This window comes from Arachis stenosperma, chromosome 1 (assembly GCF_014773155.1).
Source record: "Arachis stenosperma cultivar V10309 chromosome 1, arast.V10309.gnm1.PFL2, whole genome shotgun sequence".
Taxonomy (NCBI): domain Eukaryota; kingdom Viridiplantae; phylum Streptophyta; class Magnoliopsida; order Fabales; family Fabaceae; genus Arachis; species Arachis stenosperma.
In genome coordinates, this window is record NC_080377.1 from 60,011,380 (window position 1) to 60,155,558 (window position 144,179).

At 38.0% G+C, this 144,179-nt stretch overlaps 4 protein-coding genes and 2 non-coding genes across 6 annotated transcripts; 3 read left to right on the forward strand and 3 right to left on the reverse strand.

Annotated features, from left to right (window-relative positions):
- Window positions 1-33,242: 33,242 nt before the first annotated feature.
- On the forward strand, window positions 33,243-35,129 carry LOC130948576 (40S ribosomal protein S13). Its single transcript, XM_057877390.1, has 5 exons — window positions 33,243-33,435; window positions 33,516-33,588; window positions 33,692-33,830; window positions 33,939-34,125; window positions 34,826-35,129. Exons 1-5 carry the CDS (start codon window positions 33,413-33,415, stop codon window positions 34,857-34,859), a joined length of 456 nt encoding a protein of 151 aa, XP_057733373.1. The 5' UTR covers window positions 33,243-33,412; the 3' UTR covers window positions 34,860-35,129.
- A 15,668-nt stretch (window positions 35,130-50,797) lies between these two features.
- Window positions 50,798-55,860, reverse strand: LOC130973703 (uncharacterized). The gene is made up of 8 exons (XM_057898338.1): window positions 55,496-55,860; window positions 55,053-55,178; window positions 54,262-54,360; window positions 53,535-53,677; window positions 53,005-53,113; window positions 52,791-52,898; window positions 51,483-51,623; window positions 50,798-51,401 (listed from the first exon to the last, which is right to left on the reverse strand). The coding sequence occupies exons 1-8, from the start codon at window positions 55,565-55,567 to the stop codon at window positions 50,979-50,981; spliced, it is 1,221 nt and encodes a 406-aa protein (XP_057754321.1). The 5' UTR covers window positions 55,568-55,860; the 3' UTR covers window positions 50,798-50,978.
- A 25,803-nt stretch (window positions 55,861-81,663) lies between these two features.
- LOC130980204 (uncharacterized) lies at window positions 81,664-82,563 on the forward strand. The gene has a single exon (XM_057903862.1). The coding sequence runs from the start codon at window positions 81,664-81,666 to the stop codon at window positions 82,561-82,563; it is 900 nt and encodes a 299-aa protein (XP_057759845.1).
- Window positions 82,564-95,218: 12,655 nt separating this feature from the next.
- LOC130943661 (UDP-glucuronate 4-epimerase 5-like) lies at window positions 95,219-97,371 on the reverse strand. Its single transcript, XM_057871639.1, has 2 exons — window positions 95,684-97,371; window positions 95,219-95,535 (listed from the first exon to the last, which is right to left on the reverse strand). The coding sequence occupies exons 1-2, from the start codon at window positions 97,009-97,011 to the stop codon at window positions 95,520-95,522; spliced, it is 1,344 nt and encodes a 447-aa protein (XP_057727622.1). The 5' UTR covers window positions 97,012-97,371; the 3' UTR covers window positions 95,219-95,519.
- A 1,672-nt stretch (window positions 97,372-99,043) lies between these two features.
- On the forward strand, window positions 99,044-99,151 carry LOC130951824 (small nucleolar RNA R71). Its single transcript, XR_009074113.1, has one exon. It is a non-coding gene; the product is annotated as a small nucleolar RNA R71 (small nucleolar RNA).
- Window positions 99,152-128,222: 29,071 nt separating this feature from the next.
- Window positions 128,223-128,326, reverse strand: LOC130948117 (small nucleolar RNA R71). Its single transcript, XR_009072938.1, has one exon. It is a non-coding gene; the product is annotated as a small nucleolar RNA R71 (small nucleolar RNA).
- Window positions 128,327-144,179: the final 15,853 nt, after the last annotated feature.

Here is a 144,179-nt window from a genome sequence, read left to right on the forward strand (position 1 = left end):
TTCATAGCATCATGATTGGAGAGGAAGTAGAAGTTCATGAGGTTATAGCCCAAGAACTTTATAAGGTGGCGGACAAGTCCTCTACCTTGGCAAGGTTAGCCTTTCCTCATCTCATTTGTCACCTCTGTTATTCAGTTGGAGTTGACATAGAGGGAGACATCCCCATTGATGAAGACAAGCCTATCACTAAGAAAAGGATGGAGCAAACAAGAGATCCCACTCATCATGAAATCCCTGAGATACCTCAAGGGATGCACTTTCCACCATAAAACTATTGGGAGCAAATCAACACCTCCCTAGGAGAATTGAGTTCCAACATGGGACAACTAAGGGTGGAGCACCAAGAACATTCCATCCTCCTCCATGAAATTAGAGAAGATCAAAGAATCATGATAGAGGAGCAACAAAGGCAAGGAAGAGACATTGAGGAGCTCAAGCACTCCATAAGATCTTCAAGAGGAAGAACAAGCCGCCATCACTAAGGTGGACCCGTTCTTTAATTTCCTTGTTCCTTATTTTCCTATTTTTCGAATTTTATGCTTATGTTATCCATGTTTGTGTCTTATGATCATTAGTGTCTTAGTGTCTATGCCTTAAAGTTATGAATGTCCTATGAATCCATCACCTTTCTTAAATGAAAAATGTTCTTAATTGAAAAAGAGAAGAATTGCATGAATTTTGAATTTTATAACAGATTAATTATTTTGATGTGGTGGCAATACTTTTGTTTTCTGAATGTATGCTTAAACAGTCATATGTCTTTTGAATTTGTTGTTCATGAATGGTTGGCTCTTGAAAGAATGATGAAAAAGGAGACATGTTACTGAGGATCTGAAAAATCATAAAAATGATTCTTGAAGCAAGAAAAAGCAGTGAATATTCAAAAAAAATAAAAGAGAGAAAAGAGAACATGAAAAAAAAGAGAAAAAAAAGAAAAAAATTAATGAAGTTGCGATCCAAGGCAAAAAGAGTGTGCTTAAGAACCCTAGACACCTCTAATTGGGGACTCTAGCAAAGCTGAGTCACAATCTGAAAAGGTTCACCCAATTATGTGTCTGTGGCATGTATGTATCCGGTGGTAATACTGGAAGACAGAATGCTTTGGGCCACGGCCAAGACTCATAAAGTAGCTGTGTTCAAGAATCATCATACTTAACTAGGAGAATCAATAACACTATCTGGATTCTGAGTTCCTATGGAAGCCAATCATTCTGAATTTCAAAGGATAAAGTGAGATGCCAAAACTGTTCAGAGGCAAAAAGCTAAAAGCCCCGCTCATCTAATTAATACTGATCTTCATAAATGTTTTTGGAATTCATTGCGTATTCTCTTCTCTTTATCTTATTTGATTTTCAGTTGCTTGGGGACAAGCAACAATTTAAGTTTGGTGTTGTGATGAGCGGATAATTTATACGCTTTTTGGCATATTTTTAGTTTGTTTTTAGTATGTTTTAGTTAGTTTTTAGTATATTTTTATTAGTTTTTAGTTAAAATTCACTTTTCTGGACTTTACTATGAGTTTGTGTGTTTTTCTGTGATTTCAGGTATTTTCTGGCTGAAATTGAGGAACATGAGCAAAAATCTGATTCAGAGAATGAAAAGGACTGCAGATGCTGTTGGATTTTGACCTCCCTGAACTTGAAGTGGATTTTCTGGAGCTACAGAAGTCCAATTGGTGCGCTCTCAACGGCGTTGGAAGGTAGACATCCTGAGCTTTCCAGAAATGTATAATAGTCCATACTTTGCCCGAGATTTGATGGCCCAAACCGGCGTTCCAAGTCAGCTCAAGAATGTCCGGCGTTAAACGCCGGAACTGGCACAAGAATGGGAGTTAAACGCCCAAACTGGCACAAAAGCTGGCGTTTAACTCCAAGAAAAGTCTCTACACATGAAAGCTTCAATGCTCAGCCCAAGCACACACCAAGTGGGCCCGGAAGTGGATTTTTATGTCATTTACTCATTTCTGTAAACCCTAGGCTACTAGTTCTCTACAAATAGAACCTTTTACTATTGTATTTTCATCTTTGGACGTCTAGTTCTTAGATCATCTTGGTAGCTATCTTTAGTCTTATGCTATCTTAGATCATTGGGCTGGCCTCACGGCCATGCCTGAACCTTGTTCTTATGTATTTTCAACGGTGGAGTTTTTACACACCATAGATTAAGGTGTGGAGCTCTGCTGTACCTCGAGTATCAATGTAATTACTATTGTTCTTCTATTCAATTCGGCCTATTCTTGTTCTAAGATATCACTTATTCTTCAACTTGTTGAATGTGATGATCCGTGACACTCATCATCATTCTCACCTATGAACGTGTGCCTGACAACCACCTCCGTTCTACCTTAGATTGAGTGGATATCTCTTGGATCCCTTAATCGGAATCCTCGTGGTATAAGCTAGAATTGATGGCGGCATTCAAGAGAATTCGGAAGGTCTAAACCTTGTCTGTGGTATTCTAAGTAGGATTCAAGGATTGAATGACTGTGATGGGCTTCAAACTCCTGAAGGCTGGGCGTTAGTGACAGACGCAAAAGAATCAATGGATTCTATTCCAACCTGATTGAGAACTGACAGATGATTAGCCGTGCCGTGACAGGGTGCGTTGAACATTTTCACTGAGAGGACGGGACTGTAGCCACTGACAACAGTGATGCCCAACATACAGCTTGCCATGGAAAGGAGTAAGAAGTATTGGATGAAGACATTAGGAAAGCAGAGAGACGGAAGGGACAAAGCATCTTCATACGCTTATCTGAAATTCCCACCAATGAATTACATAAGTATCTCTATCTTTATCTTTATGTTTTATTCATATATCATCCATAACCATTTGAATCTGCCTGACTGAGATTTACAAGGTGACCATAGCTTGCTTCATACTAACAATCTTCGTGGGATCGACCCTTACTCGCGTAAGGTTTATTACTTGGACGACCCAGTGCACTTGCTGGTTAGTTGTGCGAAGTTGTGAAATTATGTTTAGACCACGGTATTGAGCACCAAGTTTTTGGAGCCATTACTGGGGACTGTTTGAGTTGTGAAAAGAATGGATCACAATTTCATGCACCAAGCAACATGATCAGTGTACACAATCACTTTTGATCCTACTAAATAGGATCTAAACTTGTCAATGGCATAAACTACTGTAAGCAACTCTTTTTCTGTGGTTGTGTAATTTTTCTGTGCGTCATTTAAAACACGACTGGCATAGTAAATGATATGCAGAAGCTTGTCATGCCTTTGTTCCAACACTGCACCAATGGCATGGTCACTGGCATCACACATTAATTCAAATGGTAATGTCCAGTCTGGTGCAGAGATGACTGGTGCTGTGACTAGCTTAGCTTTCGGAGTCTCAAACGCCTGCAGGCACTCCTGATCAAAGATAAATGGCGTGTCGGCAGCTAGCAAATTACTTAGAGGTTTGGCGATTTTTGAAAAATCCTTTATAAACCTCCTATAGAATCCTGCATGCCCTAGAAAGCTTCTGATTGCTTTAACATTGGCTGGTGGTGGTAATTTTTCAATTACCTCTACCTTAGCTTGATCCACTTCTATTCTCTTGTTCGAGATTTTGTGCCCAAGGACAATTCTTTCAGTCACCATAAAGTGACATTTTTTCCAGTTTAAAACCAGGTTAGTCTCTTGGCACCTTTTTAGAACAAGTGATAGATGGTCAAGACAGGAGCTGAATGAGTCTCCAAATACTGAAAAGTCATCCATGAAGACTTCCAGAAATTTTTCCACCATATCAGAGAAAATAGAGAGCATGCACCTTTAAAAGGTTGCAGGTGCATTGCACAGGCCAAATGGCATCCTTATGTATGCAAATACTCCGGATGGACATGTGAATGATGTTTTCTCTTGATCCTGGGGATCTACTGCGATTTGATTATAACCTGAATATCCATCCAGGAAGCAGTTGTAAAACCCGGTTAATTAACGGCTAATTAACCCATAAATGAGAATTTATTCTAGAAAGCCTAAAATGTGATTTTTATGGCTAAATGTGATAGAGGAGACTGAGACGAGAATTTCGGTACCAATTTTATAGAATTCGGACCAAGATTGGACCGAACGGGCCAAACCGGGCCAACCGGACCCAAAGTGGGCCCTTGGCCCAACATAACTAAACTAAAACCCTAGTTTTCAGCATTCTCTCTCCTCACAACACTCAATTCACGCTGAAAAAGAGAGGCCATGGGGGAAGAACACTCTCAAACCTCTATCTCTCACTTGATCTTCAAACCACCATAACTTTTGATCTAGAGCTCCGATTGCCGCTCCGTTTGCGGCCACGCGTTCACCGCGGAGAGCTCTACAAAACCCATATAATTAATCTTGAGGTAAGCCACGTGTTGCTGTTCGAAATTCCAGCCCTTATTTTCGAGTTTCATGGGTAAAATGTTGAGATTTTGGGTTCTTTGATGTTATAGGACCCAACTCTCTTGAAGGAGAAGGTTAATCTTGTCTCCTTGGACCTTGGGTATGGTAAGATTCTCAACCCTAGTGTGATTTGTGGTTTTTATGATGTTTGGGTTTTGAGATGTTGTGTATGGGTATGATGGTTGTGGCTTAGGTTGTGTATGTGTGGATATTGGAGCTTAATTGGTGACTTTGAAAAGCTTGGAAAGGGTTTGGTGGTGAAAAATCTGTTCTTGGAGGTGTTGAGGCCTTGAGAGCTTGTGGATAAGTGGTTTGGAAGTGCTCCGGGGGAGCTTGGGAAAATCGGCTAAGGTATGGTTTCGGTTTCCCGTATCTAATATGTAATGTGGTAGGAAATACTTAGGCTAGAGGCCCTAAGATAGGCATTGAATTGTTGATGTTGTTGAATGACTGAGATATATGATGTGGTCATATATGTGATGATGAATATTGATGCCTTGGTGGTATGATGTATGAGAAATATGCATGTTGTGATATATGCTTGATGATTGGTTATGGTTAAATTGTGGGTTGAACCATGTTGATGGTGAGTATGATATTGATTATGTACAATGATGATTTATTGGAATTGATGTTGTTGAGAATTGGCATGAGGGATAGTATATGATATGTCAATATGTTTGAGTTTGAGCCACTTGGGTGAAGTGGGCTAAAATGATGAGATAGTGATTTTGTATATTGGGGTAATGTGTCAATGTGTGAGTTGAGGAGGCTTGATGTTGAATTTGATACATTTTGATTGATTTCAAAGAAAAGGGATGAAAATGGCATGTTTTGATTGATTTTGAAAAGAGTTGAAATGGCTTGTTTTGAAAATGGCATATTGTGGTTTTGTATGAAAATATGGTTTTTGGGCATACTTTGATGGGACATAACTTGGACTACGGATCTTCGTTTTGTACCAAATCTGTTTAGAAATGAAATTGGATCCGGGATGTCCATGCCGTTCGAAGAACGGGTGAAAAACGATTTAAAATGAGGAAGTTATGTCCATTGGAAGATTGGGGTGTAAATCTGTGAATTCTGCAGTTTTTAACTTAGAAAATTTTTAGCAGAATGACCCCTTGCGCGTGGGCGCAACTGGCGCGTGCGCGCCGATCTTCAGAAAAGTGCCATCCACGCGTACGCGTGATGTGCGCGGGCGCGCCAATTGTGCTGCACCCAATGCCCAGCCATTTTCCAGAGAGTTATGCCAGAACTGTGCCAGTGTTGTGCCTGGGGCACGAGAACACCCGCGCGTACGCGTGGTTGGCGCGTGCGCGTCGATTGGCAAATTTGTAACCCACGCGTTAGCGTGCATGACGCTTGCGCGTCGATGAGTTTTTGAGGCCATCCACGCGTGCGCGTGGAGTGCGCGTACGCGTGGCTCTGTTTTCATCCCAAAGTTGATTTTTGAGTTTTAAAAGCCAAATCTCATACTTCTAAGCCTCCGATCTCACCATTTATGTCTTAAATCATTATGACATGCCTAGCTATTAAAAAGGGGCTAGTGAATGAGGTAACTTGCGAGTGAAGCAAGGGAAAAATGAATGATCAATGAGGATCAAGATGATTATGTGAGATGCGGAGGATGGTGGTGGAAGTGCTTGTTATGCCATGGGCCGAAAGGCTATAATTGTTAATGAAATGGCTGGTTATGGATTTAACCGTGAGCCGGAATAGCTGTGTATGCTATGAATATTGGCTGGTTATGGATTTAACCGTGAGCCGGAATAGCTGTGTATGCTATGAATATTGGCTGGTTATGGATTTAACCGTGAGCCAGAATAGCTGTGTATGCTATGAATATTGGCTGGTTCTGGACTGAACCGTGAGCCTGATGGCTGATATGGATGTTGATCCATGGATGAGGATTCATGCATGTTTATGCTGAATTATTGATAATTGTGATTTGCACTTCCACTATCTGAGATACGAGTTTCCCTGGGTAGTAGCAGTGGCTAGCCACCACGTGCTCCAGGTTGAGACTTGATACTCTGGTGACCCTATGTCGTAAGTGTGGCCGGGCACTGTGAAAGACCCGGATGAGCTCGCCCCCGAAATATTCACCAGTGAGGGTGATGGATATGGATCATGTTTATGATCAAGTTTATAACGAGTATAACTCGAGTTGGGGATGCGCGACAGAGGGACAGTCCAATGGTTAGCGACCAGGACTTGTCGGGTTGGCTCTATAACCGACAAGATGATATCATCGGCCACTAGGGACAGGCATTCATCATATGCATACTATGTGAATTGTTTGAGATTGCCTATTTGACTGCATATTACTTGCTAATTGTCTAAATGTCTTAACTGCTCCTATTTGCATATTCTTTGTCTGATATAACTGTGTTTGATATATTATACTCCTGCTGGTGGTTGGGAGGTTTGAAGGAATTGGAAAGGGTAGTATTAGTTAGACTGAAGAATCTTTAGTCAGACGCCCTTATATTGTTTAGCTTGTTTATAAGCTTTGATATTATCTGGAGGAAGTTCTAGGATTGCCTTTGGCTTTCCTCTATTATTATGTATTATATATGTGGAAGCTGTTACCATGCTGGGGACCTCTGGTTCTCACCCATGCGGATTTTGTGGTTTTCAGATGCAGGACGTGAGGTTTCCCGCTGAAGCATGCTGGAGACTTCCAGATTTGCGAAGATCCTTGTTCTCGGGACTATGTTTTGGTTTATATCTTTCGCTTAGATACTTTTATCTCCATTACATAATACAAACTGTGATGACTCCTCTTATGGGAGATTTTGGAGAATAGGTTTTATGTATTTGTGTCCCTTTGGGTTTCCTTTGGGGTTTTCCTTATTTTATCATATGTATATACTGCTATGCTCGGACCGGTTATCTTCGCAGCCGGATCTTGAGTCTTGATATTCCTGTTTTTGACACTCCTTTGTATATATATAATCTCGCGTTGGTTATCCTTGTTCGTTACGTTATCGATCGGAGTGTTGCGCTTTCGAGTTACGATTTTTTTTGTTTACCCCTTTTTCTACAAAGGCTCCTAGTTATAATCAATCATTCATACTACTATACGTACTAAATTTTTATTTTAGAGGTCGTAATACCTTGCCATCTCTGAATTATGACTTAAGCATAAGACTCTGTATGGTAGGGTGTTACATTATGATATCAGAGCAGTTCGTTCCTGTAGAGCCTGAGGGATGGACTGACTATGCTTCTGTGCATTCTCTGTGTGTGTTATGTGCTATTAGTATATCTGCTTGATATAATTGGCATAAACGTTCATGAGCATGCATTTGGGACTTTGAAGCACTAGACTTCCGATATTGAGACTGATCAACTTAATATCGATTGTTGGGTGTGTATAGGAACCAGATGGCGCCTCGTGGACGCGGTAGAGGTAGTGCGAGAGGTCGTACGAATGCTTGTGCACCGGAGAATAACCCTAATGACCCGGTGAACTTTATGACTGCGTTGGAGAATATGGCCGCTGCTATGCAAGCCACTGCTGAGGCTCTTGGTCAACAGATGAACAACCATGGTAATGATGGAGGTGGAGTTCAGGGCCCGATGACCTTGGCAAACTTTTTGAAGGTTAATCCACCTAAGTTCAAGGGAACTACTAGCCCGACTGAGGCTGATACATGGTTTCAGGCTATAGAGCGAGCACTGCAAGCACAAGTAGTACCTGAAGAACAGCGTGTCGAGTTTGCTACCTATATGCTCACCGGTGAAGCGTCGCATTGGTGGCAAGGCATCCGACGTCTCCTGCAGCAGGGTGATGACTATATCACCTGGAATGTCTTTCAAGAAGAGTTCTATAAGAAGTACTTTCCGACTTCTGCTATGACGGCTAAAGAACTTGAATTGTTACAGCTGAAGCAGGGTACTATGTCCATATCAGAGTATACTGACAAGTTTGAGGAGTTGTTCAGGTTCTCTCGTATGTGCCAAGGGACTCCGGTGGAATATGAGGAATGGAAGTGTGTTAAGTATGAAGGAGGACTCCGGAGTGATATCTTCAGTTCAGTGGGACCAATGGAGATTAGGACTTTCTCCGAATTGGTGAACAAGTGTAGGGTTGCTGAGGAGTGTGTGAAAAGGGCAACCGCTGAGAAAGGGAGTCACAAAGGTTCATTTCCACAGAACCGAGGGAAGAGCTTTGCACCTAGAGGTCCGTCTTTCAAGAGGGGAGGCTCCTTCAGGAGGCCCAACAACAACAACTCCCAAGGAAAGAAGTTTGGGAAGCAGCCTCAGAATGATCAAGCTTGTGCTAGGTGTGGAAGTCACCATCCGGGAGTACCATGCAAGGCCGGATAGGGTTTGTGCTACAATTGTGGAAAGGCGGGGCATAAAGCCGCAAGTTGTCCTGAGAGGCAAAAACAAGGTGCTGGAAAAGCACAACAGACTGGTCGGGTGTTCACCACTTCAGCTATAGGTGCTGAGGGATCTGAGACACTTATTCGAGGTAACTGTGAAATAGCTGGTCAAACTTTAAATGCTTTATTTGATTCGGGAGCATCACATTCATTCATTGCATTTGAGAAAGCCCATGAGTTAGGATTGAAGATTGTAACTTTAGGTTATGATCTAAGAGTGTACAATGCTACCCATGAAGCCACGGTAACTAGGCTAGGATGCCCGGAAGTTTCCTTTAGGTTCAAGCAGCGTGATTTTGTTCATAATTTAGTCTGCTTGCCGATGATCGGTCTTGATCTTATCTTGGGATTGGATTGGTTATCTAAGAACCATGTCCTGCTTGATTGTTCTACAAAGTCGGTGTACTTTATGCCAGAAGATACAGAAGGGCCGGTCGTGGTGAATAATTATTACTTGAATTCGATGATGGTGAACTGTTCTGGAATCGAATGTCAGGGTATCATGTTGTTAACCACGGGCGTTTCGGGAGATGATCAAAGGTTGGAACAGATTCCGGTTGTGTGTGAGTTTCCGGGAGTATTTCCCGATGATATTGATGAGTTTCCACCTAACCGAGAGGTTGAGTTTGCTATTGAGTTGGTGCCCGGGGCGGGACCAATCTCAAGTGCTCCTTATAGGATTTCACCGTTAGAGATGAACGAGTTAAAGTCTCAGTTAGAGGATTTGTTGGGAAAGAATTTCATACGACCAAGTGTCTCTCCGTGGGGTGCTCCAGTGCTACTAGTGAAGAAGAAAGATGGGAGTATGCGGCTCTGTGTGGATTACAGGCAGTTGAACAAAGTTACAATAAAGAATAAGTACCCATTGCCGAGAATTGATGATCTCATGGATCAGTTACAAGGAGCTGGAGTTTTCTCCAAGATCGATTTGCGATCCGGTTATCACCAGATAAGGGTGAGGGGTGAGGATATCCCTAAGACTGCTTTCAGGACTCGTTATGGTCATTACGAGTACACTGTAATGTCGTTTGGGTTGACGAACGCTCCTGCGGTATTCATGGATTACATGAATAGAGTCTTCCGTCCGTTTCTGGATAAATTTGTTGTTGTCTTCATCGATGACATACTGATTTATTCCAAGACTAAAGAAGAGCATGCGGAACACTTGAGGACCGTGTTGCAGATTCTAAAGGAGAAGAAACTTTATGCAAAACTGTCTAAGTGTGAATTTTGGAAGAGTGAGGTGAAGTTTTTGGGCCATGTGGTGAGTAAGAAGGGAATAGCCGTAGACCCAACTAAGGTGGAGGCTGTGATGGATTGGACACAACCAACCACCGTAACAGAGATAAGGAGTTTTCTGGGTCTAGCTGGCTATTACCGAAGGTTTATCAAGGGCTTTTCACAGATAGCTTTGCCAACGACAAAAATTAACCCGCAAAGACACTCCGTTTGTTTGGACTCCTGAATGCGAGGAGAGCTTTCAGACATTGAAGAAAAAGTTGACTACTGCACCTGTGTTAGTGTTACCCGAGCCGAATGAGCCATTTGAGGTGTATTGTGATGCCTCATTGAAGGGTTTGGGGTGCGTGCTGATGCAGCATCGTAATGTGGTGGCGTATGCCTCACGACAGTTGAGACCTCATGAAGTTAGTTACCCTACGCACGATTTGGAACTCGCTGCGGTTGTGTTTGCCTTGAAGGTGTGGAGGCATTATCTCTATGGGGTTAAGTTCCAAGTTTTCTCCGATCATAAGAGCTTGAAGTACCTCTTTGATCAGAAAGAGCTTAATATGAGGCAGAGAAGGTGGATGGAATTGTTGAAGGACTACGACTTTGAGTTGCATTACCATCCGGGAAAGGCAAACGTAGTGGCGGATGCGTTGAGTCGGAAGTCATTATATGCGGCTTGGATGATGCTTCAAGAGGAGAAGTTGCTCAAGGGATTCGAGAATCTAAAAATTGGTGCTCGAGAAGTATCCGGAACTTTATGTTTGAGCCGATTAGAAATCTCAAGTGACTTTAAGTCCGAACTCCTAAAGGCTCATCAAAATGATGAAGCATTATGGAAGGTGTTACCGGCCATTGAGCAAGGAAAACAGTGGAGAGTGTCGGAAGAAAAAGATGGGTTATGGAGATTCAAGGGTAGGATCATTGTGCCGGATGTTGGCACTTTGAGGCAAGATATCTTAAAGGAGGCACACAAAAGCGGATTCTCCATTCACCCGGGAAGTACTAAGATGTACCATGATTTAAAGGCGATGTTTTGGTGGCCGGGTATGAAGAATGATGTGGCGGAATATGTTTCAAAGTGCTTAACTTGTCAAAAAGTAAAGATTGAACATCAAAAGCCTGCCGGTATGTTGCAACCTTTAGAGATTCCACAATGGAAGTGGGAAAGTATTGCAATGGACTTCGTGTCAGGATTGCCAAGGACTAGGGCTGGTTTTGATGCTGTTTGGGTGATTGTGGACCGACTAACGAAGTCAGCTCACTTTTTACCCATTCGGATGACTTACACCCTTGAGGAGCTAGCACGGTTATACATAAAGGAGATTGTGAGACTTCATGGTGTACCTGCTACTATAATCTCTGATAGAGATCCTCGTTTCACTTCAAGGTTTTGGGGTGCATTTCAGAAGGCTTTTGGAACCCGATTAAGCTTGAGCACGGCTTACCATCCTCAAACAGATGGTCAATCTGAGAGAACGATCCAAACACTAGAGGATATGTTGAGAGCCTGTGTTTTGGACCAACCGGCGAGTTGGGATCAGTATATGCCATTGGTGGAGTTTGCATACAATAATAGTTATCATGCGAGCATCGGAATGGCTCCGTATGAGGCCTTGTATGGGAGGAAATGTCAATCTCCGCTATGTTGGTATGAAGCTGGAGAGAAAAGCTTGTTGGGGCCAGAAATGATAGCTGAGACTACTGAACAAGTCAAGAAAATCCGTGATAGGATGCTTACGGCGCAGAGTCGTCAAAAGAGTTACGCCGATCAAAGGCGAAAGCCCTTAGAATTTGAGAAAGGGGACCATGTCTTCCTTAAGGTTACTCCGACCACGGGGGTAGGTAGGGCGATTAAGGCAAAGAAGTTGAATCCTCGATACATTGGTCCATTTCAGATCCTAGAGAGGATTGGGCCGGCGGCGTATCGGATGGCTCTACCACCTCATCTTTCGAACCTGCACGACGTGTTTCACGTGTCGCAGCTTCGGAAGTACACTCATGATGCTAGCCATGTGTTAGAACCTGAGTCGGTTCAGTTAAGGGAAGATTTGACGCTTCCAGTGGCTCCGGTCAGAATTGATGATACTAGTATTAAACGGTTGCGTGGAAAAGAGGTTTCTTTAGTGAAAGTGGCTTGGAGTCGAGGCGGTGTGGAGGAACACACTTGGGAACTTGAGTCGGAGATGCGAACGGATTATCCGCATTTATTCTCAGGTAATTGCATTTGAATTTTGTGGGCAAAATTCCCAATTAGGTGGATAGAATGTAAAACCCGGTTAATTAACGGCTAATTAACCCATAAATGAGAATTTATTCTAGAAAGCCTAAAATGTGATTTTTATGGCTAAATGTGATAGAGGAGACTGAGACGAGAATTTCGGTACCAATTTTATAGAATTCGGACCAAGATTGGACCGAACGGGCCAAACCAGGCCAACCGGACCCAAAGTGGGCCCTTGGCCCAACATAACTAAACTAAAACCCTAGTTTTCAGCATTCTCTCTCCTCACAACACTCAATTCACGCTGAAAAAGAGAGGCCATGGGGGAAGAACACTCTCTCAAACCTCTATCTCTCACTTGATCTTCAAACCACCATAACTTTTGATCTAGAGCTCCGATTGCCGCTCCGTTTGCGGCCACGCGTTCACCGCGGAGAGCTCTACAAAACCCATATAATTAATCTTGAGGTAAGCCACGTGTTGCTGTTCGAAATTCCAGCCCTTATTTTCGAGTTTCATGGGTAAAATGTTGAGATTTTGGGTTCTTTGATGTTATAGGACCCAACTCTCTTGAAGGAGAAGGTTAATCTTGTCTCCTTGGACCTTGGGTGTGGTAAGATTCTCAACCCTAGTGTGATTTGTGGTTTTATGATGTTTGGGTTTTGAGATGTTGTGTATGGGTATGATGGTTGTGGCTTAGGTTGTGTATGTGTGGATATTGGAGCTTAATTGGTGACTTTGAAAAGTTTGGAAAGGGTTTGGTGGTGAAAAATCTGTTCTTGGAGGTGTTGAGGCCTTGAGAGCTTGTGGATAAGTGGTTTGGAAGTGCTCCGGAGGAGCTTGGGAAAATCGGCTAAGGTATGGTTTCGGTTTCCCGTATCTAATATGTAATGTGGTAGGAAATACTTAGGCTAGAGGCCCTAAGATAGGCATTGAATTGTTGATGTTGTTGAATGACTGAGATATATGATGTGGTCATATATGTGATGATGAATATTGATGCCTTGGTGGTATGATGTATGAGAAATATGCATGTTGTGATATATGCTTGATGATTGGTTATGGTTGAATTGTGGGTTGAACCATGTTGATGGTGAGTATGATATTGATTATGTACAATGATGATTTATTGGAATTGATGTTGTTGAGAATTGGCATGAGGGATAGTATATGATATGTCAATATGTTTGAGTTTGAGCCACTTGGGTGAAGTGGGCTAAAATGATGAGATAGTGATTTTGTATATTGGGGTAATGTGTCAATGTGTGAGTTGAGGAGGCTTGATGTTGAATTTGATACATTTTGATTGATTTCAAAGAAAGGGGATGAAAATGGCATGTTTTGATTGATTTTGAAAAGAGTTGAAATGGCTTGTTTTGAAAATGGCATATTGTGGTTTTGTATGAAAATATGGTTTTTGGGCATACTTTGATGGGACATAACTTGGACTACGGATCTCCGTTTTGTACCAAATCTGTTTAGAAATGAAATTGGATCCGGGATGTCCATGCCGTTCGAAGAACGGGTGAAAAACGATTTAAAATGAGGAAGTTATGTCCATTGGAAGATTGGGGTGTAAATCTGTGAATTCTGCAGTTTTTTACTTAGAAAATTTTTAGCAGAATGACCCCTTGCGCGTGGGCGCACCTGGCGCGTGCGCGCCGATCTTCCGAAAAGTGCCATCCACGCGTACGCGTGATGTGCGCGGGCGCGCCAATTGTGCTGCACCCAATGCCCAGCCATTTTCCAGAGAGTTATGACAGAACTGTGCCAGTGTTGTGCCTGGGGCACGAGAACACCCGCGCGTACGCGTGGTTGGCGCGTGCGCGTCGATTGGCAAATTTGTAACCCACGCGTTAGCGTGCATGACGCTTGCGCGTCGATGAGTTTTTGAGGCCATCCACGCGTGCGCGTGGAGTGCGCGTACGCGTGGCTCTGTTTTCATCCCAAAGTTGATTTTTGAGTTTTAAAAGCCAAATCTCATACTTCTAAGCCTCCGATCTCACCATTTATGTCTTAAATCATTATGACATGCCTAGCTATTAAAAAGGGGCTAGTGAATGAGGTAACTTGCGAGTGAAGCAAGGGAAAATGAATGATCAATGAGGATCAAGATGATTATGTGAGATGCGGAGGATGGTGGTGGAAGTGCTTGTTATGCCATGGGCCGAAAGGCTATAATTGTTAATGAAATGGCTGGTTATGGATTTAACCGTGAGCCGGAATAGCTGTGTATGCTATGAATATTGGCTGGTTATGGATTTAACCGTGAGCCGGAATAGCTGTGTATGCTATGAATATTGGCTGGTTATGGATTTAACCGTGAGCCAGAATAGCTGTGTATGCTATGAATATTGGCTGGTTCTGGACTGAACCGTGAGCCGGATGGCTGATATGGATGTTGATCCATGGATGAGGATTCATGCATGTTTATGCTGAATTATTGATAATTGTTATTTGCACTTCCACTATCTGAAATACGAGTTTCCCTGGGTAGTAGCAGTGGCTAGCCACCACGTGCTCCAGGTTGAGACTTGATACTCTAGTGACCCTATGTCGTAAGTGTGGCCGGGCACTGTGAAAGACCCGGATGAGCTCGCCCCCGAAATATTCACCAGTGAGGGTGATGGATATGGATCATGTTTATGATCAAGTTTATAACGAGTATAACTCGAGTTGGGGATGCGCGACAGAGGGACAGTCCAATGGTTAGCGACCAGGACTTGTCGGGTTGGCTCTATAACCGACAAGATGATATCATCAGCCACTAGGGACAGGCATTCATCATATGCATACTATGTGAATTGTTTGAGATTGCCTATTTGACTGCATATTACTTGCTAATTGTCTAAATGTCTTAACTGCTCCTATTTGCATATTCTTTGTCTGATATAACTGTGTTTGATATATTATACTCCTGCTGGTGGTTGGGAGGTTTGAAGGAATTGGAAAGGGTAGTATTAGTTAGACTGAAGAATCTTTAGTCAGACACCCTTATATGGTTTAGCTTGTTTATAAGCTTTGATATTATCTGGAGGAAGTTCTAGGATTGCCTTTGGCTTTCCTCTATTATTATGTATTATATATGTGGAAGTTGTTACCATGATGGGGACCTCTAGTTCTCACCCATGCGGATTTTGTGGTTTTCAGATGCAGGACGTGAGGTTTCCCGCTGAAGCATGCTGGAGACTTCCAGATTTGTGAAGATCCTTGTTCTCGGGACTATGTTTTGGTTTATATGTTTCGCTTAGATACTTTTATCTCCATTACATAATACAAACTGTGATGACTCCTCTTATGGGAGATTTTGGAGAATAGGTTTTATGTATTTGTGTCCCTTTGGGGTTTTCCTTATTTTATCATATGTATATACTGCTATGCTCGGACCGGTTATCTTCGCAGCCGGATCTTGAGTCTTGATATTCCTGTTTTTGACACTCCTTTGTATATATATAATCTCGCGTTGGTTATCCTTGTTCGTTACGTTATCGATCGGAGTGTTGCGCTTTCGAGTTGCGATTTTTTTTGTTTACCCCTTTTTCTACAAAGGCTCCTAGTTATAATCAATCATTCATACTACTATACGTACTAAATTTTTATTTTAGAGGTCGTAATACCTTGCCATCTCTGAATTATGACTTAAGCATAAGACTCTGTATGGTAGGGTGTTACAGCAGTAGTATTCATGTCCTGCCAGTCTTTCTAGCATCTGGTCTATGAATGGTAAAGGAAAATGATCTTTTCTAGTGGTTGTATTGAGCCTTCTGTAATCAATACACATACGCCACCCTGTAACTGTCCTTGTAGGAACCAGTTCATTTTTTTCATTATAGACCATTGTCATGCCACCTTTCTTAAGGACGACTTGGACAGGGCTTACCCAGGGACTATCAGAAATAGGATAAATAATCCCAGCCTCTAGTAATTTAGTGACCTCCTTCTGCACCACTTCCTTCATGGCTGGATTCAGCCACCTCTGTGGTTGAACCACTGGCTTGGTGCACCCTCCAATAGGATCTTGTGCATGCATCTGGCTGGGCTAATACCCTTAAGATCACTGATGGACCACCCAAGAGCTGTCTTGTGTGTCCTTAGCACTTGAATTAGTGCTTCCTCTTCCTGTAGCTCTAAGGTAGAGCTTATGATTACAGGAAAGGTATCACCTTCTCCCAGAAATGCATATTTCAGGGATGGTGGTAATAGTTTGAGCTCGGGTTTGGGAGGTTTCTCCTCTTCCTGATGGATTTTCAGAGGTTCTATTATTCTCTCTGGTTCCTCCAGATCAGGCTGAACATCTTTAAAGATATCCTCTAGCTTTGATTCGAGACTCTCAGCCATATTGACCTCTTTTACCATAGAGTCAATAATATCAACGCTCATGCAGTCATTTTGGGTGTCTGGATGCTGCATGGCTTTGACAACATTCAACTTGAACTCATCCTCATTGACTCTCAGGGTTACTTCCCCTTTTTGAACATCAATAAGGGTTCGGCCAGTTGCTAGGAAAGGTCTTCCCAGAATGAGAGTTGCACCCTTGTGCTCCTTCATTTCCAACACAACAAAGTTAGTGGGAAAGGCAAATGGCCCAACCTTGACAATCATGTCTTCAATCACGCCTGATGGGTATTTAATGGAGCCATCAGCAAGTTGAAGACATATCCAGGTTGGTTTAACTTCATCAGTCAATCCAAGCTTTTTGATAGTAGCTGCAGGTATCAGATTAAAACTTACCCCAAGATCACATTGAGCTTGCTTGGTACAAGTACCTTCTAATGTGCATGGTATCATAAAGCTTCCCGGATCCTTAAGCTTCTCAGGTAAGCTTTTCAGAATGACTGCACTGCATTCTTCAGTGAGGTAAACTTTCTTAGTTTCCCTCCAATCCTTCTTATGACTTAAGATCTCTTTCATGAACTTAGCATAAGAGGGTATTTGCTCAAGTGCTTCTGCAAACGGAACCTTTATTTCAAGAGTCCTGAGATAGTCTGCAAAGCAGGAAAATTGCTTATCCTGTTCTGCTTGGCGGAGTTTCTGAGGATAAGGCATTTTGGCTTTGTATTCATCAACCTTAGTTGCTGCAGGTTTATTGCCTACAGATGTGGGTTGAGGAGCCTTTTTAGAGGGGTTGTTGTCAGCACTTGTATGTGTCTGACCTCCCACTGGCGTTCGAATGCCAGGGGTGGAAGCTGGAGTGGCGTTAGATGCCAGCTCCTTGCCTGTTTCTAGCGTCTGAACGCCAGAACTGAGCTTCCTTTGGGCGTTCAACGCCGATTCATTGCTTGTTTCTGGCGTTGAACGCCAAACCTGAGCATGATCTGGGCGTTCAGCGCCAGCTTTCCACCCATTCTCTGGCGTTTGAGCACCAGAGTTATTCCTCTCTGGGCTCTGACTGTCCTCAGATGGATTTTGGGTGGTTTGCTCATTTCTTGGCTTCCTGCTACCTTGAAGTGAGGTATTTAATGTTTTCCCACTTCTTAATTGAACTGCTTGGCATTCTTCTGTTATTTGTTTTGATAACTGCTGTTCTGTTTGCTTCTACTGTACTTCCATATTTTTATTAGCCATTCTTGTTTCTTGTAGTATCTCCTTGAATTCGGCTAACTGTTTTGTTAGAAAATCTAATTGCTGATTGAATTCTGCAGCTTGATCCGCAAGACTGAGTTCAGCAGTTGCTGTTTTAGCATCTTCCTTCTTGGGAAGTTCACTGCTTAGGTACAGGTGCTGATTTCTGGCAACTGTATCAATGAGCTCTTGAGCTTCTTCAATTATTTTTCTCATGTGTATAGATCCACCAGCTGAGTGGTCTAGAGAAATATAAGTTCTTTCTGTAAGCCCATAGTAGAAGATGTCTAACTGCACCCACTCTGAAAATATTTCAGAGGGGCATTTTCTTAGCATCTCTCTGTATCTCTCCCAGGCATCATAAAGGGATTCATTATCTCCTTGTTTGAAACCTTGGATGCTCAGCCTTAGCTGTGTCATCCGTTTCGGAGAAAAATAGTGATTCAGGAATTTTTCTGACAGCTGTTTCCATGTCTTTATGCTGTCCTTAGGTTGGTTATTTAACCACCTCTTAGCTTGGTCTTTTACAGCAAATGGAAACAGTAATAGCCTGTAGATATCCTGATCTACCTCTTTATCATGTACTGTGTCAGCAATTTGTAAAAACGGTGCCAGAAACTCTGTAGGTTCTTCTTGTGGAAGACCAAAATACTGGCAACTTTGCTGCACCATGATAATGAGCTGAGGATTTAACTCAAAACTACTAACTCCAATGGAGGGTATACATATACTACTCCCATATGAAGCAGTAGTGGGGTTAGCATATGACCCCAGAGTCCTTCTGGACTGTTCATTTCCACTTATGTTCATGTTAGAGTAAAGGGGGTAATGTAGATTTAAATTTTTAGTTTATAAATAAAATAAAAAAATGATTTTTGAAATAAAACAAAATAAAATAAAAACCAAAATAAAAATATGATAAAATAAGAAAATTAAAATAAAAATTAATAAGAATTTGAAAATATTTTATGAAGATTTTTAAAAAAAGTGAGGAGAGAGAAAATGGTTAGGATATTTTCGAAAAAGATATAATAATATTTTTTTCTTAAAAGGATATGATTTGAAAAATTTTGAAATTGAAATCTGAATTTTTATAAAAAAAATTCGAAAAAATAGCTTAAAAATAGTTAGAAAAGATATATATTTTTTTGAATTTTGAATTTTATGATGAAAGAGAAAAACAAACAAAAGACACAAGACTTAAAATTTTTAGATCTAATGCTCCTTATTTTCAAAAATTTTGGAGGGAAAACACCAAGGAACACCAAACTTAAAAATTTTAAGATCAAAACAAAAGAAAGACTCAAGAACACCTTGAAGCTTCACAAGAACACAAGAACAAAAGAAAACACCAAACTTAAAGTTTGGCACAAGATTAAATCAAGAAAAATTATTTTTGAAAAAGATTTTAAAAAGAAGATACCCAATTACCAAGAACATAGACCAACGCTCTAGCCAATTGGGCAGTAAATGTAACACTTGTTTTGAATAGGTATATTCTTTTTGGAAGACTAATGCTTTGGAAAAACACAAGCGAAACAAGAAAAGACACAGAACAAGAAAAGTTAAAGATCAACAAGAAAAATCAACAAGAACAACTTGAAGATCAAAGAGCATAAATTCGAAAATTTAAAGGGAAAATATAAAATATGTAATTGACACCAAACTTATAACAAAACACTAAACTCACGAAAAATTAAAAATTTGATAAAGAAAAATAATATTTTTGAAAAAATTTTTAAAAGGGAATAAAGGACTCAGAATTTAATGACTCTATAGCAACAAAAATAAATTATTCCTAATCTAAGCAATAAAATAAGCCTTTAGTTGTTCAAACTCGAACAATCCCCGGCAACGGCACCAAAAACTTGGTGCACGAAATTTTTTATCCCAATATCAAAATCAAGATTTCTTATGATTTCGTACCACTAACCAGCAAGTGCACTGGGTCGTCCAAGTAATACCTTACGTGAGTAAGGGTCGATCCCACGGAGATTGTTGGTTTGAAGCAAGCTATGGTTATTTTATTATTCTTAGTCAGGATATCAATTATAATTATCAGTTTGAATTACGAAAAATGAAAGAGCATAAAATAAATAATTGTTACTTTAATAATGGAGAATTTGTTGGGGTTTTGGAGATGCTTTGTCTACTTTATTTCAGCTTTTCTCTTGTAATCCTCTTCCCACACGCAAGGTTCCTTCCATGGCAAGTTATATGTAGGGTGTCACCGTTGTCAATGGCTACTTCCCATCCTCTTAGTGAAAATGGTCCAAATGCTCTGTCACAGCACGGCTAATTAGCTGTTGGTTCTCGATCATGTCGGAATAGAATCCATTGATTCTTTTGCGTTTGTCATCACGCCCAACACTCGCGAGTTTGAAGCTCGTCACAGTCATCCAATCCCAGAATCCTACTCGGAATACCACAGACAAGGTTTAGACTTTCCGGATTCTCATGAATGCCGCCATCAATTCCAACTTATACCACGAAGATTCTAATTAAGGAATCTAAGAGATACTCATTCAATCTGATGTAGAACGGAGGTGGTTGTCAGGCACACGTTCATGGATTGAGAAAGGTGATGAGTGTCACGGATCATCACCTTCTTCATAGTTAAGCGCGAATGAACATCTTAGATAAGAACAAGCGTGTTTGAATGGAAAACAGAAGTAATTGCATTAATTCATCGAGACGCTGCAGAGCTCCTCACCCCCAACAATGGGGTTTAGAGACTCATGCCGTCAAAGAGTATAAAATTCAGATCTAAAAATGTCATGAGGTACAAAATAAGTCTCTAAAAGTTGTTTAAATACTAAATTAGTAACCTAGGTTTACAGAAAATGAGTAGACTAAGATAATTGGTGCAGAAATCCACTTCTGGGGCTCACTTAGTGTGTGCTGGGGCTGAGACTTAAGCTTCTCACGTGCCTGGGCTGTTTCTGGAGTTGAACGCCAGGTTGTAACTTGTTTTTAGCGTTGAACTCCAACTTGTAACTTGTTTCTGGCGCTGGACGCCAGACTGCAACATGGAACTGGCGTTGAACGCCAGTTTACATCATCTATCTTTGCGCCAAGTATGGACTATTATATATTGCTGGAAAGTCCTGGATGTCTACTTTCCAACCCAATTGAGAGCGTGCCAATTGAACTCCTGTAGCTCCAAAAAATCCATTTCGAGTGCAGGGAGGTCAGAATCCAACAGCATCAGCAGTCCTTTTTCAGCCTAAATCAGATTTTTGCTCAGCTCCCTCAATTTCAGCCAGAAAATACCTGAAATCACAGAAAAACACACAAACTCGTAGTAAAGTCCAGAAATAAGATTTTTGCTTAAAAACTAATAAAATTATATTAAAAACTAATTAAAACCTGCTAAAATCTACATGAAAATACCCCCAAAAAGCGTATAAAATATCCGCTCATCAATTGCAAAGAGGTGGAAGATGTCGAAGAAGAGCACAAGGGATTGGAGCTTGCACGTTCATTAGAAACACCTCCCCCTAAGTTGCCAACATCCTTCACAACATTCAAGTGGGTAAAATTCATATCCCTTAGCTCTCTAATCCCACTTGAATATGGGCTACTGGAGACGGATGGTCAACTTAGAGCTCTTTGTGGCATTAAGAGTAAGAGGAAGATGGTCAGTGGTAAGAATTGTCCTGCAAGGTTCATTATGGTTGGAAGCTCAAAGTTTAAACGCAAAGGTTGGTATAGAGCTCAGCTGAATGGGTCTAGGAAGTTGTTTGGCTGCTTCAGTGAGAATTCAGACTACTTACCACCCGGATGGAACAATATTGCTCAACAAGAAGACGGGTGCAAAAGCAAGGTTTGGGACCCCGGAATTCAATCTAGAAATCAATACTCTTGGGGCCTTGTTACTTGCTTTAGCTTGCTTGAAGGCTCTCTGCGCCTAGTTTGGGACCTCGGAGGCTGTTGGAATTCCAAACACTGGTGGAGATTCTTGGATGAATACAAGCACAAGCCGCCATAACAAGAAGCTCGCCAAATGTCCAACTTAAGGACTTTAACTAAAAGTGCTGGGTGGGAGACAACCCACCATGGTATGATCGTTTCTTCTTTAGTTTGAATTTTTGTCTATTTTTGAATTTTGATTGAACTTGGAATTTTTGCATATCATTCATTGCATTTTTCATTCTACATACTGCATAAAAAAAAACTCCGCATGCGACGCGAGCGCGTCGCTGACGCGTCCGCGTCACCAGTGCGTTTTGAAGAAAGGATAATTGAATAGAGAGTCACGCGAGAGCGTGGCTGGAGGCGTGCATTTGACACAAATTGATCTACGTGACCGCGTCGCTGACGCGTCCGCGTCATGTGGGAAAAACGCCTCCCACGCGTCCGCATCACCCATGCGAACGCGTGCCTCAAATTCGACGTAAAAAGGGTGTATGGCCGAAAGTTGAGCTAGAATTGGGCTGGACTCGTGCTAGAAGCACAAGCCCTACCATGCGAACGCGTGCCTCACGCGTCCGCGTCGTTTTTCAAATAGGCCATCCACGCGATCGCGTCACCCACGCGACCGCGTCACCCAAAGTTTTGGCAAAAATGCATTTAAACATAGAGTTGTGCGAACGCGGAGCTGCACTCGCGCCCTAGCACAAAAATCGAGTCACGCGTTCGCGTGCCACACGCGTCCGCGTCACTTGAGAACACCGCGTCCGCATCACCAGCGGTGCACAGCTTATCTTACTCTGCCAAAATATCTTATCTTTTTCTTCCCCAAATCCTACTTTTTCTTTTCCTTTCTTATTTTCTCCCTTCCTCCTTCTTCCCTCTTTCTCCTTCCTTTTTTTATTTTCATGCATTTTTATGTTGGTGTTGGAAATTTATTTGGTCATTGTGGATTGTTGCAAAATTGTTTGGCAATTATATTTTTCAAGGGTTGCTTGCATGTTCAATTTATTATTTTCATTGGATTATTTACCATGCATGCTATGTGTTTGTGAAAAAGCCCATATGGCATCATGCACTTTTCTACATTATTTTATTCTATTATTCAATGCCTGCTTTTCACAAATTCCCTTTACTATTGTATTAATTGAATTTAATTGTCAATACAAACGTGATAGTTTGTTACGAGGTGATGTTTGATCTATGCTACTCATGCCCTTGCCAGCATGCCAATAAACATCTTGCATCTACTTACCCTATCGTGTACTTGTTCTATTCCCTTTGATGAACTTTTCACATGTTGTCATGACCATGTGTTCACTTCATTCATCTTTACCGTGCACTGATTATCACTCATTCAATCCTCTTCCTTGCTCTAGCTCTTTAGATTTAATTTACTTTCTCTTCCCTTTTTCAGGATGGCCACCAAGAAGGGTAGAGAGAAAGCTACTCCCAAACTACCGGCAAGGAAAGGAACAAAAAAGAGCACCAGCTGAGGAACCACAACCCCCATCCACTTGCACATCTCAGCATGCACCGAGGACGGTGCAATCTTTAAGTGTGGGGAGGTCGATACCGATCTCCACGGGTTAGTTAGTCCCTTCTCAACACCAATGTTAATTTGTTAATTGTTGCATTTGCATGTTTGTTTGATTTTATGCATTTAGTCACTACTTGGTTGAAGTAATATTTTCTTTTTCAAGAAATTTTTATAGTATTTCACTAATTTAAATTGAAATTTTTTTGTTAAATTTGTTTGAAGTTGTATTTGGAACATGGTTTTTGAGCCAAAGAACACACAACCCGTGAGATTTTAAGCTTATTTATATGGTTACATTATTTAACCATGATATTTTATTCTTGTGTGTTTTACTTCTCTATGATTGCAATCTGTATTTTGTTCCAGTCTATATGTCCAATATTTAGTGAATTTACATACTTGCATATGATTGAAGCCATCATTTGAATTTTTCCTCACTTATCCCAAATTAACCCACCTTTTACATCACCTTTGTTAGCCCCTTGAGCTTTTAATCCCCTCTTGTTCTATAAACCACATTACTAGCCTTAAGCAGAAAAATAAAATAAAAATCCCAAGTTGAATCCTTGGTTAGTTTAAGATAGAAATTGTGTAATTGTTTAAGTGTGGGAAAACTTTATGGGAACATGGATGATAGAAACAAGGTAGAAAGTTGAAAAGAATAAAGATATTTCAAAATAAAAATTTTTGGGAAGCATGCTCATGTGAAATCAAAGTAATTAAATTACCATGTGCATATAAAAAAATTTTTCAGTATTTAAATAAAGGGGATACAAAAGAATTCCCCAAATGCAAAAATAAAGCAATGCACATGGGACAAAATTCAAAAATAAGTTTGATACATGAGCATATAATACAAAAATGGTAAAAATTTGGTTAGCTAGGTAAAGAATTGTAAATTTTATAAAGTATGTATATGTTAGGTGAGATCTTAGACTAATCAAGGTTTCACTCTGTTGGCTCACTTAGCCTTATATGTACATCCTTACCTTTACCTCAGCCCCATTACAACCCTGAAAAGACCTCATGATGTTTGCATTGGTATACTAAATATTTGTTGATTGGTTAGATGAAGAACAAAGTTTAGAAAGTTTGATTAGAGAAGTGTAGAGTGAATTACCCTATACACTTGAGAGATTAGAGTGCATATACACTTCCTGTGAGGGTTCAATGCTTGATTCTATGTTCCCTGCTTTCATAAGCTATCTTCTTACAAGTTTACCTGTCTTTTATTGTGTAATTTGAATTAGTGGAATTTGATTCATGTTTGTCTTGAAAAAGCTTATTTATTTTTAACCAAGTAGGTAGAAACAATCTGCATATAGTTGCATTCATATAGATAGGTTGCATTTCATACATTGTACCATTCCTCTTCACTCTCTTATAGCTTCTCTTGAGCTTAGCGTGAGGACATGCTAATGTTTAAGTGTGGGGAGATTGATAAATCACTATTTTATGGTTTATCTTGTGCTCAATTGAGTGATTTTTATCAACTCTTTACCCACTTATTCATACTATTTGCATGGTTTTATATTTGCCTTCCTAATTATGTGCTTTGATTGAAAACATGCTTCTTTGACTTTTATTTCCTTTTATTTAATCCTCTCTTATTACCATTAGATGCCTTGATATGTGTGTTAAGTGATTTCAGGAATTACAGGGCAGGAATGGCTTAGAGGATGGAAAGGAAGCATGCAAAAGTGGAAGGAATACAAGAAGTTGAAGGAACTGCAAAGCTGTCAGCCTGACCTTCTTGCACTAAAACGATCATAACCTGAGCTACAGAGTTCCAAAAGATGCGGTTTCACTTGCATTGGAAAGCTAAAGTCCGGGGCTTCGATTTGATATATAATTCGCCATAGTGGCCATACAGATAGGCAACGCAAACTCGCGCTCCACGCGGACGCGTCGCATCTGCAAATCTCATTCTGCGCGGACGCGTGGATGACGCCTCCGCGTCACTTTGTCGCAACCTGTACGGACCAGATTTCACAATCAGCGATTTCTAGGCTGTTTCTAACCCAGTTTTCGGCCTGGAGAACACAAATTAGAGGCTATAAAGTGGGGGGATGCATCCATTCATAATTATACTTTCATAATTCATAATTTTTAGTTTTAGATGTAGTTTTTAGTGAGAGAGGCTCTCTCCTCTCTCTTAGGATTAAGATTAGAATTTAATTTAGGATTAGGATTTTTAGAAATTAGGATTTATCTCATCTTCATATTAGGTTCAATATTCCTTTATTTTGACTTCTCTTCTACTTTGAGATACTCTAATACTTTTATCTGTTTATTATTTATGTTGCCCATTGGATTCATAAATCTTTCCATGTTAGATTTAAATTTATATTTAAATACAATTGAGGTATTTTCAGATCTATGATTTTCGTTTAGCTTTTTATATTCTTGGCTTTAATTGATTAACTGGAAGCTCTTGAGTTATCAACTATTCATGATTGATTGTTATGTCGGCTAATTAATTTGAATTTCACTAACTCTAGTCTTTCTTTAGGAGTTGGCTAGGACTTGGGAATTCTAACCAATTGGTTCACTTGACTTTCCCTTGCTTATGCAAAGATTAACTAAGTGGGATTAACTTCCATTCTCATAGGAGTAACTGGGATAGGACTTCTGAATTTTCATATCTTGCCAAGAGTTTATTTTATAGTTATTTATTTATTTCGCTTATCATTTATCATACTTGTTCCTCATTCTCAAAACCCCCAAAATTTTACCTTTTTCATAGCCAATAATAAGAACATACCTCCCTGCAATTCCTTGAGAAGACGACCCGAGGTTTAAATACTTCGGTTATCAATTTATTTAGGGGTTTGTTACTTGTGATAACCAAAACGTTTGTAAGAAAGGTTGATTGCTTGGTTTAGTAACTATACTTACAACGAGAGTTTACTATAACTTCTAAACCATCAATCTTCAGTTCTTCAGCGTGCTTCCTTCCATGGCAAGCTGTATGATCCTCTCAGTGAAAATGGTCCAAGTACGGTTTCTGCACGGCTACTCAACTGTCGGATTTCTTGTCTCGGATGAAAAATACCAGGTACAGCTACCGCACGGCTAATCATCTGTCGATTCTTACTTGTGTCGGAATAGGATCTCTCTATCCTTTTGCACACTGTCACTGCGCCCAACATTCGCGAATTTGAAGCTCGTTACAGTCATCCCATCCCAAATCCTACTCGGAATACCACAGACAAGGTTTAGACTTTCTGGATCTCAGGAATGCTGCCAATTGGTTCTAGCCTATACCACGAAGGTTCTAATGTCATGGACTCGGTCCGTAGATCAGAGACCCAAGAGATTATACTCCAGCTGTTGTCCAATGACTACGTTGAACATCATGTAGACCGCTTGTGGTTGTCAGGCACGCGGATCTTGGCTAAGCGAGTAACGAAGATAATGGGTGATTGTCATGGGTCACCCCTTCATTCTGACTTAACTGAATTAAGTACGAGAGTATATCTTGGAGAAGAAGTAAGCATGCATTGAAAGAGAAACAATAGTACTTGCATTAATTCATGAAGAACAGCAGAGCTCCGCACCTTAATCTATGAGGTGTAAAAACTCCACCGTTGGAAAACACATAAGAGAAAAAGGTCTAGGCATGGCCGGATTGCCAGCCTCCCCAAATGTGCAAAATGATCTAAAGTGATCAAAAAAGCCCCCAATACAATAGTAAAAGGTGCTATTTATACTCAACTAGTTATTAGGGTTTACAGAAAATAAGTAACTAAATGCAGATAGTGCAGAAATCCACTTCCGGGGCCCACTCGGTGTGTGCTTGGGCTGAGCATTGAGCTTTCACATGCATAGGCCATTCTTGGAGTTAAATGACAGCTTGGATGCCAGTTTGGGTGTTTAACTCCATTTCTGATGCCAGTTCCGGTGTTTTACGCCAGAAAATGGTCTCTGTTGGGCGTTTGAACGCCAGTTTGGGCCATCAAATCTCGGGCAAAGTATGGACTATTATACATTTCTGGAAAGCCTAAGATGTCTACTTTCCAATGCAATTGAGAGCGCGCTAATTCAGCTTCTTTAGCTCCAAAAAATCCATTTTGAGTGGAGGAGGGTCAAAATCCAACAGCATCTGCAGTTCTTTCTCAGCGTCTAAATCAGTCTTTTGCTCAGGTCCCTCAATTTCAGCCAGAAAATACCTGAAATTATAGAAAAATACACAAACTCATAGTAAAGTCCAGAAATGTGATTTTTGTATAAAAACTAATAAAAAGTAATAAAAAGTAACTAAAACATACTAAAAACTATGTAAAAACAATGCCAAAAAGCGTATAAATTATCCGCTCATCAGTAGGTTGGGACTTGTGGGTTGATGTTGATCAAGCCTATTTGACGTACTTCAAGCGTTGAAGTAGACATTATACGTACTTCATCCATAGAAGTAGACTTAATGGGTTGGTCCCTCATAATTGTCAATGTATAGTTTGTAGTCAAGGATGGTGATCTCCATTTCCATGTCTTAGCCAAGAGTTCTTTTCCTTCCCTTTATTAGTTAATTGTTGTTTACTTTCTTGCTTTCATTTTTTCTTGCCAATTAAAAATCAAACCCCTTGTTCCTTCATAGCCAATAATTGATCACTTCATTGCAATTCCTTGTGAGACGACCCGAGATTTGAATACTTCGGTTAATTTTCATTGGGGTTTGTACTTGTGACAACCAAAAATTCAAATTTGATTTGAGGATCAATTGTCGGTTTGGGCTATGCTCACAACAAAATTATTTTGTTAAATTCCAAACCGGTATAAATCCTTTACATTACACCGTCACACCGCAACAGAAGCCACCATCGACGTGTTATCTTGCTGCTGTTGTTTCGTCACACCGTCATTGTCCTAGTGCACCGGCGAGTTTTGCAGCGATGCCGGTTTGCACCTCTTGTGGCCATTCTTGAGCGTGGGGTAGTTGAAGACCCAGCTGCAAACACGCCATTGAGCATCCCCCTTGATGCAGTGTGGCAAGAAAAAGAAGACAACCCGCTACTCAATCCAGCCTTCTCGTGAGTCTCTCTCCCCTCCTTCGAACCACCCACCCGACCCAATTGGTGTCCGAAAATGGGGGTGTCGAGCCTTTAGCCACCGCTTGGGCCTTAGCTTTCTCAACTAATTTTCCTCTACCCTTTCCAACAACTTTGGTCCATTTCCCTTCTTTGTCAAACAGCTCCTTCATATCTGCTTTCCCATGCAACGTAGTTGCCTGCATCTTCTCTGCAAAATCCGCTAATGCTATAGAATTAATGGGTGTAATTCCAAATTCAAAAATCTACTGATTCTGGTTCACTGGACAGCTCTCATGAACAACTGGTCCTGCCTGTACATCCACAGCCACCGGAAGAACCATGGGTGTGCTACATTCCCATGCTCTGTGCCCGAATTAATTACACTTCTCATATATAAATGGCATATATTCATACTCCATACTATATTCAAAGTCATCGACAACCACTCGCTGAACAACTAACAGTCCCAGATTCACTTGTACACAAGCCCTAACAAACTTCCCCTTTTCTGCCGACTTGGTTGCAAGATCCACCTTGACGGATTTGCTTATAGCCAAAGCAATCCGCATAATGGCCTTTTCATTATAATACCATATGCCGGACCCTATAATCCGTATCCAAACCATTGTGTCTCTAAACGATGCCTCACATGGTTTAAAATCTAGAGTTCATGGCTTGATCGTAATGTAATGTCCTAACATCATCCATGAACCCCTTTAATAACACCTTCTCCTTGTCCTCCTTGAGATCAAATTTAACTAAGAAGTAATCGAAACTAACATCCAAGATTTCATAGCCTCCTTTAAGCTTCCATACATATTTTAGTTTATGCACTAAGGTTATATAACTGAAATGCTTCCCAAGGATCTTAATCACGATGGCCTCCTTGTAAGGTTCAAATAGAGCATGTCTAGCCTCCTCAGAAAACCTTACCTTTGGAGGCATTAGGTCGCCTTGTTTTCCCGTGACAACCTCCATTGAATCGCCATCTAAGTCATTAACCCTAGTAAGCTCCAAGGATTCAGAGGAACCAACCATCTTGCAACGGAATGAAACCTTCGGAGCCACCCTAAAATTACCCTATTGAAAATTCCCTTTGTCACTTGATGCAATCATGCAGCCCCCTCCCCCAATTAGGGTGAAAATAGGGGCCATGCCAGCCTTTACTCTTAACAGGCCAGGCCTGTAATAGAGTATATTGACCTAAGCCTGGCCTGTAGCCTGGTATAGGCTTTTTAATGAGTACTGAGCCTGACCTGTTGTTAAATTTGGCTTGGCCTGAAGTCTGTCAATAGGCCTATTTTTTATAATAATTAAATTTAAGATATAATTTAATTTTTAAAATTATAAAATATAAAATAATAAATTTATGGACAATATTGATACAAAATAAAGACAAAATATCGATAAATGCTCTCATTGATTAAAAAAAGATAATATATATGGATTATATTCCCACTTGGCTACTTCCAAAATATGTAACATATCAAAATAAAAGACTTCATCAATATCAAGAGTTGTAACAAACTAACTAAATATAATATCAAATAAAAGCTAATAACTACTTAAATCAAAACACAGTAAAGGAAATGTTGGACAATTAATTGATTAACCCTCCAAGCTTGACAGTGATTTAATCTTCCTGTTCCAACACCTTAAAAAAAAGCAAACATACACATATCATTAGATTTTTAAATAATATAAATGTAACAAATACTTTTTTAATTAGTACAAAAAAGAATGTTCAAAATAAAATTGTGGTCATAATCTTAGTATAAATTATATGATACCTCATTTATATATCATGAAAATTCAACTTTATTATTCTAACTACTCACATCATACCAATATCAATGTTCTCACATTTAAAAAGAGAAAATATTTTCTATAACATAGATACTTAGTCAAAAAGAGAAATATTAGAAAGTTAATTTTTACCTTTGGTTTTTTCTTCAAACCATACTTGTTCCAATGTCAATCTCCTCCACAAATGAGAGCTTCAATGGATTCTTGATTTAGTCGAGAACGATATTCATCAATAACTCTTCCTCCAGCACTAAATGAAGACTATAAAGCTAACATTGAGACAGGAATTTCTAATATGTCCACTGCCATTTTAGATAAAACCTTGAACTTCAGGCTATTGTTTTTCCACCACTCCAAAGCACTCTCATCAAGATAAACTTCTAATTCTGATTTTGTTGGATGAATAGCTTCTTTTTCCCGAACCATATTCAATATTTTATCAATTCCACTAATTTCAGAACTAACCACATTAGAAGAAGCAACTAGATCATTAGTGTTAACTCCACTCATTATTGTATCACCATGACACTCTTCAGTATATTCATCATATATTTATTGCAATGTATTCTTCACTTTTTCAATATTTTTAGCAGTCACATGCTCAGGTTTGTAAATTAAAGAAAAACAGAATTTAATAACATGTAATTTACATCTAGGATCCAAAATACAAGTAAGAGACATTACTATATTGCATTCTCCCCAATATTTGTCAAACTTTTCTTTCATTGAGGTTGCCATTTCTCTTATGAAGGAATCTCTATCTTCAATAGCATCATCAATTACTTGTTTCACCCTCCAAACTTCAGAAAAGTACAAATTTGCAGTAGGATACTCACTACCAGAAATAACATGAGTAGCAAGATTATAAACTTTTAAAAGTTTGCAAATCTTCTTAACTTTCCTCCAATCCTCTGATGATGGTTCGTAACTGTAGTGGGATTCTCTTTTCTTATACACAGAAAACACATATTTAAACTTCAAAGCCATAGATAAGATATTGTAAGTAGAATTCCATCTTATGGGACAATCAATGATGAATTTTTTCTCCTTCAAATGCTTGTTCTCAAGAATCTCAACAAATATTTTAAATCTTGAATTATTAAAATGGACATACTTGACACTTTCACGAACTTTGTGAATAATACCTTTAATTTTACCTAGCCCATCTTGTATCAAGAAATTCAGAATGTGTGCACAACACCTAACATGAAACAAACTACCACTAACACGTAATGAGTTGTTATCTGAAATAGTATCCTTAAGAGGCCTTAGACATGAATCATTATAGGAAGCATTGTCAACAGATATTGAGAAGACTTTATTTTTAATTTCCCAAGTCTTCAAACACTTGAAAATAACATCCGCAACATCGATGCCACCTCTAGGAGCAGATACCTTAACAAAACTCAAAACCCTTTTTTGAAGATTTCACCTTACATCAATAAAGTGACCTGTACTAACACCTTGTAACAAAGTCTTCAATTGTTTCTTTTCTGCCTCATATATCGCCAAGCAATCACTTTGAGCAGTTTTGTGAGAAATTGTATGAAATTTAGAATTAGCGTATTGGAAGCCCCACATCCAAACTTCATCCTCAACAATGCTAAAAGGATGCTCATGAATCATAATTGCTATAGCAATTATTTGTCTCGTCTTCTCTTGAGAATGTCTTGCACGTGGTGTTACAAAGGGAATAACACTTGAATTGAAAGGCTGAAATGGAATCAATTGTTTCTTCTTTTGTGCAGCAACGTGCAATCTCTTTTGTAAGCAACTACTAGAATGCATCCATAAATGTGAAGTACTAGCTATTTTTTCAGCATAAGAAAACATAGATTTGCAATACTTGCAAATAGCTTTTGTACCTTTAGAACTTTCAACTTGATTAAAATCGTCCCAAATTGGTGAAGTCTTCTTCATTGGTTGACTTGTAATAATTGTTGTCTGTGTTGGTGCTGATGTAGTTGTTGGTGTTTGTAATGGTGTATCTGTTGTTGGCATTGTCGGTACTGACTGATTAATTTCTTCTCCATTTAAAAAAATAGAATTGGCCAATGCATCACTTTGAGTTACAGATTCAACCATTTCTAAAGCCTATTGTAATGCCTAAACAAAAAATAACCGACAACATTATCTCATGATTTTTTTTACTTTCATTATATCAATGGCATAAAGTAAGAACCATTCAATGAAAAAAATTGATAAAATTTTATGTTCAAAAAAGTAGAAATAATATCACAACACAAACAAAAAATTGAACTTAAAAAAGATCTTTGATAGAATAAAATCCTAATTGATGAAAAAATAATGAGAAATGCTATTTGTACACTAAAATCAGTCACTAAAATTAGTTACTAAGGTATTTGTGTATAAATACATGTGTAATTTAATTTATTTTCAATGTGTATTTGTATTCCAACATATATTTTATACTAGTGGCTGACTTTAGTGGCTGATTTTGGTGTACACGTAGCATAACCTAAAAATAATTAACATTATAACAATAAATATAAAAAATAAAAAATAAAAAATAATGACATGAGAAAAAAAGAAATACCTACAGTTAAAGGAAGAGAAGATAAAGAGGATGGTAGTCAGGTAGAAGAGGTATAAAGTGGAGAAGAGAAGAGAAAATGGCCGTGTGTATGTTTGTTTCTTTATTAATGTGGAGGAAAAGTTTTTAGAATTATTTTATTTGATTGACTTTTGATATTCCAACATCAAAGATTGAAGATATTGAGAAAATAAAAATACACATATATTATTAAAAAGACAAATAATTTAGTGGATAAAAATATTTTCATATGATAGAAGATCTAAGTTTAACTCTTTTCAATAGCATTTTTATTAGCTTTTAAAGAATATAAATATTTTTACTAAATCTGACTTTTTAAAGAATATATATTTTTTTAATAATTTAAACATGTGCATATTTTCTATTTTTTTTTAATAACTTAAATCTGAATCTATTTTCTATCAAGCCAGGCTATAGACCACTTGGCCTATTTCCACCATACTCCACCCAATTTTCACCATTTACTCCTCTCTCCTTCATTTTAATTAAATAAAGTTTAATTAAATAATAATGTGAAATTTTTTAATATATCAAAATTAAACAACTTAAAAAATCTTATAAAGTATACTATTTTCTGTTAGGGTTTTTGCAAACGACGTAGCAGAAGGGGTACTGTTAAATAGGAACCAGCTATTTAGGTAAAGAGATTCGCATACATAAATTAGGGTTTTCGAGAAGCCGTCGTCGCCGAAGAAGAGGAGCAGCAGCACAGTCACTTCTCCTTCTGCAACCCTAATCCCACCTCGCCACCATGGGTCGTATGCACAGTCGCGGGTTCGTTTCCATTCTCTCATTCTTCTTCTTCTTCTTCAATAATATAACATATGAACACCCGCTTCTTCCTGTGGTTTCAGTAAGGGTATTTCCTCTTCTGCTTTGCCTTACAAGAGGACCCCTCCTAGCTGGCTCAAGATCTCTTCTCAAGATGTAATTTTCATAACATTTCATATACGTCGCATTGTTCAAAATTGTTTTTTGTTTGTTTATTTGTTCCCTTCAATTTAATTTAAATTTGTGGTTGATTTTTCAGGTGGAGGAGAATATATGCAAGTTCGCGAAGAAGGGTTTGACCCCATCCCAGATTGGTGTCATTCTTCGAGACTCACACGGTATTGCTCAGGTCAAGAGCGTCACCGGAAGCAAAATCCTCCGCATTCTCAAAGCTCACGGTAATCTTTAATATCAAATCTCTTTTTTTTTTTTTCCATTAGGGTTCTGGGGTTTTATTGTAAAAAAATCAATTTTTATTTTCACCCGCTTGGATTTTGGTATTTTAGGACTTGCCCCTGAGATTCCTGAGGATCTCTACCATTTGATCAAGAAGGCAGTGTCGATTAGGAAGCATCTTGAGAGGAACAGAAAGGACAAGGACTCCAAGTTCAGGTTGATTCTTGTTGAGAGCAGAATCCACAGACTTGCTCGTTACTACAAGAAGACCAAGAAGCTCCCACCTGTGTGGAAGTAGTAAGTGCCTTTGAACACTATCAATTGTTTGATTTCCCTAATTGCTTAATTCGTGATTACTCTTTGAGGATAGTCTTCATCAATTGGCTTAGTTTGCTAGAACATTGTATCTAGTATATGGCATTTTAGCTAGAATTGTGATATAGGTTAACTATATGCTATTTATTGGATAGCAACTGGTTTCTCTGTAAACGCACTATGATATCTTTTCTATGCACACATAGCCAGCCATTCTTATATGGGAAGCTTGGTAATATTTTTCTATAATTTTCGACACGCGCACACTTCTTGCTAGTCCAATAGTGGGAAGTGGACAACTAGACATGCATTCTTGTAAATGGTGCTTTGTACTTCCTCCATTTTGACTTGTATCTTGATACGATACAATTTCAGTGTATTGGATACAAGTTTTTATCCTGTTACATTGATTTATGAATGTTTTGAACACGTCAAACGAATTGATGAGGAATGTAGGCAGTAATATGCCGGTATGGTAGAACGTTAGATACATGTATTATATTATGCTTGGTCATGATTACATATCTGTTTGTGTTCTCTGCTTGTTATGCATCCTTGTAAAGAGTATTATTATGCTCACTAGTCCTTGTAAATTTGTGTTTTTAATTGCCTATCTTCCCCATTTGTTTAGAACAATAAAACTGTCTGCCCTGTTATTAATAGTGACATTGGTTATATGCAGCGAATCAACAACTGCCAGCACTCTGGTTGCATAGAGATTGATTGGATTTTCATCTTTTCTGCTTCTCACTGCGGTTGCTGCTGGAGTACTAGTAGTTGCCATATGATTGAGGGTTTATTAGGAGGATAGATAGGGATGTGGTGTCTTAGTGTTTGCTGAGGATACTTGAACTTGTTTAATTCATGGATGTGTTGTCATTTTCTATTTTAATTGTTTTAATTAAAGAACGAGCTGCTGTCATTTCAAGACATGGCTGACTGCAGTTTTCGGTTTTTATTAATGTATGCTTAAAAGTTTTGAAGAATCGCACCTTTTACCACATTTGCTCATCTTATGAATTTCGTTTCTGAAGACATCTTTTTTTCCCCATTAATCGCCGGGGTCAAATCAAAACCAGAGCAGGAGATTAAATCAGTAAATCATGGTAGTTTTTCTTCTTTTTCTAGTAACTCCACAGCATGGATAATGTATTTTTTGGGGGTTATATTGATGTTTTCCGAGATTTTGGTAAGTGCAGCAAAATAAGTAGATCGGCGATACAGCCAATACTGTCAGAACTTGTGCCCGAAAAATGATATTGGCGTAATATTGGGAATTCATGAATCCTAGATTGAACAAATTACAAGTATTTCGTAACTATTATTTTCTATCCATTCAAATGTTACATTCTGAATTAAACTATTATTAAGCACACCTGAGATCAAATTGGAGGTGCGATTGAGATGACCGAGCGTAAGTCCGTCTTGTTTAAGTACAATGCAAATATTTTTGGGTAGATGAACAAAATTATATATGAAAGAATTTGAAAGGAGCAAAAGTATATACCAAAAGTTGGTAAATATCAAAGTATCTTCCAAGATGATTTTTGATGGACAAAAGTGTCATGTTAGAAAGAGTTTGATATTTATAAATTTTTGGTGTGTATTTTTATCCATAAAAAATAATTTCAAAGTGTATTTTGATATGGAAAATGTTATTTGTACAATAAAATTCAGTCTTCAATCAGACTTTAATATTACTTAATTATTTTTTAATTAAAATATATTCTTATTTTTTAGATACATGTTTATAATTAAGATTAATTTAAATTTTAAAAATTAAAATTTTTCTAACTTCCTATCCGCTTCATAGTTAGTTATTGTTTCCTTCTTTTACGTTTCTTGTTCCTTCTTTCTCTTGTAACACGATTTTCTTCTTTCTTCTATTCTTCAATCTCGTTCTCCGCTTCTTTTTTATAGTGGCCATAATTTGTTTTTCAATTGTAACACATCTAAAATTATTAACTTATATAGACAAAGTTTTTGAAATACATCCAAAATCATAAATCTAAAATTTAAATTTAAATATTAAAAAACAATTGTAACACATCTAAAATTATGAAATGATATACAAAATATTTCTAAAACACATTCAAAATTATAAATAAAAAATTTAAATTCTTGCAGTGGCCGTAATTGCAGATATAACAGTGTTGACAATTTGAGAATTGTGATTCTTTAAGTTGTTCTTCTATCTAATCCATCCTCCAATGCAAATTAGGATGTTGTACATGACATGCAAAATCAATGTGATTGAATAACTAAACATATACATACGATTAACTATAAATCACTTTCTCTGAAACACATCCAAAATACCTGAGGTCCACTTCCGACAAAGAAGGATTAGCAACGCTGATGAGGACTAATGTGACAAGGAGTAGGATGAAGCGAGGCTGCGGCCTGAGCGGCAAGGAGGAAGGGATGCTAAGGACGAGTGATAAACCCCATTTTTAGGGTTTATCTTGTATTGAATTTAGGGTATTTTGATAACCTTTTCTCGCATTTAACCTATGAATTGGCATGGTTTTGTAATCTCTCCCGTATTTGTGCTTAATTGTAAAAACCTGCTTTTTAAGCCTTATTTTGATGAATTTTAGTTCCTCTTTGATTCCATAAGATGCCTTGATGTGTTTGCTAGTAATCTCAGGATGAAATAGGTTAGGCATGGATCAAGGGAGCAAGGAAGAAAGCATGCAAGTGGAGAGAAGTACAAAAAGCCAAAGAATTGATCTAGGCCATGCACGCGCACGCGCACAAGGCGCTCGCGCGCACATTGCGAAACAAGCCAGGGACGCGCACGCGTACCGTGCGCGCACACATCGATGACAGCACATGACCTCATTAAGGTAACACGTGCCTGGCGATTTGAGAGGGTTTCTGAACCCATTCTTGGCGCCAATTGCAAAGGGAAAGGAATAAAAGGATGAAGGATTAAGGGGAAGGGAATCAATTAGTCAATCAATTAATGAGAATATAGAATATACTTAGGATTAGTTTAGAGTTTTAGAGAGAGAAGCTCTCACTTCTCTCTAGAATTAGGATTAGGTTTAGTTCTTAGATCAAGGTTTTGATTCATCTTCTCTCCTACTTCTACTTCCCAATTCATTGTTGTTACATTCATCATTCTTCTACTCCTTGTTGTAATTTCCTTTATATTGCTCTTGTACTTTGTTGTAGATCTACTATTGCTACTTCCATTGTCTTTCAATTCAATAAGAGGTAATTCATAATAATTGTTCTTCATTGCTTTCCTATTGTTGATCTCTTGTTTTTGTAGTTGTAGATTCCTTTAATTCTCGCATTTAATAATGTTTACTTGTATTGCACTCTATGTGTTTGATGAAATGTCTCTTCTAGATATAGTGTAGGTTTTGTTCCTCTTGGCCTAGGGAGAGTAATTAGTGACTCTTGAGTTATCTAATTCCGTTGTTGATTGATAATTAGAAGTTGCTAATTAATTTGAATATCTCTAAAGCTAGTCATTCCTTTAGGAGATGATTAGGGCTTGAGGAATCAAATTGATTCATCCACTTGACTTCCCTCCATAGTTAGAGGTTAACTAAGTGGTAGCAATGAACAATTCTCATCACAATTGAGAAAGGTAACTAGGATAGGATTTCTAGTTCTCACATCTTGCCAAGAGCTTTGTTAGTTGTTAGTTTATTTTCATTGTCATTTACTTTCATGCCTCTTATCCAAAACCCCAAAATAACTCATAACCAATAACAAGACACTTTATTGTAATTCCTAGGGAGAACGACCCGAGGTTTGAATACTTCGGTTTATAAATTTTAGGGGTTTGTACTAGTGACAAACAACTTTTTGTATGAAAGGATTATTGTTTGGTTTAGAAACTATACTTTACAACGAGATTTTATTAGTGAAATTCTAAACCGTCAAAAATCAAATCATCAAAATGGCGCCGTTGCCGGGGATTGCAATGGTGTTGTGTTATTGGTTATTGTATATATGTGAATATTGTGAATATGTTTGCTTTTTGCTTCTTTGTTAGTTTTTAGTTTGTTCTCTTTATTTGTTACTATTTTTTTGTTTTTGCCCTCTCTTGCTATCATGAATTCTCACTTTGGCTATGAGTGTGATTACAATTATGTTGTAGGTAATGAGGACTATAATAAAGATGTGTATCAAGGATGGGACAATCAAAGGTGGGAGGAACCATATGCATATGATCAATCTTCATGGCAACAACCTCCACCAATGCACTATAAAGAAGAGCCATTCTATGATGCATATCAATCCAATGGCTATGGTGAATCACCTTGTGACCTTCAAGAACCACCACCATATGCCTATGAACCATATTCTCAACATAACTCTCAACCATACTCACAAGCCTATTTTCACCAAACGCTTCCATATGAACCCAATCCATATTCACCACACCATCCAACTTTTGAACCATATGAGCCATACATGGAACCGAAATTCCAAGATTACTACTACCAAGAACCACCTCGATGCATACCACCTGCATAATTTCACCAAGAAGAACCACCTTCCTACCATAAACCATCCTCCCAAAATAATGAACCCTCCTACTCACCCCAAGCCCCAATAGACGACCCTCTCACTTTGTTACTCCAAGGACAAGAAGCCATGAAGCGGGATACACTTGAGTTTGTGACCAATTTGACCAAGGTAGTGCACACTTTAGCCCACCAATGTTTGAATACTCAAGGTACTTCCATGACGACATTTGAAAAGTCAAAAGAAGAGCAAAGTATGAAGGAGAAATCGGGCAACACGGTAGAGAAGGAGAAGCCAAGTTTTACATTGGAACAATTGGATGAGCCAATGATCATTGAAGAAAAGGAAGAAGTGGTTGAAGATTTGGGAGATGTTGGAAGTCCATGGGAATGTAGCATCATGGAGCACTCTTCCAAGAAGCTTGATATTGATGTTAAGGAGGGTGCACAACCTCCAATACATACCATCACCGCAGATTTGGAAGAAGCTTATCAAGAGATGGATTCAATCATGGATGAATTTCTCTCTACAATGGAATCCTCTCCCCTTGGACATGAAGCTAAAATTATAAAAGAGTGTGCACAACCTCCCAAGGAGGACGAAAATGGCATGGTGTATATTGAAATTGAAGAATATGAAGAGGTTGATCGAGAGATGGATTCATCTATCCATGAATTCCTATCCCAAATTGAATCACCTCCCGTTGGCCAAGATGACGTTCTTGAAGACAACACCAAGCCAAGCGAAAAAGGGGATAAGGTTGTTTGTGAAGAGGTGGAAACAACCAAAGAAGAGCCTAAAGAAGTAGACCTTGCATTGCCTAAGTGTGGGGAGGTCCCCCTCCCGAAATCAACTCTCAAGAGGGTAAAACTCTCATCCCTAAGCTTTACTTTCTCACTTGAATATGGCTTGATTCAAAATGATGGTCAACTTAGAACTCTTTGTGGAATTAAGAATAGGAAAGAGTTGTGTAGTGGTTGGAATTTTGGTATAAAAATCATAAAGGCCAAGACTCTACGGTGTATGAATGAGGATGGTACGAAAATTACCATATATGGGCTTAGAAGGAAGCATTGGCGGAATAAAGAGAACTCTATGTGTCAATCACCCTTATGTCAACCACCCATCCGACAAAATCATGAAACTCGACTAACGGACGGGTGTGAAGATAAGATATGGGATCCCAGCTCGCTTTGTGAAGACCAACTAAGGGAACTCATATCTTGGGTAGAATTTTGCCCAAACTTGATGAAGATGGTCGGAAATTTTGTCAACCAATTGAGAAGCATGGATCCTTGGAAATTCAAGGATGAGCACAAGCATAAGCCACCATGACAACAAGCATCTCAAAATGTCCAACTTAAGGACTTAAACTAAAAGTGCTAGGTGGGAGACACCCCACCATGGTAAACTCTTTCCACTCTCTTTTAAATTTGCTTAATAAGCGACTTGAGTTACCATTGTAGGTAGATGTTTCACATAAATTTGTTTGTACAGCTCAATTGTTAGCTTAGTCACATGTATGTTGTGTTTAGTAGTAGATGAATAACATCATATTGCATTTTTGTGAATTGCATTCTTGTGTCTAGTAAGTAGATGCATAAAGAGTTGTGAATAGTATGGGGAGCACTTCAGCATATTTCTCTCATAAAAAAAAAGGGGGGTGGACACGCGCGCACCATGTACGCACACACGTCCCTGAGTTGATACAACATCGCCCACGTACCCGAGAGTTGGGCCTCTTTTGGGCAAACATTATGCCCTGAGCCCAACATGACCCACGCGGACGCGCACTACGTGCGTGCGCGCAGATTATGAGAACATGGAAGTTCGCACGGACGCGCAACTACCGCGTCCGCGTTGATTTGCTGCTGCAAATTTTTGAGCTAAGCCCCAGAGAGTTGAGCCGGCTCTGGGCCAACCTTAAGCCCCTAGTCCAACTCAATTCGCGCGGACGCGCACTTGCCGCATGCGCGCCCATATGCCCAAGGAAGAACAAGCGCGAGCGCGCGCATCGCGCTAGCGCGCCTTATCACATATTACCAATATGCACGGACGCGCACTTGCCGCGCGCGCGCCTTTACGTGCTGCCGCCACTCTAGGCCTTTACCCGAGAGTTGGGCGTGCGTCAAGCCCCCTCTAAGCCTCAGGCCCAACTCCATGTACGCGTGCGCGCACTGTACACGCACGCGTCCTTGCATAAATCTGCCAATCCACGCTAGAGCATGCTGCACGCTCACGCGTGGATCTCTATTTTCTCAATGTACGCGGACACGCAAGGTGCGCGCCCACGTCGATTCAAAAAAGGGGATAACCCTAACACGCGAAGAGTGTCACGCAGCCGCGCCCTTTCTTCTTCCCCAATTCCATTCTTCTTCTTCTTCTCTCCCATAACCGCCGCTGTAGCGGCGCCGGCAGCCACCACAACCACCGGACGGCCATCCCCTCGTCCGCTTCATCACCACCCGACCTCCCTCTCTCTCTCCCTCTCACTCATCCAGTTTACCCTGCCTTCACTCGTTCCCTCTCCCTCCCGGTCACACCACCGCAGCCGGCCATTTTCTCGGCCACCGTCCACGGCGGCGCACCTCTGCTGCCCACCAATCCCAATTCTTCTTTCCTCCACAATTTTTCTCCCGCTCCCAGGTTCCTGTTCATACTCTGTTTGTTCTTCACCGTTCAATTTTGTTAGTTTTTGACATTTTTTGTTACTTAGTTAGAATTTGAGTTTTGCATGTTAGGATTAGATAGAAATATCTGCTGTTAGGTAGCTAGGGCTGGATAGAGGATTCTAGGCCTGATAAGTGCTCCGTTTGTGTTTATTTTCTGCTTGTTCTTTTGTTTGATAAGTGCCATGTTTGAGTAGCTCTGTGTACATTCTGTGTTGCCTGGATGCTAGCTTGTTGTTGCTTTGAATAAATGATATTATAATCATGATTGTTTGTGCCATTTTGCAATCCGGGAACGTCCATTTTTTTAAGCCGAAATGCTGCCCAATTTTCGAAAATTTTAATTTCATTTTGCTCTCTATTACGAATTTGGGCTACCTTTCGTTACTTTCGCTTCCGGGATTTGCATGCTATGCTGTGACCATGATTTGTATGCTTGAATTTTTCATTTCTCATCATGCTCCTAATTTTTAACCCCATTTATTTTCTTTTTTCTCTAACTCACTACTCCCGTTTCTTCCAAGTTTGCATTTTAACTCTTTTAACCATTCTTTGAGTATTGATGATGAACATGCTTATTCTTTATGAATTTTGGTCATTTAGTGAGCATTGAATTTTGGGATATGGCTGTGTTTTCTGTTCTTATTTGTTGGCCGTATTTCAAGTCCCATTCACATCATGTTTACTTTCTCTCCATTTTACATCCTGAATATGCTTTCTTTGCTTTGTGCTACATGCTTTATTGCTTATATTCCATTATATCTCTTTTTTAGGATGTCAGATAAGGGAAAGGCTATTGCCACCTCTTCCAAGAAAAGAAAGCACTCTACACCCTCTATTCCCTCCATCTATAAGAACTATGCTAAGAATCCTCTAAATGACGAAGAAAAGGAAAATCAACTGTTACCTTCCACTGACCCAACCAAGTTCCCTAATCTCTAATGTGAGCTTCGATTTTCCAAGTACCGGACAACAAAACTGAATACCGAGAAGAAGCTTGCTCTCCCCAATGATGTCCGACGGTCCATTACTAGTCGGATCCTTGAGTTGGGTATAGACTTTGTTGACCGAGATTTGGGGGATATCAACATATCTTGGGTGAAGGAATTTTACTGCAACTTCTTCCGTCCGACTTTGGATTCGGTTCAGTTGAGGGGTAGAGAGATCATGATCACTGAGACGGCCATAGAGGAGGCTTTGCAGTGTCGACATATTCTTGATGGCACTTGCGCCCATCAGCAGGCCGAGTTGGCCATACACAGCATGACTTTTGATTACGAGGCACTTAGGAGCGTCATTGGGTTACCAGATGCCACATGGGTTATGGATGCAAACAATACCAAGCCTAAGGGGATGCTATTCGCTCACTTGACTAGAAAGGCCAGGACTTGGCAGATGATCTTTGCCCACTACGTCTTGCCTACCACTCACTTCTCCGAGATCCCCATGGAGATGCTTCTGCTGATTGGGTGTGTCATGGAGGGGAAGGATGTCTATTTTCCCCGGCTTATCCGGCAGTGCATGTGGCGGGCACATATTCGTGGCCTACTTCCATTTCCTACTTTGGTCACGAGTATGGCTGCCCTAGCCGAGGTCCCTTGGTCAGATGACGATGTGTTACCACTACTGCCTGATGCAGATGACAGAGAGGTTACTATTCCTTGGGGTGGTTGGGTACATGAGAGGCCGCCAGCCAGACGCCGTTCTAGGGCTAGAGCGGTAGTGGGGACAGCCGGACAGTCAGCCCCTACATCAGCACCATCTTCCTCTACTACAGCAGCCCCCTCATCATCGACAGTTCCACCTGCAGCACCTGAGCCCACCTACTTACTGGTCCAGCGTCTATTCCGGTTTTTAGAGCGAGAGAGACTCCATGTCAGACGCCGATTAGATCGGATGGACTAGGCGCTTATTTCTCTGGGTGCTGAGTTACCTCCGCTTCCCGATTCTCCGGCCTCCGATGAGCAGGATCATCAGGAGGAGGATGCGGAGGGACCGACTCAGCAGGCTGCTCCTCCAGATGCCCCAGACACCACAGAGACAGCTCAACCTCATGCGGAGCCGGTCCCACAGCCAGAGCCAGAGCCTACCGTTGTACCTCCCACTAATCCTCCGGTTTAGCATCGAGGACGATGCTTGATCTTAAGTGTGAGGAGGGCACCGGTAGCATTATTTGGGGACCGGTGAACTTTTGGCTACTCTCCTAGTTATCTTATTTTGCATACCTATTGTATATATTTTGATGCATTTTGAGTTTATTTTGGACACCTTTACTGCTTATTTTGGATTTTAGATATTTTGATGCTTTTGATGCTTGTGGATATCTTTAGATTTCATACTTTTAGTGGATTTTTCTTTACACATTTTTGCATATCTTTCTTTTTAGTTTGTGGTTGTGATTAGAAATCATACTTTGAATTGCAAAAACTTAGTCACCCTTTTTGCATAAGAAATTGGTTTTAAGCAAAAGGAAAGGGGTAAACTAAGGAAATTTTTGGATCTTTTAATCACAACAATGCTTAGTCAAACATTGAGATTTTTCAAGAAGTTTAAATATAGGGCATTAACCCAATTGATTGAAGGAAAATTTTTGGTAAAACTTGCTTGAATTCATACTTTGTGAAGCATGTATTGAACTAAGAACACAAGCTTGTGAGACTTGAGCCTATTGATGTGGTTACATTTTATAACCACTTATCTTCCATTCTTGTGTGAAATTGTTCTCTTTCTATGATTATGATCCTTGATTTGCTTGATTCTATATGTCCATTTATTTCTTGTATTTATGCATTTATATGATTGAGGCCATCATTTTATTAGCTCACTTATCCAAATAGCCAACCCTCTTATATTCCTTTGTTAGCCAATTTGAGCCTACGATTAACCAACTTATTCTCATTTTAGCACATTACAAGCCCAAGGCGGAAAACCAATGAAAAGTCCTTGTTTGGATCTTTGATTAGCCTAGGCTAGTGAGAGTGTTTATTATTCAAAGTTGGTGAGGCTTGGGAACATTGGATGGGATAAAAAAGGTAGTACACTTTCATGTTTAGGAATTGGGTACATACTCATGTATTGATTAAATGTATAGGCCTTATGCATTGATGTTCTTATGTATAGTTTGAAAGAAAAAAAAGAAAGAAAAAAAATGAAAAAAAAAAGAAATAAAAGTGAAAATGAGAAAAAGAAAAAAATAGAAAAAGAAAAAAAAGAAAAAAAGAATAAAAAGGGGACAAAATGCCCCAAGGTGAAGTTCAATAAAAAGGGAATCAATGCATAAGTGTTACGAATTAAAGAATAGAATGCATGAATATGTGAGAACAAAAGTGAAGAATGGGTAGTTAGAATAGTTCGAACTTGTATAGGTCATTGTATAGTTAGGTGGGAGAGTCTATGCTAATCAAAGATTCAAATCCTAGCCCACTTAACCATAAATGATCCTACCTTGACCCTAACCCCATTACAACCTAATTGAAAGACCTCATGATGAATGTATGCATGCATCGAATAAGTGTTGATTGTTAGAAGAAAATCAAATTTTGGAAAATATGATTAGAAGAGAATTGAGTGGATTAACCCTTAAACACTTGAGTGAATAGAGCGGATACACATCCGGTGAGGGTTCAAAAGTTCAATCACATGTGTTCACCCATATTATCTATATTCTTGCAAGCTTGAACTCTTTTTGATAATTCAATACAATTGTGGTTTGGACTTAATTCCTATTGCCTATCTCTTGTGCTTACACATGCTCTCTTGGGAATTGACTTGTTTGAACTAAGCATTTCCATTTGCTTAGATAATTGCATTTAGATAGGATTCATATAGTTTAGTTGCATTCAATAAATGTCATAACCTTTAGTTCCTTCTTATTTTAGCATGAGGACATGCTAAGGTTTAAGTGTGGGGAGGTTGATAAACCCCATTTTTAGGGTTTATCTTGTATTGAATTTAGGGTATTTTGATAACCTTTTCTCGCATTTAACTTATGAATTGGCATGGTTTTGTAATCTCTCCCGTATTTGTGCTTAATTGTAAAAACATGCTTTTTAAGCCTTATTTTGATGAATTTTAGTTCCTCTTTAATTCCATAAGATGCCTTGATGTGTTTGCTAGTAATCTCAGGATGAAATAGGTTAGGCATGGATCAAGGGAGCAAGGAAGAAAGCATGCAAGTGGAGAGAAGCACAAAAAGCCAAAGAATTGATCTAGGCCATGCACGTGCACGCGCACAAGGCGCTCGCGCGCACATTGCGAAACAAGCCAGGGACGCGCACGCGTACCGTGCGCGCACGCGTCGATGACAGCACATGACCTCATTAAGGCAACACGTGCCTGGCGATTTGAGAGGGTTTCTGAACCCATTCTTGGCGCCAATTGCAAAGGGAAAGGAATAAAAGGATGAAGGATTAAGGGGAAGGGAATCAATTAGTCAATCAATTAATGAGAATATAGAATATACTTAGGATTAGTTTAGAGTTTTAGAGAGAGAAGCTCTCACTTCTCTCTAGAATTAGGATTAGGTTTAGTTCTTAGATCTAGGTTTTGATTCATCTTCTCTCCTACTTCTACTTCCCAATTCATTGTTGTTACATTCATCATTCTTCTACTCTTTGTTGTAATTTCCTTTATATTGCTCTTGTACTTTGTTGTAGATCTACTATTGCTACTTCCATTGTCTTTCAATTCAATAAGAGGTAATTCATAATAATTGTTCTTCATTGCTTTCCTATTGTTGATCTCTTGTTTTTGTAGTTGTAGATTCCTTTAATTCTTGCATTTAATAATGTTTACTTGTATTGCACTCTATGTGTTTGATGAAATGTCTCTTCTAGATATAGTGTAGGTTTTGTTCCTCTTGGCCTAGGGAGAGTAATTAGTGACTCTTGAGTTATCTAATTCCGTTGTTGATTGATAATTAGAAGTTGCTAATTAATTTGAATATCTCTAAAGCTAGTCATTCATTTAGGAGATGATTAGGGCTTGAGGAATCAAATTGATTCATCCACTTGACTTCCCTCCATAGTTAGAGGTTAACTAAGTGGTAGCAATGAACAATTCTCATCACAATTGAGAAAGGTAACTAGGATAGGATTTCTAGTTCTCACATCTTGCCAAGAACTTTGTTAGTTGTTAGTTTATTTTCATTGTCATTTACTTTCATGCCTCTTATCCAAAACCCCAAAATAACTCATAACCAATAACAAGACACTTTATTGTAATTCCTAGGGAGAACGACCCGAGGTTTGAATACTTCGGTTTATAAATTTTAGGGGTTTGTACTAGTGACAAACAACTTTTTGTATGAAAGGATTATTGTTTGGTTTAGAAACTATACTTTACAACGAGATTTTATTAGTGAAATTCTAAACCGTCAAAAATCAAATCATCAACGAGCGAGGCAGATGACGGCGTTGCAGAGGAACGGCGAAGCGGAAGAACGGCGCTGGGGATGACGCGGCGGCACCGAAGAGGACGGCGGTGCGTACGAATAATCACACGGACGAATTAAAATCTTTAATTTTACTGAATTTATATTTTTGGAAGTGTATTTAAATGATAATCGGTTAATAATTAAAAATAATAAAACTGAAAACAGAAATTTTAAATTTTAAATTTTAGTTTGTATTTTAGATATGTATTCAATTTTAAAAAGACACTAAATCTATTTAAATGTGTTTGTTCTACTTTTTTAAATTATTATAATAAAAAACTGAATATTGTACAATTTTTAAAGGATATCTAGTTGAATTATTTTGATTTTTATAAATTTGTGTATTTTGATCCTATCAAACTTTCATGTATATTTTTGTTTATTTATTCAATTCTTTTTTGACATTTTACAATAGACTCTTGGGTGGTGAAAGTTAGCTACAATTATTGTAATGCAATTTTGCTAACATTTAAAAGGTGTAAGGTATAGTTAAAATTAAAATTTTTTTATTTTTTATTATCTAACAATAATTTTTTATTTGAAAAACAAGACTCTTTACTAAGTAAGGATTATTGCAATCTTTGTTAATTAAAAATTTTTAGTTCTTTATTTATTATATTTTATATCAATGGTTTAGAATTTAGATTTAAAGTTTAGAATTTAGGATTTAAAATTTAGGGTTTAAGGTTTATAGTAATTATCAAAATTGAGTCGGTAATTGAACCAGTCAAACTACTAAGTTACTAGATTACTTGTTCAATCGGTTAACTGATCATAATTAAATAATTATATAAAATTTTACTATTATCTTGATAATAAGTGTCTTTATTATTTTTATACTATAGTAACTATAATGTCTTATTTTAATAATTTATTAATTAGTTTATATTTATTATATTATTATATACTACAAGTCTACAATTATTTATTAAGAAGATATATTATGATGAGTAAATTTTTTTTAAATTTATAAATCTCTAATAAAATTTTATATTTATAATAATATTTATGTATAATTAAAAATATAATTAATTTAAGAATGAGTGATAAAATACAATAAAATTGATAATGAAAACATTATCAAGTTATTATTATATATATAATAATTAGCACATACAGGAGCAAAGAATAACATAGCTTGGTAGCAAGCCACGTAGTCTTTAATGCTAAGGTTATGGGATTAAATCATTCCGCAATGGAGTACGGAGGACCTTCGGAGCGTTGGTTCACGGAACAACCCACCCCGGTTTCACGAGTTTTGGTTAAATTGGCTAGTTTCATTGAGTTTTTGTCGAACCGGCCGGTTCTCAGTGATTCAATGGCTTGTTTGGTCTACGTTACTACCCGAACCGTCCAGACCATCAATTCACCGATTTTTCAATCAAATTGACTAATTCGGTTTGGTTATGATAACCATAGTTTAGAATTTGGAGTTTAGAATTTTAGATTTAGATTTTAGAATTCAAGAACTATACTCGTTAGTTTCATCGGAGCATAGTAACATTCGTCCAAAAAAGTTTGATCAAATTAAAAATATTATCAAATAGTAAAAAATATTTTTACAATTTAGGAAGAAATTTTATCGCATTACTATTGTACTATCTATGTTATATGGATTGGAGTGTTAGACAATAAAAAATGAATATGATCATAATTTAATATGGCAGATGAGGATGTATGGATGCACAACCAAATAAGTATCGGACAAAATAAGAAACGAATATATAAGGGTCACTCTAGTACAGAGGACCATCAGAGCGCTGGTTCACGGAATGACCTAGCCTGATTCACGGGTTTGGGTTGAATCGGTTGATTTCATGCAAGTTTCTATCGAACCGGCCAACTCTCAGCGGTTCGATTGCTTGTTCGGTTTGTGTTGCTACCCGAACTAGCCAAACCACAGGTTCATTGATTTTCCAATCAAACTGATCGATTTGATCCAGTTCTGATAACTATGGTTTAAAATTTAGGGTTGAGGATTTAAGATTTAGACTTTAGAATTCAAGAACTATACTTGTTAGTTTTGTCGGAACACAGTGACATTGACCCAAAAAAATTTTGATCAAATTAAAAATATTATCAAATACTAAAAAATATTTTTACAATTTAGGAAGAAATTTTATCGCATTACTATTGTACTACTACTATCTATCTTATATGGATTGGTGTGTTAGACAATAAAAAATGAGTATGATCATAAGTTAATATGGCAGCGATGAGGATGCTTGGATGCACAATCAAATAAGTATTGAACAAAATAAGAAACGAATATATAAAGGGTCACTCTAGTATGGAGGACCTTCAGACCACTGGTTCACGGAATGATCCGGCCCAATTCACGGGTTTGGGTTGAATTGGCCGATTTCGTGCGAGTCTCTATCGAACTGGCTTGTTTTCAGCAGTTCAATTGCTTGTTCGGTCCGTGTTGTTACCCGAACCAGCCAAACCACCAATTCACTAATTTTTCAATCAAACTGACCGATTCGATTTGGTTCTGATAACTATGGTTTAAAGTTTAGAGTTTACGATTTAAGATTTAGACTTTAGAATTCAAGAACTATACTCGTTAGTTTCGTCGGACCACAGTGACATTTACCCAAAAAGAGTTTGATCAAATTAAAAATATTATCATATAATAAAAAATATTTTTACAATTTAGGGAGAAATTTTATCGCATTACTATTGTACTATCTATATTATATGGATTGGAGTGTTAGAGAATAAAAAATGAGTATGATCATAATTTAATATGGCAACCATGAGGATGCTTGGATGCGCAATCAAATAAGTATTGAACAAAGCAAGAAATGAATATGTAAAGGGTCACTATAATATGTCTATGTTACAGTGGCTATGGTATATTAAAAAATGTTGTTAAAATTAAAGTAACACTTCTTTATTATTTAACAATGCTTTTTAAAAAAAGTGTTGTTAAAAAAAAGTATTACCATTGTATGAATAAAAATGTGACTTTAATTCTAACAACACTTCCCAGCCATTGGAGTCACCATAAACATTATTGAAATTCACCATATACAAAAGTAAAAGTTGATGTAATGTGTATTGTAGAAAAAATATAAAATTCTATTTAGATAGTTTAGATATGTGAAAAGAAGATCAACACACCATCTTATTAGGAGTATGGATTAGTGGATTCATATGGAAAATAACAAGAGATGAAAAGTGTTACGAGGCATATTTGAAACAGACTTATGAATAAATGGACTTTATGAATGAGGTCAAAGGTGATGGTGAGGGCATAATGTGCCTTCACGTCAGCTCCAAGATGGGTAGTTAGGGAGTACCTGAAAGAGATTTTGATGTCTAAGTCAGTCAAAATTTAAGCAGGCTTATGAGATTGGGATTGAGAAATACTTTTAATAGGGTATTTATCGGGAAGAGTGATGATCCTGAATTTTTATTTATAGAAGGGTGATTTCTTCTTTTTATTACATGGAAGTTAACCACGTTGTGTAAATATTCCTTTGTGAATAATAACTGAAGTAGTGAGAGGAGCAGTGACTTGCTTCCCAAGTCGAGTCAAACTCAGATCAGAATACTTGTGCCCTAAATAGGTTGGGTAGGATAATCCGGGTAACTCCTGGACTGTTCTCCTTTAGTCTAATTAGGTTTCATTGGATATATTTAAGAGGGTCATCAGTTTATGTTGGGTCATGACTTTAATTATTTAGACAATAGTATGAACAAAAGATGTAAAATAATTTAAAAAGACTACACAAAAGGCATAATGATATTATTTTATTTATGTAACCAATTCTACTTACTGCAAGACTTTGTTGTTGTAGTCTAATAATAATAAAAATGTGAAAATTTTATTTACACTTTTTAAATGTTACTAAAATTTCATAGTTACTGATTGTATAATACCATTCCAGGATTCACCTCTCTTAGGCTAGCTAGGGTGTTAAACCCTTTGGTTGGTTCACAGGTTAAGAGAATATAATGGTATGATCAATTTCCAATTGTAATAAAGAATAATTTGCAAAGATAAAGAAGCAGTAGGAAATTTAACGAGAATACGCTCCAACAAGAAGACAAATTGTACAGAACAACTCCCAATAACAGCCATGAAGTACAAACATGAAGCCACCAAATTTGATGGCTCACAGTTTTACATCTAAATTTCAAATAACTTACAGATGAACATATCTCACTGCACTATCCAAAGGTTCTCAGAAATCCAATTCACAAAAGAGGTCGATCTTAGATAACTTCCCACCTTAGATAACTTGCCTAAATTCCAAAGAATAGTTGTCGATAATATACAATGAACTGATATAACGAAGAAGATAAAAAAGAACAGCATATTCCCACATGAAATGTACACAAGTTTCTGTAGGCACAGTGTGTTTTTCCTTTGTGAAACCACTGGGAAAGACATATAACGCAACTTGGTGATTCAAATGACAGCATTCTTCGCTTTCGAGTGGCTGGTTATCTAAATTATTGGATCCCGTGCTTTCAGGGCTATGAGGTATCTCACGCGCAGTGGATGGATTTCCTGAAGTTCCCTCACCATCCTTACGTGACTTGTCTGTATCATCTCCATTTTTTTCTTTGCCGGAACTTCCTCCAAGACCATCTTTTGGAATATTATGAACCAAGTCTGGCCTAGCTTCCACACCGACACGCCTGAGGTGCAACTGCCATGATACAGGTAAAGTTCAAACGTAAATCCAAGAGCACAAGACTATCCCAGGTAAAAATGAGAATAGAACAGATACCTGAAGATGTAAATTGACCTCATCTGGCCGTGAAAGGAAAGGAAAATCTCCACCCGTTTTCAAATATGCACGTCTAGCCTCCGGATACCTTTCACTCAATTGGTCTTTAAGTAGTTGAGGAATTGCACAGTAATCATTGGTCTTTAAGAATGGAGCAAGACCATGTGGGAAAACAAGAAATTTTAGTTATGTAATATCTTAGACCATACTATTTGTGTCATAGTTGAAAGGCAAACCAGAAATTAGATGGGCTTATGCATACATATAGTTATGCTTTTTTCTTCATGAAGTGAAAAGTAATATGTATAGACTTTCTGGTGGAACATGATAATAACTGTTAGCAGAATTCCGCAGATCAACTAGAGGGTAGGGCTGTTATAGAACTCAGATCTGGTAATAAAACAGCATGCTGAAAAAAGTGGGCAATTTACTTCGATAAAATATTTTGATCCCAATATTACCCAAATATCTTAGTTGAAAACAGGTTACACATAATTCGCTGGAGGCAGAAACGGATTAGGAGGTTACTCTGCCACAAGCTACTTCGTTGGAGGCTGCAACAAATTACTTGGTGAAGCATGATTCGTGAGTAGTTCATTGTTGGCAGCAGCAAATTACTTTGGGATCATAATCCGTGGCTCCCCGCAGTGAATTATGAACAAAAAGGTGTTTTGTTTGAGGGAGCAACGAATTAGTGTGTTGAACGTATTAATTTTTAGTACATGTACGTATAAACGAACTTTTAGAGTATAATACTCGTAAATTTTTAAAATACAGTATAGTGGATTAAGTCATTAAATACAATTTTGGAATATTGTATCTTCTCAACAGTACTCCCATCAGCTATACTGTATTTAAAAAAATTTATAGTACTATATAATAAAAATTCGTGTATAAATACAAGTATTAAAAACTAATTCATTCAACGCTTTGAACCACTCTTTTGTTCATAATCCGCTGGTGAGAGCCACGAATTATGATCCCAAAGTAATTCGCTACTGCCAACAACAAACTACTCACGAATCATGCTTCCTCAAGTAATTCATTGCAGCCTCCAACGAATTAGCTTGTGGTATAATATCCTCATTCATTTCTACGTCCAGCGAATTAAGTGTTTTTTCGTAGTTTGTTCTTGGGCCGAATTATATAGATTCGTAAAAGGACAAAAGTGTAACCTGTTTGCAATTAGGACATTTAGGTAATATTGAGATAAAAACATTTTATTTAAGTAAATTGCCCGAAAAAAGTAAAAGAAAAACCTTTCAGAAAAGCGCATGAAGTAAACAAATTAAGAATGAGATGACATACATCCATTATGGTGATAGCTGAATCTGAAAGAAGAAGGGGGCCAACTGAAGCATCAGCTGTTGTCAACGACAGTCTGGAGGCCAGGTCTTCTCTTGAGAGTGTTTCCACCTGAATTACATCACACATCATAGAATCAATTTTACAAAACAAATTATCCTTTGCTTGGAAAATAGAAAAGCTTAGACAAATGCATCCTATGCGAGATAAAGGTTACCTGAGAAACAACAAAGTCAACCGAATCCGCAATAAATGGTTCATGGGGACCATCACGAATTCCTGTTAAAACGTATCGCTTAAGCAAAAAAGAGGGGGTCCAACTCGCACTGTAAAAGCAAAAGTAAAACCAGATCAGTTATAGGAAATCACTATATCAAACAGATAATGCAGAGTTAATTTACAGTTTAATGTTTAAACTTTGAAGAAGGTCAGGGTAAAGGAGGATTGTTCCAAGATCAGCAAGTGCTTAAATTAGTGTTTGTAGAAAATGGGAAATCTACTGGGAAAATTTGGGATAAATTGTCTTCCATCAAAAAATGAACTCATAATGTTACACGGCAATGTGACACAGTGCTTGCAGTCCTATTTTGTATAGACAAAACTGAACAAGGATGCTCTTTGTTGCTAGAATTTTACTAGGTCAGCATATATTGCAGTTTATCATTCAAAAATTAAAAGGACAATCACAGGTATTTGCTAGTTTTCAAAACTATAATTACTCTCTGCAATAGAATACAAGAAAATTACATTGGAGCCCATGGCATTGCAGCAGAGAAACTCCGTGTCTCCAAAAATGTGTTTGATAGAACCAAAGACCGAACTCTTCTTGGACGATGCAGTGCAAAAAGTTGTGCCAGGAACCCACCAAGTGATGTTCCATATAGATGTATCTATCACATAGATGGTAAATTAGAATACTAAATACTTTTTTCTCAAGTTATCTGAATCAACGAAAAATTACAAGTCATAGACAAATGTTTGGAAATAGATGTTTATGCTAGGAGGAGAGATATGCTGTAAAAGGTATTGAAAACATGTATGATGTGTATGATGCAGAATACATTTCATACTCAACAATGCATTAGCCCCCTAATGAAAGAGTTAATAATTGAAAGAATAAGGGAAAGATCAGGGTTAGTTATTATCAAATAGCCAGTTAATGTTGTAACAGACTTAGTTACTGATGCGACTGCAATAGTTCATATAAATAGGAGTCTTCCCAATATTTTGAGAGCCAAGGAATCTGGAATGTCCTACGGGAGCTGTGGGAGACTTCTGTTGAGTGCATCGAATTGTTTGATACCCATATAAGCATAAGGTGGCTTCAAAAGTAAATAATTTATATATTTTAACATTTAGATAGAGACATTTCATAAAATTTTATGATGTAAAGCAGCTCAAAATGTCAAAAAGTAAAAATCAATTTGACACACAAAAGTTAGAGGTAGAAAGCAGTGAAAATTTGAGATCATACATGGTGTACATCAATAGCATCCAAGAACTTTTCAAATACTTGAATCCACTCTGTATGATTCCATACACGAGGAATGTCAACAGATATGACACGGTAACCCTGCAAAAAGTGAAGACTTCGGTCATCCTTCCAAACTTGCAATTTATGAGAACTACTGAAGGTCTTTACAACCAAGAAATAAACTAAAACTGATCAAACTCCTATTAGAAGGTAATACTTGACAATAATATTTTGTTGCAAAGCAGTTCTATTCATTAAGAACTTTGTATGTATAGTCTTGCAAATGCACAATCACTCCCTTACTAGAGAGTGGAGTGGATGATTTACAAAGAAGGGGTTCACAATCTAAAAGTTGATATATATCATGAGTCACAACAAATATCTTTTTTAATGCATCTACAGAATCCAATTAATAACAGTTGGAATCAGTTTTCGTTACAAATTAACACTGTAAATAGATAGTTAGTAGACCCTTTAATAAACCAACACATTAGCATCAGTATTTGTTATGATTGAAACATGAAGTGATAGCTAGCAGACCCGTTAATTAATCAACACAAGTTAACCGTTTACTACATTTCATGCAGTTGTCTGATGTCTCGGCTATTGCTCTCTCTCTTGTTTAGCCGAGCTGCTTCTTTTATTTATTTATTTGTAGTTAGTCAGGTCATTGTGTAGCTTATAAAGTCAAAGGGTTACATCAAGCTTGTAGATTTATGCATGAGTTTATGTCGATACACACTGGATAAACATAGTAAGACAAATATTTAGGCTGCTGCAATGTTCAGTACCTTCATGGACAACGACATGATCTGTTTGTAGTATACATCAGCTGTTCCAGCTGTTCCAGGGAGACAAATAAGTGGAGGCACAGCTTTTGGACCGAAATCATAATATCGCCATTGCTTCGTGCCAATCTGCAAGAAGAGCAAGTCCCCACTCAAATTAGGTATGAACTATCAACTATGAACTATGAATTACTCAAGCAGAATCTAACTAAGAATGCTGCAACATGATTATCATCCTGAAAACCTTGTAGGATTCAGGGCATGAACCAATCCATTTCAAACAAAAGGCATCCATGTAATCTAAATTCTACCACTACAAAGCGCCAATTTATTAATGCTATCAAAGAACATCGAATTACCAACAAAAAAGAAAAAATAGTAAGCTATGGAATAAAACCTAGAACCAAATCAGAACGATAATCGAAAAAATGGAGAAAAGAACGCACGGGGATTTTGTGAAGAGGGACTTGAGACTTGAAGTGGATGTAATCACCGGGCGCCGAAAAGACGCCTTTCATGGCTGAATTCTTGAGCCGCCGCCGCCGAAGAGGTTCCTATCAACCCAATCTTGCCCGCCGCATCAGCGATCCAAGGTTGGTACTTTCCTTCAATGGCGTTGAACTTCTTTGAAGGAACCGATCTTTGTACCCCTGTTTTGTTGCTCGTAACTGTTTCTTTTTGGTTCTTCAATTACAGCGATGCACTCTCACAACTCCAGAAACACTAGCAGACACAAAACCAATGCATTATTGGGATTGGAATGGACTCCAAATGCACTCTCAAATCACGCTCTGTACAATTATTATTATTTACATTCACAGTGGGTACATGTGGAATAATTCCATTGCATACTTAATCAACATTAGTCATTAGGGACATCGCACGTGCTATTTAGGCAAAACGATATAATTATTCCTCATTAGCTTTTCAGTGAAACAAAAATGTTCGGTGTGACTAAGTGACTAACTATTTCAATGCCAAAAAAAAAAAAAAAATCAATTTCTTTAGGTAGGCAACCAATAATAAACTGTAAATTTGGTTAATATGAATAATGGTCTAAAATCAACCCAAACATTTTGGGCACATCTGATGCACCATGTAATTAAGATCATTGGATTATGTTAAAAAACATCCAACGATTGAGATGATATTAATTTAAAATTTTTTAAAAATTAAATTAAAGGATATAATATGTTTCAAAATTTTAAAAAGACCCCTCCTCTTTCTTAGAGTAAAACAAAACTCTCCCTGCCTGTCTGCTAATTTGGATAAGACAGACTAAAACGAAACCCTACTTTGTCTCTGTGTGCTAATTTGGGAAACGCTTTCTTGGACGAATGCCGACGACATCATCCCGAATGCCGGCGTTACCAATGTTAGTGCCAAGAAGGCCATGACACCGATGTTACCGAGGACAACGGTGAAGGGGAAGAGCAAGATTACATGGTTTAGGTGACAAGAAGACACGGATGGGGATATAACCATGTGTTACCGTGGTCATTGACGCCCCGTTGGTGGTTTCGAACTCCTTCTCAAATCTCATAAGAATTTTTTCAATGCCAATTTCTGAGAAATCACTTGTTAGATCTCAGTAAAACTACACTCAAAATTGTAATTACTATAATATGAAAAGTAAATTCAACAAAATCACAATTGCAGATTGTACGATAACAATTTTTTGTGTGCAAAGATTTAATTCTAAAAATTTTATGCTATATTACTGGAAGAAGGTTTAAAATAAGAATTTACATAGTGCTTGCATTCTATTTCTGATTATATGGATATCAAAGGGGGTTTCATGGGTTGCAATTTTGTTGATTTGTTCATTATGATTCTATTGTTTGTAGAAGACGTTAATTACTTTATTGTGATTTTCCTCCTTTGTGTTAGAATAAATTATAATTTTCTATGGTTACTTACCTGCCTTGTTTCAATAGTTAAATCTTTGCTGTCAAATATGACAGCAAAACTATTCTCGTCAACTCCTTTGAGCCTTGCCATGAAAATTTGAAAGTCCACTATTCTTGAAATATATCCCCTCTGGCTATTATGTCCCAAATGCTTCTTACTATATAGAGAACTAGGAAAAATAACTAAATACATGAGCATTAAGCTTGGTTCAGTATTCTCTCATTTTGACTTATTGGCTTGTTTTTATTTTTGTGTGGTTTAGGTCTATTAAACTTCTATTTTGGTGAGTCTAAGTTAAGTCCATGACAATAGAGGCATCAGAATCAAGAGTGAAATTTCATTCACCAATGGAGATTGGGAGCAGGTGGTCATAAAACCTTTTAGCATATTTTTGTTTCATTCTACTAATAAATTTTTGGCACAGCTAGAGCTTAAATTCCAACCACCAATATCAGAAGTGCTTCAAGCCTTAGTATGGTTGCTGCAGCGAGCCAACATGAGCAGGCGAACTACTTTTGGATCTGATCAAGGAGGATCCAATCGAGGGAGTAATGTACCCGCCATACATGATGATATGTGAATGGGAACATAATCCTTGTGTCATTCTTGAAAAGAAATGTAGTTATCAGTTATCACTATCTTCTGATGTACTAAGAAAATGGATGAAAGAATGTCTCAATTGTTATTTTATTGAATAATTTCATTTTATTTGAGCTAAAGAGTTCAGTTTTGTTATTAGTGAACCTAGATGATTCTTTTTGTTCCATTTTTTATTTTTTATTATATTGAATTGGTTGTTTATGATGTTATGTGTATAGCTGAATTCAATAAATTTGGATAACTTAGGCACTTAGGCAGAGAACACAACCTCAAATGTCAGAGTTTCTATCCTATCCTATAAATATTCTGTCCTGTCAGAGATCCGACTATTATGGAAAGAAATCCATAAGAATAATCTAGTTCCAAATTACACATTTTGGTACACTGCTAACTTTGCTAACAAATTTTGAACTACAAAAAAATTATTAAGAATATTTTATTATATAAATCAAACACAAGATTGAGTCAGGCCAGTTCAAAATTATTCTGTTACATCACAAACGGACCAGGCATAATTTTAAAGAAACATAAACAAAGGAATTTAAACTCTTCTTTGATTGATGCAATGGATGGTTGATGGTTCTGCTCCGCCTCATCATCATCATTTGCCCTTGAGATTTAAGAGACATAAACACAGAAATTGAACTAGAACATCATGAACAGAAACATAAACACAGAAATTAAAATCAAAATCATAAAAACAAATACCAAAATTTTTTAATCCTCATAAACAGAACCCAAAAAATTCAAATAACCAAATAATCAGAACAAAACAAATAATTGAATGAAATGAATGAAATAAAGTCATACAAAAAACCTTAACAAAAAAATAAATATAAAAAAAACAATTGAATGAATTCAATGGAACAAATTCATACAGCAAGAACATAAAAGGAACAAAAAAAATAAAATCAATCAATGAAGCAAATTCATATATACCTAAGTCTGAGGCTCCATTGAAACTCTGGAAGTAGAGCACCACAGTGCTGACGACGATGCTGACTCGCTGAGACCCACGCCACCACTCTGAGGCTGAAAACGAATGACGCGAAGAGAGAAGAGAGATATTGAGAATAATGAATGAGACAATAAGGTACTGGGCTGAGGAGATACAGAAAAATATCATAGCTTCTTTCCACCATTTTTTTAATTGCTTTAAGTTCTGAATTGAAAAATTCTATGCAATTGACAAATCCAGGAACTCATTGATCAAACCCTAAATCAACTTCCAAACACAAATCACACTATTAACTCTACATTGACAAGTAAAAATATGATTTTTCTTTTCATAACATCGAAAAATCAAGTTAGAAATGAAGCACAATGTTGAGAGAGGAAACCTGAATTATAGCTCCAGTTGAACAGAGCAGAGCTTCAAGTGGCGATGGCAGTGAAGAAACACGTAGTCACGATGGCAGAGGATGGAGAAAAATGTGGACTTAGGGTTGAATGGAGTGCGTACGAAGAGAAGCAAAAATGAAAGGAATATGTGGTAAATGTAAAAAAATAATAATTACTATTAAACCCCCATATGAGGCATATTTATAAATTATTATTTGTGCACATTAGAAAAACTCAAAAGAGTTGAGCTTATTATGGACAGACCCAATAATGGGCTGTATTTTCGAGAATTCTTTTTTTTAATATTGTTTTATTAGCAGTAAAATTTTTTGTGATGAATCAAATTGTGTATTAAACACTACTATAGTCATGTATGAAATGTTAGTGATATTTTCATATTTTGTGTTTCTTTAATTAAAATAATATTTTTTAACAAAACGGCAACAATATTTTGTGTTTTAATAATTAAAATAATTTTTTTATTACAAAACGTAGTGACGTTTTGTTCTTTTATAATTAAAATTTTTTTTATTACAAAACGTCAATTATCACCATAATCCTATAGAATACTAAAATAATCAAATATTTTTGTGTTTTATATTAAAATTATTCATATATAAAAATTTTAGCCTATTTTCGATCTCCAAAAGATAAAAAAAAAAAGTAGTCTATCACAAATTATCTTTTTAAAAATATCTTTTCAAAAATCCAACTTTCACTTTTCACACTTTAATCATTCACTTTTTAACTCTTTTATGGTCGCATATCCCCTCCCTAAATTCTCATTGTGCCGTCGGTCCTTTCTCACCAGCCTGCTTCAGTGCAGCCGAGCTTCTTCTCTATCAAGTCGTTGGTTTATAATGAAAATAATCATCTATATACCTAGTAAAATAAATGGTTAAGTACTTTTTTTGTTCTTAAGGTGTTGGGTCACAATCAAAATCGTCCCCGACCTTTTTTTCTTATTAAAATCATTTTCAACGTTACAAAACGTTATAAAATCATCCTTTTGTCCATAAACGATACTTTTTGGACAATTTTACTCTTAAAAAAATAAAAAAATAAACATGTAACCAAATGCAAATCCCTCTTTTCTTCCTTTCTCATTCACAAAAACAACCCTTCATCTTCTTCTTCTTCATCTTTTTCTTCTCATAACAACCCTTCTTCTCATATCTTCTTTCTTCTTCATCTTCTTCTTCTTCTCATTCACAACAACAACCATTCATCTCCTTCATCATCATTTTCTTCTTCATCTTCTTCATCTTCACTTCCATGCGATACAGAGAAGATATTACCAATTCATAATCCTAAACCACTACTACCCTAGCTACTATCTCCAACCCTTTCCTTTCTACCTGAACTTTCTCCCTTCTTTTATACTTAAAAAACTTACTACCTTCCAATACAGGTGCACCAAAAGCAATAACCACAAAATAAATTATCAAAAATTTCAGATCAAACAATTCAATAATCATCAATTATGATTTTAGATCCAAAATCAGCAACAATAAAAATTATAGAATTGCAAATTAGTAAATGAAGGAGCAAGACAAATTCAGAAACAATAGAACCATCTGTAACAAATAAAAACTTCATGCCAAAATTCAAAACTAAACCAAAAATATTTCAAATAATTAATGACACAAATTTAATCACAGAAGAGGAAAAGAGATAACTACATGAATAGATCTGGAACAAGGTGAGTTCCAGGAAGCAGAACAGAGAAATAGAGAAGCAGAACAGGAAGTAGAATAGATCTGGAAGGAAGCACGACGCTGCAAAGAGGCAGAACGGAGGCGCAACACTGCAGGAGGCAGAACGGAGGCGCGGCGCTACGGGAGAGGAAGAACGCAGGCTGGTGCTGCGAGAGAAAGAGTGCGACGTTGAAGGAGTCGGCGCCGAAAGGAGAGTCAGAACGGGATTGAGTCGGCACCGAAAGAGAACGCCAGCAACAGCTCCCTTTCTCGTCGGCGACGCCTTCTTCCTCTTCTTCTCTTCTTTTCCGTCTTCATTCTCCACCCTCCCTCTGTTCTTTTCTTCGTTTTCTTGCTCTCCATCCTCTCTGTGGTTGTTGAAAGAAAAAGAAGAAATGAGGGTTTAAATGATGGATTTAAGATAAAGGGTATTTTTTCTAAAAATTAGAGGAAGGATGATTTTATAACGTTTTGTAACGTTGAGGAAGATTTTAATAACAAAAAAAGTTCGGAGACGATTTTGATTTTGACCCAAGACATTAAGGACAAAAAAATTACTTAACCCTTTTAACATCCAGCAAATCTTATTGTATTTACTTAAATCCAATCCAAATTAAATAAACATCTACTTTAAAATGAAAATAACCATCCACATATCTAGTAAAAATAAATATCCAACATAATTTTATCAAACATATTAAATTACTTACTCTAGTGCATCCATATCTCTATTTTATTATAATATTTTGATTATTTTCATTGGATGAACCGCTGTTCATCAATCATGGCTCATATCAGCACCAAAATTTTGGTCACAACTCATCATTTGGAAGTCGCACATACAGACGACAAAATCATAGCAATATTTCACTATTTTAATGCAGAAATGAACCGGTAGCATCTTTGATCAAAATGCGTGGTGCAACGCAGGGAAGAAGAGGACCAACAACAGTTTCGCTTGCATGGTCAATGGTTGCTGCGGTACGTAGGGGAGGAAGTTGTGATGGTGCGACAAGGGTGGGTTCATCTTCGTCCGGAACGCGTGGTGCAACGCAGGGGAGAAGAGGACGAACGACGACTACACTTGCATGATTGGTAGTTGTCGTGGTGTGTGGGGGGAAGTTATGATGACGTGACGGGGTGGGGGCGGCGCAAGGAAGAATCGTGCTGCGCGACCGAAGATGCTGGAGGCTGTGATGGTGCGGCGGAGGTGGAGTAGACGCAGGGAGAAATTCGTGCGACGCGACGGAAGATACTAGGCGATGGCTAGTGAGAGAAGGAAAATGCGACTAAAGAGAAAAGAAGGTTTTTTAATGTAAAATTAGGATTACTTGGGATAATATTTTTTTTAATGGATTTTTTAATTTTAAAATTAATTTTATTTTTTAATTTATTATTCGCATTTTTTCACACTGACCGTGTGAAAACTTTTTGATCCACAAAAGCTATACAAATTTCTGTTAGAGAAATTGTGCAGTAAAATTGTGAAGTGAATTGTATCATCTAATTACTAAGTTATGATGCATTAATCATTAGTGTTATATGTTCAAGGTTATTTGTATCCTTACTTTCAAAAACCATGTGAATGATGCTACAAAGCAACAGGACAACAGCATATCATTAATAGTACTAACCTTAGTCTTGCGAGCTAACTTTTAAATCTCTCAACTCCATAGTCACAATTAGGCAAGAGATGTGTTGGCCTTATCCTTTAAACTGAATCAAATTGATTTTTTAAATTAAGTAATATGTTTTACATTAGTCTTTAAGATGATAAAAAAATTTGCTATTAAACCTATATTGATATAGATTAGTTAATTTGAAGAATGAAGTTGATTCAACTAAAATTAGAACAATCAAAGTTAGGTAACCAATTAAGAGTGTAGTCAATGTTAACTATAGCGAATTAGTAATTTTTTTTAGGATAAAGTGTTTGTTTGGTCGCCATTAAATTGATAAAGAAAAAAGATATTTTTTAAATAAAAAAATCTTTTGTTTAGCATATTTGAAAATTTTCTAATAATAAAAGTAGAAATACTAGAAAAATAAAAAAAATATCTTTTGTGAAAAGTTACAATTTATATCTTTTTTTAAAAAATATTTTTTCTTTTAAAAAAGATATTTTTCACATTTATTATGAACAAAAAGGTACTTAAAATCTTATTTTACCTAAACAAGATGATAGATAAAAATATTTTTTTATATGAGATATCCAAATATAAAATCACTTTTACTTTTGTAAAAGATCTTCTAAAAAAATATCATTTAAAAAAAAGATCTTTTTCAAAAATGGCGTCAAAACAGGTCCAAAGTATATTTTTTGTCCCTAAAATTTGACATACATTTTAAAAATACCTCTAAGTTTTATTTTATTTCAATTTTATCTTACAAGTTTTCAATTTGCATAAAATATACCGCTAACAGTTAAATTTTCAAAAAATTTAAGACCAATTCAATAACAATGTATGACAGTTATATTTGACTTACTTGTGTTGAAAATTGTTCTTAAGAAATTGTAGTTGAATTAGTCCTAAATTTTTTGAAAAATGAGCGGTTAGGGGAATATTTGATGCAAATCGAAAATTTCTGGGACAAAATTGAAACAAAATAAAACTTAGGGATATTTTTGAAATTTTTCGCCAAACTTCAAGGACAAAAAGTATGTTTTACCATTTTTTATTTTGATTTTTTTAAAGAAATGTAAATTCAAATTATCATGAGAAACATCCAAAACCTAATAAAAAAACGTCCAAAATCTAAAAAAATATCTAACTCTAAATAATAACAAACATTCAAAATTATTTTAAAAACTTCAAAAATTATTTTAAAAATTTCTAACAAAAAATGACATATTCAAAATCTTTTTAAAATTTCTAAACCTAACAAAACGAGACATTTAACAAAATATTGGAAAAAGAACATCTAAAAAACTAAAAAAAGAATCATCTAAAACTATTACAAAATCCAAAAAGAAAAAATATCCAAAACATAAGAAAAAGAAATATCCAAAACTTAGAAAAAAGAAACATCCAAAACTTAATAAAAAACATTCAAGATCTAAAAAAAACATATAACACCAAATAATAACAAACATCCAAAAACATTGTGAAACATTTTAAAAGCTCATTTGAAAATTCCAAAAATCATTTTAAAACTTTCAAAATCTTTAAAAAATTTTTTAATAAAAAACATCTGAAACTTAATAAAAAGAAACATAAAAAACCTAACAAAAACAAGATATCCAAAATCTTTTTAAAATTTCAAAACTTAACAAAATAAGACATCCAACAAATATTGAGTTATTAAAAGATATTATCCAAAATCCAAAAAGAAGAAACATATTCTAAACATAAAAAAAGAAAACATTAAACTAGTAAAAAGAATCATCCAAAACCAAGCAAAGGAAGAAAAGGAGCAGCACAGCTATTTTGTGCTCTTCGTAGAGGAGGTGTGATCTGCAGCCTTATTCTTTGTTGAAACACGAGCGACGCAGCGGCTTCGTGAAGGAGGCATTACGGTGGCCAATCACCGAAGGAGGAAGGGCGTCGGTGGTTGGCAGCACAGAGCAATGGCAGTGTCACTCACTGTTCTGTGCTACGTGCGTGCGGCGACGGAGGGGACGTTGTGTCTGTGCGTGCGGTAGTGAGAGGGCATTGCATTAGCAACGGGAGGGCGCGACATGCATGTAGACGGCAGAGGGAGGCCATTGCGTGCCTACAGCGGTGGTCGGCGATAGTGACAGTGATGCGCACGTGACTATAGAAAGAGGGATAAGGATTTGTGTTATTATTTCTTTCATTGTGTACGGTCAATCATGGTTCTAAAAACCAGACCGGATTGGTTGGTCGAACCGGTCTAACCGTAAACTAGCAGTATTAATGGTCCGGTTAGTCATGTAAAATCGCTAGTTAAAAAATTGGTAAGGGACTACTGAACCGGCCGGGAACTGGGCCATTAGACTAGACTAGGAACTGGCCGGTTTGAAGGAAACGATGCTGTTTTGGTTTACTGAGCATCTGGAACTCTAAATCACTAGCCATTCCTCTCACTTCACTTGTCACTCATGTTACCCAAGCAGAACTCTGAATCACTCCCCCTTCTCCACCTCTAGCCTCCCCTCGAGCTGCTGTCACCTCGCGTCCGTCGAGCCACTACCGGCACTCGTCCGTCGAATCTGGTCTAGCTGTCATCCCCACTGGTTCAGCGTCTTCGTCGTCATGTCGCATCATTTTTGTTCAGCCGCGTCGTCTCTGTTTCGCGGCGGTCGTTTGTTCCAATTCCGTCGCCTGTGTCTTCCTCCTCAGTTCTCTCGTGCTCCCTCTTCCTCATCTCAGTTTAAGTTCTGGCCTTCATTTGTGCTCCCTCGCCCTCCTCTGTGTTCAAATTTCAGGCCTAGTTGAATGTGATTTTTGGTCTTTGCTATTGTTTTGTTGCTATGTAAAAACTTTCAACTTTTCATCTCTCTCAAGTCATAATCTTTGAGTCTCTCTAACTCTATCCCTCTAAAATTTAAATTTCGCACGACCGAAATCGTCAATTTGGAGTATCATCGTGAGGCTTGCTGTAACACCCTACTACATAGAGTTTTACGCTTAAGTCGTAGAATAGGGGTAGTATGGTGTTACAGACCTCTTTACAGAAAATATTTACATATAATAGTGGAAAGAGATAATATACTAGGAGCCTTGAAAAATGGGTAAAACAAAATCGCAAAAGAAAAGGCGCAACGCTCAAGAAATAAGATTACTTGCATACTAAGAAACCTAAAAGTTAAGGATAGGAATAAGCGAAAGAGTCACAAGAGTGCCAATAATACAGAGGAACTAGCTCCTGACTCAGCCTGCCAAGGCTTGCCGGAGAATATATATATATATATATATATATATATATATATATATATATATATATATATATATATATATATATATATATATATCCCAAACACCCAAAATACAGAAATAGGACCCTATCTCTTCTGTAACCTCTATGAGTAACAAAATAAGCAAGTTTTTTGGAGAGCAAGCTAAGTACATATACACATATATACAAATTGGAAACGCAAAATAATCTAGGTACTACTCCGCTTTAAAGATCCAGACACCTAGCGAAGGTCCTCTCAACCTGCATCTGAAAACAACAACATAGTATGGGGTGAGAACTGGATGTTTTCAGCATGGTAAAGGTGCCACGCGTATAATAAATCAGGTCCTGGGAATGCCAAAGGCAATCCTAGAACTCCATCATACGATTGTAAAACTTAATTTCTAAGTAGAAGCCATAAAAGGGGGTAGGTGATCTAATTACCCTAAACTTACTCACTTTTAAACCTAACATAAACACCAAACCATTCCACCCTTCCTCCAATCATCCATCATCCATGAATCAGCAGAGACAAACAAACAAATAGTTTCACGCACAAGTAGGAAATAGATGGTGCAAATAGTAAATATAGTAGTCAGCAGGGTATATTTTCAGTTAGGCAATCCCAAATAATACATAGCAGACAAAACAAACAAATGCACATGATGCATGCCTGTCCTATGGCTGATGAGGCTCATCTATCGGTTATCCCACCAACCCGACAAGTCCGAAAACATTAGACTGTCCCTCGTCGCGCATCCCCATGAGTCTATGCATAGATTTCACATTCATTCATCATTTAATCACTCAATGGGGGATATCCATACTCGAGAATTCATATGTGCCCGGTCACCCTTACGACGTAGGGTCAACAGAGTATCGAGATTCAACCTGGAACACGTGGTGGCAAGCCACGATTCTGTTACCCAGGGAAACTCGTATATCAGATAACATCATTCATAAGCCATTTCATGTTCATAATCATTAGTTAATCATTCATCAAAGTCATGGCATCATAACTTCACATACATTCACATTTGTTCCTTAGAATTCATCATATTTTACCTCTTTCTTCATTCCCAAGTTACCCCAAATTCCTACCTTCCACTAATTACTAAGCTCACTAGTAAAATCTAGGGTTAACATGGCAAAAATGGAGGTTTAGGAGTTCAAAATCATGTTTAGAATATAAAAACACAGGTGCTTGATAAACCCCATTTTAGGATTTATCTTGTATAGATTTTGAGGGTTTTATCAATGATCCTACGCACTTATTCATATGAAAATGCATGATTTTGTGTTCCTTTCCCAATTTTGCCTCATGGATGAAAACATGCTTCCTTTGCACTAAATTAGATATATTTTTAATCCTCTTTTAGTATCATTCGATGCTGTGATCCGTGTGTTAAGTGGTTTCAGAGTTTATAGGGCAAGGATGACTTGGAAGGGAGAATGGGAGCACGCATAAAGGAAAGGAGCATGGAAAAATTAGCTTTGAGAATTTTAGCAGAGGCGCGCGCACGCACATGGCGCGTCCGTGCAGATTCGAGCCGCCAGGAGCCAAAGCTAGAAGACAAGTTACGAGTTGGCGCGTTTAGCGGCTGGACTATGATCCTCATGGACGCGCCCGTACGCGTTACGCCTGCGCGCGGATTGCGATTACCACAGGGGCGCGTGCGCGTACTGTGCGTGTACGCGCCGATGGTCGCACATGATTTTTTAAGAAAGCACGTGACCAGAGCGTGGAGGCAGTTAGAGACCCTGTTTTGGAGTAGAGCTTTGGCGGAAAAAACTTAAGAAGGCCAAGGATTGAAGGGGTTAGGGGATTCACTCATTTTTACTTTTTCTTAGATATTTTCCTAGAGTTGGTTATATTTTGGGTAGAGAGAGAACCTCCAACCTCTCTCTAGAATTTCATTCTTCATTGCAATTCTCCTTTGATTCTCTTATTGAGATCCATTGTAATTCACTTTTACTTTGATACAATTAGTAGATCTACTCTTCTCCTATTCTCAATTTGTGTTCTTTTGATCCTCTCACTTTGGATCTAGCTTTGACTTTGTTCCTTGGATTTGGACTAGTGAATTGAGGTATTTTCATATCCATTTACTTGCAATTGTTCAATTGTTGATGATTGTGTGATTTAGATCTCTTGATTTCAACTCTTCATCTCAATTTCATAATGTCTCTTATGAATACTCACCAAATGTTTGATAAAATGATAACACTAGCCATGGAGTAAAATTCTTTCACCTGGCTTAAGGATTGAACTATTGGAGATACTTGAATAGTGGATGTCAATTGTTGATTGAGAATTAAAAATTTGCTAATTGACTTGGAGTGCACTAAAGCTAGCATCACCTAGGATGAAGCTAGGACTTGTGACCAAGCTAGTTACTTTCACTTGAATCTCCTCTATAATTAGGGGTCAACTAAGTGAAGAAAGACTCAATTGTTATCATAATTGAACACTATAAGAAATTGGAACATTTGTAACAAAAATTTTGTATCAAATTAAAAATTGTTACAAAAAACCATTTTTTGTATTAATAGTTGCTGATTGTTACAAAAAAAGTATATTTTGTAACAACATTACAAGTTGTTACAAAACATCCAGATATTTTGTAACAATACATTTTATTTTGTTACAAGTGATAGTAGTTTTTGTAACGCGCCGGTGTGTTGTTACAAAATATTGTAATGTTTTGTAACAAAAAATAAAGTAGTTGCAAAAATTCGTAGTATTTTGTAACAAAATAGTTTTTTTGTTTCAAAAAATCCAAATGTTTTGTAACAAAATATTTTTTTTGTCTAAAAAACTCAAATTAATATGTAACAAAAAATTAATTTGTCACCAAATTTAACATTGTTTGTAACAAATTTTATTTTGTGTCACAAAATATATGTATAATTTATACATTTTTTTTCAAAATGTTAAAAACTTTAAGAATTAAAAAAATTGTCTTTATATTTTTTTAAAATAATTTTATTTTGTTTCAGAAATAAAAAAAATTGTTTATATAATTCTTTTAAAATATATTTTATAGATTATTTATTACATATTCATTAATTTTTAAATGATGTAAATATTAATTTATATGCCTTTAGAAAATTAGTATATAATTTTTAACAATCAAAATTTTAAGATAACTTAAAACTAATTTGTGAAATTTAAAATTTTTTTATTAATTTATAAATATAAATAACAAAGAGTTAAAAATATTCCAAAAAAAATGTAAAAAACTAAATGCAATGTTAAAAAAACCAAGGGCTAATAGCTAGTGAATGTAAAATGGTAAAAAAACCTAAGGTTCCCCCATTCCCCCACCATACTCGAAGCCTCACACTCACTAACTCTCAACCCATGGCGCTGGTGCACGAAATTGCAATCACACTTTGCAATCCCGCACAACTAACCAGCAAGTGCACTGGGTCGTCCAAGTAATACCATACGTGAGTAAGGGTTGATCCTACGGAGATTGTCGGCTTGAAGCAAGCTATGGTTACCTTGTAACTCTTAGTCAGGATATCAAAGATTATCAGGATTGATTGTAAAAAGCAAAAGAACATAAAACAAGTACTTGAATTGCAGTGATGGAGAATAGGTTGAGGTTTTGGAGATGCTCTGTCTTCTGAACCTCTACTTTCCTACTGTCTTCTTCTTCAAACACGCAAGGCTCCTTCCATGGCAAGCTGTATGTAGGGTTTCACCGTTGTCAATGGCTACCTCCCATCCACTCAGTGAAAATGTTCAACGCACCCTGTCACGGCACGGCTATTCAGCTGTCAGTTCTCGATCATGTCGGAATAGAATCCAGTGATTCTTTTGCGTCTGTCACTAACGCCCCACAATCGCGAGTTTGAAGCTCGTCACAGTCATTCAATCATTGAATCCTACTCAGAATACCACAGACAAGGTTTAGACCTTCCGGATTCTCTTGAATGCCGCCATCAATTCTAGCTTATACCACGAAGATTCTGATTAAGGAATCCAAGAGATATCTACTCAATCTAGGGTAGAACGGAGGTGGTTGTCAGGCACGCGTTCATAGTTGAGAATGATGATGAGTGTCACGGATCATCACATTTATCCGGGTTAAGAACAAGTGATATCTTAGAACGGAAGCAAGCATGATTGAATGAGAAACAGTAGTAATTGCATTAATCCATCAAGACACAGCAGAGCTCCTCACCCCCAACCATGGGGTTTAGAGACTCATGCTGTAGAAGATACAATGAGAAACGTGTAAAGTGTCATGAGGTACAGATACAATGTCAAAAGATCCTATTAATAGTGAACTAGTAACTTAGGGTTTACAGAAATGAGTAAATGACAGAAAAATCCACTTCCGGGCCTACTTGGTGTGTGCTTGGGCTGAGCATTGAAGTATTTTCGTGTAGAGACTCTTCCTGGAGTTAAGCGCCAGCTTTTATGCCAGTTTGGGCGTTTAACTCCAATTTTTATGCCAGTTCCAGCGTTAAACGCTGGGAATTCTGAAGCTGATTTGCATCGCCAGTTTGGGCCATCAAATCTCGGGCAAAGTATGGACTATTATACATTGCTGGAAAGCCCAGGATGTCTACTTTCCAACGCCATTAAGAGCGTGCCAATTGGGCCTCTGTAGCTCCAGAAAATCCACTTCGAGTGCAGGGAGGTCAGAATCCAACAGCATCTGCAGTCCTTTTCCGTCTCTGAATCAGATTTTTGCTCAGGTCCCTCAATTTCAGCCAGAAAATACCTGAAATCACAGAAAAACACACAAACTCATAGTAAAGTCCAGAAAAGTGAATTTTAATTAAAAACTAATAAAAATATACAAAAAACTAACTAAATCATACTAAAAATATACTAAAAATAATGCCAAAAAGCGTATAAATTATCCGCTCATCACAACACCATGCTTAAATTGTTGCTTGTCCCCAAGCAACTGAAAATCAAAATAGAATAAAAAGAGGAGAATATACTATAGACTCCAAAATATCAAAGAAACTTAGTTCCAATTAGATGAGCGGGACTAGTAGCTTTTTGCTTTCGAACAGTTTTTGCATCTCGCTTTATCCTTTGAGGTTCAGAATGATTGGCATCTATAGGAACTCAGAATTCAGATAGTGTTATTGATTCTCCTAGTTAGGTATGATGATTCTTGAACACAGCTACTTTATGAGTCTTGGCCGTGGCCCAAAGCACTCTGTCTTCCAGTATTACCACCGGATACATACATGCCACAAACACATGATTGGGTGAACCTTTTCAGATTGTGACTCAGCTTTGCTAGAGTCCCCAATTAGAGGTGTCCAGGGTTCTTAAGCACACTCTTTTGCCTTGGATCACAACTTTATTTCTACCCTTGCCTTTTGGTTTAAAGGGCTATTGGCTTTTTCTGCTTGCTTTTTCTTTTTCTCTTCTATTTTTTCGTTTTTTTTGAATCACTGCTTTTTCTTGCTTCAAGAATCAATTGATGATTTTTCAGATCCTCAATAACAGTTCTCCTTTTCCATCATTCTTTCAAGAGCCAACAATTTTAACATTCTTAAAACAACAAATTCAAAAGACATATGCACTGTTCAAGCATTCATTCAGAAAACAAAAAGTATTGTCACCACATCAAACTAATTCAACTAGTTTCAGAGATAAATTCGAAATCCTGTACTTCTTGTTCTTTTGTGATTAAAGCATTTTTCATTTAAGAGAGGTGATGGATTCATAGGACATTCATAGCTTTAAGACATGAATTTTAAATTTTATTAATCATGAATTAAGAACAAAACTCAGAAATAGATATAAGATAAGACTAATAGTAATATAAAACAAAAAATTTAAATAGGCTCCTAATGATAGAGGTTATCACAGAGTTAGGACTCAACAACCTTGATTTTGAGAAGTGGATGCTCCCTCAACTTGAGGGGAGAGCTTTTGGCATTTCATCTCTTGAAGTTCACGCCCCTGCTTCTCTTGTTCCTTCAGCAATTTGCAGAGCATGCAGTTCTGATTCTGCTGTTCTTCCTTAAGTTGCTCCATAGTTTATTGCAACTTGGTGATAGATGCTTCTAGGCTGGTCCAGTAGTCAATTTCAGGAAATTCAGGGAGGAACTCCTGCGCCCTCTTTTTGATAGAGTTGTCTTGCATTTGTCCTTCCATTGACTTCTTGGTGATTGGATGTTCAATGGGTATGAATTCATCTACTCCCATCTTGACCCCAGCCTCTTTACAGAGCAAAGAGATCAAGCTTGGGTACGCCAGTTTGGCTTCAGTGGAATTCTTGTTTGCAATTGTGTAGATTTCACAAGCAATCAGATGATGAACCTCCACTTCTTTTCCAAGCATAATGCAATGAATCATCACTGCTCTCTTGATGGTAACCTCAGAACGGTTGCTAGTGGGTAATATGGAACGCCCAATAAAGTCTAGCCAACCTCTTACAATTGGTTTGAGGTCTCCCCTCTTGAGTTGGTTTGGGACACCTTTTGAATTGGTTATCCATTTAGTTCCAGGGAGGCATATGTCCTCTAGAACTTGATCCAACCCTTTATCTGCTCTCACCATCCTCCTATTAAAGGATTCAGGATCATCATGCAGTTGAGGTAATTTGAAGACCTCTCTTATTTTGTCCAGATGGAAGTAAATAATTCTCTCTCTGACCATGGTTCTGTAGGTATGAAAAGCAGTTCCAGTCATTCTCTGCTTATCTGTCAGCCATAGATTTGAGTAGAATTCCTGAACCATGTTCCTTCCAACCTTTGTCTCAGGGTTGGTTAGAACTTCCCATCCTCTGTTTCGAATTTGCTCTTGGATCTCCGGATATTCATCTTCTTTCAGATTGAATTTGACTTCCGGGATCACTGACCTCAGACCCATTATTTTGTGGTAATGGTCTGCATGTTCTTTGGTTAAGAACTTCTCTTGACTCCAAACATCCTTTGGATTATTCTCTTTCTTGCTTCTTGAATTAGTTTGTTTTCCTCTAGGAGCCATGATCTTGATAAATCTTGGCCTAGTGATCACGAAAAGCTCACCAAACTTAGAGGTTTGCTTGTCCTCAAGCAAAAGAAGGCAAAGAGGGGAGAGAGAAGGAGAGCAGATTCGAATGGTGTGGGGAAGGAGGGTGGCCGAATGTGTTTAAATAGGAGAGGAGGAGAAATATTCGAAAATTTGAAGGAGATTTGAGAAGATATGGAAAAAATTTGAGGAGATAATTGAGTTTTTTGAAAGAGTCTAGGAAAGAATTTGAAATAGATTTGAAGAAGATTCTAATTTTTGAGATTGGGGGGTGAATAATGAAAATTTGTAATGTGTTTATGGAGAAAGATATGGATCAAAACAAGAAATTTTGAAAAAAATTAAAGTGGGAAACAAAATCTCCTCCCCCTGCCTTTCTGGCGTTAAACGCCCACTTGGTGGCCTATTTGGGCGTTTAACGCCCAGCCAGGTATCCTGGCTGGCGTTAAACGCCAGAAATCCCTTTATCACTGGGCGTTTTGCTAAACGCCCAGGATGCTACACACCTGGCGTTAAACGCCCAGAATGGTGCCCATTTTGGCGTTTAATGCCCAGAATGCCCCTTACTGGCATTTTTTCGCCAGTAAGTTATTTTTCTCTACTTTTTGCACTGAATCCTTCTGTAACTCTGTGAATTCCTTCAATTTTAATAATTGCCTTTTAGGAATATGTATCAAACCTTGATTAGACAAAACTGATGCCCTTCTAATCACTGGGTTGCCTCCCAGTAAGCGCTTCTTTACCGTCTTTAGCTGGACCTTCGCTGAAAATCACTCAAGTCTCAGTTTTGAGCATTCTTGCTCAAAATTGCTTTCAAGATAATGCTTGATCCTCTGTCCATTGACAATGAACTTCTTGTCAGAATCATTATCCTGAAGCTCAACATATCCATATGGTAATACTCCTGTAATCACATATGGACCCCTCCAGCGGGACTTAAGCTTTCCTGGAACTGAGCCTAGAGTTGAAGAGCAGGACCTTTTGTCCTGGCTCAAAAACTCTGGATGACAATTTCTTGTCATGCCATTTCTTTGCCTTTTCCTTATAGATTTTTGCATTTTCAAAGGCATTGAGTCTGAATTCCTCTAGCTCATTTAGCTGGAGCAATCTTTTTTCACCAGCTAACTTAGCATCCATGTTTAGGAATCTGGTTGCCCAGTAGGCTTTATGTTCCAGTTCCACGGGCAGATGACAGGCCTTCCCATACACCAGTTGGTATGGAGAGGTTCCTATAGGAGTCTTGTATGCTGTTCTGTATGCCCACAGAGCATCATCCAAGCTCTTTGCCCAATCCTTTCTACGGGCAATAACAGTCCGTTCCAGGATTCTTTTGAGCTCTCTGTTGGAGACCTCAGCTTGTCCATTTGTCTGTGGGTGATACGGAGTTGCTACTTTGTGGCTAATTCCATATCTAACCATAGCAGAGTACAGCTGTTTATTACAGAAATGAGTGCCCCCATCACTGATCAGAACTCTGGGAACACCAAACCTGCTGAAAGATGTATTTCTGGAGGAATTTCAGCACGGTCTTAGTATCATTATTGGGTGTGGCAATTGCTTCCACCCATTTAGATACATAGTCTACTGCCACTAGAATATAAGTGTTTGAGTATGATAGTGGGAAGGGGCCCATGAAGTCAATTCCCCATACATCAAACAATTCAATCTCTAAGATCCCTTGCTGAGGCATGGCGTAACCATGAGGCAAGTTACCAGCTCTTTGGCAACTGTCACAGTTACGCACAAACTCTCGGGCATCTCTATAGAGAGTAGGCCAGTAGAATATGCATTGGAGGACCTTGGTTGCTGTTCGCTCACCTCCAAAGTGTCCTCCATATTGTGATCCATGGCAATGCCACAGGATTCTTTGTGCTTTCTTTCTGGGTACACATCTGCGGATTGTTCCGTCTGCACATCTCTTAAAGAGATAAGGCTCATCCCATAGGTAGTACTTGGCATCAGAAATCAATTTCTTTCTTTGCACTCTGCTGTACTCTTGGGGTATGAACCTCACAGCTTTATAATTTGCAATATCTGCAAACCATGGAGCTTCCTGAATGGCAAAGAGTTGCTCATCTGGGAAGGTCTCAGAGATCTTAGTAGAAGGGAGGGACGCCCCAGCTACTGGTTCTAGTCGGGACAGATGATCAGCTACTTGGTTCTCTGTCCCTTTTCTGTCTCTTATCTCTATATCAAACTCTTGCAGAAGCAATACCTACCTTATGAGCCTGGGTTTTGAATCCTGCTTTGTGAGTAAGTACTTAAGAGCAGCATGGTCAGTGTACACAATCACCTTTGATCCTACTAAATAGGATCTAAATTTGTCAATGGCATAGACCACTGCAAGTAACTCTTTTTCTGTGGTTGTGTAGTTCTTCTGTGCGTCATTTAAAACACGGCTAGCATAATAAATGACATGCAGAAGCTTGTTATGCCTCTGTCCCAACACTGCACCAATGGCATGGTCACTGGCGTCACACATTAATTCGAATGGTAATGCCCAGTCTGGTGCAGAGATGACTGGTGCTGTGACCAGCTTAGCTTTCAAGGTCTCAAATGCCTGCAGACACTATGTGTCAAACACAAATGGTGTGTCAGCAGCTAGCAGATTGCTCAGAGGTTTTGCAATTTTCAAAAAATTCTTTATAAACCTTCTGTAGAATCCTGCATGCCCCAGAAAGCTTCTGATTGCCTTAATATTGGCAGGTGGTGGTAATTTTTCAATTACTTCTACCTTTGCCTTATCCACCTCTATTCCCCTGCTTGAAATTTTGTGCCCAAAGACAATTCCTTCAGTCACCATAAAGTGACATTTCTCCTAGTTTAAAACCAGGTTAGTCTCTTGGCACCTTTTCAGGACAAGTGCTAGGTGGTTAAGACAGGAGCTGAATGAATCTCCATATACTGAGAAGTCATCCATGAAGACTTTCATGAATTTCTCTACCATATCAGAGAAGATGGATAGCATTCATCTCTGAAAGGTGGCAGGAGCATTACACAGACCAAAAGGCATCCTCCTGTAGGCAAACACGCCAGAAGGGCAAGTGAATGCTGTTTTCTCTTGGTCCTGAGGATCTACTGCAATTTGGTTGTAGCCTGAATAGCCATCCAAAAAGCAATAATAATCATGCCCAGCTAGTCTTTCTAGCATTTGGTCTATGAATGGCAAAGGAAAATGATCCTTTCTGGTGGCTGTATTGAGCCTTCTGTAGTCAATACACATGCGCCACCCTGTGACTGTTCTTGTAGGAACCAGTTCATTTTTTTCATTATGAACTACTGTCATGCCTCCCTTTTTGGGGACAACTTGGACAGGGCTCACCCAGGGGCTATCAGAAATAGGATAAATAATCCCAGCCTCTAGTAATTTGGTGACCTCCTTCTGCACCACCTCCTTCATGACTAGATTTAGCCGCCTTTGTGGTTGGACCACTGGTTTGGCATTATCCTCCAATAGGATCTTGTGCATGCATCTTGCTGGGCTAATGCCCTTAAGGTCACTTATGGACCACCCAAGAGCTGTCTTGTGTGTCCTTAGCACTTGAATCAGTGCTTCCTCTTCCTGTGGATTTAAAGCAGAGCTTATAATCACTGGAAAAGTGCCACCCTCTCCCAGGAATGCATACTTCAGGGATGGTGGTAGTGGTTTGAGTTCAGGTTTGGGAGGCTTATCCTCCTCCTGAGGAATTTTCAAAAATTCTTTTGTTTCCTCTGGTTCTTCCTGATCAGGCTGAGCATCCTTGAAGATGTCCTCAAGCTCTGATTCTAGACTTTCAGTAATATTGATCTCTTCCACCAAAGAGTCAATAATGTCAGCGCCCATGCAGTCATTTGGTGTGTCTGGATGCTGCATAGCTTTTACAGCATTCAACTTGAACTCATCCTCATTGACTCTTAGGGTTACTTCCCCTTTTTGTACATCAATGAGAGTTCATCCAGTTGCTAGGAAAGGTCTTCCTAGAATGAGAGTTGCACTCTTGTGCTCCTCCATTTCTAGCACTACAAAGTCAGTTGGAAAGGAAAATGGCCCAACCTTGACAATCATGTCCTCAATTATGCTTGATGGATATTTAATGGAGCCATCAGCAAGTTGGAGGCATATCCGGGTTGGTTTGACTTCTTCAGTCAACCCAAGCTTTCTGATAGTGGATGCAGGTATTAGATTGATACTTGCTCCAAGGTCATACAGGGCTATCTTGGTGCAAGCACCTTCTAATGTACATGGTATCATAAAGCTTCCTGGATCTTGAAGCTTTTCCGGTAAGCTTTTCAGAATGACTGCACTGCATTCTTCAGTGAGAAACACTTTTTCAGTTTCTCTCCAATCCTTCTTATGGCTTAAGATCTCTTTCATGAACTTAGCATAAGATGGTATTTGCTCAAGTGCCTCTGCAAACGGAATCTTTATTTCAAGAGTCCTCAGATAGTCTGCAAAGCGGGCAAATTGCTTATCCTGTTCCGCTTGACGGAGTTTCTGTGGATAAGGCATCTTGGCTTTAAACTCTTCAACCTTAGTTGCTGCAGGTTTATTCCTTACAGAGGTGGTTGGAGAAGTCTTTTTAGAGGGGTTACTATCAGCACTCTCAGGTGTCTGGTTCCCCTTTTGCGTTTGAACGCCAGGATTGGGTGGAAAATGGGCGTTTAACGCCAACTTTTTCCCCTTTTCTGGCGTTTGAACGCCAGAACTGGGCAGGGAATGGGCGTTTAACGCCAGCTTTCCCTCCTTTTCTGGCATTTGAACGCCAATAGTATTCCTCTCTGGTCTCTTACTGTCCTCAGGGGGATTTTGGATAGTGGTTTGGCTATCCTCTGTCAATTGTTCCTTTACTGACTTTTTGCTACTTTGAGCAGTGTTATTTAGTGTCTTCCCACTCCTCAATTGAACTGCTTGGCATTCTTCTGTTATCTGTTTAGATAGCTGCTATTTTGCCTGATTCAGCTGTGATTCCATGTTCTTGTTAGCAATTTTAGTCTCTTGGAGCATCTCTTTAAATTCTGCTAACTGTTTTGTCATCAGGTGTAATTGTTGAGTAAGCTCAACCATCTGTTCTTAAAGATTAGGATCAGTGGCTAATGCCATAACTTCTTCTTTTGTGGAGGACTCATGGCTAGAGTACAAATGTTGATTTCTAGCAACAGTATCTATAAGCTCTTGAGCCTCTTCAATAGTCTTCTTCATATGTATAGATCCACCAGCTGAGTGGTCTTGAGACATCTGAGCTTTTTTTGTAAGCCCATAGTAAAAGATGTCCAACTGCACCCACTCTGAAAACATTTCAGAGGGGCATTTTTTCAGCATACCTCTATACCTCTCCCAGGCATTGTAAAGGGATTCATTATCCTCTTGTTTAAAGCCTTGGATGTCCAGCCTTAGCTGTGTCATCCTTTTTGGAGGGTAAAAGTGATTCAGGAATTTGTCTGATAATTGTTTCCATGTCTTTATGCTTGCTGTAGGTTGATTATTCAACCACTTCTTAGCTTGGTCTCTTACAGCAAATGGAAACAGTAATAATCTGTAGACATCCTGATCCACCTCTTTATCACGTACTGTGTCAGCAATTTGTAAGAACTGTGTCAGAAACTCAGTAGGTTCTTCCTGTGGAAGACCGAAATACTGGCAATTTTGCTGCACCATGATAATGAGTTGAGGGTTTAGCTCAAAGCTGCTTGCTTTGATGGGAGGTATACAGATGCTACTCCCATATGCAGCTGTAATGGGGTTGGCATATGACCCCAGAGTCCTTTTGGACTGTTCATTCCCATTTACGTCCATATTGGAGAAAAGGGAATTGATGTGAATAGTAATCAAGATATATATGTATATATATTTTTTTGAAAAGAGGAAAGATAAAAACAACAAAGAGACACCAAACTTAAAATTTTTCAGAAAATCAAACATGAATTTTCGAAATTTTAAAGAAAAACACAAAGAAGACACCAAACTTATAATTTTTAAAGATCAAAAAGGGACTAAGGACATGCAAATTCGAAAATTAAAAGAAAAACAAAAGCATACAATTGACACCAAACTTAAAATATGAAATTATACTTAAATAAAAGACTCTAAACCAACAAAAACAAAACGGTCCTAATCTAAGCAACAAGATAAGCCGTCAGTTGTCTAAACTCGAACAATCCCCGGCAATGGCGCCAAAAACTTGGTGCATGAAATTGCAATCACACTTTGCAATCCCGCACAACTAACCAGCAAGTGCACTGGGTCGTCCAAGTAATACCTTACGTGAGTAATGGTCGATCCCACGGAGATTGTGGCTTGAAGCAAGCTATGGTTACCTTGTAACTCTTAGTCAGGATATCAAAGATTAGCAGGATTGATTGTAAAAAGCAAAAGAACATAAAACAGGTACTTGAATTGCAGTGATGGAGAATAGGTTGAGGTTTTGGAGATGCTCTGTCTTCTGAACCTCTGCTTTCCTACTGTCTTCTTCTTCAAACACGCAAGGCTCCTTCCATGGCAAGCTGTATGTAGGGTTTCACCGTTGTCAATGGCTACCTCCCATCCTCTCAGTGAAAATGTTCAACGCACCCTGTCACGGCACGGCTATTCAGCTGTCGGTTCTCGATCATGTCGGAATAGAATCCAGTGATTCTTTTGTGTCTGTCACTAACGCCCCACAATCGCGAGTTTGAAGCTCATCACAGTCATTCAATCATTGAATCCTACTCAGAATACCACAGACAAGGTTTAGACCTTCCGGATTCTCTTGAATGCCGCCATCAATTCTAGCTTATACCACGAAGATTCTGATTAAGGAATCCAAGAGATATATACTCAATCTAGGGTAGAACGGAGGTGGTTGTCAGGCACGCGTTCATAGTTGAGAATGATGATGAGTGTCACGGATCATCACATTCATCCGGGTTAAGAACAAGTGATATCTTAGAACGGAAGCAAGCATGATTGAATGAGAAACAGTAGTAATTGCATTAATCCATCAAGACACAGCAGAGCTCCTCACCCCCAACCATGGGGTTTAGAGACTCATGCTGTAGAAGATACAATAAGAAACGTGTAAAGTGTCATGTGGTACAGATACAATGTCAAAAGATCCTATTAATAGTGAACTAGTAACCTAGGGTTTACAGAAATGAGTAAATGACAGAAAAATCCACTTCCGGGCCTACTTGGTGTGTGCTTGGGCTGAGCATTAAAGTATTTTCGTGTAGAGACTCTTCCTGGAGTTAAACGCCAGCTTTTATGCCAGTTAGGGCGTTTAACTCCAATTTTTATGCCAGTTCCACTGTTAAACGATGGGAATTCTGAAGCTGATTTGCATCGCCGGTTTGGGCCATCAAATCTCGGGCAAAGTATGAACTATTATACATTGCTGGAAAGCCCAGGATGTCTACTTTCCAACGCCGTTAAGAGCGCGCCAATTGGGCTTATGTAGCTCCAGAAAATCCACTTCGAGTGCAGGGAGGTCAGAATCCAATAGCATCTGCAGTCCTTTTCCGTCTCTGAATCAGATTTTTGCTCAGGTCCCTCAATTTCAGCCAGAAAATACCTGAAATCACAAAAAACACACAAACTCATAGTAAAGTCCAGAAAAGTGAATTTTAATTAAAAACTAATAAAAATATACTAAAAACTAACTAAATCATACTAAAAACATACTAAAAACAATGCCAAAAAGCGTATAAATTATCCGCTCATCAGGCGCCGTCAACAAACCCTATCTGCGAGGGAAAAGGGAGCTGCTTGCCGGAGGAAGAGTCACCGGCGTAGCCCCTCGGAGACGTCTCCGGCTGCATCGTGGTCCTCAAGTCGCTGGTTGAATTTGGTTCGTGGATGCCACTGCTCACCTCCGTCTGTGTCGGCGTGGCCGTCTTGGCTCCGCTGCCTTCTGCCTTCTCTGCCTCTGCGTCTAGCCTCTTCTGTTTCTGCTACCACCGTATATGTGGTCATCTTGGTGGGTGAGCCCTCTGCTGGCTATGCCCTGTTCATGCCGAAGCTCTGCTCGTGCCGAGGCTCTGATTGTGCGGTCACATTTCCTCGCCGGTGGCCTGCGTCTTCGACGGTGGAACGCCCCCAATCCGTCGCTGAAAACTGAGTTTGGATCTGCTTCTGACATTCTTCAATCTAGAGGTGATGATTTTTTCTAATATGTAGTTGTTGTAAATTAATTTTGTGGACTTAATTCTTGCTGTTTTATTGTAGGTTTAGAAGAGAAAAATTGATGCTAATTATGTAAAACTAAATGATTTAATATGTTGTTCTGTTTGTTCTTTTTTCTTTCTTAAGGGTTGTATACTAAAGTTGGAAAACCTGAGTTACATAATAAAGCAGAAAAAACTTTTATTAGCACTAAAAAGGTTGTCTCCTAGCTTGATAGTGAAATGATGAAGATTTAAAAAAGGGTCTTTTTCTGGTGTTGTGTTATAGTCTTTAATTTCTTCTGGTTCTGCCGTGTTTCGTTGGTCTGCTGGCGGTCTGCTCTGCTCGTCTCCTCTGCTGAAGGTAAGTCCAGTTAAAAGTAGTATTGAACCTTGATTCTGCTGATGTTGTGACTGAAAATATTAGTTTTATATCTGTTTGACTATATTAGTGTTATTAGCTTATGCTTTCTTTTTACTCTGTTCCAATATTTTTTTTATACTTTTGTGTTTGTGAATTGAGTAAAGTAGGTAACTATTTGATCCTTAGTAACATAGAGATATTGTTTAAATTCTGTTAATAATTTTGTGTATTTTACATTGCATTAATTTAGGATAGTTTATGCTGCTCTGCTCATCCGGCGTTGTCCTTTGCCTCTGCTGGTCTGATTCGGCTGTCCTTCTTCTCCTGTTGGTCTGGTCTGGTCCGATTACGTTTCTGCTAAAGGTAACTTCAGTTTATTTGAGTATTGTTAAATATGCTGTTAGTTGATAATCTTAGCTGAAATATTGAACCTTGATTCTGCTGTTATTGTGGTTGAAAATATTGTTAGTTGATTATGCTGATGTTGTTGTGGTTGAAAGTATTGGTGTGTAACATGGTTGATTATCTGATTTTTAGGTTATTTGGAGAGTTGATATGTTTGTTCTATTTTTTGTTTCTGGTTTTATTATTTTGATTCTATTTTTTGCACTTTTTTTGGTGATTTTGAAAGTGATAGCCGCTGTGATGCTATGTTATGTCATGCCTCGCTTTTTGTTTTCACTCTTTACATCCTTCTATCCATTCTCATCTCCTGCAAAAATTAGTCCAATGGTCAATTACCAGAAATATTGGGTTAATTTTGATAGGTGTACTCCTGAGTTTAGGAAGTGCCTCGATGAATTATTTTTGGATATTTCCTTCTCTCAACCCGGTGTGAAAAATCAAATACGTTGTCCTTGTCCCAAATGCAACAATTTTATGTTCAAATTTAGAAATGAAGTTCATCATCATGTGCGCCAATGGGGGATAGTGACCTCTTATAAAACATGGGTGCATCATGGTGAGATACTTCAAGATACATCCACTATAGATGTGTCTGATCTAAATGAAATTGATTGTGAAAGGGAGAATGATTCTGCTACTTATGAGATGTTGTATAACATCTTTAGAGGAGAAACACTAGGGGAGACGCCGAGAGATTTCGCTACCAACGTAGATGAAAATATAGAAGAAGAACCTCATCAGGGGGCAAAGAAGTTCCAGAGGCTAATGAGGGATTATGAGCAAAGCCTGTATTCGGACAGTGGGATATCAAGGTTATCTTTCATTGTCAAGTTGTTTCAAATGAAATGTCGCTATGGATGGAGCAACAATTCAGTTGATGCTTTGTTGCTCTTTCTAAAAAGTATATTTCCAAAGGAAAATTCTTGTCCAACTTCATTTTATGATACTCGAAAAGTGATTCGAGATTTGGGATTAGATTACGAGAAGATAGATGCTTGTGTGAATGATTGCATTTTGTTTCGAGGGCAAGCATACCCTGGTCTTGATGAATGTCCAAAGTGTAAGCAATCTAGATGGGTGAAGGGGAAGGGGAATGAAAAGGATAACCTACGGAAGAAGGTACCCCAGAAGATACTAAGATACTTTCCGTTAAAACCTAGGTTTCAAAGGATCTTCATGTGTGAAGAAACAGCGCTAGCAATAAGGTGGCACAAAGAGAAATGACTTGATGATGGAGTCCTAAAACACTCATCAAATTCGATGGCGTGGAAGACATTTGATGAGGAGCACGAATGGTTTGCACGTGATGCTAGAAATATCAGGCTTGGAGTTGCTAGTGATGGATTCAATCCGTTCGGCAATATGAACATTTCCTATAGTACTTGGCCAGTTGTTCTCATTCCATATAACTATCCTCCTTGGATGGTTTTGAAACATTCAAATTGGATGTTATCTCTACTTATTCCAGGCCCTAAAACCCCTGGCAATTCTATTGATGTATACTTAGAACCGTTAATTGAAGAGTTGAAAGAATTGTGGGAAGGGGGTGTTGAAACATTTGATGTGGTTCAGAAATGGAACTTTAAGTTGTCTGCTGCAGTTTTATGGACAATAAATGATTATCCAACCTATGCCATGTTATCAGGTTGGAGCACTAAAGGTGCACTTGAGTGTGCATTTTGCCACAGGGAAACTAGTTCTAAGAGGCTGAAACATGGACACAAGCATTGCTATATGGGTCATCGCCACTATTTACCGCATGATCATCCATGGCGAAGAAATAAGAGTTCTTTCGACAATACCAGGGAACTTAGCGAAGCACCTAAGCCACTTTCTGGTTATGATGTCATAGAAGAATTCAAGACTTTTGAACAAACAGAGTTTGGGAATAATAGTAAAAAGAGAAAGAAGTCTGAGCATGACAAGGCGGCTGGAAATTGGAAAAAGAAAAGCATTTTTTTTGAGTTGCCTTATTGGAAGACATTATTGTTACGTCATAATTTAGAAGTAATGTATATAGAGAAGAACGTCTTCGATAATATACTGGTACACTGTTAAATATAGATGGAAAGACAAAGGACAATCTTAATGCACGACTTGATCTTCAACTTATGGGTATCAAGAGAGACCTTCATCCTCGTAGAGTGGGCAACAAGTTTGTGATGCCGATTGCCAAATATACTTTGTCAAAGACTAGGAAGGAGAATGAAAGGCAACTTCTTTGTCAGTTCTTGAAAAAACTCAAGTTGCCTGATTCGTATTCATCAAATATTGGAAGGTGTGTGCAAGTTGAAGATTGCAAAATTTATGGCTTGAAGAGCCATGATTGCCATGTCCTAATAGAACAGCTGCTACCACTTGCCATTCGTGAGCTTTTACCCAAAGAAGTTTGTGAACCGTTGATTCATCTAAGTATTTTCTTTGGAGAGCTTTGTTCCAAAAAGTTGAAGGTGGACGTCCTAGACAAACTTGAAACCCAGATTGCAATAACACTTTGTAAATTAGAGACGGTTTTTTCTCCGGCTTTTTTTGATGTGATGGTTCACCTAACCGTTCATCTTGCCCATGAAGCTAAGTTAGCCGAACCAGTTCAATATCGCTGGATGTACTCTGTTGAGAGGTTAGCCCTTTAGAATTGACAATAACGTAGAATCTGCCTTATAGTATTCTATATGTAGGTTTCTAACATCCCTTAAAAATTCAATTTTAGATATTTGCGCACCCTAAAGAGTTATGTGGGAAACAAAGCACGTCCTGAGGGGTCAATATCTGAGGGTTATATCTCTGAAGAAGCAATGACCCTTGTGGGGAGATATTTGGATGAAAATTCTAAGATTTCTGACCCTGGCGAGAATGAACCTATGCGAGGCATAGCTGTGTTCAAAGAACTTGGCCAGTTTAGTTGTAAAGGGGCATACAAGGAACTTAGTATCTTAGAGCATAGAGAAGCTTAATTCTATGTGCTGAAGAATTGTGAAGAAGTTCAACCATGGGTTGATGAACATATGGCAGTTTTAACAAGAGAAAATCCAAGAAATCTGCAGAAAAGGCACAAGCTTCAATTTGTGAAATGGTTTGAAAAGAAGGTTGGTGCATGAAATTGTGATCATCAATGGCGCCATCAACCTGGTACGCTCAACTGCAATCTCAACTCTTTATCACAACTTCGCACAACTAACCAGCAAGTGTACTGGGTCGTCCAAGTAATAAACCTTACGCGAGTAAGGGTCGATCCCACAGAGATTGTTGGTATGAAGCAAGCTATGGTCATCTTGTAAATCTCAGTCAGGCGGATTCAAATGGTTATGGAGGATTAATAATTAAAAGATAAATAAAACACAAAATAAAGATAGTGATACTTATGCAATTCATTGGTGAGAATTTTAGATAAGCGTTTGGAGATGCTTTGTCCCTTCCGTCTCTCTGCTTTTCTACTGTCTTCATCCAATCCTTCTTACTCCTTTCCATGGCAAGCTGTATGTTGGGCATCACCGTTGTCAATGGCTACAGTACCGTCCTCTCAGTGAAAATGTTCAACGCGCTCTGTCACAGCACGACTATTCATCTGTCAGTTCTCGATCATGTCGGAATAGAATCCAGTGATTCTTTTGCGTCTGTCACTAACGCCCCACAATCGCAAGTTTGAAGCTCGTCACAGTCATTCAATCCTTGAATCCTACTCAGAATACCACAGACAAGGTTTAGACCTTCCGGATTCTCTTGAATGCCGCCATCAATTCTAGCTTATACCACGAAGATTCTGATTAAGGGATCCAAGAGATATCCACTCAATCTCAGGTAGAACAGAGGTGGTTGTCAGACACACGTTTATAGGTGAGAATGATGATGAGTGTCACGGATCATCACATTCATCAAGTTGAGGAACAAGTGATATCTTAGAACAAGAATAAGCCGAATTGAATAGAAGAACAATAGTAATTGCATTGATACTCGAGGTACAGCAGAGCTCCACACCTTAATCTATGGTGTGTAGAAACTCCACCATTGAAAATACATAAGAACAAGGTCTAGGCTGGCCATTCATGATCTAAGAACTAGACGTCCAAAAATGATAATACAATAGTGAAAGGTCCTATTTGTAGATAACTAGTAGCTTAGGGTTTACAAAGATGAGTAAATGACATAAAAATCCACTTCCGGGCCCACTTGGTGTGTGCTTAGGCTGAGCATTGAAGCTTTCATGTGTAGAGACTTTTCTTGGAGTTAAACGCCAGCTTTTGTGCCAGTTTGGGCGTTTAACTCCCATTCTTGTGCCAGTTCCGGCGTTTAACGCCAGAATTCTTGAGCTGACTTGGAACGCCTGTTTGGGCCATCAAATCTCGAGCAAAGTATGAACTATTATATATTGCTGGAAAGCCCAGGATGTCTACTTTCCAACGCAATTGAAAGCGCGCCAATTGGGTTTTTGTAGCTCCAGAAAATCCACTTCGAGTATAGGGAGGTCAGAATCCAACAGCATCTGCAGTCCTTTTCAGCCTCTGAATCAGATTTTTGCTCAGGTCCCTTAATTTCAGCCAGAAAATACCTAAAATCACAGAAAAACACACAAACTCATAGTAAAGTCCAGAAAAGTGAATTTTAACTAAAAACTAATAAAAATATAATAAAAACTAACTAAAACATACTAAAAACAATGCCAAAAAGCGTATAAATTATCCGCTCATCAAAGGTAAATGAGTAAACTTTGATAGTTGTAGAATTGAAGAGTATCTTGGTAGTATTTAGTTTTAATTGCAATTCATTAATGTAGATTTCAGATCTACACAAAGTAGGGAGTGCACAGGTGAATAATCAACTGCTTTCTCTAGCAAGAGGTCCTGATCGACGTGCACATTTCTACAACACATGTGCTGTCAACGGTTTTACATTTCGTGGCGAAACCCATGAAGCATTTTTGAAGACTCAAAATAGTGGAGTAGTTGTGAAGGGAGATGAATTGACTGGGGGTGTGGATTATTATGGCGTGTTGACTGATATTATTGAGTTAGATTATATCGGAAAACATAAAGTGATCTTATTTAAGTGTGAGTAGTTTGATGTTCCTCCAATAGGATGAAATCAAAGTAGGGGATATTGTAAAGATGAGTATGGATTCATAAATGTGGATGTCACATATGTTAGATATAAGGATGAGCCTTTCATTTCAGCATGTCAAGCTGAGCAAGTATACTATGTAAAGGCAATTAAAATGCCTAATTGGTGTACTGTGGTCCAAGTAAAGCCTCGCAATATATATGATGTGCCTGAGCAAGATATCATGCAAGAAGAGGCATACCAACAAGATGAAATGGGAAGCTTTAATCAAGTACCATCTTCGGGTGATATCAATTTGTTGATGGAATTGGGTAAAGGTGACATAGAGGGATCAAGTGTGGACGTGCCTAAGTGTTTGGAAGAAGAAGAAGAAGAAGAAGAAGAAGAAGAAGAAGAAGAAGAAGAAGAAGAAGAAGAAGAAGAAGATTCAAATGATAATGATTGACTTCTTAGTATTTTTATTTTGGGGAATACAAGATATTTGCAATTGCTAAATTATCCATTTTTTGTATAGGATTGTGAATATACTTTATCCACTTTTTGTATAGGAATGGTGATTGCCTTTAAAGTAGTTAAACTTTACGAATTCACATCATATTTGCATTTGCTAAGTTCTTCACTCTTTATTCCACTTGTTTAACTTTTTTGAAAACTATAATATATTTTGAATCAAGTACCAACTTTTATTGATGTGCTTTCCTTTGTGTAATTGTATATTAAACGATGTTGCTATTTTATTATTTCATTTTTCTAATTTTATCTCTGTTAACTTTATTGTAGATTGCATAACATAATGGCTACACGGAGATTGACAAGGGCTGCTGCATCTGGTTATACACCACGAGCACCTGCCACAGCCCTTGCAGCACGTGGCCCCACCCCAGCCCCTGCAGCACCTATCCCAGCCCCTGCAGCCCCTGTAGCCCCTGTCCCAGTCCCGGCAGCCCCTACAGCCACTGCAGCCCCTGTCCCAGCCCTGGCAGCCCATGCAGCCCCAGCCCCAGCCCCAGCAGCACCTGTTTCAGCCCCGGCAGACCCTACTTCAGCACCACCCACTGCCGCTGTTGATAGGCGTATTGGTAAAAGGGGACCTTCGCATGGGATTGCAGCAAATAGGGTTATCAAAACAAAGACAAATGGAAAATTGAAATTGTCGATCTCTTTGGAGAACTTAGCTCCTAATGGCATCCATGCTGATCTGTTTGCATCTGAAGTGGGTATTGTTACAAGACAAAATGCTCCTTTGGATATAGAGAAATGGAGCCAAGTTGGAGATGATGTCAAGCAAAAAATATGCGACATTGTTTTGGTAATAGATATTTATATTTTTTGTTATTCAATTTATTATAGAAGTTATTTCTGCTAACTAACTTTGACAAATCATTTGTAGGAAAAGTTTGATATAGCTGATATGCAAGTAATGCGCAACATGATTTTAGCTAAGGCTAACATATGTTATCGAAGTTGGCGCTCAAGATTGCGTGAGCACTATGAGTTGTATCAAACTGATGAGGAGCGCCTTCAAAATCCACCAAACAATGTTCTACCGGAGACATGGGAGAATTTGGTGTCCTACTTTAGAAGTCCTTCTTTTCAGGTTTGAAATTTTCATTGTGACAACCATTGAGGTTTTTTTATGTTGTTTTGCTATTTTAGGTCAATGCAAATTATTATATCTGACCTTCTTTTGTCTTTTGTGAGTTTGGTCTTCTATAGGAAAAAAGTTTAAGAAACAAAGATAATAGAAAGCATCATGTTGTACCACATATTGTTGGTCGAAGGACATTTTAAGTTGTTAGACGTGATCGGGTAAATAGTCTTAAAGTTTTAATTTGGTCTTCTATTTTTTGCTATGTCATGTTTGCACTTAACTACATGCTATATTTTACACTTTCAAAAAATTTGCAGCGCCATCTTAGAACCGGTGTCGATCCTGACATTCAAGAATTATGGCAAATTACTCATCAAAAGAGTAATGGAGAATGGGTGAATGAAAAAGCAAAACAAATTGATGTAACATTCTTAACCTTTTCCTCTTTTTGTTGCATGGAAGTTAAATATTATCTCCATTTTCAAATTACAAATTGGATTGTGTAGGATGATATTAGCACTATGCTCGATGATTTCTATGATTTGGAAAATCCTCTCACTCCAAATGAAGCTTTTCTAATTGTGAGAGGTGAGAAAAGTGGTGCAAATTATGGCATAAAGGCTTCAAAGTCTAAGTTAAGGATTCAAGCACAACTTCAAGAGGCAATGCAACACCGTGAGGAGCTAACAAAGGAAATAGATGTGCTCAAAGAAAAACTTGAAGAGCAACGAACACGGCAAGAGGAAGAATTAGCTCAAATGAAAGCTCAATTGGAAGCTCAACAAGCTGTTGTCAACTCTCTCATAGCGCGCTTTGACAATGAATCAAACTAGACCCTAAAGGTACTCCTAAAGTTGCTTATGGTTTTAATACATTTTTGTAGATGATTCCCATTTTATATTAGTATACTTTAATTTGTATATGGATCTCTTTATCACATTTTACTTGTGTCATGGTTGAAAAATGACAAATGTCCTATTATTTGGTTTAATAAATTTGGTTGGGTATGGCTAAGACATAAGTTGTATATTGGTTGTGTTTGTTGGAACCGTGAACGGTGGAAATATCCAATTTTTAGGGGAGTTCTGCCGAATTTTTTCTAAACAGTTTGGCTAAAACTTAGTGGAAAAATTATAGATAGTGTTATATCTTGTTTCTAACTTTTTTGTTTCGGTTTTTCTTATTTACAGGAGTGCTGAAAGGGTGACCATATGCAACCTTGAGGGCTCAAGAATGTTTTGATGCATAGAGACACTAATCTATGTTAGAACTTTTATGTTTTGGTTGAACTTTTATGTTAAACTTTTATGTTTTGGTTGAACTAATCCATATACTCACTAGCTAATGTTATTTTGTTTCAAGACAATTTCAGCTAAAAGGATCTTGTTTGACTTATGTATGTTTTTGCATATTAAATAGATGTAAACTAGCTTATTAAAAGCGTTATTATATTAGTTAATTTAAAAACTAATTCACTAAATTATGCATGTAATTTGTAATAAAAATAAAGTTGTTACAAAATAACTTATTTGATTTCGTAATTGAAGAAAAAAAATGTTACCAACTCATGTTACATTTTGTAACAAATTTTTTTGATAGGAAAAAAATTTACTGTCACGAAAAATACCTTCAAGATCAAAATTTGTTACCAGTTTTGTAACGGCGTCCGGTTTTTTGTATCAGAAAAAATTGTTACAAAATATGGTATTGAATTGTAACAGTTCCATTTTTCGTTACAAAAACTTTTTGTAGCGGGACTTACTGCAATGGACCCTTTTTTTGTTACAAAAAACTTTTGTGTCAAAATATCGACGTTTTGTAACAATATTTTTTGTTACAAATACGCCTTTTTTAAGCTTTGGTGATGGAACTTCCAATGCTCATCCTTGGCCAAGTTTTTTAATATTGTTTGTTTGTTGTTTAAACTTTGTTAGCTTGCACTCCCATACCAACTCTCAAAAATCACAAAAGACTTTGACTTCCTAAGCAATAATGAGCACTCTAATGCAAGTCCAAGGGAGGACGACTCGGGATTAATACTCTCGATTGTAGATTGTAGAATTGTTTGATGCGAGATTTGAGTGTCGATTAGACTATACTCACGATTGTATTCACTACTAAATTCTATATCGACATACAAAAATTTCGTTTATCAGTGCTGAAAAACAGGGTGTGTGCGTATGCACATATGTGTGCGTGCCCACAGCTCAAAAAGAAAGCAGAATGTGTACGTGCGCACGAATGTGTGCGTGCCCACACCAGCCAGGAATCACTTGGTGTGCGTGCGCATCAGTCCCTGCGAGCGCCACCAACAGAAAGCATATCCTGGTGTGTGCGTGCGCACAGAAGCATGCGTACGCACAGTTCCTGAAAAACACCACGTGTGCGTGCGCACAAAGGCGTCCGTACGTGCAGGTAAATTTCTTCTTCTGTTGGGTGCGTGCGTACAACAATGTGCGTGGGCACACACCAGAAAACCTGGTTCTACTGTAACATTCAAAATTTCAGTTTTTCGCACCGATTTTTCGGCGTCCATAACTTCCTCTACAAAATTCGGTTTTCCGCAAACTTTATATCAATCTCAAGCTTATCAAACATTCTTTAATTTAAAACAAACCCATTTGCATCCAAAATTTGAGGAGTAAGTTATGGACTTCCAAAGTTCATTAAAAATCACTTTTTTACCAAATTACACCAAACCCTACTTTTTACCAAATTCACATTTCTTACCCACAAAACCTGTACATTTACAACATATCAAGCCCCATTTCATTAATACTATCTACTAACACATTAATACTCACTCCAATTCATAAATCTCATATATTATTCAAAAATCCACCCTTCCAACCACAAGCTACCATTTTAAAATTCATTATCTTATTTCCTCAATTCATTAATAACCACCCAAAAATCATCATTAACTAATCAACAAACCATAACCACAAAATCTCATTAACATATACCAACACCATTATCAACTCACCATTATTAATTTTAATAACACATATTCATTAACACCAATAACTCATTCTCATTATCGCCAATCATCTTACATCCATTAATTCCAACACAAGCCTAATCATCATTTTACCATCAACGTCACAAAACTAATTGTTTAGTGCATAAAACCATTTCAACTTATCCTATAATTCTCTAGCCTAAGTTTTCACAAAACCTTATATATTAAACATGCGAAACCTAAACCATACCTTGGCCGATCGCTATATTTAGTCCAAGGCAGCCACACTAGTCAGAAACACAGTCCCTCAAGCTTGAGAAGTTAACCAAAATCTTAGCTCCAATAACCACCAAGCCTCCAAATGCTTACTTTTCAATTCCAATGCATATATATAAACTTAATTCACACTTAATACACATATATATTCCAAATTCAGATTTTACACAATAAATTCAAGATTTGGCTAGGTTTAGAGTGTCCTTACCGTACCCACATGCATAGCAACTCAAGCCCAATAAGCTCCGCAAGCTAAATCGAAACTAAAACACCAAATTGGGCAAGATTTCATCATAAAGGTTTAATTTCACAATTAGAAAAGGGATAGAGATTCTGAAATAAAATTGATGCTTACCAGTAAAATTGATCCGACAAAAATGTAAAGCTCGACGCGCTGGACGCGTGGCCGCGAACGGTGCGGCGATCGGAGCTCAAACGAAAAAGTTATGGTGGAAGGAAGAATTGATGAGGGTTAGGGAAGCTCTCTTCATCCCCAACGCTGTTTAGCATTTTTGATGCTGAACAGGGAAGAAGATAATTCTGTCCCTAAATTATGGGTCTGGTTGGACCCACGGATCCGGTTTTAGGCTCGGTTCAACCGGTTCGGTCTATCCAGTCCAATTTTGGACCAAAATTTTTGAAATTGGTATCAAAATTCTCGTTTTGAAGAGCTCTATTCTATTTTGATATTGGATTCATATTTTAAATTTTTCTAATTAAAATTCAATTTATTGACTAATTATTTACTTATTTTAGCGGGGTTTACACTTGCTGCCGCTGGTGGTGGTGGCTGGACAACGTGGCTGCATCTCTGCCTCTCTGGTCTCTGACTCGCTGCTGCTCTTCTCCTCCCCTTATGATGCATTTGATGATTTTGCTAAGCTTTGAGTTATTAATTTGCTAAATTTTTATTTAAACTTCTAAGCAACAACTTGTTTTCTGATTTTGTTATAATTTATTCTGATTTGTTAATTTAGAAGATTCTAATTTTTGAATTATGATGTATGGATGTTGTTCCATATGATCATGTCTTAGGAATCAATATTGATTAAATTATTCTTTAATTCAGTATATGAGATTCACAGTTCAAATTGTACGTGCCATCAGTTGGAAAAAAGCGAAAAACCTATTTTAATGTCCAAAACCATGATAATGACATGAATTTATTTTTGCGTCTTGCTACAGATGATTGATGATAAGATATGGGTTTCTTTGCCAGCTTTCTTGGGGTCTTCAACTTTGTACTGGTGATAGCTTATCATTTTGTTATGGCTGATCCAAAGTGCGAAAGGAACTAGATACTGTGTGGTTGTGATTTTCATGTTGTAAAATTAGCTATTTTTCTAATAGAAGTTAAGTTGATATTGAAAGGAACTTCATTTTGAGTATGTTATGTGAGTTTACTGCTATATCTTATCAAAGACTAAATTTCCACTAGATGAATTTGCTCGATGAATATTTTGTTCAGAAACCACTTTTGAATGATTATTAATTAGCTCTGTTCACTGTTGTTGTGTTCGTTTATGCTTACTGCTAGCACTGTGAATTTCACTACATTATTGTGTTTTGTGCTCATTGTTTTTAATTCAATGAAGGAATAGATGAATTGAATAATTAACTTAATTAATTAAATGAGTAAATGATTGAACATTTGTTATTGGTTTGGTTAAGTTAATGATTTTTTGTTTTGTTTTTGTGACTATCTTAATGAGTTTAATAATAATATAATGACTAAAGAATGATAAATTGTTAATAATTGATGAGGGCAAAGGTTATATTAGACTTTGATTGCTGTAATGTTTTAAATTTGGAAGATATTTTAAAATTTATATTAGACTATAATTATATTTTAGAATATTTATTTATTATTTTATTATAAAACAGTTTTTTCCAATTACGGTATAATCGATTGATTCAGTAAATAAGTGAACCAATAACTAAAATAGTTGGATGATCAGTTTGATTTTTAGAACCATATTGTCAATAAAGTGAGTGCAAAAAATTAGAGTTAACTCTTTTGGACTTTTTTAATTAGCTACACTACTAATTGATCCCTTATATTTTTTCAAATTCAAAAGATTAAGTCACACCTAAAATTTAAAAGTTCCATTTGAACATTTGCTAGTTTAATTTCGATTGGACCTACTACAGGTGAAGTGGCAAAAGGTGTAAACCCAAAATAATGGAAATGCAAATAAACAAACAATCATGCTACACATCCATATAATTTTGTATCCAAGTTTATCCAAGTTGACCCAACACTAAAAAAATCTAATACCATTAAATGAAATGTGAAATACACACACCCAATACATTCAAAACCGCTCTTGCTCAACGCTTCTTCTTCTCACGTTGGTTTACGTACGAAGCTTCTTCTTCTTCGCCTTCCTTATCCTCCTCCTACTTTTTCGCGTTTTTTCTTCTTCACGTGTTTTCTCTTTATCGTCATTATTTTTTTGTTGTTGCTGTTATATTTTTTTTGTCTTTTCCTCCTTCTCTCTCTGGTGAAAAAGCAGTAGAAGGTGAGGAGGAAGAGTTTTGAATTGTGCAGAACAAAAATGAACCGAATATGTTATTATAGTGAAACAATTGTATAGTATTGAGTGAACGAAACATAATCCATTATATAAAATCAAATTCAAACAGCTCAGCCTACAATTTATAGATTATCAATTTATTTGCAGTACACCTCCGTCAATTCAGTTCAATTTAAATTAGCAATTACATTCCATTCCATTTGATTCAACATTGAATAATCCAAACTTCGTCAGTTTAATTCGTTTCAGAAGAAGAATCCAAATCGCTCTCATTCAATTGATTTGAAATTGAGTCATTCATCATTTCAATTCAGAAGTACAGCTCGAAGAAGAAAACAAAAAAATAGGAAGAAGATAAATGCAACGTAACCGGATCGAAAGAAGAAAACGAGAAGATGAACGTGATCAGAGGAGAACGCCAAAGGCAATGCAGATCAATAAGGAAGAAAAGAACGCGAGCAGAGAAGAAGAATGTTTACGTTGCAGCAGAAGGTTTACGTTGAGCAAAACCTTAGGTTGTAGCACGTTATATGTAGCACGTGTATGACAAACGAGTGAGAGAGGGAGAGAAGGGCATCTGGCCAATATTGTTTGGATAATTTGAATGCATTCTTTACATGGATGTAGAGCATTATTGATAAAACAAAATATTGCAAAGCTAGCGTTAGTAACTTACACTAGTCAAACTGCATTTATAGCTTATAGGTGTAGGAAATAAGTCTGTTTCATATTATGAACACCGAGTCCGTTGCTCAAGGCCCAGGGCTGATAGGAAATGAAGTAGACAATCCAACTTTCAGCTGATATGAAGTTTCTTCAATCGCTTTCTGGCAACAACCCAAGAGTTGCAGAAAGATAGCCTTATCACTGATCAATCTGTAGGAATTTGCAAAATGAACAAGCTGCACGGCTATATCTATTTAACACTGAAAAGTGCTTAATACCAACAACACCAAAGCCCCAAACCAAAAAAAAAAACGTCTTTGAACTTTGATCTTATAGCATTCATGGTTTGAACCATTCTTGACATTTCAGAACAAGCCCAGACAATAGTGCCATGAATGACCTGATGCATGAATATTTATCATTTTAGATCTGGTCAAATACTCGGTATTGAACCAAAAATTGCTGCAACCAAATGGCATAAACATCATATAGTCAGCTAAAACATGCGACACTTTAAAACGAAACAGCATTCCGAATGACGAAAACTTCACCTAATGTCACCGTTGGCTCTGTGCCCTGGCTCAAGAGTCTATAATGTAGGTTGGCACTTGAAAATTTCCAAGCTTTAACATTTGGTGTGCGGTGCTAACACATCCATGCCCAGAAGAATTCCGATTTAACAAGATTGGAGCCTCGAACAGAAATCATCGTAGCAGCAGTACTTGTAAGCAAGTCATCACCATAACACAAGTTTAACTCAGTTTAAACCAAAACCATGGCAAGTTGGCAACATGAGTTCATAATTAAGCACACACCTTCAGATTAATAGACAATGGAACAGTGTAGAACATTCTTATCGTGCAAATGCTTTGAATTCAAAAACATACAAGAAAAGAATGCACAATTAACAAACCCCAATTTGATGTCTCTAGTCAAAGACTGTACAATGCCTAAACTAAAAGGAATACAATTGAAGATGAAAATGAAGCAAAATTACAACATGATTTAAAACCAGAAAAAAAAAAAGATAGATCATCATGACACTAGTTCTTCTTGGCTCCTAATGCAGTTGTATGAACTCTTTCAACATCAATCAAAGCCTCTGCAGCCTGCAGAACCAGATCCAAATCTTCTTCGTAAAAAACAGAAGGCATAATAAAAAAGTACACAATCGGTGAGTGTCAACAAATAAAACAATGACTCATTCATCAACCAGAAAAAACTAGAACACCACTTTAAAAGAAGAATCACCATTACCAAGCACTCTTCTTCTTGGAGCCAGGATAAAACTCAAGGTACCACTTAACAAACTTCCTTAGCCCTGTCCCCAAATCAGTAGTGGGTCTATACCCAAGCTCCTTACTCGCCAAGCTAATATTAGCATGAGTGAACCTCACATCCCCATTTCTCGGCATCGCCACTACTTTCTTCTTCGCCTTCACCTTCAGCAATCTCTCAAGAATCGCCACCAGGTCCGACACCGGAACCGGGGATGTATTCCCCAAATTAAAAACCCTCAACTGCGCCGGTTCCTTCTTCTTTCCCCCACTACCGGTACTCTTCTTCGCTGTATCCAGAGCCCCCAAGAACCCCTTCACAACATCATCAATGTAAGTAAAATCTCTAGCAACCATTCCACCATCCGGCGCCTCAAACACAGTGATCTGCTTCCCCTTCAGTATATCCTTCGTGAAGAAAAAATACGCCATGTCGGGCCTTCCCCAAGGCCCGTAAACCGTGAAGAACCTCAGGCCCGTGATTGAAAGCCCGTAGATGTGATTATAGCTATGGGCTATTTCCTCCCCTGCTTTCTTCGTTGCCGCGTAGAGGCTCGCGGGCTGGTCCGTACGGTCCTTCTCGGAGAAAGGAACCTTGGAGTTGAGCCCGTACACAGAACTCGACGAGGCCCAAACCACAGCGGGCTGAGGGTTCGCTGTCTTGCATGCTTCTAGAAGGTTCACGAACCCAGCGACGTTGCTGTGGACGTAGGAGGAAGGGTTCTGCATTGCGTAGCGGACTCCAGCCTGAGCAGCCAGGTGAGCCACGTGTGTGAACGGCACGACGTCGAAGAGCTTTCGGAGGAGTGCGGCGTCGTTGATGTCGCCTTCGACGACGAACACGCCGGCGCGTTCCAGGAGGCGCTGCCGGGCGCGCTTCAGGTTCGGGTCGTAATAGCGGTTGAAGTTGTCGAGGCCGAGGACGCCGTCACCGCGGCGCTTGAGTGCAAGAGAAACGTGCGCTCCGACGAATCCCGCTGCGCCGGTGATGAGGACGGCGAGACTGGAAGGGGAGGCACGGCGCGCCGACCTGCTCACGCGCTTCTCCCAGTCGGAGCCACCCCAGGAGGTGGCGGAGGAATTGAAAGAGTTGCCGCCAAGAGTACGGCGGCGCGGGGCAGGGGTAGTGGCTGAGGGAGGGGACAAAAGGAAGAGGAAGATGAGGAAGGCCACGACGAAGGTGGAGAAGATAGTGAGCTTGGAGAGTGAGGAATGAAGCCTCATTCGGTGGTTAATGTACGGCGATTTCTCTGGTTTTTGCTTCCCCGGCGTGGAGGGCGCGTGATCCATCAAATTTAATTGCGACATTTTTACAAACACCTCAATTGCACACTTTCATTCAGTGCGGCAGCAGAGAAAAAAGAGGAAGAAGAAGGAGGAGGAGAAGGGTTTAGAGAGTGTAGGTTAAGGGTTTATTTTTCTGTTTCAATTTTTTCTTTTTTCCCCCTAAATTTCTCTTTGCTGCGATTAGAAGCTGGGGGGTGTGTGTTTTTATTTATATCTCACGTGTGCTTCAAAAACACGCACATGGGTTTGAGTGATTCATTCTGATCCATGAGGTTAATGCTGGCATATCTCTGACTAGCAAAGATTAAGTTTAGTTTATAAGTGCGTGAGATTATATGTGTTTGATTAGGGAATCGCATTAAAATTCAGAGTATACAATAATACAATAATACAATACCATAATAGATTGGATAGTTTGAAAGTGGAATTACTGATTACTGAAATTTTCCTTTTTAATTTTTCGTCTTTGCATAATGGTCATGGAAGGTGAGCGTGAGCTGTTTCACACGGGATCACGGTAGACGAGTATTTCTCGCGTGAGTTTTATTTTTCTTTTGAAGCTAAAGTTGCTTTCAATAAATCAATGGACAGAAATTAATTTATAAATGTTTTTGTTTGGAATAAAGAGAGCGTAACACATTAAACGGGAGTATGTAGGAATCATCATTCATCCCCATTCCTCCCAGTGTTTAGGATTATGAAGTCAGCAGGGATGTAAAGGCCTTCAACCTCAACTAAAACATCCTCTACAAACCCATAAGCCTGTTTCATTGATTTGTCTGCCATATCTAGTGAGATTCTTGCAGCTTGTACCTCAAAGATTCATTTTTTTCATTATAGAGAGTGGCATGAGATTTATACATAATCCCAGGTCACACAGAGCCTTCTCAAAGGTCATGGTGCCTATGGTACAAGGTATTAAGAACCTTTAGGGATCTGGTTTCTTCTGAGGTAATGTTTGCTGAGCCAAGGCATTCAGTTCATTGATGAGCAATGGAGGTTCATCCTCCCACGTCTCATTACCAAATAACTTGCCATTCAGCTTCATGATTGCTCCTAGATACCGAGCAACTTGCTCTTCAACAATATCTTCATCTTCTTCGGAGGAAGAATACTCATCAAAGCTCATGAACAGTAATAGTAAGTTCAGTGGAATCTCTATGGTCTCTGTATGAGCCTCAGATTCCTTTGGTTCCTCATTAAGGACTTCCTTATTGGCTAGTGGGCGTCCATTGAGGTCTTCCTTACTGGAAATTACTGCCTCTTTCTCCTCTATATGTTCGGCCATTTTGGTTATATTGATGGCCTTGCATTCTCTCTTTGGATTCTCTTCTGTATTGCTTGGGAGAGTACTAGGAGGAGTTTCAGTAACTCTTTTACTCAGCTGACCCACTTGTGCTTCCAAATTTCTGATGGAGGACCTTGTTTCAGTCATGAAATTGAGAATGGCCTTAGATAGATCAGAAACTATGGTTGCTAAGACAGGAAGGCTCTGCTCAGAATTCTCTATCTGTTGCTGAGAAGATGATGGAAAAGGCTTGCTATTGCCAAACATATTTCTCCAACCATTATTATTATTGAAGCCTTGTTGAGGCTTTTGTTGATCCTTCCATGAGAAATTTGGATGATTTCTCCATGAAGGATTATAGGTGTTTCCATAAGGTTCTCCCATGTAATTCACCTCTTCTATTGCAAGATTCTCAAGGTTATAAGCTTCTCCTTCAGAGGAGGCTTCTTTAGTACTGCTGGATGCAGCTTGTAAACCAGTCAGATTCTGAGAAATCATATTGACTTGCTGAGTTAATATTTTATTCTGAGCCAATATGGTATTTAGAGTATCAATCTCAAAAACTCCTTTCTTCTGAGTCATCCCATTATTCACAGGATTTCTTTCAAAAGTGTACATGAACTGGTTATTTGCAACCATCTCAATGAGTTTCTGGGCTTCTATAGGTGTTTTCATATGAAGGGATCCACCAGCAGAATGGTCCAATGACATCTTGGACAATTCAAACAGACCATTATAGAATATAACTAAGATGCTCCATTCTGGAAGCATGTCAGAAGGACACCTTCTGATTAATTGCTTGTATCTTTCCCAAGCTTCATAGAGGAATTCACCTTCCTTTTGTCTGAAGGTTTGGACTTCCACTCTAAGCTTGCTCATCTTTTGAGGGGGAAATAATTTGGCCAAGAAAGCATTGACCAACTTTTTCCAAGAGTTTAGGCTTTCCTTAGGTTGTGAGTCCAACCATATCCTATTTTTGTCTCTTTCAGCAAAGGGGAAAAGTATAAGTCTATAGACCTCAGGATCAACCCCATTGGTCTTAACAGTGTCACAGATTTACAAGAATTCAGCTAAAAACTGATGAGGATCTTCCAATGGAAGTCCATGAAACTTGCAATTCTGTTGCACTAGAGAAACTAATTGAGGCTTAAGCTCAAAGTTGTTTGCTCCAATGGTAGGAATTAAGATGCTTCTTCCATAGAAGTTGAAAGTTAGTGTAGTAAAGTCACCAAGCATCTTCCTCGCATCTCCACTATTGTTCTCAGGTTTGGCTGCCATGTCTGCCTCTTTTTCAAAATTTACTGTAAGGTCCTCTCCGGAGTGTTGTGTTTTATCTTCTCTTAGCTTCCTCTTCAGAGTCCTTTCAGGTTTAGGATCAGCTTCAACAAGAATGTCCTTATCCTTGTTCCTACTCATATGAAAAAGAAGAGAACAAAAGGAGTAGTGGAATCCTCTATGTTACAGTATAGAGATTCCTTTATGTGTCAGAAGAAAGAGAAGAATAGAAGCATGAGGTAGAGAAAGAAGAATTCGAACACAGAGGGGGAGAGAGGGTTCGAATTATTAGATGAGAAGTGTTAGTACTTAAATAAAATAAATAGAAAGAGATGAGAGAGAGACTATTCGAATTTTAAAAGAGGGAAGAGAAAAATATTTTTTATTTTTATTTAATTAATTAAGTTAGTTTCGAAAATTTGAAAAAGAAATAAAATTAAATTAAAATTTAAAACAATTAGTTAATTAAAAAGTTTTTTTTTTGAAAAAGTGGTTAGTGATTTTCGAAAATTAGAAGTGGAAAAGTAGTTAGGTGGTTTTGAAAAAGATAAGAAGTAGCAAACTTTTTTAAAAATTAAAACACACAAGTCAAGTAGTTAGTTGAAAAAGATTTTGAAATTAAAATTTTAAAAAGATATGATTGAAATTTATTTTGAAAAAGAATTGAAAAAGAAATTAAAAAGATTTGATTTTTAAAATTAATGTTGATGACTTGACTAACAAGAAACTAAAAGATATGATTCTAGAATTCAAAGATTGAACATTTCTTAACAAGAGAGTAACAAACTTGAAATTTTTGAATCAAAACATTAATTGTTAGCAAGGATTTTTGAAAATATGAAATTTAAGAAAAAGATTTTTGAAAAATTAGTTTTAAAATTTTCCAAAATATTAAAAGAAAAAATGAAAAAGATTTTGAAAAATTTTAAGAATGAAACTCAAAAATCATAAAAAAATAAAAAGAATTGATTTTTGAAAAAGATTTGAAAAGATAAAGTTTTTAAATTGAAATTTTGACTTGACTAACAAGAAACAACTAAATTTTTAAAATTTTTGACCAAGTCAACTCAAAATTTTGAAAATTATGAGAAGAATAAGGAAAATATTTTTTTTTTACTTTTGAATTTTTAATGAAGAGAGAGAAAAACAACAAAATAAAACAAAACATAAAAATTCAAAATCAAAACAAATAATGCATGCAAGAACACTTTGAATATCAAGATGAACACCAAGAACACTTTGAAGATCAAGATGAACATCAAGAACATATTTTTGAAAATTTTTTTAGAAAAGAAAGACATGCAAGACATCAAACTTAAAATTTGACACTAGACTCAAACAAGAAACACAAAATTTTTTTGTTTTTTATTTTTTTTTCGAAAACTTTTTTTTTTCAGAAAAACTTTTTGAAAAGAAAATAAAGGTTAAAACAAGAAAAGAGGTTACCTAATCTAAGCAACAAGATAAACTTTCAGTTGTCCAAACTCGAACAATCCCCGGCAACGGCGCCAAAAACTTGGTGCACGAAATTGCAATCACACTTTTGCAACTCCGCACAACTAACCACCAAGTGCACTGGGTCGTCCAAGTAATAAAACCTTACGTGAGTAAGGGTCGATCCCACGGAGATTGCCGGCTTGAAGCAAGCTATGGTCATCTTGTAAATCTTAGTTAGGCAGATTCAAATGATTATGAGGTTTTGATAGTTAAAAGATAGATAAAACATAAAATAAAATAAAGATACTTATGTAATTCATTGGTGGGAATTTCATATAAGCGTTTGAGGATTTACAAGAATTCAGCTAAAAACTGATGAGGATCTTCCAATGGAAGTCCATGAAACTTGCAATTCTGTTGCACTAGAGAAACTAATTGAGGCTTAAGCTCAAAGTTGTTTGCTCCAATGGTAGGAATTAAGATGCTTCTTCCATAGAAGTTGAAAGTTAGTGTAGTAAAGTCACCAAGCATCTTCCTCGCATCTCCACTATTGTTCTCAGGTTTGGCTGCCATGTCTGCCTCTTTTTCAAAATTTACTTATACGGTCCAAACAACGGACCGAACCGGTAAAGGATCCAGTTCACTGATTTTTGGGTTGAATCGGCCGGTCCGATCCGGTTCTGCTAACACTGGTAGGAACTAAAAAAATAAACAGTATAATAGGGTATAATTCGTTGTCATTTATGGCATTGTTATTAACAACCAAATGAATTAACACCACACCATTTTCTATAATTTAAAAATGGCTTATTCTTGATTCTATCAACACTTGTTTCAAAATTCTGGATTATTTTACTATTCCGTTGCAACCAAATGTTTCAGATAACCGCAAAAAATCTTATCAACTACTTCTTTTGCTTAGAGCTATGACCAGACACTTCAATCTAACTCTCAAAAAGCTCTTTTGACAGTCGATGAAATAGCACAAGCTCTATCAGCACACGTCAAACAAGCGCAACACACCTGCCACGTAAACTCACAGCAAAGAAACAAATGATGCACAAATGCTATTTTCTTTCTACACAAAACACAAATCTTATCACTGTGATGTATAATTCCTAGCCTACTCAATCTCTCTTTAGTGTTGACCCTACCTACTAAGACAAACCATGCAAATAGTTCAACTCTTGGAGGAACCAATCATCTCCATATGGTACTAGTGAAGCTATAGCTTGTGATGTCCTCCGAGAGAGTCTCTTTCTGCAACACATGCACAAATGAATTAGTAGAAAAAACACATGTTCTGTCAAATTTTCATATAACTGTATCCTCTCTATCGAACGATAGTTTTACTAGCCGTAATCGGTCATGAAGTTGATTGAGCAACTCTAGCTCCCATTGGAATAATCCTCTCCTCCACTGAAAGTTCCATACCCACTCTAACCCATCCCAGAACCGACAGTCCCCTATGACAGATCCTTGTTGATTTGAAATAGAGAAGAGTCTCGAAAAACTATCTTTCAAAGAGCCACTTTGTAACTAATCATCCTCCCAGAATTGAATACGTCTTCCATTTCTCACCTCCATAGGCAAACCACTGATCATCATATCTCTTACCTATTCCTCTTTAATATTAAGCTAGCAAATATCTTTCCATGGGTCACCTCTTGACGGTAATGACTGTTTTGACAACATTATAGTTGGATTAAAATGATTACAAGAACACAACCTTATTCAACAACAAGCAATCTTCCTTCGAAAAGTGCCACCACCATTTGACCAGAAGCGACACATTTCTGATTAATGCATCGCCTACCCCCAAATCCACCTAACTTTTTCGGAGCTTGCACTATCTCCCATTTCACAAGTGGTACACAGTTATTCCCATTTTCTTTACTCCATAAAAACCTTCTTTGTAACCTAATTATCTTTTATGTGCGTTCGCAAAAGTGAAAAAATCAGCAAGTGTACGTACGCACAAGTCCCAGCACTTGATTTCATTAATGAAACACATGGCTCATGAATTGGGGGCACTGTTGGCTCAATTTTAGAAGTGATGAAGCCATTTTGGAGTGCTATATGAAGGGAACTTCATCACATATCAAAAGAAGAGCTCACCAAGATATTAGGAAAATACAGTTTAACTGTGGGGAGATTTGATAAACCCCAATTTTGTGGTTATCTTGTGTTAAATTCAGGGGATTTTATCAACTTATCTCACATTTATTCAACGAAATAACATGGTTTTATGAATTTCTCCTAATTTGTGCTTAAGAGTGAAAACATGCTTTTTAGGCCTTAAATTTGATAAATTTAATTCACTTTAATTCCATTCGATGCCTTGATATGTTTATTAAGTGATTTCAGGTTTAAAAGGCAAAGATTGGGTTGAAGAAATGAAGAAAAAACATGCAAAAATGGAAAATTCATGAAGAAATGGGATTTTGGTAATCTGCCAATGACGCGTGTACTTGGCCCACGCGTGTGCGTGGGAAGAAAATATGCCAGCGACGCGTGTACGTGGCCCACGCGTACGCGTGATAAAGAAAGTTGCTAGTGACGCGTACGCGTGACCCATGCATATGCGTGACAAGCGACACGTGACTTCATTAAAGGTAATACGCTGGGGGTGATTTCTGAGCTCAAGGAGGCCCAAAGCCAACTGATTTCTGATGCTTTTGAACCCAAGAATTGCAAGGGAATGGGAGGTGGGGAGTAGTCATAGTTTAATTTTTCATCATGTTTTAGGATATAATTCTAGAGAGAGAAGCTCTCCATTTTCTCTAGAATTTAGGGTAGTTTAGGTCAAATTTTTTTAGATCCAACTTTTAATTCTTGTTTTTAGTTCAAGTCTCTTTATATTTTATTGTTCTATTGTCTTAATTTTCTTAGTTTTTCTTGTTAATTTCTTATTTGCTCTCTTTTATGTTTATGAACCATTGTTGGAATTTTATTTTCATTAATGTAAATTTATGTTCCCATGTCTTTTTATGTTTATCTTAGTTGCTATTGTTGATTTCTTGCTTATGTTAGTTATAGCTTTTTATTAATTCTTGTATTTTGTGATGTTTACTTTTATTGCACTCTAGGTGTTTGATGAAATGTTTTCACTAGTTATAGAGTAGTTTTCTTTACTCTTGGCCTAGGCTAAGGAAATTGGGTGATCTTGAGTCATTGGGTCTAATTGAATTGGTGATTTGAGAACCCTTAGTTGTTAATTTGATACCCATTAACACTAGCCTATTTGACTTATTTCAAGCATAAAAATAGACTTGATGGGTTGGTACCTCATAATTGTCAATATATAGTTGTTAGACAAGGATGGTGATCTCAATTTCCATGCCTTAGCCAAGAGTTCTTTTCTCTTTCTTTCTTAGTTAATTGTCATTTACTTTCTTGTTATTTACTTTTCTTGTCAATCATCAAATCAAACCCCCTTGTTTCTTCATAGCCAATAATTGAGCACTTCATTGCAATTCCTTGTGAGACGACCCAAGGTTTGAATACTTCGGTTTATTTTTATTGGGGTTTGTACTTGTGACAAACAAAATAAAAACTTTGATGGAGAGTTAATAGTTGGTTTGGAACTATGCTTACAACGAAGAAATTCTTTTTCTATTGAGAAATTCTAGACCAACAATAATTCTTACATAAAGCCTTAAATAGCAGTTAAAGAAGTTTGGAAAGCTAGAGAACCATTGAAAAGTGAAAAAAAAAAACCATTTTTCAGCAAGACAGGGGTCTCGCATACCGATGAGCGGATAATTTATACGCTTTTTGGCATTGTTTTTAGGTAGTTTTTAGTAGGATCTAGCTACTTTTTAGTATATTTTTGGTAGTTTTTAAGCAAAATTCATATTTTTGGACTTTACTACGAGTTTGTGTATTTTTCTATGATTTCAGGTATTTTCTGGCTGGAATTGAGGGACCTGAGCAAAAATCTGATTCAGAGGCTGAAAAAAGACTGCATATGCTGTTGGATTCTGACCTCCCTGCACTCGAAATAGATTTTCTGGAGCTACAGAAGCTCAATTGGTGTGCTCTCAATTGTGTTGGAAAGTAGACATCCTGGACTTTCCAGAAATATATAATAGTTCATACTTTGCCCGAGTTTTGATGACGCAAGCTGGCGTTCAAACGCCAACTCCCTACCCTATTCTGGCATGAAACGCAGAAACAGGATACAAGCTAGAGTTAAACGCCCAAACTGGCATAAAAGCTGGCGTTTAACTCCAAAAAAAGTCTCTACACATGAAAGCTTCAACGCTCAGTCCAAGCACACACCAAGTGGGCCGGAAGTGGATTTACTCATCATTTACTTATTTCTGTAAACCCTAGTAACTAGTCTAGTATAAATAGGACCTTTCACTATTATATTAGATCATCTTTGGAATGCTTTTCCTTAGACTTGGGGGTGGCCATTCGGCCATGCCTGGACCTTCATCACTTGTATATTTTCAACGGTGGAGTATCTACACCTCATAAATTAAGGTGTGGAGCTCTGCTATTCCTCGAGTATTAATGCAAAGTACTATTGTTATTCTATTCAATTCAAGCTTATTCTTGTTCTAAGATATTCATTTGCACACAAGAACATGATGAATGTGATGATTATGTGACACTCATCACCATTCTCAATTTATGAACGCGTGCCTGACAACCAGTTCTATTCTACTTGAAAACAAGCTTGAATGGATATCTCTTGGATTCCTGGTTCACGATGCATGGTTGCCTCTCCTGACAACAGAGCCTTCCATTCCGTGAGATCAGAGTCTTTGTGGTATAAGCTAGAATAATTGGCAGCATTCTTGAGATCCAGAAAGTCTAAACCTTGTCTGTGGTATTCCGAGTAGGATCTGGGATGGGATGACTGTGACGAGCTTCAAACTCATGACTGTTGGGCGTAATGACAGACGCAAAAGTATTACTGGATCCTATTCCAACACAAGTGAGAACCGACAGATGATTAGCCCTACGTAACCCGTAGTTGGACCATTTTCACTAAGAGAATGGGAGGTAGCCATTGACAACAGTGATGTCCGAACATAAAGCTTGCCATGGAAAGGAGTATGAATGATTGAATGAAGACAGTAGGAAAGCAAAGATTCAGAAGGAAAAACGCATCTCCATACACTTATCTGAAATTCCCACCAATAAATTACATAGGTATCTCTATCTTTATTTTATGTTTATTTATCTTTTAATTATCAAAATCCCAAAACCATTTTAATCTGCCTGACTGAGATTTACATGATGACCGTAGCTTGCTTCAAGCCAACAATCTTCGTGGGATCGACCCTTACTCACGTAAGGTATTACTTGGACGACCCAGTGCACTTGCTGGTTAGTTGTGTGGAATTGTGAGGAAAGTGTTGAGATTACGATTGCGTGTGCCAAATCTTTGGTTCCGTTGTCAGAGATCACAATTTCGTGCATGAAGTTTTTGGCACCGTTGCCGGGGATTGTTCAAGTTTGGACAACTGACGGTTCATCTTGTTGCTTAAATTAGGTAATTTTCTTTTTACTTTTATTTTTACTTTTATTTTGTTCTTCTGAATTTTTAAGAACGAATTCTAGAGTTTCAGATGATGCTTTTATCATTACAGGAGCTAGTTGATTCCCATCAATTTAGCTGTTGTATGTAATATCTGCTGAAGCTTGGCTAGCCATGTCTAATCTTTTTAGACTGAAGCTTTAGACTAACATTGCATGATTCCTGGAATTCTTATTAAAAATTTTGAGTTCCTTGTTTTCTTTTTCAAAATAATTTTCGAAAAAAATACAAAAAAATTATAAAATCATAAAATCAAAAAATATTTGGTGTTTCTTGTTTGAGTCTAGTGTCAATTTTTAAGTTTGGTGTCAATTGCATGTTTTAATTTTTCTAAATTTTTTTTTCGAAAACTCATGCATGGTGTTCTTTATGATCTTCAAGTTGTTCTTGGTAAGTCTCCTTGTTTGATCTTTGAATTTTCTTGTTTTGTGTCTTTTCTTGTTTTTCATATACATTTTTAGTTTGTTAGTGTCTAAGCATTAAAAATTTCTAAGTTTGGTGTCTTGCATGTGTTTCTTTCCTTAAAAATTTTTCAAAAATAAGTTCTTGATGCTCATCATGATCTTCAAAGTGTTCTTGGTGTTCATCTTGACATTCAAAGTGTTCTTGCATATTTTCTTTGTTTTGATCTTAAATTTTTCATGTTTTGAGTCATTTTTGTGTTTTTCTCTCTCTTCATTAAAAATTCAAAAATAAAAAATATCTTTTCCTTATTTCTCTCATAAATTTCGAAATCTTTGGGTTGACTTAGTAAAAAATTTTTAAAATAAGTTGCTTCTTGTTAGTCAAGTCAAGATTTCAATTTCAAAAATTTATCTTTTCAAAAACTTTTTCAAAATAAAATCTTTTTCATTTTTTTCCTTTGTTTTTCGAAAATTTTCAAAAATCTTTTTCAAAACTTTTCAAAATCTTTTTCTTATTTTTACTTCAAATTTTCGAAAATCTTTACTAACATTAATGTTTTGATTCAAAAATTTCAAGTTTGTGACTTGCCTATTAAGAAAGGCTCAATCTTTAAAATTCTAAAATCATATCTTTTAGTTTCTTGTTAGTCAAGTAATCAACTTTAATTTTAAAAATAAAATTTTTTTAATTTCCTTTTCAATTTTTTTTCAAAATAAATTTCAATAATATCTTTTTTGAATCATATCTTTTTCAAACTTTAATTTCAAAATATCTTTTTCTAACTTCTTATCTTTTCAAAATTAATTTCAAAATCTTTTTCAAAATCACCTAACCACTTTTCCACCTCTAAATTTTGAAAATCACAAACCATTTTTCAAAAATAATTATCGAAATTCTCTCCCTCTCATCTCGTTCTATTTATTTTATTTATCTATTAACACTTCTCTTTTACTCATAATTCGATCCTTCTCTTCTCTCTGTGTTCGAATTTTTCTTCTTCTCTCTTCTCATCCTTCTATTCTTCTTCTCTTCTACTCACATAAAGAAATCTCTATACTGTGACATAGAGGATTCCTCTTCTTTTCTGTTTTTTTCTTTTTCATATGAACAGGAGCAAGGACAAGGACATTCTTGTTGAAGCAGATCCTGAACCTAAAAGGACTCTGAAGAAGAAGCTAAGAGAAACTAAAGCACAACAATCCAGAGAAAATCTTATAGAGAATCTCAAAAAAGAAGTAATGGCCGAACCCAACAACAATAACAATGCAAGGAAGATGCTTGGTAACTTTACTGCACTAAATTCCAACTTCCATGGAAGAAGCATCTCAATCCCTACCATTGGAGCAAACAATTTTGAGCTTAAGCCTCAATTAGTTTCTCTGATGCAACAGAATTATAAGTTTTACAGACTTCCATTAGAATATCCTTTTCAGTTCTTAACTGAATTCTTGCAGATCTGTGATACTGTTAAGACCAATGGAGTTGATCCTCGGTCTACAAGCTTATACTTTTCCCTTTTGCTGTAAGAGACAGAGCTAGAATATGGTTGGACTCTCAACCTAGAGATAGCCTGAACTCTTAGGATAAGCTGGTCACGATTTTCTTAGCCAAATTGTTTCCTCCTCAAAAGCTGAGCAAGCTTAGAGTGGATGTTCAAATCTTCAGGCAGAAAGAAGGTGAATCCCTCTATGAAGCTTGGGAAATATACAAGCAACTGACCAAAAAGTGTCCTTCTGACATGCTCTCAGAATGGACCATCTTGGATATATTCTATGATAGTCTGTCTGAATTGTCTAAGATGTCATTGGACCACTCTGCAGGTGGATCTATTCACCTGAAGAAAATGCCTGCAGAAGCTCAGGAACTCATTGAGATGGTTGCAAATAACCAGTTCATGTACACCTCTGAAAGGAATCCTGTGAGTAATGAGATGCCTCAAATGAAGGGAGTTCTTGAAATTGATGCTCTGAATGCCATATTGGCTCAGAACAAAATGTTGACTCAGCAAGTCAACATGATTTCCCAGAGTCTGAATGGATTACAAAATGCATCCAACAGTACTAAAGAATCATCTTCTGAAGAAGAAGCTTATGATCCTGAGAACCCTGTAATGGTAGAGGTAAATTATATGGGTAAAGCTTAGGAAAACACCTATAATCCCTCATGGAGAAATCATCCAAATTTCTCATGGAAGGATCAACAAAAGCTTCAATAAGGCTTTAAAAATAATAATGGTGGAAGAAATAGGTTTAGCAATGGCAAGCCTTTTCCATCATCCTATCAATAACAGACAGAGAATTCTGAGCAGAACTCATCTAGCTTAGCAAACATAGCCTCTGATCTATCTAAGGCCACTCTTAGTTTCATGAAAGAAACAAGGTCCTCCATTAGAAACTTGGAGGCACAAGTGGGTCAGCTGAGTAAAAGGGTTACTGAAACTCCTCCTAGCACTCTCCCAAGCAATACAGAAGAAAATCCAAAGAGAGAGTGCAAGGCCATAACCTTACTTAGTGTGGCCGAACCTGGAGAGAGTAAAAAGGCAGTGATTCTCAGTGAGGAAGACCTCAGGAAACATCCACTAGCCATTAAGGAGTACCCCAATGAGGAACCAAAGAAATCTGAGACTCATATAGAGACCATAGAGATTCCTTTGAACTTCTTTTTACCATTCATGAGCTCTGATGACTATTCATCTTCTGAAAGAGATGAAGACATTGCTGAAGGGCAAGTTGCCCAGTATTTAGGAGCAATCATGAAATTGAATGCTAAGCTATTTGGTAATGAGACTTGGGAGGATGAACATCCATTGCTCATTAATGAACTGAATACCTGGGTTCAGCAAACTTTACCTCAAAAGAAACAGAATCCTGACAAATTCTTAATACCCTGTACCATAGACACCATGACCTTTGAGAAGGCTCTGTGTGATCTAGGGTCAGGTATTAACCTCATACCACTCTCTGTAATGGAGAAACTAGGAATCTTTGAGGTACAAGCTACAAGAATCTCACTAGAGATGGCAGACAAATCAATAAAACAGGCTTTTGGACTAGTAGAGGATGTGCTAGTGAAGGTTGAAGGCCTTTACATCCCTGCTGATTTCATAATCTTAGACACTGGGAAGGATGAGGATGAATCCATCATCCTTGGCAGACCTTTCCTAGCCACAGCAAAAGTTATGATTGATGTTGACAGAGGAGAGTTGGTCCTTCAATTGAATGGGGACTACCTTGTATTCAAGACTCAAAGTTCTCCTTCTGAACACATGGAGAAGAAGCATGAAAAGCTTATCTTAATACAGAGTCAAAAAATCCCCCACATTTAAACTCTAAGTTTGGTGTTGGGAGGCCACAATCAAACTCTAAGTTTGGTGTTGAGAGGCCACAACCAAACTCTAAGTTTGGTGTTGAGAAGCCACAACCATGCTCTGATTATCTAAGAAGCTCCATGAGAGCCCACTGTCAAGCTATTGACATTAAAGAAGCACTTTTTGGGAGGCAACCCAATTTTATCTATGTTATTTTATGTTTTTTAGGTTGATGATCATGTGGAGTCATAAAAACAACTGCAAAAATCAAAGTAAATTCAAAAATAGCACACCCTGGAGGAGGAACTTAAACGCCAGTAAGAGTAGCAGAATGGGTGTTAAACGCCTAGTTTGGCACCATTCTGGGCGTTTAACGCCAAAAATGGGCACCAAACTGGCGTTTAACGCCAGAACAGACCACCAAGTTGGCGTTAAATGCCAGAAACAAGCAACAGCTTGGCGTTAAACGCAAGGAAAGGTATAAAAGCTGGCGTTCAACGCCAGAAACAGGTAGCAGTCTGGCGTTAAATGCCAGTATTGCATACAGAGGGCGTTTACACGCCTAAATGGTGCAGTGATGTGAAATTCTTGACACCTCAGGATCTATGGACCCCACAGGATCCCCACCTATCCCACCTCTCTCTCTCTCTCCCCCTCACACATCTCTATAACATTCTACCCAAAACACAATGTACCTATCAAATCCTATCATCTTCCCTATATTCTCTTCACCAATCACCTCCATCCCTCTTCCCTAAAAACCCTACCTACCTCACTTTTCAAATTCAAACATTTTTCCCTCCCAAACCCACCCAATTCCATTCGGCCACTCTCCCTCTCTTTTCCTATAAATACCCCTCTTCACTCCTTTATTTTCACACATCACAAACACTCTCCTACCCCCTTGGCCAAACCTATCTCTCCCTCCATCTCCTTCATTTTCTTCTTCTTCCCCTTCTTTCTTTCTTCTTTTGCTCGAGGACGAGCAAACCTTTTAAGTTTGGTGTGGTAAAAGCATTACTTTTTATTTTTCCATAATCATTTATGGCACCTAAGGTCGGAGAAACCTCTAGAAAGAGGAAAGGGAAGGCAAAAGATTCCACCTTTGAGTCATGGAAGATGGAGAGATTCATCTCAAAGGTCCATCAAGACCACTTCTATGAAGTTGTGGCTAAGAAGAAGGTGATCCCTGAGGTCCCTTTCATGCTCAAAAGGAATGAGTATCCAGAGATCCAACATGAGATCCGAAGAAGAGGTTGGGAAGTTCTCACCAATCCCATTCAACAAGTCGGAATCTTAATGGTTCAAGAGTTCTATGCAAATGCATGGATCACTAAGAACCATGATCAAAGTATGAACCCGAATCCAAAGAATTGGCTTACAATGGTTCGGGGAAAATACTTAGATTTCAGTCTGAAAAATGTAAGGTTGGCGTTCAACTTGCCAATGATGCAAGAAAACGCACGTCCCTACACTAGAAGGGTCAAATTTGATCAAAGGTTGGACCAAGTCGTCATGGACATATGTGTGGAAGGAGCTCAATGGAAAAGAGACTCAAGAGGCAAGCTGGTTCAATTAAGAAGACCGGACCTTAAGCCTGTGGCTAGAGGATGGTTGGAGTTCATCCAACGCTCCATCATTCCTACTAGCAACCGATCCAAAGTAACTGTGGATCGAGCCATCATGATTCATAGTATCATGATTGGAAATGAAGTGGAAGTTCATGAGATCATGCCTCTAGAACTCTAAAGATGGCTGACAAGGCCTCCACTTTGGCAAGGTTAGCCTTTTCTAATCTCATTTGTCACCTATGCAGTTTAGTTGGAATTGTCATAGAGGAAGACATCCTTATTGAAGAGGACAAGCCCATCACTAAAAAGAGGATGGAGCAAATAAGAGAGCCCACTCATGGACCTCAACAAGAGCATGAGGAAGTTCCTCATCAAGAAATCGCTGAGATGCCTCAAGGGATGCATTTTTCTCTACACAACTATTGGGAGCAACTTAACACCTCTTTGGAAGGCTTAAGTTACAACATGGACCAACTAAGGGTGGAGCACCAAGAGTACTTCATCATTCTCCATGAGATTAGAGAAGATCAAAGAGCTATGAGAAAGGAGCAACAAAGGCAACGAAGAGACATAGAGGAGTTCAGGCGTTCCATTGGATCTTCAAGAGGAAGAACTAGCCGCCATCACTAAGGTGGACCCATTCTTTAATCTCCTTATCTTATTTTTTTCTGTTTTTCGAAAATTATGCTTTATGTTTTGTTGATGTTTGTGTCTTATTACATGATCATTAGTGTCTAAGTGTCTATGCCTTAAAGCTATGAATGTCCTATGAATCCATTATCTTTCTTAAATGAAAAATGTTTTAATTACAAAAGAACAAGAAGTACTTGGAATTCGAATTCTATCTTGAAATTAGTTTAATTATTTTGATGTGGTGGAAATACTTTTTATTTTCTAAATGAATGCTTGAACAGTGCATATTTTTGATAATGAAGTTTATGAATGTTAAAATTGTTGGCTCTTGAAATAATGATGGACAAAGAGAAATGTTATTGATAATCTGAAAAATCATAAAATTGATTCTTGAAGCAAGAAAAAGCAGTGAATAAGAAAGCTTGCGAAAAAAAAGTGGCGAAAATTAAAAGAAAAAGAAAGAAAAAGAAAAAACAAGCAGAAAAATTTAATAGCCCTTTAAACCAAAAGGCAAGGGTAAAGAGAATCCAAGGCTTTGAGCATTAATGGATAGGAGGGCCCAAGAAAATAAAATCCAGGCCTAAGCGGCTAAATCAAGCTGTCCCTAACCATGTGCTTGTGTTATGAAGGTCCAAGTGAAAAGCTTGAGACTGAGTAGTTAAAGTCATGTTCCAAAGCAAAAGAGTGTGCTTAAGAACTCTGGACACCTCTAACTGGGGACTTTAGCAAAGCTTAGTCACAATCTGAAAAGGTTCACCTAGTCATGTGTCTGTGGTATTTATGTATCCAGTGGTAATACTGGAAAACAAAATGCTTAGGGCCACGGCCAAGACTCATAAAGTAGCTGTGTTCAAGAATCAACATACTAAACTAGGAGAATCAATAACACTATCTAAAATTCTGAGTTCCTATAGATGCCAATCATTCTGAATTTCAAAGGATAAAGTGAGATGCCAAAACTATTCAGAAGCAAAAAGCTACTAGCCCCGCTCATCTAATTGGGACTAAGTTTCATTGATATTGTGAGATTCATTGTATATTCTCTTCTTTTTATCCTATTTTATTTTCAGTTGCTTGGGGACAAGCAACAATTTAAGTTTGTTGTTGTGATGAGCGGATAATTTATGCGCTTTTTAGCATTGTTTTTAGGTCGTTTTTAGTAGGCTCTAGCTACTTTTTAGTATATTTTTAGTAGTTTTTAAGCAAAATTCATATCTCTGGACTTTACTATGAGTTTGTGTGTTTTTTTGTGATTTCAGGAATTTTCTGGCTGGAATTGAGGGACCTGAGCAAAAATCTGATTCAGAGGCTGAAAAAAGACTACATATGCTGTTGGATTCTGACTTCCCTGCACTCGAAATAGATTTTCTGGAGTTACAGAAGTCCAATTGGAGCGCTCTCAATTGCGTTGGAAAGTAGACATCTTGAACTTTCCAGCAATATATAATAGTTCATACTTCGTCCGAGTTTTGACAACGCAAACTGGCGTTCAAACGCCAACTCCCTACCCTATTCTGGCGTTAAACGCCAGAAACAGGATACAAGCTGGAGTTAAACGCCCAAACAAGAATAAAAGCTGGTGTTTAACTTCAAGAAAATTATCTATACATGAAAGCTTCAATGCTCAGCCCAAGCACACACCAAGTGGGTCTGGAAGTGTAATCATTTGCTTATTTCTGTAAACCCTAGTAACTAGTCTAGTATAAATATGACCTTTTACTATTATATTAGACATCTTTGGATTATCCTTAGATCATCTTTGAAACGCTTTTCCTTAGACTTGGGGGCTGGCCATTCGGCCATGCCTGGACATTCATCACTTATGTATTTTCAACGGTGGAGTTTCTACACCTCATAGATTAAAGTGTGGAGCTCTGCTGTTCCTCGAGTATTAATGCAAAGTACTATTGTTCTTCTATTCAATTCAAGCTTATTCTTGTTCTAAGATATTCATTCGCACATAAGAACATGATGAATGTGATGATTATGTGACACTCATCACCATTCTCAATTTATGAACGCGTGCCTGACAACCACTTCCATTCTACCTGAAAACAAGCTTGAATGGATATCTCTTGGATTCCTGGTTCATGACGCATGGTTGCCTCTCTTGACAACAGAGCCTTCCATTTCGTGAGATCAGAGTCTTCGTGGTATAAACTAGAATCAATTGGCACCATTCTTGAGATTCGGAAAGTCTAAACCTTGTCTGTGGTATTCCAAGTAGGATCTGGGATGGGATGACTGTGACGAGTTTCAAACTCATGACTGTTGGGCGTAGTGACAGACGCAAAAGGATTACTGGATCCTATTCCAACACAAGTGAGAACCGACAGATGATTAGCCCTACGTAACCTGTAGTTGGACCATTTTCACTGAGAGGACGGGAGGTAGCCATTGACAACGATGATGCCCGAACATACAGCTTGCCATGAAAAGGAGTATGAATGACTGAATGAAGACAGTAGGAAAGCAGAGATTCAGAAGGAATAATGCATCTCCATACGCTTATCTGAAATTTCCACCAATGAATTACATAAGTATCTCTATCTTTATTTTATGTTTATTTATCTTTTAATTATCAAAATCCCATAACCATTTGAATCCGCCTGACTGAGATTTACAAGATGACCATAGCTTACTTCAAGCCGACAATCTCCGTGGGATCGACCCTTACTCACGTAAGGTATTACCTGGACAACCCAGTGCTCTTACTGGTTAGTTGTGTAGAATTGTGAGGAAAGTGTTGAGATTACGATCACGTGTACCAAATCTTTGGTTCCGTTGTCAGAGATCACAATTTCGTGCACCACATATGCAAACCTCTGTCCCGTATACGCATGCTTGAAATTCAGATCGTCTACATATGGGGCACCCTGCTCGTGTCGCGTGTTAAAAACTCGCATACGCAAGCCTTGAAAATGCATGCTCGCGTAAGCAAACTAGTGCCCACGTACGCGAGACCCTCAGGCAGTGGAGAATTCTCGCGTCGTGTGCACAATGTTGCGTACGCAAGCCTTATTAGACTTAGAAAAATTTTAATGTTGCAGAAATCAGATTTTCATGCCGAACTTCAGATGCTCATAACTTCCTCTACAAAACTCTATTTTCCTCAAACTTTATATTATTTTAAAGCTCTTAAAATTATCTTTAATTTAAAAGAAAAATCACTCAATTTCAAAGTTTGAGGCTCAAGTTATGATATGCCAAAGTTTATTAAAAACAATGTTTTATAAAACCATACAACATTCTCTAGTTTCCAAAACTTCCAAAACCAAACCAATTTATATATATTCTAACTCACATCAAAATTCACCAACTAGCACCCACAATCACCTCCATATGTTCCATCACTTACCAATTCAATTCCTCTATCATTATCACACCTAATCATCATTCAATCCACCAATCCCTCAATCAAATTTCAACAACATCATACATCAATAATACTCCATACATAAATTCATTATTTATCATCTAACATCAACATATTAACTCTCTACCATAATCATATCTCAAAATTAAACAATTAACATCATGAATTCATCGAAATCATCACAACCATCAAAATTATCATCATACACCATCAATTCAACAATTATCAACAACTAATTCAATCCTATCCTAATGTCTACTAGCCTAAGGTTCACGAAACATTATATATTACATAGAAATAACCAAACCATACTTTGGCCGATTCCCAATATGCACTAAACACCAAAATTTGATCTCAATCAAGCTTTCACAAGTTTCCAAGTTCAGCAAGCCACCACACACAATCCAAAAGCTCCAACAATCATAAATTCCAAGCTATACACAATTAATTCATCATAATTAATACTTAGAGTTTACCAAAATCATAAATCCATAAGGGTTTAAGGCATTCTTATCTTACCCAACAGTTTTGGGAGCAAAACCCAAAAATACTTCAATGCTAAAACACCCCTAAACAATCAAAATCACAAACTCTATTCAATATCAAAAACCTATATTTTCAAAATTCCTAGGGATGAATAATGGAGAGAAAAAATTCAAATTCTTACCAGCAAAATTTAGTTAGAATTGATGAGCTCGGTGAGAGTTTCACGTAGCCACAAATGGGACACGACTCGGAGCACTGTAGCTCGAGTTATGAGTGAAAGAATGTGAAGATAAATAGTATTTTCTCTTCTCCCTTACCACTCTTAATCTCAGCTACAACTCTCACTCTCTAAGGTTTATAGTAGCTGAGTGGGGTTCATTAATGTGCTTTTATATATTGAACTTGGGGCCAACTTGGGCCCAGTCCAATCTGTTAGCGTTTTTGGTTCGTTTGACCCAATTTTGGGCCAAACCTTTAGAATTAGTACCTGATTTTCAATTCTAAATATTTTCCTAAGTTTTTCTGCTGTTTTTATTACTCTCACGCAGTACCAGACACACTTAAGCTAGTACTACCAGCTAATTTATCGGTACGCGTTTGTACACAATTTTTCGCAGAAAATTACATTTTCTAGCTCGGAAAATTCTACTGAATTCAAATCTTACCTCTAAATTTTAAAATTAAGACTTCTAAATTTTTGACCTATTCTAGGCAATTATTTTCTTATTATTTTATGGTAATTAATTGGTTAATTATTTATGGTTCTCACAGGAACAATGCTACTGCATTTACCCAGGCAGACACATTTCAATCACACTCATTTCCATTATCAAATTCATTCTCAATCTTATTTCACTTCATTCATAGTCGTAGTCATAATCAATCATCCTCATATCTTAATATCATAATCATCCTCATTAGATCTTAATAATAATCAATCACCATCATCTCAATATCATAATCATCCTCATTATATTTAATCCATCTTTCTACAATTTACTGTCTCGACTCATTAGGTATCATTCCTAACCTCTCTACCCTATATTCTACCAGCTATAGACTCATAACAGGATTTACATAGTATTAGAAAGCTAGAAGAATGGTTGAAAACTCAAAAAATTTATTTCCAGCAAAATAGGGTGGTTGCATGCGCAAGCCTTCCACGTAAGCATAAATTTCAAAATTTGGGAATGTCGCGTACACGGACCATCTTTGCATATGCAAGAATATTGTCAGAAACATTTGCTCGCATCGTGCGACACTACCGCATATGCGTGAGTTCAAAATTGACGTTGTCGCATACACGAACGACTCTCACGTATGCAAGAGAACAGGGCTGAACCATTTACTCGCATCGCGTGCCACTTTTGCGTACACACGAGTGTAAGATTTTGAAAAAGCTGATATGCTGCAGAAAGTTCAGTTTTTTTTATCAAAACTTCAATCGCCCATAACTTTTTCGTTAAATATTTTTTTCGTTCGTTCTTCGAACGTCATAAACTACTTGGACCCAATTTTCAAATTTGAGGGTTCGACAACCAAGTTATGACCCGTCGAAGTTGGTTAAAATTTTACTTTTTACCAATTTCATACCATTACTCAAACTCACTAATTTCACAATCAAATCAAACCACAGCCATACAAAATTTATCCCTAAATAGTCTCAACATACATTCATTCATTCTCTACCCTTCTAACCATTCATCACCTAACAACTTAACTTCTAATTTATCAATTCACCTAACAATTTCCATTCATAAAATCACCAAATTCTCATTATGTCAACAACCAATTCACAATTCAATACCAATTTCAATAATTACCAACCCAATGACACATCACATCAAATTCTCACATTCTAATCCATCAGACTTACCAAGCTTACCTTTCACGGTCTCCAGCCCAAAATCCACGGTCTCTAGCCCAAAGTAATCGATTCAACTCATAAATCATAAATAAACAATCACCAACCAAAAGCAAATTCAAAAATTCATCAATGACCACATTTCAATTTCTATCCAATTGCACAATTCAATCTTATTCCTAGGGGCATTTAGCCTGGGACTTCATGTCACATTACATCTTATTTAAATGAAATTTAAACTGTACCTTTAGGAAGACAAAATTAAACCTCAGCTCTTGAATTCCACCAAGTCTAAGCTCCAAGTTCACCTCCACCAAGCTCAAGCACCACCAATGATCAATTTAATGCCTCTAATACTCAATCTACACCATTTCACATAGTATACACAATATTCAATCACAAGGGCTTCATAAAATTTTTATAAACACATGAAAAAAAGTATTCTTACCTTTGTCCACTAAATATTGGGATGGAATTCACTTAGAATCCAAGCTAGAACACCCTTAAAGAACCAAAATCACAAGATTTCAAAACCCACTTAACCAAAAATGCAATTTTCAAAAGGAATAGGGAATTGGGAAAAGAACTTCAATTTTCTTACTACTTTGTTCTAATGCAATTAAAGAGGATTCGGAGACAAACCCATGGTCATAAATGGCTCATCAATCAGATCTCCGGATTGCAAGTTATGGTCGAATAAAGATGAAGATGAATAGTGGAAAAGGGGTTAGGGCTCTCTCTTCTCTTCCATCTCTCTTTGAATATGAATGTGTGTAAAGGAAGGGAGAGTGTGCTGAAGTGTAGTTGTTTTGAGGGTATAAATGAGTAGGCCTTGGGTCCAAGTGTGGCCCAAGTCCATTTTTGGTGCGTTTGGCCCGACTTTGTGCCAAAACCTTTAAGTAAGTGTTTTAATTTGTATATTAAATATTTTTACTTCTCCAAATTACAAATTCTAAATTCTTAACCTTATTCACTTATAATTAATTTTCTCACTTGCAGTATTGGGCAAATCTAAACCAGTACAGTTACTTTTATTGTCGGTATGTGCTTTTTCACAATTAGTTATATTTTGCACTCAAATTTTATTTTCTAATTTAAATTCCCACCGGCAAGTCTCAAATTTATAAATTATTAATTTCTTAATCCTTTTTACTCACATTAATTTATTAACTGATTATTAATTTATCTTTTAACGGGGTTTTATGGTCATTGTTGCCGTCGTTGCCTCTGCTGTCGCCCTTCTTCTTCTCTTGTTTAATTTCTTCTCCTCCTTCTTTTTTCCTCATCCGACTTCATTATCATTATCATTATCATCATCGACCTCGTCTTCTTCATCTACTTTTTCTTCTCCTATATATATTCAGAAACTATAGCACATAAAATTTGATGCATAACACAAAAATTTTGGTGCACAGTACATAAATTTTACTACACAGCACAAGACGTTTTGAATGACCATATACCAAGAATATTTACATTTAACCAACAAAATATACATAGTACAAAAATTATCCATTTTTCTGAAAGATCCCAATTTTCTTGCTTTGGTGAGTCTTTTAGACCCTTTTGAGGATCTACGTTGTGTTGAAGGGATATTCATGAGCGGATAATTTGTACGCTTTTTGGCATTGTTTTTAGTATGTTTTTAGTATGATTTAGTTAGTTTTTAGTATATTTTTATTAGTTTTTAGTTAAAATTCACTTTTCTGGACTTTACTATGAGTTTGTGTGTTTTTCTGTGATTTCAGGTATTTTCTGGCTGAAATTGAGAGACCTGAGCAAAAATCTGATTCAGAGACTGAAAAGGACTGCAGATGCTGTTGGATTCTGACCTCCCTGCACTCGAAGTGGATTTTCTGGAGCTACAGAAGCCCAATTGGCGCGCTCTCAACGGCGTTGGAAAGTAGACATCCTGGGCTTTCCAGCAATATATGATAGTTCATACTTTGCCCAAGATTTGATGGCCCAAATCGGCGTTCAAAGTCACCCTCAGATTTCCCAGCGTTAAACGCCGGAACTGGCACCAAAATGGGAGTTAAACGCCCAAACTGGCACAAAAGCTGGCGTTTAACTCCAAGAAGAGTCTCTACACGAAAATGCTTCAATGCTCAGCCCAAGCACACACCAAGTGGGCCCGGAAGTGGATTTTTATGTCATTTACTCACCTTTGTAATTCTTAAGCTACTAGTTCTCTATAAATAGGACCTTTTACTATTGTATTTTCATCTTTCAATCTTAGAATCTTTTGATCATGTTTTTATGATTGAACCCTCTTTGGGAGGCTGGCCTCACGGCTATGCCTAGACCTTGTTCTTATGTATTTTCAACGGTGGAGTTTCTACACACCATAGATTAAGGTGTGGAGCTCTGCTGTACCTCGAGTATTAATGCAATTACTATTGTTCTTCTATTCAATTCAGCTTGTTCTTGTTCCAAGATATCACTTGTTCTTCAACTTGATGAATGTGATGATCCGTGACACTCATCATCATTCTCACCTATGAACGTGTGACTGACAACCACCTCCGTTCTACCTTAGAGATTGGGTGAATATCTCTTGGATTCCTGATACACGACGCATGGTTGATCGCCTGACAACCGAGCGCTCGCCTGACAAACGAGCCAGCCATTCCGTGAGATCAGAGTCTTCGTGGTATAGGCAAGAACTGATGGCAGCATTCAAGAGAATCCGGAAGGTCTAACCTTGTCTGTGGTATTATGAGTAGGATTCAATGATTGAATGACTGTGACGTGCTTCAAACTCGCGATTGTGGGGCGTTAGTGACAGACGCAAAAGAATCACTAGATTCTATTCCGACATGATCGAGAACCGACAGCTGGATAGCCGTGCCGTGACAGGGTGCGTTGAACATTTCCACTGAGAGGATGGGAGGTAGCCACTGACAACGGTGAAACCCTTGCATAAGCTTGCCATGGAAAGGAGTAAGAAGGATTGGATGAAGACAGTAGGAAAGCAGAGAGACGGAAGGGACAAAGCATCTTCATACGCTTATCTGAAGCTCTCACCAATGATATACATAAGTATCTCTATCTTTATCTTTATGTTTTATTCATATTTCATCTATAACCATCTGAGTTTGCCTGACTAAGATTTACAAGGTGACCATAGCTTGCTTCATACCAACAATCTCCGTGGGATCGACCCTTATTCGCGTGAGGTTTATTACTTGGACGACCCAGTGCACTTGCTGGTTAGTTGTGCGGAGTTGTGATAGAGAGTTGAGATTGCAATGAGCGTACCATGTTGATGGCGCCATTGATGATCACAATTTCGTGCACCATGTTTTTGGCGCCATTGCCAGGGATTGTTGAGTTTGGACAACTGACGGTTCATCTTGTTGCTTAGATTAGGTATTTATCTTCAGAGTTCTTAAGAATGAATTCTAGTGTTTCAAGGTGATGTTCTTATCATCACCAAAGCTGATTGATCCTCATCAATTTAGCTCTTGAATGCAATGTCCTGCTGAAGCTTGGCTAGCCATGTCTAATTTCTTTAGACTGAAGCTTTAGACTAACATTGCATGATTCCTGGAATTCTCATTAAGAATTTTGATATCTTTATTTTCTTCTTCCACTTAATTTTCGAAAAAAATCCAAAAAAAAAATTACAAAATCATAAAAAAACCAAAAATATTTCTTGTTTGAGTATAGAGTCTCATTTTAAGTTTGGTGTCAATTGCATGTTTCTGTTCTTCTTGCATTCATTCATGTGTCTTAAGTGATCTTTAAGATGTTCTTGATGATTTCCTTGCTCTGATCTTTAAATTCTCTTGACTTGAGTGTTTTGTTGTTTCTCATGTGCATTCTCATGTTGTTAGTGTCAGTAGTATACAAACTGCTAAGTTTGGTGTCTTGCATGCATTGTTATTTGATTTTAGTTGCATTTTGATTATTCCTCATTATTAAAAATCCAAAAATATTTTTAATTTGTGTCTTTTCAAGTCAATAATACAGGGAATTGAAGATTCAGAACATTCAGCAGAGGAATTACACAGAAAAAGCTGGGCGTTCAAAACGCCCAGTGAGGAAGGCAAACTGGCGTTTAAACGCCAGCCAGGGCACCTGGTTGGGCGTTTAACGCCCAAAAGGGTAGAGCTTTGGGCGTTAAACGCCAGAATGTGCACCATTCTGGGCGTTTAACGCCAGGATGGCACAAGAGGGAAGATTTTGTTTTAATGCAGATTTTTTTTCAAGTTTTCAAAGTTTTTCAAAATCAAATCTTTTTCAAATCATATCTTTTCAATCAAATATTTTTCAAAATCAATTTCTTTCCTTTTTCATAAATACTTGCTATCAATTAATGATTTGATTCAACATTTCAAGTATGTTGCCTTTTCTGTTGAGAGAGGTTTAATGTTTGAATCATATCTTTTCTTGTTAGGCAAGTCATTAATTTTTAAAAATCAAATCTTTTTAATTTGTTTTTCAAATCATATCTTTTTAATCATATCTTTTTAAAACATAACTTTTCAATCATATCTTTTTAATCACATCTTTTTCAAAAATAGTTTTCAATTATATCTTTTTCAAAATCTTTTTCAAAAATCACTTGATTTCTTTCCCACTCTTGATTTTCGAAAATCAATTAAAGTTTTTCAAAATGTTTTTAAAATCTTTTTAATTTAATTTTTGAAATTTCTTCCCCTCTTCTTACATCCTTCTATTTATGGAGTACCACTCCTCCTCAATGCACAATTCGAACTCTATCCAACTAAGTTCGAATTCTTCTACCTCTTTCTTCTATTTTTCTGTTCCTCTGACACCTCAAGGAATCTCTATACTATGACATAGAGGATTCCATATTTTCTTGTTCTCTTCTCTTTTATATGAGCAGGAACAAAGACAAAGGCATTCTTGTTGAAGCTGACCCTAAGGAACCAACCTGTAGAACCTAAGGAAATCTTCAAAGAAGAAGAACCCATGGCAGCCGAAAACAACAACAATGCAAGGAAGGTGCTGGGTGACTTTACTGCACCTACTCCCGACTTCTATGGGAGAAGCATCTCTATCCCTGCCATTGGAGCAAACAACTTTGAGCTTAAGCCTCAATTAGTTTCTCTAATGCAACAGAATTGCAAGTTCCATGGACTTCCATTGGAAGATCCTCATCAGTTCTTAGCTGAATTCTTGCAAATCTGTGACACTGTCAAGACTAATGGGGTTGACCCTGAGGTCTACAGACTTATGCTATTCCCTTTTGCTGTAAGAGACAGAGCTAGGACATGGTTGGACTCACAACCCAAAGAAAGCCTGAACTCTTGGGAGAAGCTAGTCAATGCCTTCTTGGCAAAATTCTTTCCACCTCAAAAATTGAGTAAGCTTAGAGTGGAAGTCCAAACCTTCAGACAGAAGGAAGGAGAATCCCTCTATGAAGCTTGGGAAAGATACAAACAATTGATCAGAAAATGTCCCTCTGACATGCTTTCTGAATGGAGCATCATAGGTATTTTCTATGATGGTCTCTCTGAACTATCCAAGATGTCATTGGATAGCTCTGCTGGAGGATCTCTTCATCTGAAGAAGACGCCTGCAGAAGCTCAAGAGCTCATTGAAATGGTTGCAAATAACCAATTCATGTACACTTCTGAAAGGAATCCTGTGAACAATGGGACAAATCAGAAGAAAGGAGTTCTTGAGATTGATACTCTGAATGCCATACTGGCTCAGAATAAAATATTGACTCAGCAAGTCAACTTGATTTCTCAAAGTCTGTCTGGAATGCAAAATGCACCAGGCAGTACTAAGGATGCTTCATCTGAAGAAGAAGCTTATGATCCTGAGAACACTTCAATGGAAGAGGTGAATTACATGGGAGAACCCTATGGAAACACCTATAATTCTTCATGGAGAAATCATCCAAATTTCTCATGGAAGGATCAACAGAGACCTCAACAAGGTTTCAACAACAATAATGGTGGAAGAAACAGGTTTAGCAATAGCAAGCCTTTTCCATCATCTTCTCAGCAACAGACAGAGAATTCTAAGCAGAACCACTCTGACTTAGCAACTATGGTCTCTGATCTAATCAAAACTACTCAAAGTTTCATGACTGAAACAAGGTCCTCCATTAGGAATTTGGAGGCACAAGTGGGACAGCTGAGCAAGAAAATTACTGAACTCCCTCCTAGTACTCTTCCAAGCAATAAAGAAGAAAATCCAAAAGGAGAGTGCAAGGCCATCAACATGGCCGAACTTGAAGAGGATGAAGAGGCAGTGAACGCCACTGATGAGCGGATAATTTGTATGCTTTTTGGCATTGTTTTTAGTATGTTTTTAGTATGATCTAGTTAGTTTTTAGTATATTTTTATTAGTTTTTAATTAAAATTCACTTTTCTGGACTTTACTATGAGTTTGTGTGTTTTTCTGTGATTTCAGGTATTTTCTGGCTGAAATTGAGGGACCTGAGCAAAAATCTGATCCAGAGACTCAAAAGGACTGCAGATGCTGTTGGATTCTGACCTCCCTGCATTCTAAGTGGATTTTCTGGAGCTACAGAAGCCCAATTGGCGCGCTCTCAACGGCGTTGGAAAGTAGACATCCTGGGCTTTCCAGCAATATATGATAGTCCATACTTTGCCCAAGATTTGATGGCCCAAACCGGCGTTCAATGTCACCTACAGAATTTCCAGCGTTAAACGCCGGAACTGGCACCTAATTGGGAGTTAAACGCCCAACTGGCATAAAAGCTGGCGTTTAACTCCAAGGAGAGTCTCTACACGAAAATGCTTCATTGCTCAGCCCAAGCACACACCAAGTGGGCCCGGAAGTAGATTTTTATGTCATTTACCCATCTTTGTACACCTTAGGCTACTAGTTCTCTATATATAGGACCTTTTACTATTGTATTGGAGAGCCTTTTGATCATGTTTTTATGATTGAACTCACTTTGGGAGGCTGGCCATTCGGCCATGCCTAGACCTTGTTCTTATGTATTTTCAACGGTGGAGTTTCTACACACCATAGATTAAGGTGTGGAGCTCTGCTGTACCTCGAGTATTAATGCAATTACTATTGTTCTTCTATTCAATTCCACTTGTTCTTTGTCCAAGATATAACTTGTTCTTCAACTTGATGGATGTGATGATCCGTGACACTCATCATCATTCTCACTCATGAACAAAGTGACTGACAACCATTCTTGTTCTACAAGCATATGAGGCTTAGTGAATATCTCTTGGATTCTTTAACCGGAGTCTTCGTGGTATAGGCAAGAACTGATGGCGGCATTCAAGAGAATCCGGAAGGTCTAACCTTGTCTGTGGTATTCTGAGTAGGATTCAATGATTGAATGACTGTGACGTGCTTCAAACTCCTAGCAGGCGGGGCGTTAGTGATAGACGCAAAAGAATCAATAGATTTTATTCCGGCCTGACCGAGAACCGACAGCTGAATTCCGCTATGCCGTGACAGGGCATATGCAATCGCTTTCACTGAGAGGATGGGAGGTAGCCATTGACAACGGTGAAACCCTACACGAGCTTGCCATGGAAAGGAGTAAGAAGGATTGGATGAAGACAGTAGGAAAGCAGAGAGACGGAAGGGAAGGCATCTTCATACGCTTATCTGAAGCTCTCACCAATGATATACATAAGTATCTCTATCTTTATCTTTATGCTTTATTCATCATCTATACCCAATTGAGTCTGCCTGACTGAGATTTACAAGGTGACCATAGCTTGCTTCATAGCAACAATCTCCATGGGATCGACCCTTACTCACGTAAGGTATTACTTGGATGACCCAGTGCACTTGCTGGTTAGTTGTGCGAAGTTGTGTTTATGCCATGGTATTGAGCACCAAGTCTTTGGAGCCATTACCGGGGATTATTCGAATATGGACAAAGTAGTGTTCACAATTTCGTGCACCAAGTTTTTGGCGCCGTTGCCGGGGATTGTTCGTGTATGGACAACTGACGGTTCATCTTGTTGCTTAGATTAGGTATTTATTTTATTTTATTTTTTTCAAAATTCTTGAAGATGAATTCTAGAGTTTCATGATGATTTGTTGAAATCTGGCTGGCTGAGAAGCCATGTCTAATCTCATTGGACCGAGGTTTCAACTAATCATCACAGAAGCTTGTTGATTTTTATCAATCTTGCTTTTGGAGCAGTGATCTGCTAAGGCTTGGCTGGCCTTTGGCCATGTCTAGTGTTTTGGACCGAAGCTTTCTTTGAAAGCTTGGCTGGCTGTGAAGCCATGTCTAATTCCTGGACCGGAGTCTTAGACTAGCATTGCACTGATTCCTGAAATTCTCATTAAGAATTTTGATATCTTTTTCCACTTAATTTTCGAAAATCACAAAAAAATTCACAAAATCATAAAAACCAAAAATATTTGATGTTTCTTGCTTGAGTCTAGTGTCTCATCATAAGTTTGGTGTCAATTGCATGCATTCATTCATGTGTCTTAAGGGTCTTCAAGTACTTCTTGATGATTTCTTACTCCGATCTTTGAATTCTTTTGACTTGAGTGTTTATGTGTCTCATATAGTGTCAGTAGTATACAAACTGCTAAGTTTGGTGTCTTGCATGCATTGTTATTTGATTCTTGTTGCATTTTGATTATTAAAAATTCAAAAATATTTTTAATTTGTGTCTTTTCAAGTCAATAATACAAAGAATTGAAGATTCAGAACATACTGCAGAGGAATTATACAGAAAAAGCTGAGCATTCAAAAATGCCCAGTGAAGAAGACAGACTGGCGTTTAAACGCCAGCCAGGGTACCTGGTTGGGCGTTTAACGCCCAAAAAGGTAGCATTTTGGGCGTTAAATGCCAGAATGTATACCATTCTGGGCGTTTAACGCCAGGATGGTGCTAGGGGGAAGATTTTGTTTTTCAAATCAAATTTTTTCAGGTTTTCAAAGTTTTTCAAAATCAAATCTTTTTCAAATCATATCTTTTCAATCAAATGTTTTCAAAATTAATTTCTTTCCTTTTTTTTAGATACTTACTAACAATTAATGATTTGATTGAACATCTCAAGTTTGTTACCTTTTCTGCTGAGAAAGGTTTAATGTTTGAATCATATCTTTTCTTGTTAGGCAAGTCATTAATTTTCAAAAACATATCTTTTAAAAATTGTTTTCAAATCAAATCTTTTCAATCATATCTTTTTAATCACATCTTTTTCAAAATAAGTTTTCAATCAAATCTTTTTAACTTCTAATTTCAAAATCTTCTTCAAAAATCACTTGATTTCTTTTCCACTTTGAATTTTCGAAAACTATCAATCAATTTTCAAAATGTTTTTGACATCTTTCTAATTAATTTTCGAAAATTCTCTTCCTTCCTCCCACATCCTTTTATTTATGGAGTACTACTCCTTCTTAATGCACAATTCGAACTCTATCTAATCAAGTTCAAATTCTTCTACCTCCTTCTTCTATTTTTCTTTTCCTCTGACACCTCAAGGAATCTCTATAACTGTGACATAGAGGATTCCACATTTTCTTGTTCTCTTCTCTTTCATATGAGCAGGAACAAAGACAAAGGTATTCTTGTTGAAGCTGACCCTGAACCTGAAAGGACCTTGAAGCGAAAACTAAGAGAAGCTAAGGCACAACTCTCTGTAAAGGACCTAACCGAATTCTTCACAGAAGAAGAACCCATGGCAGCCGAAAACAACAACAATGCCAACAATGCAAGGAAGGTGCTAGGTGACTTTACTGCACCTACTCCTGACTTCTATGGGAGAAGCATCTCTATCCCTGCCATTGGAGCAAACAACTTTGAGCTTAAGCCTCAATTAGTTTCTCTAATGCAACAGAATTGCAAGTTCCATGGACTTCCAATGGAAGATCCTCATCAGTTTTTAGCTGAGTTCTTGCAAATCTGTGACACAGTCAAGACTAATGGGGTTGACCCTGAGGTCTACAGACTGATGCTATTCCCTTTTGCTATAAGAGACAGAGCTAGAATATGGTTGGACTCACAACCTAAAGATAGCCTGGACTCTTGGGAAAAGCTAGTCAATGCCTTCTTGGCAAAGTTCTTTCCACCCCAAAAATAGAGTAAGCTTAGAGTGGAAGTCCAAACCTTCAGACAGAAGGATGGAGAATCCCTCTATGAAGCTTGGGAAAGATACAAACAATTAATCAGAAAATGTCCATCTGACATGCTTTCTGAATGGAGCATCATAGGAATTTTCTATGATAGTCTCTCTGAACTATCCAAGATGTCTTTAGATAGCTCTGCTGGAGGATCTCTTCATCTGAAGAAGACGCCTACAGAAGCTCAAGAGCTCATTGAAATGGTTGCAAATAACCAATTCATGTACACTTCTGAAAGGAATCCTGTGAACAATGGGACAAGTCAGAAGAAAGGAGTTCTTGAGATTGATGTTCTGAATGCCATACTGGCTCAGAACAAGATATTGACTCAACAAGTCAATTTGATCTCTCAAAGTCTGTCTGGAATGCAAAATGCACCTGGCAGTACTAAGGATGCTTCATCTGAGGAAGAAGCCTATGATCCTGAGAACCCTTCAATGGAAGAGGTGAATTACCTAGGAGAACCCTATGGAAACACCTATAATTCTTCATGGAGAAATCACCCAAATTTCTCATGGAAGAATCAAGAGAGACCTCAACAAGGTTTCACTAACAACAATGGTGGAAGAAACAGGATTAGCAATAACAAACCTTTTCCATCATCTTCTCAGCAACAGACAGAGAATTCTAAGCAGAACCCCTCTGACTTAGCAACCATGGTGTCTGATCTAATCAAGACAACTCAAAGTTTCATGACTGAAACAAGGTCCTCCATTAGAAATTTGGAGGCACAAGTGGGACAGCTGAGCAAGAAAATTACTGAACTCCCTCCAAGTACTCTTCCAAGCAATACAGAAGAAAATCCAAAAGGAGAGTGCAAAGCCATAACCATGGCCGAATTTGGAGAGGAAAGAGAGGAGGTGGACGCCACTGAGGAAGACCTCAATGGGCGTGCACTGACCTCCTCTGCGTTCCCCAATGAGGAACTATGGGAATCTGAGGCTCAAAATGAGACCATAGAGATTCCATTGGACTTACTTCTGCCTTTCATGAGCTCTGATGAGTATTCCTCCTCTGAAGAGGATGAGTATGTCACTAAAGAGCAAGTTGCTAAATACCTTGGAGCAATCATGAAGCTAAATGACAAGTTATTTGGAAATGAGACTTGGGAGGATGAACCTCCTTTGCTCACCAAAGAACTGGATGACTTGTCTAGGCAGAAATTACCTCAAAAGAGACAAGACCCTGGGAAGTTTTCAATACCTTGTACCATAGGCACCATGACCTTCAAGAAGGCTCTGTGTGACTTAGGGTCAAGTGTGAACCTCATGCCTCTCTCTGTAATGGAGAAGCTAGGGATCTTTGAGGTACAAGCTGCAAGAATCTCATTAGAGATGGCAGACAACTCAAGAAAACAAGCTCATGGACTTGTAGAGAATGTTTTGGTAAAAGTTGAAGACCATTACATCCCTACTGATTTCATAGTCCTAGAGACTGGGAAGTGCATGGATGAATCCATCATCCTTGGCAGACCCTTCCTAGCCACAGCAAAGGCTGTGATTGATGTTGATGGAGGTGAACTGATCATTCAAGTGAATGAAAAATCCTATGTGTTTAAGGCTCAAGGATATCCCTCTATCACCATGGAGAGGAAGCATGAAGAGCTTCTCTCAAATCAGAGACAAACAGAGCCCCACAGTCAAACTCTAAGTTTGGTGTTGGGAGGCCACAACCAAACTCTAAGTTTGGTGTTGAACCCCCACATTCAAACTCTAAGTTTGGTGTTGGGAGGTTCCAACATTGCTCTGAGTATCTGTGAGGCTCCATGAGAGCCCTCTGTCAAGCTACTGACATTAAAGAAGCGCTTGTTGGGAGGCAACCCAATGATTATATTTTATATATAGTTTCTTTTGTTATTTTATGTTTTTTGTAGGTTGATGATCATAAAAAGTCACAAAATCCATTGAAAAAGCAAAAACAAAATGAAAAACAGGAAGAAAAACAGCACACCCTGGAGGAAGATGTTGCTGGCGTTCAAACGCCAGTAAACCTAGCAGTTGGGCGTTTAACGCCCAGTCTGGCACCATTCTGGGCGTTTAACGCCAGAAAGGGGCACCAGACTGGCGTTAAACGCCAGAAAAGGGCAAGAACCTGGCGTTAAATGCCAGGAATGGGCACCAGCCCGGCGTTTAACGCCAGAAATGGCTCAAAACGTGATTTTGATGCCAATTGGTGCAGGGATGACTTTTCCTTGACACCTCAGGATCTGTGGACCCCACAGGATCCCCACCAACCCCACCACCACTCTCTCTCTTCTTCCCCCATTCACCAATCACCTCAATACCTCTTCCCCAAAACCCCTTCACCTATCAAATCCCATCTTTCTCTTCACCACTCACATCCATCCTTTATAAAACCCCACCAACCTCACCCTTCAAATTCAAACCACTTTCCCTCCCAAACCCACCCATAAGGGCCGAACCCCATCTCCCTTCTCTCCTATAAATACCCTTCTTCACACCTTCATTTTCACACAACCTAAACACCACTTTCCCCCTCCTTGGCCGAATACATAAGCCATCTCCTTCTTCCTCATTTCTTCTTCTTCTACTCTCTTCTTTCTTCTTTTGCTCGAGGACGAGCAAACCTTTTAAGTTTGGTGTGGTAAAAGCGTTGCTTTTTCGTTTTTCCATAACCATTTATGGCATCCAAGGTCGGAGAAACCTCTAGAAAGAGGAAGGGGAAGGCAAAAGCTTCCACCTCCGAGTCATGGGAGATGGATAGATTCATCTCAAGGGTGCATCAAGACCACTTCTATGAAGTTGTGGCCTTGAAGAAGGTGATCCCCGAGGTCCCCTTTTCACTCAAAAAGGTGATATCCGGAGATCCGCCATGAGATCCGAAGAAGAGGTTGGGAAGTGCTTACCAACCCCATTCAACAAGTCGGAATCCTGATGGTTCAAGAGTTCTATGCCAATGCATGGATCACCAAGAACCATGATCAAAGTGTGAACCCGGATCCAAAGATTTATCTTACTATGGTTCGGGGGAAATACTTGGATTTTAGTCCGGAAAATGTAAGGTTAGCATTCAACTTGCCCATGATGCAAGGAGATGAACATCCTTACACTAGAAGGGTCAACTTTGATCAAAGGTTAGACCAAGTCCTCACAGTCATATGTGAAGAGGGCGCACAATGGAAGAGAGATTCAAGAGGCAAGCCGGTTCAACTGAGAAGGCATGACCTCAAGCCCATGGCTAGAGGATGGTTGGAGTTTATCCAACGCTCAATCATTCCCACTAGCAACCGGTCCGAAGTTACTCTAGACCGGGCCATCATGGTTCATAGCATCATGATTGGAGAAGAAGTGGAAGTTCATGAGGTTATAGCCCAAGAACTCTATAAAGTGGCGGACAAGTCTTCCACCTTGGCAAGGCTAGCCTTTCCTCATCTCATTTGTCACCTCTGTTATTCAGTTGGAGTTGACATAGAAGGAGATACACCCATTGATGAGGACAAGCCCATCACCAAGAAAAGGATGGAGCACACAAGAGACCCCTCTCATCATGAGATCCCTGAGATACCTCAAGGGATGCACTTTCCTCCACAAGACTATTGGGAGCAACTAAACACCTCCCTAGGAGAATTGAGTTCCAACATGGGACAACTAAGGTGGAGCATCAGAACACTCCATTCTCCTCCATGAAATTAGAGAAGATCAAAGAATCATGAGAGAGGAGCAACAAAGACAAGGAAGAGACATTGAGGAGCTCAAGCACTCCATAAGACCTCAAGAGGAAGAACAAGCCGCCATCACTAAGGTGGACCCGTTCTTTAATCTCCTTGTTCTTTATTTTCTTGTTTTTCGAAATTGTGCTTTATGTTTATCTATGTTTGTGTCTTATGATTATTAGTGTCTTAGTGTCTATGCCTTAAAGTTATGAATTTCCTATGAATCCATCACCTTTCTTAAATAAACAAATGTGCTTAATTGAAAAAGAGAAGAATTGCATGAATTTGAATTTTAACAGTTTAATTATTTTGATGTGGTGGCAACACTTTTGTTCTGAATGTATGCTTGAACAGTGCATATGTCTTTTGAATTTGTGGTTCATGAATGTTGGCTCTTGAAAGAATGATGAAAAAGGAGACATGTTACTGAGGATCTGAAAAATCATAAAAATGATTCTTGAAGCAAGAAAAAGCAGTGAATACAAAAAAAAAAAGAGAAAGAAGAAGCAAGCGAAAAAAGAAAAGAAAAAAAAACCGAAAAGAAAGAAAGAAAAAGAAAGAAATGAAGTTGTGATCCAAGGCAAAAAGAGTGTGCTTAAGAACCCTGGACACCTCTAATTGGGGACTTTAGCAAAGCTGAGTCACAATCTGAAAAGGTTCACCCAATTATGTGTCTGTGGCATGTATGTATCCGGTGGTAATACTGGAAGATAGAGTGCTTTGGGCCACGGCCAAGACTCATAAAGTAGCTGTGTTCAAGAATCATCATACTTAACTAGGAGAATCAATAACACTATCTGGACTCTGAGTTCCTAAAGAAGCCAATCATTCTGAGTTCCAAAGGAAAAAGTGAGATGCCAAAACTATTCAGAGGCAAAAAGCTAAAAGCCCTGCTCATCTAATTAATACTGATCTTCATAGATGTTTTTGGATTTCATTGCATATTCTCTTCTTTTTTTATCCTATTTGATCTTCAGTTGCTTGGGGACAAGCAACAATTTAAGTTTGGTGTTGTGATGAGCGGATAATTTGTATGCTTTTTGGCATTGTTTTTAGTATGATCTAGTTAGTTTTTAGTATATTTTTATTAGTTTTTAATTAAAATTCACTTTTCTGGACTTTACTATGAGTTTGTGTGTTTTTCTGTGATTTCAGGTATTTTCTGGCTGAAATTGAGGGACCTGAGCAAAAATCTGATCCAGAGACTCAAAAGGACTGCAGATGCTGTTGGATTCTGACCTCCCTGCACTCGAAGTGGATTTTCTGGACCTACAGAAGCCCAATTGGCGCGCTCTCAACGGAGTTGGAAAGTAGACATCCTGGGCTTTCCAGCAATATATGATAGTCCATACTTTGCCCAAGATTTGATGGCCCAAACCGGCGTTCAAAGTCACCTACAGAATTTCCAGCGTTAAACGCCGGAACTGGCACCTAATTGGGAGTTAAACGCCCAAACTGGCATAAAAGCTGGCGTTTAACTCCAAGGAGAGTCTCTACACGAAAATGCTTCATTGCTCAGCCCAAGCACACACCAAGTGGGCCCAGAAGTAGATTTTTATGTCATTTACCCATCTTTGTACACCTTAGGCTACTAGTTCTCTATATATAGGACCTTTTACTATTGTATTGGAGAGCCTTTTGATCATGTTTTTATGATTGAACTCACTTTGGGAGGCTGGCCATTCGGCCATGCCTAGACCTTGTTCTCATGTATTTTCAACGGTGGAGTTTCTACACACCATAGATTAAGGTGTGGAGCTCTGCTGTACCTCGAGTATTAATGCAATTACTATTGTTCTTCTATTCAATTCCGCTTGTTCTTTGTCCAAGATATCACTTGTTCTTCAACTTGATGGATGTGATGATCCGTGACACTCATCATCATTCTCACTCATGAACAAAGTGACTGACAACCATTCTTGTTCTACAAGCATATGAGGCTTAGTGAATATCTCTTGGATTCTTTAACCGGAGTCTTCGTGGTATAGGCAAGAACTGATGGTGGCATTCAAGAGAATCCGGAAGGTCTAACCTTGTCTGTGGTATTCTGAGTAGGATTCAATGATTGAATGACTGTGACGTGCTTCAAACTCCTAGCAGGCGGGGCGTTAGTGACAGACGCAAAAGAATCAATGGATTTTATTCCGGCCTGACCGAGAACCGACAGCTGAATTCCGCTATGCCGTGACAGGGCATATGCAATCGCTTTCACTGAGAGGATGGGAGGTAGCCATTGACAACGGTGAAACCCTACACGAGCTTGCCATGGAAAGGAGTAAGAAGGATTGGATGAAGACAGTAGGAAAGCAGAGAGACGGAAGGGAAGGCATCTTCATACGCTTATCTGAAGCTCTCACCAATGATATACATAAGTATCTCTATCTTTATCTTTATGATTTATTCATCATCTATACCCAATTGAGTCTGCCTGACTGAGATTTACAAGGTGACCATAGCTTGCTTCATAGCAACAATCTCCGTGGGATCGACCCTTACTCACGTAAGGTATTACTTGGATGACCCAGTGCACTTGCTGGTTAGTTGTGCGAAGTTGTGTTTATGCCATGGTATTGAGCACCAAGTCTTTGGAGCCATTACCGGGGATTATTCGAATATGGACAAAGTAGTGTTCACAATTTCGTGCACCAGCCACTGAGGAAGACCTCAATGGGCGTGCACTGGCCTCCACTGAGTTCCCCAATGAGGAACCATGGGAATCTGAGGCTCAAAATGAGACCATAGAGATTCCATTAGACTTATTTCTGCCTTTCATGAGCTCTGATGAGTATTCTTCCTCTGAAGAGGATGAGTATGTCACTGAAGAGCAGGTTGCTAAATACCTTGGAGCAATCATGAAGCTAAATGACAAGTTATTTGGTAATGAGACTTGGGAGAATGAACCTCCTTTGCTCACCAAAGAACTGGATGACTTGTCCAGGCAGAAATTACCTCAAAAGAGACAAGATCCTGGGAAGTTTTCAATACCTTGTACCATAGGCACCATGACCTTCAAGAAGGCTCTGTGTGACTTAGGGTCAAGTGTAAACCTCATGCCTCTCTCTGTAATGGAGAAGCTAGGGATCTTTGAGGTGCAAGCTGCAAGAATCTCACTAGAGATGGCAGACAACTCAAGAAAATAAGCTCATGGACTTGTAGAAGATGTTCTGGTGAAAATTGAAGACCATTACATCCCTGCTGATTTCATAGTCCTAGAGACTGGGAAGTGCATGGACGAATCCATCATCCTTGGCAGACCCTTCCTAGCCACAGCAAAGGCTGTGATTGATGTGGACAGAGGAGAATTGATCATTCAAGTGAATGAAGAATCCTTTGTGTTTAAGGCTCAAGGATATCCCTCTGTCACCATGGAGAGGAAGCATGAAGAGCTTCTCTCAAAACAGAGTCAAACAGAGCCCCTACAGTCAAACTCTAAGTTTGGTGTTGGGAGGCCACAACCAAACTCTAAGTTTGGTGTTGAACCCCCACATTCAAACTCTAAGTTTGGTGTTGGGAGGTTCCAACATTGCTCTGGGCATTTGTGAGGCTCCATGAGAGCCCTCTGTCAAGCTACTGGCATTAAAGAAGCGCTTGTTGGGAGGCAACCCAATGTTATATTTTATCTATTTTCCTTTGTTATTTTATGTTTTCTGTAGGTTGATGATCATGAGAAGTCACAAAATCAATTGAAAAAGCAAAAACAGGAAGAAAAATAGCACACACTGGAGGAAGAACCTACTGGCGTTTAAACGCCAGTAAGGCTAGCAAATGGGCGTTTAACGCCCAGTCTGGCACCATTCTGGGCGTTTAACGCTAGAAAGGGGCACCAGACTGGCGTTAAACGCCAGATATGGGCAAGCACTTGGCGTTAAACGCCAGAAATGGGCACCAGCCCGGCGTTTAATGCCAGAATTGGCTTAAAACGCATTTTTGCATGCCATTTGGTGCAGGGATGACTTTTCCTTGACACCTCAGGATCTGTGGACCCCACAGGATCCCCACCTACCCCACCACCCTCTCTCTTCTTCTTCACCCATTCACCAATCACTTCAACACCTCTTCCCCAAAAACCCTTCACCTATCAAATCCCATCTTTCTCTTCACCACTCACATCCATCCTTCATAAAACCCCACCTACCTCACCATTCAAATTCAAACCACTTTCCCTCCGAAACCCACCCATAATGGTCGAACCCTACCCCTCCCTTCACCCCTATATAAACCCATCTTCACTCCTTCATTTGCACACACCCTAAACACTACTTCTTCCCCCTTTTGGCCGAACCACACAACCTCCTCCATCTACTCAATTTTCTTCTTCTTCTCCTCTATTCTTTCTTCTTTTGCTCGAGGACGAGCAAACCTTTTAAGTTTGGTGTGGTAAAAGCGTTGCTTTTCGGTTTTCCATAACCATTTAGGGCATCCAAGGCCGGAGAAACCTCTAGAAAGAGGAAAGGGAAGGAAAAAGCTTCCACCTCCGAGTCATGGGAGATGGAGAGATTCATCTCAAGGGTGCATCAAGACCACTTCTATGAAGTTGTGGCCTTGAAGAAGGTGATCCCCGAGGTCCCTTTCAAACTCAAAAAGAGTGAATATCCGGAGATCCGACATGAGATTCAAAGAAGAGGTTGGGAAGATCTCACCAACCCCATTCAACAAGTCGGAATCTTAATGGTTTAAGAGTTCTATGCCAATGCATGGATCACCAAGAGCCATGATCAAAGTGTGAACCCGAACCCAAAGAATTGGCTTACAATGGTTCGGGGGAAATACTTAGATTTTAGTCCGGAAAATGTGAGGTTAGCATTCAACTTGCCCATGATGCAAGGAGATGAACATCCTTACACAAGAAGGGTCAACTTTGATCAAAGGTTGGACCAAGTCCTCACTGACATTTGTGAAAAGGGCGCCCAATGGAAGAGAGATTCAAGAGGGAAGCCGGTTCAATTGAGAAGGCATGACCTCAAGCCCGTAGCTAGGGGATGGTTGGAGTTTATCCAACGCTCAATCATTCCCACTAGCAACCGGTCCGAAGTTACTCTAGACCGGGCCATCATGATTCATAGCATCATGATTGGAGAAGAAGTGGAAGTTCATGAGGTTATAGCCCAAGAACTCTATAAGGTGGCAGACAAGTCCTCTACCTTAGCAAGGTTAGCCTTTCCTCATCTTATTTGTCACCTCTGTTATTCAGTAGGAGTTGACATAGAAGGAGACATCCTCATTGATGAGGACAAGCCCATCACTAAGAAAAGGATGGAGCAAACAAGAGACCCCTCTCATCATGAAATCCCTGAGATGCCTCAAGGGATGCACTTTCCTCCACAAAACTATTGGGAGCAAATCAACACCTCCCTAGGAGAATTAAGTTCCAACATGGGACAACTAAGGGTGGAGCACCAAGAACATTCCATCCTCCTCCATGAAATTAGAGAAGATCAAAGAATCATGAGAGAGGAGCAACAAAGACAAGGAAGAAACATTGAGGAGCTCAAGCACTCCATAAGACCTTCAAGAGGAAGAACAAGCCGCCATCACTGAGGTGGACCCGTTCTTTAATCTCCTTGTTCTTTATTTTCTTGTTTTTCGAATTTTCATGCTTGTGTTTATCTATGTTTGTGTCTTATGATCATTAGTGTCTTAGTGTCTATGCCTTAAAGTTATGAATGTCCTATGAATCCATCACCTTTCTTAAATGAAAACTGTTTTTATCACAAAAGAACAAGAAGTACAGGATTTCGAATTCATCTCTAAAACTAGCTTAATTAGTTTGATGTGGTGACAATACTTTTTGTTTTCTGAATGTATGCTTAAACAGTGCATATGTCTTTTGAATTTGTTGTTCATGAATGTTAAAATTGTTGGCTCTTGAAAGAATGATGAAAAAGGAGACATGTTACTGAGGATTTGAAAAATCATAAAAATGATTCTTGAAGCAAGAAAAAGCAGTGAATACAAAAAAAAGGAGAAAAACAAAAAAAAAGGAGAAAGAGAAAAAGAAAGAAAAAGAAAGAAATAAAGTTATGATCCAAGGCAAAAAGAGTGTGCTTAAGAACCCTGGACACCTCTAATTGGGGACTCTAGCAAAGCTGAGTCACAATCTGAAAAGGTTCACCCAATTATGTGTCTGTGGCATGTATGTATCCGGTGGTAATACTGGAAGACAGAGTGCTTTGGGCCACGGCCAAGACTCAATAAGTAGCTGTGTTCAAGAATCATCCTACTTAACTAGGAGAATCAATAACACTATCTGGATTCTGAGTTCCTAACGAAGCCAATCATTCTGAATTTCAAAGGATAAAGTGAGATGCCAAAACTGTTCGGAGGCAAAAAGCTGCTAGTCCCGCTCATCTAATTTGGAGCTAAGTTTCATTGATAATTTGGAGTCTATAGTATATTCTCTTCTTTTTATCTTATTTGATTTTCAGTTGCTTGGGGACAAGCAACAATTTAAGTTTGGTGTTGTGATGAGCGGATAATTTGTACGCTTTTTGGCATTGTTTTTAGTATGATTTAGTTAGTTTTTAGTATATTTTTATTAGTTTTTAGTTAAAATTCACTTTTCTGGACTTTACTATGAGTTTGTGTGTTTTTCTGTGATTTTAGGTATTTTCTGGCTGAAATTGAGGGACCTGAGCAAAAATCTGATTCAGAGACTGAAAAGGACTGCAGATGCTTTGGATTCTGACCTCCCTGCACTCGAAGTGGATTTTCTGGAGCTACAGAAGCCCAATTGGCGCGCTCTCAACGGCGTTGAAAAGTAGACATCCTGGGCTTTCCAGCAATATATGATAGTCCATACTTTGCCCAAGATTTGATGGCCCAAACTGGCATTCAAAGTCACCCTCAGATTTCCCAGCGTTAAACGCCGGAACTAGCACCAAAATGGGAGTTAAACGCCCAAACTGGCACAAAAGCTGGCGTTTAACTCCAAGAAGAGTCTCTACACGAAAATGCTTCAATGCTCAGCCCAAGCACACACCAAGTGGGCCCGGAAGTGGATTTTTATGTCATTTACTCACCTTTGTAATTCTTAAGCTACTAGTTCTCTATAAATAGGACCTTTTACTATTGTATTTTCATCTTTCAATCTTAGAATCTTTTGATCATGTTTTTATGATTGAACCCTCTTTGGGAGGCTGGCCTCACGGCTATGCCTAGACCTTGTTCTTATGTATTTTCAACGGTGGAGTTTCTACACACCATAGATTAAGGTGTGGAGCTCTGCTGTACCTCGAGTATTAATGCAATTACTATTGTTCTTCTATTCAATTCAGCTTGTTCTTGTTCCAAGATATCACTTGTTCTTCAACTTGATGAATGTGATGATCCGTGACACTCATCATCATTCTCACCTATGAACGTGTGACTGACAACCACCTCCGTTCTACCTTAGATTGGGTGAATATCTCTTGGATTCCTGATACACGACGCATGGTTGATCGCCTGACAACCGAGCACTCGCCTGACAAACGAGCCAGCCATTCCGTGAGATCAGAGTCTTCGTGGTATAGGCAAGAACTGATGGCGGCATTCAAGAGAATCCGGAAGGTCTAACCTTGTCTGTGGTATTCTGAGTAGGATTCAATGATTGAATGACTGTGACGTGCTTCAAACTCGCGATTGTGGGGTGTTAGTGATAGACGCAAAAGAATCACTGGATTTTATTCCGACATGATCGAGAACCGACAGCTGGATAGCCGTGCCGTGACAGGGTGCGTTGAACATTTCCACTGAGAGGATGGGAGGTAGCCACTGACAACGGTGAAACCCTTGCATAAGCTTGCCATGGAAAGGAGTAAGAAGGATTGGATGAAGACAGTAGGAAAGCAGAGAGACGGAAGGGACAAAGCATCTTCATACGCTTATCTGAAGCTCTCACCAATGATATACATAAGTATCTCTATCTTTATCTTTATGTTTTATTCATATTTCATCTATAACCATCTGAGTTTGCCTGACTAAGATTTACAAGGTGACCATAGCTTGCTTCATACCAACAATCTCCGTGGGATCGACCCTTACTCGCGTAAGGTTTATTACTTGGACGACCCAGTGCACTTGCTGGTTAGTTGTGCGGAGTTGTGATAGAGAGTTGAGATTGCAATGAGCGTACCATGTTGATGGCGCCATTGATGATCACAATTTCGTGCACCAGATATCTACATGATCTGATCAATTGTGTAAAGAACATGATAGCAATAAAATCGAGGAAAGTATACTAGAAAAGACAGATCTATTTCTATTCTATTAGTATTAGTTTAGTAACAAATCAGTATTAGTGTAGTATTAGTTTAGTATTAGATTAGTATTAGTTAGTGATTTTGGCTCCGTGCTTTTTTTTTTTGGGATGAACTGTTGGTACCTGTTCTACGTTTTGTCTCTGTTTTGTGAACCAAGGAGAAGCGAGCTCTGCAACAAGAGGATTGTAACATGAGAGCTAGGAACATCACGTCAATTTTGGTGCACAAAATAGAGATTTTGGTGGCCAACAAAAAAATTTGAAGGACCACATGCCCAAAATATTAACACCTAACCAACAAAATACGCACAATACATAAATTTTGTTGTACATCACAAATTTTGGTGCATAGTACATAAATTTTGTTAAACAACATAGAAAATTTTAAAAGACCACATGTCCAGAATATTGACTCACCCAACCAACAAAATATATTCGTAGAAAAACTAATCTGCTATGCGCAAAAAATTATGTGCTATGCACAAATATTCATCTGCTATGTATAAATTTTCTATGCTATATTGATAAGTTTGTACTATAAGCAAAAATTGTTGTACTATGTGCAAAATTTTTTTGTCTTATTTCAATAAGTTTCTGTGCTCTCCAATGAAAATTTCTATGCTGAAGAAGTGCGGAAAAAGAGAAACGTTAATGCATGTACACGTTTCTTTCGTTCGGCTTATGCCAACTTAGTTAGACTTAGTTCTAAAAATGCTTGTACATATAGCTATTATCGATGCACTTATGTGTTGATTTTGTGAAAGTAATAACTTCTTAATTTTGAAAATATGAGCTATTTTTTATGATTTAATTGTTTTATTAAAATGTTTAATATTAAAAATTGTATGAAAAAGTGAAAGTTTTAAAGGCTTTTATAATAAAATGAATGGTTAATTACCATTAAATTTATAACTCTCATCACATGTGAATTTTGCTATCTTAATTTAAAAATAATTAATCTCTTATTTTTTCACTTTACCAATATTCATACTTTAGAAGAGTTTGATATAATATATTTATTAAAAAAATACATACATACATATATATATATATATATAGACAATGGCAACATCTTTGTTTAATTACAAACGAGAAATACTAGAAGACTATTAAAATTTATTATTTTGGCTATCAGTTAATCATTATTTTAGTTATTTGTTGGATTACTAGACTAAAAAAATTGAATTGATAACTAAATAATGCCAAAAAAATAATAAATTATGATGGCTGTTAACACTACAATAAAAATGTTGAGTACCGTCAGATTTACCAGCAGAATAACGAAAATAATTTGCCTATATTATATTTACCAGTAGATTTTTTGTCGAAACCAATCTGACGATGATATCCTCGTCGGTAACTAATTACCGTTAGATTTTTCAATCTAACGGTAACTACTAGTAGATTCTGCAATGAATTCTTTGCCTAAAAACTCTTTTCCCTTGGTAAATCAAATGGTATATTCAATTTTTTTAAAAAAAATTGAACACAATTAGTGGTCAAATTTTTATCTTTTTATTATTTTTATTTAAATTTATTTTTTGCACAATTAGTAGTCGAATTCTAAATAATAGACACCAAATAAATAAAATACAATGAAACAGTCTAGAACAAAACTCTAATCACTAAAGATCCTGATAGTCGACGTCGTCATCCTTCTGGTACTATTGAGGCTGTGGACTAAGTGTGATGTCGGAGCCCCTCTAGCAGTGCCACTACCACCAGCAGTGCTGTTGCCATTGGCACGCATCTGATCTTGGAACACCATTGAAGCCGTTCCGGCTCCCGCCTCCATTCCAGCTTGAGGGAATCTATGTCTGACACACATATGAGGATTTCCTGATTCAGACTGTTGCAACTGCTGAGCCTGTTGGTGAAGACTCCAGGTGAGCTCCAGCACTTGCTTCCTCAAATTGATGCCATCCTCGGGATTGACAGGCCGGCTAGTGGCAGAGGGCGATGAAGGTCTCATCGTGGAGGTGCAGAGGTTGTCGGTAAAGAATGATCCCAGCCCGTAGTCGTGATTCTTGTATGGCTCAGATGCGGTATCGCGACAAACCATGTCAGAATCGACGACTGATACAACGATGTTGTTGCTGTCGTCTTTAATATGCTGAGATTGCTGGGTTACAACCTCTAATCTCAGCGTGTAGGACCTTTGTGTAACACATGTTATGATTAGGGCTGTAATTAATACAAAACTTTAGATCATATGATGTTTACTCGCCTAATGATCTGCAGACCGTTGATAAGCAAATCTTTCCTTGTTCTCCTTCAAGGTGTGATCATACTTGAAGATCCTCACCATCGTTGCATCACTATATATCCAACGACTTAGACTACACATTTGGAAACAATATGTTAAATCAAGTAATAATGACATTATATTTCAAAGCAAAACAAACTTAATAACAAAATGAAACAAGGAACACACCAGCCTATCCTTTATCTTCATGAAAGTCGCTAACCCATCGGTATACTTTGATGACCTGACCGATGCCCTGTTAGCTTTGTTTCTGAGATGAAAATGCTTGAACTCCTCATCAGTCTCCCAATGGACATACATGTTCTTATTAATATCCTGGCGTAGCCAAATAGTGAGGTGGTCGTGCCTCTAACATACGCCTTCCATCATCTACTGAAGTCGCCTAGCAATCCGATGGTCGAACATCTTCCTAATCATGGCATCGTAAGTCTTCTCCCATATAAATTTCTCCTGTTTAAAGAAGCATTTAGCACTAGTTAATCTCGTATTAAACAAAATAGAAGATATAAACTAGCTAAGATTTGAATATGTTGAGTTTTTACGGCCCACTTCTGAAACCATCGCTCTCTGGTCTCAGCAGGAATCTTTTTGTAGCTTGGCCGTTGTTGGTCGTACATCAACTTAATGACATTGGTACTCTCCTGTGTACATGCATTGTTATTTATTGCAAACCTATCAATGAAAAACTTAATATTAGTAGTTTGAGTCAAATTTGAACTTCAATTATATTTAGAATTGTTAGAAATTTCAACAAAGTTTTGTATATAATTAGAAGGAATCTAAAACTTTATCCATTAATAATTCACTTAAATAATTCACAAACAAACTCTTATGGAAATATACAACAAAATCAGCAGCAACATCCATCAACATTCAGAAATTCTCAAACACTTTCCGTAGTTGAAACTTACTAACCCAAATCAAACCTATTTTAAATACTTAAATCCACTAACACACCAGAAGATTGAATCTAACTAAAGTAAACTAACTACATTGCATTTAAAAGACATTGAAATTGTACTCACATCACCAATCCATCAAGACAAATCGTCATCCATACGACGGGCGGTAGTGAAAGGGCCTCTGGCTAGATCCGTGAGACAAATTTGGCATCGTGGTGTCTGTCGCTGGAGGTGTCATTATCGCTGAAGTTGTGGGATATTGAGCAGATGGAGGTGGTGGAAGAGTGGCCTCTGGTGAAGCAGCCAGATGACTTTCTGGTGGCGAGAGTAGTGCAGTAGAAGGAGCCACGTTGTTAAGGTTAGGGACCATGATAAACGGCTAATCTTGTTCTCCCATTGCCCATGACGTTCTAGGGGTAGTCAGAGTAGAAGACGACGACCGAGAAGTTTTAGAGGTACCAGTAGACACTCTCCTTCTATCCCAACCACGAGGCTGATTCGTGATACCTCTGCTTGTCGTCATGTCTACAAAGAACTAGAAAATAAACACATAGGTCACAAAAATAATATAAAGGCAAACAAAGAGTATTCGCAAGTTAAACCAAACAAAGAAGTCAACAAGAAGCATAAAGGCATTCATGAATGATAATCGAGTGTTTGTGAAGTGGAATGACGAATGACAAACAAAGAAGTATAAAAAAGCAAAGTGCACAAACTTGATAATCAAAGCAATAATCAATATGAACAAGTACCACCAAGTATATCACATTCTCATGGTGTTCCTACACTGATAATATCAAAGAAGCACAATATTCATTTGATTTGATTTTAAAACAAACT

Bases quoted from the DNA above. Each gene is read 5' to 3' on its own strand.
- LOC130980204 (XM_057903862.1), top strand. From the start codon at position 81,664: ATGGTCAATTACCAGAAATATTGGGTTAATTTTGATAGGTGTACTCCT.
- LOC130943661 (XM_057871639.1), bottom strand. From the start codon at position 97,011: ATGTCGCAATTAAATTTGATGGATCACGCGCCCTCCACGCCGGGGAAG.
- LOC130948576 (XM_057877390.1), top strand. From the start codon at position 33,413: ATGGGTCGTATGCACAGTCGCGG. The intron at 33,831-33,938 runs GTAATCTTTAAT...TTGGTATTTTAG, and splicing joins CCGCATTCTCAAAGCTCACG to GACTTGCCCCTGAGATTCCT. The intron at 34,126-34,825 runs GTAAGTGCCTTT...GGTTATATGCAG, and splicing joins CTCCCACCTGTGTGGAAGTA to CGAATCAACAACTGCCAGCA.
- LOC130973703 (XM_057898338.1), bottom strand. From the start codon at position 55,567: ATGAAAGGCGTCTTTTCGGCGCCCGGTGATTACATCCACTTCAAGTCT. The intron at 53,678-54,261 runs GTATGATCTCAA...TCTATGTGATAG, and splicing joins ATGCTATTGATGTACACCAT to ATACATCTATATGGAACATC. The intron at 52,899-53,004 runs GTAACCTTTATC...GATGTAATTCAG, and splicing joins TTGACTTTGTTGTTTCTCAG to GTGGAAACACTCTCAAGAGA.